Source organism: Xiphophorus couchianus, chromosome 5 (genome assembly GCF_001444195.1).
Source record: "Xiphophorus couchianus chromosome 5, X_couchianus-1.0, whole genome shotgun sequence".
NCBI lineage: Eukaryota > Metazoa > Chordata > Actinopteri > Cyprinodontiformes > Poeciliidae > Xiphophorus > Xiphophorus couchianus.
In genome coordinates this window covers 11,607,651-11,751,829 of record NC_040232.1, presented here as the reverse complement: position 1 = coordinate 11,751,829, position 144,179 = coordinate 11,607,651, and the positions used below count along the sequence as shown (strand labels likewise).

Genomic DNA, 144,179 nt, shown 5'->3' with positions numbered 1-144,179 from the left:
ACAAAGGAAGCTGGGAGTTGGAGGTTCTCAAAAACTCTCATTTGTAGAGTTGCAGAATGTCAGTGGATTAGAGCTCTTTTACATAATGAACCCATGTTTTCCTCATTATCTGCAACAAGAGCCACTGTTTCAAAAGAACAGCAAAATCACGTTCATTATTAATAACACAGCCGCAAGAAGCCCCTCAGAAATAAACATGGTCACAGTTTTTTGTGGTGAGCTGTGTCCAAATGCAGTTTACTATTTAAGGCCATACAGTAAAAAGAAAAATCTATTTAGTTTGTCCCTTGCTAGAGTTTTGCTATGGAATAGTTTTAATCAATTCTATGTATAATTCATTGTCTTTCTATTCATTTTAGCTACTGTAAAACAAAACACACTGGTCTCATTCGACTTAAGTTCCAGTTCTACAGTACATTTTTCTGGCAGTCATAAATTAGATCTGTGTTCAGTAATTTCCTATTAGACCAAAGCAAAGAAGAATACTAGATTTCAGTTGCACATACCTGTCAGCAAACTGCCCTCCAGCTGCCTCTATCTGACAGAAACAAGCGCTTGAAACTCTTCGCTTGCTTCAGGTCATCAGCACAAATCGAATCTTTGTGCTCACAACTCTGTTCTCCGGCGCTTGTATTCCCTACCATTGTGTGTGTACCTTCTTTGCACCCCCTGCATGCACATCCACTGATACTCAGAAAAGAAAGGGAGTGTGTGTTCGCAGGAACACGTGCACTCAAGGCTTATGGGGATTTGAAAATGTAAAGTACTAATCCAATTAGTGCGTAACAATATCAGAGCGTGTAAGTAAATGAAACAATACGTTAGAGAGAAGTGAAGATTTCACATCTGGGAGGAAAAGAGGAGGTAGTTAGTGTTTTACTGGTGATCCTTAAAAAAAAAAAAATCTATGAGGTGAGCTATGACAACATCCACCCATCCATTTACTATGCCCGTCTGTCCATGCAGGGTCATGGGGGAGAATTCTATCTCCAGTGGTCATTGGGAAGGAGGTGGGATACACACATAAACTAGTGGGTTAAAGAAATCCGACTAGGTTGTTTACAATGTGCTGTATCCAGGCTTATTCATAGAAAGTTGAGTGGAAGGAAACAATGGGATAAGATAAGGTTCATCAACCCCAGGTATTGCCAAAGTAAGCACATCAACAGCTACTACTCACCAGTGAATCCTTCAAATGGGCTACAAATGTCACCTTCCTCCAGTGAAGCAGAGAAATAGAACTGGACGGTTGAAATAAAAACTTTAAATATTTAACTCTATGTCCAACAGATGTTTGAAATATATACGTTTCACTTTCTGAAGTGAGTGACACAAAATATTAAACTTTACAACATTGTATTTCTTTAGATGTACCCATATTTTACCCATGTTTTGTGATTGAATCATGACAAAATGGAGAACAAGTTGACAGAATTATTATTTATTATTATAAATTATTTTAGTAAATTTATTTAAATTCAACAGGGGAAAAACACAGTTTTAACTCCACATATGAATGTGCTCTGAAACGTTTTGATAGACCATCATCTCATGCTGTTGTTGATCAGCGCTCAGGCTGTTCTGGACAAAGCTCCTCACCCGGATCCATCACAACAGGCACAGGCAGCTGAAAACATTTCAGCTGAGCTCTGAACTCCTCCATCTCCCTCAGGTCCACCTCCCTCCTCCTGCTCAGCAGGTACAGATCTACAGAATACCTCTTATTGGACTTTACTACCCAGCGCATCACCAGACAGTCTGGACACGACGTATAGTGGAGACTTCCGTTGAGGTCGAAACGATTCCCCACATCGAAGGAGAAGGAGCTGCCGTCCACTGAGATGTTGTAGTGAAGGTGCTGGCATCGATCCCCGAAGCGGTTGATCTGGGTGTAGGAGACAGTGGAAGGGTCCCTGGAGTTGGAGAAGTACATGGTGATGCTGTCCCTTAATCTCAAGGCACCCATCGATAGTGAATGGTTGAGACTGCCAGCAACTAAAGCCCATCTGCCCTCTAAATGACGCGGAGCAAGAGACTCCAGAGGCTGGACCAACTTTTCACAGAGCAGAGGAGTTGAATGGCTCACAGAGACCAAGCACAAAATGGTGACGGCACACACAGCAAACATGTCAGATTCTTTTGTTTTTCAGCTCAGTGTTTTTTTTTCTTCTCTGTTTTTCATCAAAAGTGGAGAGCACTTAGAAAATCTGTGGTTTTATTCCTCAGCCTGCCTGAAAAAATCCATTGTTGCAACACAGGACCAGATCTTAAGCCCTTATCTGGAGTGGGAATTCTACCATTGTGAAATCAAAGTAAACTTGACAATTTATTGGTTTTAAATCATTCATTTAAATGTTTTCTGGTAAGTCATTTTCTTTCCTGGAATAAACCTACTTTACACAGGAATCTCCCAAACAACTTGCTACATACACCACTTTGGGCAAATAAATCAATCTACAATGTTTATTGAGTTTATCAAAGGGGGAAAAAAACAGCAATTTAATTTAATCTAGGAGTCAAACTGTTTGTATTCTTATGTAAATCTCTTGAAATAAATATTTTCTGAAACTTTAATAGTTGTAATGCTGAAATCATTACATATGTTTTATGTAGTATAACAAGTGAATACTAATCCAAGAGGATTCATTATAAATTAATGGCCTGTTAATTTATTAGAAAATTACCAGGCTACATAAAGAAGGATTCAAACAATGTGTAATTTTGGTCAGACCTAGGAATCTGCCTTATATGCTGCTTTAAAGAAACAATAAGCTGAATTATTTTCTCTTTAAAATGAAGTCTGCTGTTATAAAAAAAAAAGCCTATAACCTTTTATTTAAGTGCCACATCATTCAGCATATTCATTGCATTTGTTCCTCAGACTGAGGCTTTCAGGAAATGTGATGACTCCCTTGTTAAGACTGGTTACCTTCTTGAGATAAACTTAATTTTAAGTGCCTTATATTGAACTTTTGGGTGTTCAGGTTCCTTTCTAAAGGTCGCAGTGTAATTAGGAACCAAATTAATCTTGATTTGGTGATGAATGTGTTATATTTTTCTTTCTTTTCAACTTTTCAGAGAGTCTATCCATTGAATACATTTGTCTTTGTAGGGCTGTGTGGGGTCAGCAGTCACTGGGCTGCACTCTGGACAGGCCGCCAATCCATTATATGGCAACACAATCACATCCCTGGGTAACTGACTAACCTAGCAGCCATGTATGTAGACTGTAAGAGGAAACCAAAGTACCTGGAGAGAACCCATACATGTACAGAGAACATGCTCCATGCAGAAAGGCCCCAAGTTGGGATTCAAACCTGGGACTTTCTGTAACAGTGCCACCAGCTGTGTCATCTTGCTGGCTTCCTTTTAGAGAATCTTAAACACCTCCTTTGTGGATTTACGGAAGTATGTTTTCTCAAAACACACACACATCTATATATATATATATATATATATATATATATATATATATATTTATTTATTTTAAGATTAACAAATTCCTTAACAGGGAAATTAATTTGCATAAAATTCAGCAAATAGGTTGCTGTTTAGGAAAATGTTGGGAAATGTAAAAAATAAATAAAAAAAATAAGGGAAAATAACAGACTTCATGTGGTCCAGGACATAAACTGAAGAGGCAGAGACAATTTTGGAGAGACAAAAATTATACGAACCTTTAATAGATTAGTCAGACAATTTGAGTCAGAATTTGGTTGCGTTCTTGCTAAAGAATTGAAAATGTTGAACTTATTTCCTGCTGAGCAAAACTACAATGTAAAGATTTAGACATGAAGAAAATATTCTTTTCCCCATGTGACAGTCCAATAAAACTCACTCTAGACCAGGGGTGTCAAACTCCAGCCCTCGAGGGCCGGTGTCCTGCAACTTTTAGATGTGCCTCTGCTGCACCACATCTGAATAGAACAATTAGGTCATTAGCAAGGCTCTGGAGAACTGATCTACACAAGGAGGAGGTAATTAAGCCATTTCACTCCAATCTTTTGTACCTGTGGCACATCTAAAAATGGCAGGACACCGGCCCTTGGGGACTGGAGTTTGACATCTGTGCTCTAGACTGTCTCAAGCTCATCTTTTGTCTTCATTTTGTCATTTGTTCTTGACAAAGTTCCCGTGTGTGATCCAGCAGAGCAGGTGGAAGCTTTTTCAGACACTCTGCCTGAGCTTTGAACTCCTCCAGCTGCTCCGTGTTCACTTCCCTTCTCCTGCTGAACAGCCACAAGCACTCTGTTTTCTTTGACTTGTTGTCAAAGCGCATCACCAGGCAGTCTGGACAGGATGTATAAATAAAAGTCACAGTGAGGTTCAGCTGATCCCCTGCATTAAAGCAGAGGGTGCTTCCTTCCACAGTGACGCTGTAGGTGCGAGACTTGCATAGGTGCGATGCTTGCATTGTTTATCCAAATGATTTCTCTTTGAATATGGCATATTGAAGGTTGTTCTAATGTTAAAGAAGTTAATGCCGAACTGAGGTTTAAACGACTTGATATGTGCTGAATTATTAAAAGTGCCTTCAAGCCAAAGCCCATTTGCCCGGCAGGTGAGAAGGGTCCAACTGATCCAAAGGTTCTGTGCAGGCTGCTTCACAGACAGCAAACAGAGCAGAGCGATAGACAGCACAACAAACATGTCTGTAAAGTTCAAACTCACCAGAAACAGGACTTGTTTGAAATGTGGAAACACTGGACTTCTATGACATGATAAGTACAAACTGATGAGACCTTGGTATGCCCCATTATCCCACAATCTGTTCAAAAAGGAGAATGATCACTATAAACTGCTTTGATCTCAGCAATAAACTTTATGTTGGGGAAGAAGTCTAGAGAATGGCAAAAGTATTCAAAAGCCTTGACCTTTCACACATCTTGTCACATCAGAGCCAGAAACATCTGTGCATCTGATTGGCATTTGATGCAACACATCCAAACTTTGTGAAAGGGATTAAAAGATAAATAAATAAATAAAAACAATAAAAAAATCAGGCATCCATTCACGTTCTATTTTTGTGTGTAAAAGAATAAAAAGCATGTATAATTTTCCTTTTTTGCTACATTTGTTTTATTAATAAGAAACATCTAAAGTGTGAATGTGTTCATACTCAGGCTATGTACATGCGAGGCTGTGAGTTTTTCTCAGTACAGTCAAGGTAAGAAAATACCTAAATCCTCTGTTCTCTTAGCTTACTTGTTTATTTATAAATAGCAATACATTTAAAGTCCTGGTAGCTTTTTCATAAACTCTCAAAAACCTCCAAATTAATTTGATGGAATCTGTAGAGGGAGGTTGAGATAGATTAGTAGTTGTAGTAATGCTTGAGAAATTGCTAAATGTCATGTTTGAATTGTGCTTTTTGACCCACATGCAGAGAAGACACTGATTAATTTAAATTGGTATTTTAATGACTTATCACTGGTAATGAGTTTAAAGTGTTTGAGGTTGGAAGGTCTACTTACTGGTCCACTTCAAAATGTCAATACTACTTCTGCTAAATTATTATTTATATTTTAAATACCTGCCCAAAGATTCAAAAACATGAATGTTTTCATGTTTATGTATGTATCATTTTTATTTCCTTAACTATAGTCTCAATGTCATTAATAATTACATAAAGGTTTATTTGTTCAGAAGCCAACATGTCAGTGCTGCCAGACATCTAAGAACATTTTAAGAGCAATTTATCTGTAGCTTAATAAAATCTACAGTGTTTCGCCATCATATGCAGGGAAAAACTTAGAATAATAGCTCAAAAAAGGGAAAAGTAGAGATTGATGCAGTGAAGAAGTTTATTCATCAATATGCAATAACAGGTCCAGACTTATGAGTCTCTTCCAGAGATTTTGTTTTAAATTTCACCCTGACATGAACAACCATGATTAGCTGTGTTACTAAACAGTGAAAAGTCTTTACATTTTCACTAACACTACTATGAAAAACAACTGACGTTAATACTGGGCTCTAATGAGTCCAAGATTAATGGGGCATGTTAAAGGTGCAAAGTTCACACTTTTTTACAATGACATAGTTTTCATGTCAGGATGCTGCTCAGCTCAGATTTAAACACTGATTCATGAGATTTTATGTGATTATATGAACTGGGTTTTATTTCAGTTTTGTCAACAGCCGTCTCTGTGAAAGTTAGGATCCTAATACATGGGACTAGGGATGGAAATTAGCATTTTGCTAAATCCGGTATATTTACAACAATATTGTACGTTCATTAAAATGCCATTCAAATAAAATCAATTCAATTCAGCTCAACTTCAGACAATAAATAGTACATGAACTACTGAGTAATCCTTCAGGTCAACTGCTATTCAGGTATTCTCTTTATCAAATCATGAATCTTGATTATTAATAAGTTGGGCAGACTATATTTTTATTCAAATGTGTCATTGAAGACACTAAAGTAGTTAAAGTTGGATAATTTGAAGTTGTATTTAAGGCATGTTGCTTACAGATTGAAGATAGCAAATTTACTTTAAAGGGAACCAATCCAATCTTCTTGACCGTCAAAAAGGTTGATCCACTGGCACTGTCATTTACAAATTTTCCATAATTTTTTACACTATAAATGTTCAAAATACATTAGTTGGACTTAGCCTTTGCTAAGTGACAGTAGAAGCAGGGGTGTTTCAGGCATTTTGTCCCTCAGTTGCTGCTTTCAGTTGAAGCAGCTGGATTTCTGGATATCTGTTCTGGACAGAGCTCCTTGGTGGGATCCATCACATGATGTTCAGACATGCTGAGGCACTCTGCCTGGGCTTTGAACTCCTCCAGCTCCTTCGCGTCCACCTCCCTCCTTCTGCTGAACAGATACAGACGCAGTGGCTGGTCAGGGCTTTTGTCTAACCGCACCACTATACAGTCCTGACAGGAGCTTTGGATCAGAGTCATGCTGATGTTTAACTGAGGGTCGCTGAGGCCACTCTCGTCCAGGGTGACGTCCGTCTGCATGTACTGGCAGCTGTCACCGACGCTTGAGATGCGTGTGAAGGATATCTTCGTGCTGTCGGTGTAATTGGCAAAGACGCCGCTTCCGCTGTCTGAAAGCTTCATTTTTTCCAGGTATTTTGGAACAGCAGCGCTGACTGAAACTAAAGCCCATCTGCCCTCCACATCACGGAAACTCAGGCTTTCCACAGGTCGAAGCAAGTTCTCACAGGGGGCTGGAGCTGAGTGGCTCACAGACGCCCAGCAGAAGAGTACAAAGACACACAGAGCATACATTTCCTTGAATTATAGAATATACTCTCTGCTAGGCAAGTCGGTGTAGCGTCAAAGTGAGACTGAGATTGCTGAAGCAGCTAAGCTGGTTTTTATAGATGTTTCAGAGATCTTCTGTTTCACAACACTGGCAGATCTGAAGAGCAGAGTCCTCTTTCTGTCTATTTAATCTTTGATTGTGAAATACAGAATGCTCTGTGACTGTTGGACATGAATAACACGGTCTGCCTCTCCACTCCTGAGGGATAGCTGCTGATCCACTGCTGGATGCAAGGAAAAATCTAAGTCTGAGACAAACTCCAATCTTCTGACAATATAACCCCATATTCTCTCTGCTCTCTGTAATTTACACACACAGACAAAATGTATTAAAATATGACAATCGCTATGAAGCATTTATGTTTTCTGAAGAATACAACTAAAAATCAGTCATTTTACCCAATCGCACTTCTTTAGTATCCCACTCTTTGGCAACTTTCACATATACACAAGTTACTTCAACCTAGTAACTTCATCATGAGTTTGATAACTTAAGAGTTTTCTTAGTTTATTTTATCTTCAGTTTTTGTGTTACTTTGTATTTCCAAAGAATGTTTTTTTCTGGTTACCTTCGTGTTTGGTCATGCTCTGTTTAGTTGTTGTTTCATGAAACCCTCTGTTTACTTTGTGCTCTGTCATTTCCATCCCTTCTCACCTCTTCAGTGTATCGTTTCCCCACAGCTGTTCCACATTCAGTTAATTAGACCCACCTGTGCCTTGTCTTAGTGATCAACATTTCTCTAGTATGTTACTCTTTGTTTCATTTCTTGTGGGCTGCGTTAAAGTTCTGACTTTGCCACCGATTAGTTCAATCTAACTCTAATTATAGTGTTCTGTCAATAAGAGGTGCTTCTTGCATAAATATTTCCCTGGGCAAGCTCTCCTGAATTTCTTACTCACATATTTGTTTCCATAATATAAGTATTTACAAAAATGGCACCAGTTTGAGAAGGCATAATTTCCTCAAATTCCCTGGTTGATCATAGCTAAAGGTGGCAACATCCTCTCCAGCAAAGGGAAATATGTCACAGAATAATTTGCACGTCACCCAACCTGGGCACTGTGTGACTGTGTGATGGACAGCAAACACATCTTCTGGTGTCCCTATTTTCAGCAACAATCCAGGAACATTTTCTCAATACATGGATTAAAAAAACAACCACAAAAGCAATAGAAAACCTATTCAGGGCACAAATGACAACCAAATAAGTACTTTTGAGCTAGACCTTGTCCTCCCCATTTTAATGCCTCTAGGAGCTAACATCCATATTGGACAAACCAAAGTACACCACTTGGGGAAGATAATCTGACCACAATTGAGTTTTTCTTTTTTTGTTGTTGTGTTTTTCTTGAAGAAAACCTGAGTTTTGACCAGTTTCCAGCCATCTGAAGCAGCTGTTTCCAGGTTTTCCTTCTTGGCGTGATGTAGAAATAGAACTGTTTATTAAAATTCTTATTGTTTTCTGACCTAAACTTGAAGTTCTGTAAGTGCAAGACACATTTTGATATTACTGGAGCACTTTTGCTTCTAATCCACTTCTCTCATCAGGCACAGGATCACAACAGAGCTAATTTTGTGCATCATGTTTTGCTTTTAGGGAAATTTGTCTTTTAATAGGAGCAAAGTGGAGCAGTGAGTAAGTTATCTGTTCCCTGAGTACAAACTCGGGATTCACAGAAGTAGGGGATGTAAAAAATGTTTATTCAAAGTTAGATACACTGTATGTTAGATTAAAAAATGATAATACTGCCTCAGACTGGGATTGGACACTTATTTGTTTCATTTTACAGAGCTTCCAAATTTTATGGGATGTGAAGACAAAACAGTTTCTGCCAAATCTGAAAGAGATTGTGTGGATGGAAATGAGTGTTAATGGACTCGCAGATTAAAATATGAGTGAAAAAACATGTAGGATGAATGATTTATTTCCAAAGCACTTTTCACAGACAAAGCCCCAAAGTGTAATACAATATAAAAATAACAAATGTCATAAAGTTCACAGGACATTCAAATCACAAAACATAAAATTGGAAAACATGACAGATAATCCATCATAATTAAAGAGTGTATACCTAGAAATGCTCTGTCTTTCTCTGTTTAACAAACTCTGATACATCCACTATAATTGTACAATTATTTCTCAGATAATATTAATTCATAACTATACTATTGATTCTAGGAGGAAAGCAGCATCCTGTGATGGTTCACAGGACTGAAGAGTAGTGTGTTATTCAGTTACTTTACTGAATGAAATATCTCCAGTCACATAAAATTGTAGCAAAAGTAAAAATCAATATTGCATATTAATTTAGTCAAGTTCTTTCTGTGTACAGAGTTAGTAAAACCTAATGATATGTCATGTTTCTCTGGTCTTTGTTAGATTCTTTGCCATTGGTAACTCTTGGGCTTTAATAAAACTTACATCTGTCTGTACTCTAAATTCAGATGTTTTAATGTATTTCCCTTCACATCTCAACCAAACTCATAACACAACCCTGCCGTGTAAAATCAACCCAGGACTGGATCTGTCCCCTCGAGTGAGTCGATAAATTTTTAAAACATTGCAATGCCAAAATATTTTTATGATGCAATTGAGCTGTCCAAGACATGTGTGGAAAATGTCCCAAATGACAATTCAGACAGATGCCACCAAAGATCCTGCAGCAGGGTATTAATATAACAAAGCATGTTGCTTTCTTCTGAAATATTTAGAGATGAGGCATACTGATGGTTTGGGGCTCCAAGCCATTTGATCATATTCAGGATGATAAAGTTTTCTCTAGAGTTTGCTGCCCCACTATAAGCAATCTGACACAATTGGTGCTATTCTAATGAAATTAACCACTTATCATAATTATCGTAATTTTTTTCAATTAAAAATTTCAGTTTTTAACTAGTTTTTTTATTGATCTGAGGTAATATTATCTTAAATGTCGTGTCTTTATTAGCTGTTAGAAAATCATTATGATTAAGAGGAAAAAAATGTTAAGGGGCGTGCCGTGGTGACGTAGCGGTTAGCGCGACCCGTATTTGGAGGCCTTGAGTCCTCGATGTGGCCATCGCGGGTTCGACTCCCGGACCAGACAACATTTGCCGCATGTCTTCCCCCCTCTCCTTCCCCATTTCCTGTCAGCTTACTATCATATAAGGGACACTAGAGCCCACAAAAGACCCCCTGGAGGGGTAAAAAAAAAAGTTAAAACATTAGTGTTTAATGTGTTTCACTTGGTGATGGAGTTACTGGTAACCGACTTTTCATTAATATTCTAATTTATTGAATCAGTTGTATTTTTTATTCTAATCCTCAAATGTTCAAAAATATATGACAGGCTCAAATATATCCATAAAAGCCAACTAATATGATTAAATGTCCCAAAGCAAGTTACAGCTTACCCACGCACTTTTTGCTGCCAACAAAAGCTTCTGGCTTGACGCCAGCTGGATGTTTGACTGCTCCTTCTGGCAACAGAGATAGAGTTCATGTAGACTTATTGGTTTCATGGTATAGTCCCAGCTTTTAAGCATAGTTCACAACTTTTTAACAAAGTTGACATCAGGACCAATCCAAAAGCTTGATGTTTGCCAACTTTATCCATTCTAAAACCAGTGTTGATGTGCGTTTTGGATCATCGTACTGTTTGATACCCAACAGTGTCCAAGTTTCAGACATGTATGTATGTATCAACTTAAAAAACCAGTTAGTTCAACAACAACCCAGGAACCACCAAGTCTGAAATCTAGCAAAAAAAACCCACCGAACAGACATAAAAATTGGTTACGGACAGAAAAAAATCTGGTTGAGATTAAGATCGTTGAATAGTAGGTCCAAAGACGTGAACATAACCTTTTTAAAAAGTTCTCTGTACTGTGTTTAAAAGTCTGGTCTATAATTCTTTTAAAACCTGGGATCAAACACAATCAAAATTATGCCAGTAGCTGACTGATTGTTACCAAATCACTTCTTTGAGGTACAGATTGCAAATATGTTTTTTCCTATTTTGGCAGATGTTTGAGGAGTCCAGATTGTTCTTTTTAATTGAGTATCTAATATTATTCTTTTGCATTTGTACAGAATGTGCTGTTTCATAATAATGATGATAATCAAAAGAGAAGGTTCCATTACAAACAAGCTGTTTCTTGTATTTTTTTTATAAGAACTTTTATGAGAATCTACATTTACTTCAGTGACATTCTTTGCACAAAATAGAATCCCAGAAATAAAGGTGGGGAGTGAAAGAGCATCATGAGATACTCTTAGATCAGTAAAAGACAGTTACAAAGCAAATTCATAATCACTGATAAATACATTTTCGTCACTGAAAGTACTCTTAACTTGGAAGTTGTGAATCCATAAGTGAAACGGATACATTCATGGTAAAACTCTTTTACAGACTCTTTTAATGCCAACAACTTTGCAAACAGATGCTTACTACATAACAAAATGTTTTCAGCAATTAAAGATACATTATTCAATTACTTTTTGCTTCTGTTTTGTCCTCTTTTTGATTGGTGGTGTGCTGTTCTGGGCACAGCTCCTTGGTGGGGTCCATCACAACAGGCGGAGGTATGTTCAGACACTTCGCCTGAGCTCTGAACTCTTCAATCTCCATCTCCTCCAACTGTCTCCTCTTGCTGAACAGATAGAAATGTTGTCGCTTTCCTGACTCCACATCAAATTTCAGCAGGATGCAGTCGTGACAGGAAGTGTGGACAAAGGTTGTGGTGATATTGAGGTCATCCAGGGTGAAGCTGCTGCCCTCCAAGGTGACATTGTAGGACGCGTAGTAGCAGTTGCCATTTGAACGGCCGCTGCGTCTGAAGAAGATGCTGCTCTCATCGCTGTTGTTGGAAAACTCAGCAGTGGCGCTGTCTCTGCTTCTCAGTAGCTCCATGAAGGGCAGGTGGCTGATACTGCCAGCAACCATCGTCCTTCTGCCCTCTAAACCACGAAGGTGAGGCTGACCTAAAGGCTGGAGCAGATCTTCACAGGCCAGGGGAACAGAACAGCTCACAGATGCCAAACTGAGGAGAAGAACAGCGGCAGCTACTGCCAACATGACCGTGTTGGATAAATTCCTCATTTCCTAAAGGTTCAGTAACCATTTCTGACCATTGTGACCTTTTCGATTATATACCTCAGAAACTTGCTGTTTCACAATTCTAAAAATACCAGCAAACAGAAATGGTTTATCTGCTGTGCATTCTGTGATTATGAAATGATGGACTTTTAGCTACACAGTTAATTGTTTACACTGGAAATTTACTAGCTGCTTTTCCCCTCTGTGAGGAGAGGTCAGTGGGTGAGAGGTACGCCCCACACAGGTCAACAGTCAATCATGAAGCACCACAAAGACGCCACAGACAATCGTGAAAGCACATGTAGCTGACATAGCTGAAGACCACAGGTTTCACCTCCTGGCTAAATTTCTAAGTGTACTATCAGAGCCCAAAGTCAAAAAGTCAAGTTATTAAAATGTGAAACTGGAAATGTACTTTTGAAGAACAAATAGCTGAAATGGGTAAAGTGGTTTACAAACCAACACTTCACCAAATGGAGAAAATATTGGATTTAGGCCTGGGCTTTGATTGAGAAATTTTATCATTAATATACTTTGCTATAAATTACACCCTTGATGTTCTAGCTGTGTGCTTAATGTTGCAGTCCTGTTGGTGAGGCTCTGTCCCAGTATCAAGTCTACTGCGAAATTCTTCAGCATTGCCCTGTGTTTAGCTCCATCCTTCATTCCAGCTCTGATCAGTTTTCATGTTCAATAAAAGGGGAAGGGTGCAGAAATTGAGCCCATGGCATGATGCTACTTCCACCATGATTCAAAGTAATAATTTTTGGAAATATGTTCAGTATTAGTGTTTACTACTAATCGAATCTTGAATGTAAGGCCAGAAAGGTAGATTATTGTCACATCTGATCAGAAAACATGGCTTTTGATAAACTACTAAGAATAATTTTCATAATGGGCAGATCTGTATAGGGCACAGTAAATACTATTAGTTGTTCTATCAACAGATTAGTCTATTTGAGCTGTGGATTTCTGCAGCTCCTCCAGATTAACCATAAAATTATTGGCTATCTTTTGAGGTGGACTGCCAGGCAATTGATCAGACTTGATGTTTATAGGGGTTTCAGAGTACGGTGGATACCCACCTATTTGGTTCAGTATTTACAGATTCACCTATTCGCAGATTTTTCTGTGGAACATAACTCCAAATTATTCACAGAAAATGTGCTTACTCACAGATTTATATTTGTAGAGCATATCTAAAATATTCAAAAGAAAATGCAGTTTGGGAATCTGAAATTAATGCTACTTGGCACACGATTGGCTGGATCAGAGTCATTTGGGCTAGTGTTGGCAAAGCACGAGTCATTTCCCCCACTGCCGATTGATTATATGTATCTCAAAAGGAGAGATAAGAAAAACTGCAAGTGGTAACTTCTGTGGTGGTGCTGAGATGGTTTTCACTGTATGTATTAAGTCATAATATCTTGATAAATATATATGTTTGGTGTCTGAACTTTTAAAAATAGGAAGTTATAACTTTAGTGGGTGTCTCAAGTTTTTCAGCCACTCACGGGAGGATACAGTACAAATATCTGGCATCCACTTAAAAAAGGCAAACCACAAATGCACACCATGCTAGCAGCTTAGCTTTTTTATTTATTAGGGTTACCTAATAAATAACCTGTTACTATTTGTTTGTCCATCTCAAGATATTCTGATAAAACACATTACATTTTGTGGTTGTTTAAAATACTGAAAAGGTCAAAGGCTATGAATGGTTCTGTATGGGGTTGTATAATATCAACAAAGTATCATAGCTAAATTCCTACAGAGACGTTAAGTACTTGAGCTTTTTGTGCCATTGAAGTAGTTGAAATTCTATATACAGAAATTATTAATCTTTTTAAAACAAGTTCCAGTCAAATCCTTTACACACTGTTGAAGTTTAGTCTTGGTTGAGAATGACTAAGCCTCTTTAGTGAAGGTCAATTTATCCAAATACCGAGAGGGAGACAGAAAACCACTCATGTCTTTTATTGCTTTTGTCCCATTTATAAATGAACCAATGCCTCTCAGACTTTCATCATAAAAGTCAACATTTATTTAAAGTTCAACAACAGATGAAGGATCTGCATTACAATATTACACAAGTGTCGGGTTTTCAACTTTTACTTTCAAGGATTAAATCAGGAACAAGAAATCAAGTCTTTCTGTGTGTTTGTTACAGATTGTTTTGAGAGTTTCTTTAGTGTTTAATTTTTCTCCAATTCTGTTTTCTGGCATCATCATTTGTCTGGACACAGCTCCTTAGTGGGGTCCATCATAGCAGGTGGAGGCATATTCAGACACTCCACCTGAGCTTTGAACTCCTCCAGCTCCTCCTGCTCCAGCTGCCTCCTCCTGCTGAACAGGTAGAAGTGAACCCTCTTCCCCAACTCCGCATCCATGCGCATCAGCAGGCAGTCACGACAGGATGTGTGGATGTAAGAGGCGCTCAGGTTACTTTTGTCTGTCCCATCGAAGGTGAAGCTGCTGCCTTCCAGGGTGATGTTGATGGAGCTGTATGTGCAGTTGCCGTGCAACCGGATGCTGCGAGTGTAGGAGATGCTGGTGTCACTGGTGGTGCTGGCGAAGTTTATGGAGGCGCTGTCTCTCTGCTTAAAGCGCTCCAGAAACGGGGGGTGGCTCAGACTGCCCGCCACCAAAGCCCACTTCCCCTCCAGGCGGCGAGTGTCCAGTCGATCTAAGGGCCGCACCGACTCTTCACAGGTCAAAGGAGCTGAACGGCTCACGGGTAACAAACAAAGAAAAACGACGGCACACACAACAGGAATCATGATGTTCTGTCTATGCAGTCACTTACAGAGCCAATGAGGCAGACAGTGAAATCTGGCTGTTTTTATAGTTGTTCCAGAGATGTGTGATTTCACAATGCAGCCATTTTTCACCTGGGGAATTTTGTGATTATGAAATAACCTCTCAGTCTGTGAACTGTCTGTGACCGATTGCGATATTTGTGAACTTTCTCTCATCAATTGTAAAGGCACTGAATTCTTGCACACAGAACGAAGCTGTCTTAAAGTATTTGGGGATTAAATGCAAAAAAGTGAATAGATTAGTAGTGAGTTAACAGAATGAAAGGAGCAACAGCATGTTTTATGAGTTTAGATTAAAAACATTCTAATTTAAGTAGGCATGTTTTGTTAATAAAATTATTTGTGTCATTATCAGCATCATGATTCATAAAATTTTAATCAGTTTTCCCTGTTGATTTGGAAAATGTGATTTCTGTTACACTGACATGCCTGAAGTAGTGCTGTAGGAAATGATTTGAGATCAAGACTCAAGATTCAACAGTTCAACTCACATCTTTATATACACTCTTTACAGGCATGGATCTCATGTTGATTTTGTGCTATTTACCTATTTAAATAATTCAGTTCTCCACGGTGGAATGACTATATAACACAAACAACTGAGAGTTGATTGTGAATGTTCTCCAGTCCACACAGGATCGTGTCCTTGAGAGCATAGAGACCAAGCTAAGTGTTGGTAGGGGCTTGTGTGGTGTTGCTGTTTTCTGAGTGTACAGTCAGCTCCTTTGTTTTATCACTGTGTATAAGTAAGCTGTTCACCAGAAACAACATCATAAAGTACTTTATTTCCTTCCTACTTTTTCATTTTACAGTCTAAATCTGCCACCAGCAAACATTTCACAATACTGTTGAAGTTGTGAGTGGCTGTACACAGCTGGCGATTTAGTGAGTTCACAGAAGGAGGCTTAAAAGTCATTTATGTGGAGCTCCACTTTTCAGGATGATAACCCCAGATGTGTATTTTTATAATAATAATAATAATAATAATAATAATAATAAAAGACAGGTTGAGTAAATGCACAACATAATCGACCAAAATCTTTCTTGAATACGTTGTCTGTTTACCAGTTGTGTTTTGGACATTACAAAAACTGAAAATGTTTTTTTATGCACTTGTATATTTGGAAACAGATGTAAAAAAAGACATCAATAGGTAATGACTGACGGATTGTTTGCTCTGATGTTGGTGATGTTCTGTAGTCAAGGTTCGTCACTTTATCAAATAAACTTAAACAGACACGACAAGAACAGAGCTGGGTTGTTTGGGTTTGAACATTCTGGGTTTTTTCTGTTTGTTTGCGATGTTTAAACACTGATTATGAAACTTCCAGTTTGACAACAGATAAGAGACAACTCTTTTAGCAAACCTACAAAGATGTTAGTTTGATAAAAGGTAGGGATTGTGACAACATATATAATTACACAACAAATCTGATTTCAGTAAAAAGGAACCTGTTAATCAATGCAGATATGACACAGAAATGTTCTCATACTGCCGTCACGATAAAAGAAAGGGATACAATGTCCAATTTTTAAAAAAATCAATTGTATTCCGTTTCCTTGGTCCAAAATTTTGAAGGAGACAAATGTTTGAGCTGGACTTTGGGTAGTCCTTCTCTAAATGAGCTGCTTAGTCTTTAGGTTCAGGAAATGTCCAAGTTATATGTTATGATTTGATATGTTTATGACTTAGATGTGTGTCCCTGGTGATAGTCTAAGAGTTTACACTGGACAGGGAAGTCATAATTTGTGACCTTGGGAAACCATTTGAACTGTTGTCTCTAGGTAGAATTATACAATATACACTTTCAATGACTTTCCAAATGAAGAATTTGTGCACAAATTGTAGGTTTTCTCTTATCCAAGCAGGAATAAAATTCTATCTTTGGTCTTAGGAAATTGTACACAACTCTATGAATATTTGGGTAAATGTGGCTAGAAGTTGTACTTCTACCACACACTTTGAAGACTTGTGTCAGTTCTTGCCACAAATCAGAATTTACTCAATGGTCACTGAGCTGTAAGTGTACATAATTCAAATTAAGACTTCTGAGACACAAGGAAACACAAAATAGACTTTTGTTTTGTAGGTAGTTATGCACAACAAAGGCTAATAACATGGATGCGTCCTTTTGATCATTTTCTCACTGTGAGACCACCGTCAACCTTCTGTTTAATTACAAGAGGGAGTGTCTCTTTGTGCAACCACGCTTTGATATCTCCTCTGTTGTAGGTTGGGATGCAGGCATCTGTGCTCAGCAGGAGCCAGAAGAGAACGCATGACTTTCCCACAAGAAAGCCGATGTTGACCATGAGCTGGCAGAGAAACGAAACTACTCCGGCAGATTTCTCAAACGTTTCAGTACTTGCTTAAATGAAGAATATTTGAGACCAGCTGGGAGAAAAGTACAGCCTCTAATGAGATTCTCAATACTGCTTTTACAGGCCATCTTTTCTCTTTAGAAGAAAAATTGTGTTTTCAATTGTTTTTATTAATATATAAATCTAAAAAACATCCTCTAGCAATTATAGTTGCAGGCTTAATGGGGGTATATCTCCACCAGCTTTCCACATCTAGACTGAAAATTCTGTACATTCCAAAAAAAGCTGAAGCTGAACCCCAGGGCCAGGTGCACTGCGACCTCTTCGACCTTACAAGTCTGCCTTATATTTAGCTTCTTCCATCTTCTCATCAGTTTGGACCAGATTCCCCGTCAATGCTGAAGAATGCGGTTTTCTTTTTTCTAATGTTCTCTAATAAATAAATCTATACTGGGATTAAATTACACACAGATGGACTATTTTTTACTAATTAGCCTCACTTTAATGAAAGGGAAACCAAGTAAAGACACTTTTCAGTTTATTTGTAAAAACAAAAAATTACTCATGCAATTATTTCTCATTCTGCTTCACAGTTTTGCCTTACTTTGTTTTGGTTTATCATAGAAGATCCCAATAATTTATGGCTGAAATTTGTCACACAGCAAGAGTTCATCTGAAAATTATTCGACAAATTTTTACCAGGAGCTTAAATCCTGCGTAGACATCAAGACGTGACACAGAGTAGCACAAACGTTGGTTTAATCATGAACCCATCCAACAGTCACAGCAAAGCTCCAAAGATCCACAAGCAGTTTTGTTTACAGTATGTACACCAATTCACAGAAATACTATATTCACACTTTCAGGTATTCAAAAATAAATCTATTTCTTAAAATCGTCCAAGGTTCCTAAAATGCTAACTGGCGGCCCCAGTTTATAAATAAAATGAATACTGTATATGACACTATAACAATGTTCCAAATTAATAAAAAAAATTTACTTGGAATATTAGTGTTTCCCATAAAATGCCTAAATGGATAGAAGTGCTAGAAATCAAAGACAAAAACAAGTTTCACCAGATATGTTCAAATATTTATTACTGCAAATAGCATATTGTTTTTACTTTACTGCAACTAAGATGTGGAGGTGCTTGTAGTCTAACTAGTTTATGTCTAAAACAATGAAGGTTCTCTCAAACTCAACAAAGTCCTCCATGTTTTAGTTTTGTTTGTACAAAGAGAATTTAATAAGGTTGTTCCAGGTAATGAGCTAATGAGGCTAAAAATCTGTAATATCAAGCTGTTTCAACTTTGAGTAGTGGAGAAAGAAAATGCAGCAAAAATGGAATGGATGCATAAAACCAAGGTGACCGGAGGAACAATTACATGACAGAGCAGCACTGGCAGGTTTGTTGTTTGGGCGTCTCAGATTTCTCTCCCTGGCTAGATTTGCTTGGGCTCAGTGTCTCTGAATAGGGAAGGCTGTTTGGTCCTGCAAGTTCTACGTTCAGGTCTGGGGATGGGATTTTCTGCAGAAGGGCCTCCTGCTCTCCAGGCTCTGCCTCTGTGTTCTGGTTGTCCTGGGAATCAGTCAGAAGCACCTCCTGGAACTGGCCGAGATTACAGGCAGGTTCTTCCACTTTTACTGCTTCTTCTGCCACCTCGGGCACTGCTGGTGCTTCAGCTTTGGCCTCAGCCTCCATTTCTGAAATGAGAGCAGAGGGAGACGCTTCGGGATAGATGGGCACCAAAGAAACGGCACCAGAGTCCAGAGCTGTGGGTGGCTGTGGGCTGTCTGGTTCTTCCTGTTTTTCATCGCGGCCTTCAACTTCTGTCTCTTCATCTGGCCGGCTGCTTGGTTCTGTATTGCCTTTTATGTCTCCTCTGTCTTCAGGTGTTAATTGGTCTTTGACAGTGAGCTCAGCTGCTTCCCCATTCTCAGCCACTGGTGAAGTTTCTGGAGCTCCTCCTGTTTCTGGACCTCCTTCTGTTTCTGGACCTCCTCCTGTTTCTGGACCTCCTCCTGTTTCTGGACCTCCTCCTGTTTCTGGACCTCCTCCTGTTTCTGCTACTTGCTCCACAACCTCTACAATCTCCTGGGCTCCCTCTGGATTCTGCGTGGACTCCTGCTGGTCCTTCAGGGAAGAAAGGTCCCCAGAGACATCATCCCCTTCATCTGTGATGTACACACACTCTGCTCTCATCACCAGAGTCCCGTCTTCTTCTCCCTCCTCCTCATTCATGTCAGCATTTGGAACCTGACTGAGAGGAGTGGCAGTTGTGCTCATCTCTAACTCCAACTCAGCATTACTGGCATCCTTGGTGGTTCCGGCTGGTTCTATTGTGCTCGTCTCACTATGCCCTGAGACGGCATGAGAACTGATGTCTTCGCTGCTGCCCCCACCATTGGTCAAAATGACTGCGGTTTCACCCTGTGGTGTATTTTGGTTTACTTTGACTTCATCACCAGCTGGTTCTGAAAAACACAGAATAAATGTCAAAAAATACACAAATATATTAATTCATAAAAATGAAGTGAACTACCTATTAATATTTATCAACAAGCATGGCAATAACTAGAAAAACAGTTAAAAGTAAAAGAATTAAGTGACTTCTACGACTATGACAGTGGTTCCCAAAGTGTGGGGCGCACCCCCTAGGGGGGTGCAGTGCCATTACAGGGGAGGGGGGCAAGAAAAGTGGTATGGATGAATGAAAAAAATAAACAAAACAGTTACACAAAAGTGTTTCACTGTAAAGGTGGTTTGTAGTTTGTTTTGTTGCAACCTGAAGTGTGAAATAAACTACAGTGGAGTTTGAAAACAAAATATGTGTATAGGTTTAATGATGTGTGTGCCCAGTAGATTTTTTTTTTCTTTTTGGGGAGGGATTTTATTGTAGTACATAGGGAGGGGGGGATCTTTGGGAACCACTGGGGGGGAGGCAGAAGAAAATCTTTGGGAACCACTGGACTATGTTAACTGGAACACTGTTAGCGTTAGGTTATATATTACATATTTATTTATTTGTTTGCACAAGCATGTGTGGGCATAGGAGCAGGTATCTTGAAGTTATTTGGAGCTACAAGTATAAGGGGATTTCCATATAAAAAGTGGTCGGAAACCTTTGAAGTATTGTAATGTATAGTATGTCCTGAGTGAAAGTTGAGAGTTAGCAGTGTTGGACAGCTGAGTCATCAACTTTGAATGATTTTTACATAAAAAGACGCGCAGATTTTGTTTCAAGTTCTCTCCTGCTTCAGCAGCATCCTAACCGACACATCTTTGAAAATGCAAGATTTGCGCTTTAGTGCCCATTAAGGTGAATTCAAATTCATCACATTGTGTTACCGCTTTGTGAACTTTGGCTACAACATGCCTCTTCACCCTCTTTCTTTAGGATGCAAATGTCTTGAGATTAGTTGATGCAATGCATACTGACAGTTACATCTATAAGGGATTCCATGGTGTTACACAGTTTGGCATAAGATAGTGATCTGCTGTTGTTGTATCAACCTTCCAGACCTCTCAGGTCTTCCGGTTCTGGTCTGCTCTGCATCCCCAGAACCAAACGAGGAGAAGCAGCTTTCAGCATCTATGCACCACAAATTTGGAACAAACTTCCAGAAAATTGTAAAACAGCTGAAACACTGACTTCTTTTAAATCTCAACTAAAAACCCACCTGTTTAGAATTGTATTTGAAATGTAATCAATTACAAATTTATGGATGGAACTTGACTTAATGCTTTGTTTTGATTATTGATTCTATATTGCATTGTGTTTCTGTGTTTATAATGATGTAAAGCACTTTGAAATGTCTTGCTGCTGAAATGTGCTATACAAATAAAATTTGATTGATTGATTGATTGATGGAATAAAATTAACATAAAAAAATGAACAGAGAAAGGACGTATTTTCATCGGAGTGCCCCCTTGATGCTACCTGCTATGGCTACCTATTTGACTAAGCAGGAGCTGGCTGCTAATCTGCTAATCTCAAACATAACACAAATAAAAATTGATATTTCCAAACTACCAAATGCAGCAGACATTATTGAGTAAGTAATGTTTCTATCTGTTGATGAGAGTAGAGAGACTTGAAGGATACTCTAACCAAATATACATAAATTAATTATTCCCATTAAAAATAATGTTTCAGAAATATAAAAATGCATCTATCATTTTTATATTTCTAAAACATCTGTCATAGGAAACATTTCAGATTTTGAGATGTCTTAATCTTATTTACTTAATAGTACAGGTGTAATTCAAGACACTTTAAAATTTATGTTAATGGAATTATTGACATCCTTAATTTCATTTTTTGCTATGAATGTTATTTTGACTGCCAGGACAGATATTGATATTGAAAACTAGAGTTTGAAATAGTTGCATTTTTTTCATATGACGTTAAAATGGTTGCTAAGATCTGCCGAAGTGTAAAACCACAGCAAAAGAAAAATAATCAGCTTTACACTTCCATAAAGGCCAGCTAGTTAGACTCACTACTTGTGACTGAAGTTGAACTTAATCATGGCTTGCTCGGTGTGCAAAGACTATACCATAATAATATAATATACAACACGTGAGCTAAGCTTCATAATGGATCAGATCAGAGGATTCCTGGTTGAAATAAAGAAACTTGTCAAAGCCAAACAACATAAATCGATGTAGAGAGACATTCTTTCTACTCACTGTATCTTAATGCTGTAGAATCTCCATTCTCTGAAAAATTGTAGATGTTTTCTGAGGGCAAAACAAATAGTGATCAACGGGTTATTTAATAATTGCAACTGTGGATCTTTTGATGGCCTAATATTAAGGGTATTACAAGAAGGTGACCAAATCCTGACTAAACTAAGCCATGTTATTTGTTTAAATAGCATCCACTTTGATTTTATTTCTTGTAAATTGAAAACTGAAAATGAGCAAGCAATAGAAGCACAGCTGCTGTGGTGAGTGACAGTAAAGTGCACTTAGTAAAAGTTCAGATGGATTGGACAGATGAACATGCAAGCATTAAAAACAGGTGTCCAGATGGATGACGGCTATGCTTTGCTTTCCACCGTTACATAAATACTTGATGTAGGAGCTTGTCTGATTATACAAAGATATCAAGCTTGGTATTACATAGCAATGAATCTTAAAGTATCATTTTTTCTGATATAAAAAAAATCCACTGAAATTCACTTTTCAAAATACACACTGCTATGAAACAAATGTAGGGCAGCTTACATGTTTCTTCTGCTTTTTCTAATTGTCACACTTCAATAATTTAGAAGATAACGAACCTCTGTCTTACAAAGATGGCCTGGGCAAATGCAACAAAGCTGTCTTCAAATTATGTTTTCATTTTGTCAGAAAGAGATGGGAAAGAGGTGCTATGTGGGGCATAAAAACATTTTTGTGATCTCCAAAACCCTTGAGAAGACATTCTGTGGACTGACGAGACCTTGGTGGAGTTTTTTGGGGGGTATGTATAACATTAAATCTGGTGGAAAACTAGCACAGCATGTCAGAAAAACATGGTGGTGGTGTCATGATGGTCTGAGGATGCTTTATTTTTAACAAAATTGATGGAACCGTAACTTGTGACATTTACAAACGAATAGCCCGCAGGACAGAGATCCAAAGCGCACCAGCAAGGCTGAATTTAATCAATTATGCAAAGAAGAGTGGTTCAAAGTTTCTCCACAGTGACGTAAAAGAATCATTGTCAGGTATCGCTGCATGGTAGCTGTTGCTTCAAAGGGTGACCTTTGTTCCCTTCTTACTTGTTGTTTGTTCAGATAATAACAGGAAGGATTCTTTACACTTCCAAATATGCCAGCATGTAATGGATGTAATGGATTTGTGGCTCATCTCTGACCTAAAACTGAATCAACACTGGAAGCAGGAGGTTGCTGCTTCAGCGTTTTCAGATCTGACAGATACTTTACATGCTCCAGCACAATATTGTAAGAAATAAATGTTTTTTTTGTGCTGCTGGAAATAATTCTTCCATACGTCACAGTAGCAAAGTACAATTTGTCCTCCTGCATTTTAATTTTCCATATAAGGTAGACATGAGTGTTTAACCATTTGGCTCTGAATTGAATGCATACTTTTTATGACACTGTAAATCTGATTCAGTTTTATGTTCATCTCATTCCACTTACCTGCTTTAGTTTCTGCCTCTTTTAATGCCTCCTGTGAGGAAGAGGGAGATGCAGAGAACTTAAATTAGAATTGCCTGAAAAGGTGAATCTGTCATGTCTCATCAGAAACAGCCTTAAAAAAAGAAATATATTGTTATAACATATTTTTTTTGGTGGCATTCCGAATCTGTGTCTGACACCTTAAACAGCTAAAACTATGGTGATGGTTTCATTTTGAATCCCTGGCATTTGAAACAAGCTGAAATTTCTGCCTCGTCACAAGAGGGAGCGACTGAGCAGGAAAGGCTTGGTGTAGAACTGTGCAAAGCTTTAATTACGAAAAAGATATATTTAAGTTTGCTTTTTCTTGGGCCCCCTTTAACAGAAATGTGACACCTTTTACTGCACCTTGTAAGATTGGATTTAAAACAACAAAAATACATTAACCTTATGCAACAGATGCACTCTGTATTTGTGAAGTTATCCAAAACTTCCCCCAAAGCAAATAATTAAACTTACTTGCTTATTAAAAGAATTATGTAACAATGTCACTTCCATCTTACCTTGATGAAAATTAATAATATGCATTTGTATATTCAAAAATTTTATTTAAAAAAAATGCAACTAGATCTAACTGTTGATCTAATGAAAAGAAATTGAGTCATACAGTAGATCCAGAGACGCTGCAGAACGCACCGGACAACTCAATTGCTTTTTTTTTTTAATTAGCAACAGATGTGCTAATAAAATACATAACTGGTGGAAAAACAATTATTTAAGAGTGGATCAAACTCTGTATTTTTTATGTTAAAGTGCTGCTCACTTTCATAAAGTTCCTGCTTCTCAACAGGAGGTGCTACATCAAAGCTACACTGAGCAAGCAAATGCATTATGCATGGCAGAGAGCCACAGAGAGGCGATGTGGGAAATTTCCTGCCTAATAGAAGGTGATGTAACAAACATGTTCAACATATTCCAGCCCCTCTTTTGTGTGCACAATGCAAGGGTATGTGCACTCCCACAAGAGATTTGCTCACCATTTTGTGATCTTTCTGTGCAGTCACCTGCTGATCCTCCGACTGCAACCTGAGACGGACACACAAGTGTGTAAGTACGCACATGGACGAAAGAGGCGATGCATTCAAACTCTGTGTAGCTTCACAGAGCAGTAGAAATTGTACTATGGTGAAAGATAATTCAATTCAGTACAAAAACACTTTACTGATCCCAAAGGGAAATTAGAGGAGGAAAAACGGTTCAACTGTGGCATTTGTCAGTTTTTAAACTAATATTGATGTCGTGCGTTTACAGTGTGTGTAAAATGTTCTACTGAAAAGAGGATCTTTTTTGAAAAAATGTACTTCAGGTCTTGAAGACTGTAAATATAACATGATGACAAAAAAAGTAAAAATACCAACCATAGATTTTGTGGCTGAGCTCTAATGACCAGTTTCATAAAGCTCAGACCTGCAGGTATCAGTTTTAGCTGACTCCTACTTCTCTTTAGGAGCTTTAAACTCCAAATTGCTTTCTTCAATGACTAAACAAAATGTTTCCACCAAAATAACACTTTTGTTTTTCAAAAACAAAAGTGCCATTTACTTGTTATTATAACTCTGCTAACAATTTTCTTTGATTCTTAAGAAATTATTAAAAAATACATATTTTTTGAGTTTCTAATCGCGCCATTCCAGTAATTTTTTTAATTTCTTGATATATCTATAGAAAAAAAAAATCTGTCGATAAAAATGAGAACATAATGTGCCAAAGTTAAAATCTCACGAAAGCAAACAGAATGTAAAAGGTTGCACCCATGAATTTAAATTATCTGCTATGTACTAGCTGTACACTTACAAAAAAAACAAAACAAATTATGTTGCCAGCCTTTCTGCCCATTTTAAAAATTCCAGTCTTTCTCTTTCTCTGACTGGTATCCACATACACACAAAACATACCTGTCAGCATGCTTTTCCATATCCTGCTCCTGTGTTCCCCACAGAGAGGAAAAGGTGTTCTGGGTGTTTGGTGACAAGGGAGACAAAGGATTTCCTTCCATCAGCCACTGATCTCTTAAAGACTTCCTCTGGAATATAAATAAGAGGGTGAGGGGGAAAAAAAGATGAGTGTTAATCAAGTTTTGCCTGTTCTGAAGGGCTGTGCAGAGCAGCTCTGTGTGATTCTGAAGACAGCTACAACATTAGTCTGACCCAGAAGAACGTTCCACTGTTATAGAAAACATCTTGCCCTGTTCCAGCACCAATGAAATCCACATTGATGATCCCACATTATGAAGAGACTCCTTTTGGCCCACGCGAGTCAGTAAATAAGCACCTTTCAGGATCCCTATTGCCATGGAGTGGGATTTAAGACATCCTCATACACCTGCTTCAACAAACCCAGTCATCTGGACAAAGTGCACTGCGAGGATATGTTTTTTTTATTATTATTATTTCTCCAGTGCATTTAACATAATTCAGCTTGATTTCCCTTGTTAGACACAATACGACACAGGTGGGAGCCTCAACAATCACCTGGATCAATGACTTCCTGACAAACAGACCATAGTCTGTGAGACTGAAATGTTGTGTTTCTAACCAGGTGGTCAACATCACATGAGCGCCACAAAGTTGTGTCCTGTCATCTGCAGAACTACTCAGAGGAGCAGCGGAGCAAGAGGGGAGCAGACTGTGCTTTGGGTGTTTGGAGGAGTGCAATCTCCTCTTCCTCATCTGTTGGGGTGATAGCATCAGAGCTAGTTGCTTAAAAAGGTAAACAAATTGACAAAGAGGGCTAGTTTGTTCAGTGGACTGCTTTTAAATCTCCAGAGATGATGAGATTTCTTCGGAAAACAAAGAACATCATCAACAATCCTCTTCATGACTTTAGAGGACTCTTTGCTGTAATACTGACCACCACAAGAGGTTGTTCTTCATGCCCAGCCGACCACCATCTACAACTCTTCTTGAAAAAACTTAACTATGGCTTGCAGCATTTATTTATAATCATTTTTTTTAACTGAACCGAAAACACCTCAAATATTTTCCACTTCTCCGAGGTCTCGCAAAAATGTTAGCTGCAGCGTTAGCATCTTTGTTATGTATGATATGTAACAAAAATGCTACATATCTTTGGTACGTACAAAGATATGTGACAAATATCTTTTACATATTTTAGATCTTAAAATAGTACAAGGATGTTACAAATAAAAATGCTGGTTGGTTAGCTGTTATTTACACGATCTTAATATATTTTAAACACCACATTAAGTTAATAGAAAACAAACTAGGCTACCAAGATTTCATTAAGATTATTGAATTGGCATCAACTGGCAGTTAGCTACCTAACTGTCATAACTTAGCCTTCAGGAAAATATAAAACAAACACACATTTAAAAACAGTAAATTCATAAAAAAGACATGACAAATAGTGTACCTTCAGCTAATATACCAGTCAAGGTAATTGTTGTCCTGTTATTCACCCACTTTTTCCTCATTCACAAACAAGTTAGCCACTTGCAACTGTCTGTTATGGTCCTGTTATTATCTGGTTGCTACGGGAAACAGAATGTTCAAATGAAAATAACTGCCTGTCACCGTATCCAAGCAACAGTGAAAATACCTTGTTTGTTAATCTTTGGACTTTTATTTTGAGACACTGCATAATTTAATTCAAATTTAATTAAAAAGTAATTTATTAATTCCAAAGGGAAATTAAATGTTGCTGTAACTCATATTATCCAAGGTTCTTTAAAACCCCTCAACTGTCATGAGGACAGAGGCGTCCCCATGGACTTACTGACTTGCATGTAACTGTTTTTGGGGTGACAGTTGAAAGAGTTGAGTAGCTGTATGCTAATATGGGTGGGAACAATCTTCTGAAGCAGTCTGTATTACAGCGGAGCCTCTGACTGAAGATACTCTGTTGTAAAGCAGTCTCATGAAGCAGATGCTCATGGTTGTCTGTAACTTTGCTAATTTTATTAAGAATTCTTCATTGCACCATCATCTCCAGTGGTTCTATGATAGTCTCTAAACGGAACATGAGGTTATTTTTATTCCTCACCTATCTCCGCTTCTGTTTCACCATGATTGAAATAGTGTTTGACCTAATTCTGTTTCTTCTGAAATCTACAATCACATCCTTTGTTTCGTTCTCATGTGAACATCATACGATATGATGATTGTTTCCACACCATGCCACAAAGCGCTCCACCACATTTCTGCTGTACTCAGCTTCTTGTCCATCTCTGATGCACCCAACATAAAATTAAAATAAAATCATAAACTCAGCAGAACCATATCTACTGAGGTTAGATAATGAATAGGAAGTCAAATGAACATGTCAACCAGCTTATTTCTTATATTTAGCCAGTTAGGCTATTGATTGCTGCATGGCACAACTTAAATATGGTCTTTACTTGCCATCATACAATTCAAACTACTTTTTACTTAGATTATGCTGAATTACATAAGAATCTCTGCCAGCTTTGCACTACATGATAGTAAACATGTTTCCTTTCTGCTTTGTAGAATAGCTCAGTCAGTCAGATTGGAGAGTATGTTGTGAGAAAAATGTTTTACGTTTTTGCCCTGGCTTCTCAATTGGATTTATGTCTTTACTTTGACTAAGCCACTCCAATTATGGATAATCCTAGCCTACTCTAGACCATTCCATTGTACCTCTCTGCAGCTCCTCCAGAACTGCTTCTCCGATTCAGAATCTCCTTGCCAGGCCTGCCATTTCAAGTCAACATATGGCTTGAGGGGTTTGCAATTGTGTCATACTATTTCCATTTTTAAATAATAGACTGACTTTCATGAGATGCTTAAACCCTTTATCTGGTGTTCCCATGGACCCATTGACTAGCATGTAGGTGTTTTGATGGTGACAGCTAAGATTGTTCATAACCCAACCCTACTTTAATGATCTCCACAATCTGTATGTTGTGTCCTCACAATATTGTTTGGCCACTAATTATTATCTAACAATCATGTGAGGCCTTCACAGAACAGATGGACTCATGCAGAGGATACTTTTCACACAGGCACAACATTAACTTATGTGGCTCCTCAAAGCAGTTAATTGCATTGGGTTTTATTTAGGCAAATTAGAGTAGTAATTAATGCTAAGTGCACTAAACATATAGAAGATATTTTTTTAAAGAAATAAGAAGAATGTATTATTTTCCCTTCATTTCATAGTTATGCACTACTTATGGTTAGTCTGTCACATAAAATACCAATAAAATATATTCAAGCATTTTAGTTGAAAACCCATTTTAATTAGAAGGTGTGTCCAAACTTTTGGTCTGTACTGTATATATATATATATATATATATATATATATATATATACAGTACAGACCAGACCAAAAGTTTGGACACACCTTCTAATTAAAATGGGTTTTCTTTATTTTCATGCCTATTTAAAAGGCAAGAAATCCCACTTATTAACCTGACAGGGCACACCTATGAAGTGAAAACCATTTCAGGTGACTACCTCTTGAAGCTCATCAAGAAAATGCAGAGTGTGTGCAAAGCAGTAATCACAGCAAAAGGTTGCTACTTTGAAGAAACTACAATATAAGGGGTATTTTCAGTTGTCTTACACTTTTTTGTTTAGTGCATATTTCCACATGTGTTATTCATAGTTTTGATGCCTTCAGTGTGAATCTACAATGTCAATAGTCATGAAAATAAAGGAAACTCATTGAATTAAAAGGTGTGTCCAAACTTTTGGTCTGTACTGTATATATATATATATATACATAAAAGGTTTAGGTTTACATAACCTAAACCTTTTATGTACGATTTCCATCCACCAGAAAGGCCCAGATTTCCAACCTTTGGTAACCGTTAACCTGTAGCTACCTACTTACAGTAACTGAAGGCGGCACAATACCACCTCTGTCTCCTTGTGAAGAGCAGAACAAGTCTGGCTCTGTTCCTTTTCCCTGTACAGGGCGCTGCCTTCTCTACAGTTTCCTGCAGGCAAGGAGCTGCATGCAAGTTGATGCTTTCACGTATCGCTTATTTATATTTGCACTGAGGTCAGCTTCACTGCCAAAGCAAATGGATTCACTAAAGGCTGCGATGATAACACCTCCCGTAAAAGTGCACATATCTGGATTGCAATTCAATGTCAATATTTAAAATCTGTAGCAATTATTATTTTTTTATAAAAAATTGCTTTCCACTGTTGAAGCACGGTGCACAAACTCCCAGTTAGACTGCAGGGTCGACGCTTTCCTACATGTTTCATACACATACCTTCATGGACCACGAAAAAAATTTGTCCTTCTACTGGACAAACTTTGCACCATTTGAGGAATGTGCCTAAGGGCGGCAAAAGACCGTGGAGTAGGAAGTGGAAACGACAGTTTGGAAATTATGTGAAAACAATGGAGCAGCGCTGTGACTTGCAGAGTGTGTGTAAACAGTCACATAAAAATGATTTTGGCAAAGGAAGGGGCTGCCTCTAGGATTCCAGGGAACAGGCAGAAGCAGGAAACGTGACAGGATATACTTACAGGTCATCTATGCGAGTGTGTGGAGAGAATGTGTGAAGAAAGTTGACATACAAACAAGCTGGAGTAAATATACAGATGATGTTTGCTGAGTGAAATGAAGGCAGGATGTAAATGGGTGTGTGTGTGTGTGTCAGACCTTGAGCTGTTGTTGTCTAAGCCTCTCATCCTCCTTTTCTCTTCTGACTTTGTCCTGCTCTTCCTGTAGCCGGCGCTTCTCCTGGATAAGAACAAGAGACACGTCAGAGAAAGAGACTAAAGGGTTTAGTCTGCACACAGCACAGGAAGAGTCAGAATCACAATGCTTTAATTGTTATTGTACTGAAGCACAACAAAATCCATTTCATTTCAGAAGTATTATCACGTAAATGCGATAGGGACCAATCTCTGAACAAATAACAATTCATCATAAACACAGTTAATCTAAAATAAAACATAAACTGAACCAAAATAATTAATTAAAATGCATTACTAGAGAAGACTCAAAGTGTTTATTTTGGTCTGTTGCACCTAGAATCGAAACAAATTTTGGTTGGGCTTTAATTTTAATTTAAACACATTCTCTATTTTGATGTTGCACAATATTTTAAACATTGAAGCGAGGAGCATATGAAAAAAAGAGAAGCTTTTCCAGTGTATTTGTGTTTGGCACACCTTTGCAGATGGACAGTAATCTTTTCATCAGAGGGGGACAAAAAGAAATGTTCCAGCTCCTTTCAAGCAGGCTGGCTTCTGCTGCTCTGCAGCGTTTGTAAGAGCCAGCTGGAGATGGAGGTCTGGGCTTTCACCACACCACTCAAACACATGAATAGAGCTGTTCCAATAGCAGCCTGTTGCTGTGGACTCAAAATGTGTTTTCGTTTGTTTGTCTTTTACTGTTTTTCCCCATTTTCCATCAAGCTGTTTTTCTATCATTTTAAAATGTTTGTCTAATGACTTTAATGCTTTGCTGCATTAGACATTTTTGTTGGCATTTCCTGTGCATTTCCAATGATAAGTCACCATGCCAATGGGAAACATTTATATAATCTGCAATAGCAATCAATCAATCAATCAATCAATCAATCAATCAAATTTATTTGTATAGCACATTTCATCAACAAGGCATTTCAAAGTGCTGTACATCATAAAAACACAAAAAGGAAAAACATCAGTAATTAAAGATGTTTCAAAGCTCAGGTACTCAATGAGCTGAAGAGGAGATATGAAGATAACATGTAGGTTATTTAAAAAAGAAAATAAGACAAAGAAAAAAAGGCACTATGAGTGCATTAGAGAGAGATTGTGAAAAAAATAAATATTGCAACTTTCATAATTTTCATAGAGCAACCAACTTTCTTATCACTAGCTTTTTAAAAAAATCACTTACACTGTCTACCCTTCAACCCAAAGCGATACTTAAACTGTGATTTTTTTTTTTTTTAAAGGACTATATTATTATACTCATCACTGCCTTTATCTTGTGCTTCTTGCCATTACTCTGACTTGCTTTAAGTATTTAGACTTCATTTTGAATTTTATGCATTTAATTTGATACTTTGATTATATTCTTCAATTTCTTTAACAATTTGCATAACCACATTTATTTGCCATCCGCTGACTGTTTCAGTACATTAGGCACAAACTCGCTCACCACATTCATATTCGGTGAAATATTATAAAGAGAGCTGCTTAATCTCTTTATGCTGTGTGTTTTTATGTGTGCGTACTCACAGCAATGGCCTCCAGTCGCTGTTTGTATTTCTCGGCCTCATCCATCCTGGCACCTGTCAGACACCAGGACACGATCAAAGTTTAGAGCTCTGTGGTTAACAAACACACAAACACTCAACTGGATCCATTTACTCTACAAGTTTTTATCACGGTAGGGGGTTTGGAAAGAGTCACCCCCTTCTCCCCCCCCCCTCTGTACTTTCAAAAAAAAATAAACAACAAAAATCCATGGGATTCATCTGAAATCCAACAGAAGCATGCTTCTGTTGGTGTGTCAATTTTCCCAGCTTTTGTGCTGTAATTTTTTTTTGTTTTCCTCTTTGTAAGTGTAAATGTTGGCTGTCATCTGAAGAGAAGAATCAAAGAGCATTTCTGCACAAGTCCCCAAACTCCCGCAGTCTTGTTCCTGCAACATCAGAGACTGAGTAGGCAAGCTGATGAGTGGGAGCAAGATCAGAGGCAGAGGCTCAGGTTCAGCCTTCACAGTTGGCAAAGTGTGTAATTTGGCAAGCATAAGGCAACATGCGCCCTTAACTACAGAGCTCCTCTGACCCACAGTCCCAAATAAAAGCTACAAGAACGTCCCCCTTCCGATCCATAGTTAATCTTCAAGTTTTGTCGTGACATGTTCTGTTTGAGAAAAGGAGCAGAGGAAGTATTAGGTTTTCCCTGCAGCTAACACTAAATTGGAAAATATTTGAGTTCTGCAAAACCCAAAGGTATAAGAGAGCTTAAAGAAGAATAAAACATAGCAACCAGCTCCTCAACACTCTATCATTCTTGTGCTCTCACCAACTACAAGAACAAAAAAAACCAAACAAAAAAAAAAACAGCTCAGATCTCTGGTTTTATCAATTGAACGGACAAAAGAAAAAATCTTACAAAAGCCAGAAATGTACATTTATTGACAATGATTTTACCCAAACAGTTGTTTTTCAGACCCAAATCTTTTGAAAACCTTTTTCAGGGTTTGATAATTATACAACCTGGATTTTACAAACAAAAGTAGATGTAAAAAAAAAAAAAGTGGTATTGTGAATTCTTGCCAGATGCACTGCACTCAAACATCTATTCATCCCACTGTTATTTTAATTTTCAGTACAGACCAGGTCAGAGCCTTTCCAACCGCTTAATATTAACTTGCTTTGTCTCATCCGAAATTAGTTGTGACAAGTCCTTGGGGTCGTGGTCCTCTCAATTTCAACCATCTGTCAATAAGAAACAGCTGAGACACGGCCAAAGCTCAAACCTGCCATTAACTGGAAACTGCTGGATCATCAATATCACTTTCTACTCCTTCATGCTTGACTGAAAGTTGCAGGAAATAAAGTTTTAATCACTGTGCCAACTATCAATGTTAATGGCAACATAATGCTCTGGGGTTGTTTTGTTGCCATGGATAATAGCGTTTTGTATGTGAGGAGAACCTTTTGTTTGCTGAAGTTGAGCCAGATGAAGTAAAAAGCTTTGCCACTTGAGGAGTTCTGGGTAGGACGTATTTACAAAAAAAAAAAGTTCATCTTCACCTTAAATGTGAAATGTATATTTTTGTAAACTCTCTTTACTGTTGATGATTATTTCAATAACCAATTAATCACAATTAATTATTTCAGTCCAAGTTGACTATCTTAAAAAGTCAATAATTCCATTCAAGAGGAGGGAATCACATATTCAGCTAGGATGCTAGAGCCTTGATGATGGTCACAAAAAGTGTTTGGTAAAGTTGTAACATTTACCCAAATATTATTGGTATGTATGGAAATATCTGAGCTATGGGTTACAGACAATTCATAAAGTTGTGCAAATAGTTCTTGATTTAAAAAAAAGATTGCTTTACAGAGTGTTCTCTGTCATCATTCCACTCTGAAAAAAAGAGCAATTCAAATAAACCATTGACAGCCCCAAAATATATAATTCATGGCCATGATGAGTGTACGCAAATTTCTGGTTGCAACTGTAGATCTTCTAGTTATATATATATATATATATATATATATATATAACATGTGCTGTGTGTGCTGATGCTTTGCTGCACACACCCAAGGAGCTCACACACTCTACAAATGAGGTCTCTCCTTTCTTTCCAGAGGGGAGCTCTGCACAGCACAGGCTATTGTTGCTCCCTCAGAATGGAAGATCTTCCAGGGCCTTAGAGGATGTTAGTTATCATAGATAGAAACCTCATCTTCTTGATGCCAGAGGGATTCCTCCTGGCACCCTCCAGGTGTAAGCGGGTGGGTGGATGGGGGTGAGGGTGGGAGGATTACAAAGAGGTCCCTCATAAACGCTGGCAAACACATCGGTGTGCTCGAAGAGAGACAGGAATAAAAGAAAAAGAGAGAGAGGTAACGGTGGAAAAAAAATCTAACCTGCTTTTCATCATGCAACTCTAAAAAAAGATGCACACAGACAATTCAGAAACATTCCATCGATGCAGAGCAACAGAAGTAGAAAAAGACAAAATTTTTCCATGGAAGGCTTTTGAATGACTGAAGGTGCAGTGACAGCTTACAGTATAAGCCTCCGTAGGGAGTGGAGGCTTGTATCTCATCAGGACTTGAGGAGAACGCCTAGAATAGCAGTCTGAGATAAACAAGCAAACACAAACCGAGGCTTTGATGAGGAGGTATTGAGCAGCTCCCTGAAGACACGCACTGACTTCAATAATTAAGCAAGATACAGGAGCACAGAGATGGGAGGGCTGACAAAGTCAAAAAGTTAGGAGATGGTAAGAAGATGGAAGGAAAGAAAAAGACAGGAAGGAAATGAGGCGACACGAGGTGTAGCACCTGGTTAGCTGGTTTGGGCTTCGGCTCTGTTAACGTCAGCATGTAGGGAATGAGCTGTGACAGGAAGGTAAATGTAAACATGAAAGAAGGCATCAGGAGGTTTCGGAAGATTCTGAGCACTGTGAACCAGAGTGGTTCACAACACTCTCTCTACGTCAAATCTTTAATGACTGAAATAATGCTCTTTCATCAGATGCATGCATACTAGTCTGCCTATAACACAGATGTAGGTTATGAATTCAAATCATGCTAATGGACATTGCGTCTTCTAGAGCATCTTGTCCCCCAAAACAAAATCTGCTATGAAAACAGCAGCCCGACACAGCATAACCCCTCCACCCATCACACAACAAAAAACAGCAAACAGCAGCAATTTAAAATAATAATAAAAAAGAAAACAAGTTATATCTGCTTTTTACACAGACGTGCCATATTTGCTGCATAATCAAGCTGCAGTCAATGTATAATTTAACTTGTTAGAGTGTCAGGAACCTTTTCCCTGAACCAGGGTAGTTCAGAGCTATGATTTATCCTCTCTCACCCCAACCCAAAGATTATGTTTCAGTAACAATTCTTAAACATAGTTGGTATCATTTATTAAAGATCAGTACATTTTACACTTTTCTTATAAGAAATCTTAATGCCATTTCACAGAGTAAAAATAACCCTGATAATCCTCCTCTTCATCTCACTTTTACTACAAATGCAAGTGAATGTAGAAGTCTGCATCTTTGATCATTTAATATTTGCCACAGTTATGCAGAGATCGGGATCTTGTTTATCCAAGTTATAGGCTGAAGCTGTTAAAGTTTCGTTGCTTATAGTTTTATTATAGAAAACCCATGTTTTTTATTTTAGAGAAGGAGCCTTTTATTTTCCATTTCTCTTTTATACACTTGGCAGCAGTGTGGAGAAGAGAGCCAGACAACCCTCTCAGCGGCAGCAGATGTAATTTACATATCACAAACACTACGCAGCAGGGAAAAACGCACAACAAACAGCCCAGGGGACGTTAAGAGTTCAGGGTAGGTAAGTTCCAGGGGATAAAGGTTCAGGGTAACTTAATGGTGACGTGCCTGATGAGAAACTGATGAGTCAAATCAGGAAAACTGGAATCCAGAAGGTGGAATAGAAGATGTGAATAGAAGCAGAACAATACACTTACATGTTGTATAATATCTACAGTGTTTAATGGGCAGTGCTCACATTTTGAGAACAGTCAGAAGTTGTTTTTTCATTTGAATTCTTTGATCTGACCATGGATCTTCACACCTTAACTGTGAATGTTCACACGACTCCCACAATCATCACGAAGAATTAAGAAGGAAGAGCAGTTTACAAATTTGGTGTGGGACTGAACCTGCACCTCTGTTCAGTCAGATTAAATCAAGCGTATCTCAAAGAAATAATGATTCCAGACTCAGAATACAGAACACTATGGTAATATTTTTTTAAAAATATATTAAACTTACTCTTCATGACAAAGTCGTCAGAGAAAACCACGAAAAGAAACAGAGATTAGTAGCAAAAACCCAGCAAGGATGATTCTCCTATAGAACCTCATAAAAAAGAAGCTCAAATTATTTACATCAGACAAAGCTTAGCTTTTAAAATGTATCCACTCACAGGATGATGGGCTACATCGCTAAGCAGTCCCCTGGTGCTTGTTCATGCAATGAACTGAGGTAAAACCACCAGAAATTAGGCAGTCTGCAGATGTATCTCTATACGTAACCAACGTGTTACAGATTTGTGTCATTTATGAGCTTTTGAAATGCATGAGAGCAGATTAGTGAAGTAGGAGGACACAGCCTTCCATTCCCTACAGAGATCACAAATGTGAGTCCAAGCAGTCATCACCTGGAAAAACACCATGAAGCTTAAAATGTCTTAAATTAAGACAGCAGTGAGCTGTTGGCTGTTTTCTTTGTAAAATGAGATATACAGTACATAAGGAAGCAAATTACCATTGTCTGTATTGATCTAAAAAGTTTCATGATGTGGGGACCACAGCTGACAGCAATTACAAAAGCTAAGCTGTTAAAAGCCTCTTGGTGTGCCAGAAAAAATGTCCCAACAATCCAATGTCTGTTTTTACGTGCTATATAAATACATTTACGTTGACATTTTAGTAAGACCTGATTCTTGTCAGCTTTTTCACAAATATGCATTTCTTTCCATAGAATTTTGTCATTTTGTCAAGTTGAGAAACAATGTCGTTCTCTGTTTGTCGATTACAATTTTCAGGAGTTTTTGCTGGATCACAGCACAGATGGATAGTTTAATGTCCAAGATCACATCATTTACATTGGTATTCCTGCAGACCGATGTCATGATGTCACAATTGATTCATTTATGTTTGGTTGTTTATCAAGAAATTGATTATTTCCCCCAGCCAGAACCTCAACTGGTTCCCTCACAACTTTCTCAGTTGTGGCTGAGAAAGAACTAAAATATCAGGCCCATATCCAGAGCTGGCATTAAGCAGGATCACTAGTTAACTACAGATTGGCAGAAAACCCACATACAAAGGAAAGAAACTTAGCTCAGGTTTGACCAGGTTAATCATTTTAGCTTTTGAGCTAGTGCTAATTAAATGCAGTTGAGGTTCCTTAAATGCAGAAGCTGAACTGACGATTATACAAATTGCATTGCACTTAAAAGGTATTCATAGCACCTTTTTCAATTTGTTAGTTTTATTTCAAAATAGATTAACTTCTACCTCGGCATTTAATACTCCAGAATGACAACACGTGATTTCTTACATTTGCGCAAATACCTTTAGAAGACCAGAAAAAAAAATCACATGTATGCAGCCTTTCCTCATTATTTTATTGATGCACCTTTGGCAGCAATTACACTATCAAATCTTCTTGAGCGTGATGCCACAAGCTTGGCACACCTGTCTTTGGGCATTTCCATCCATTCTCAATCTCCAATGAAGCTGAATCAAATCAGTGGTTCCACTATCAGGCCTCTGTGGAGCTGAATGACATGCTGATGAGAGAATTCAAGCATTTGATTCAGGTGCGTTGCTGAAGGGCTGCATCTAAAAGTTGCAGGATAGGAGTCTCACTACAAGCTAATGCATTTTGATGATTTAATCAGCTAGATGTGACCTTGCATTTGACCAGCTTGATTCTGTTTAGGACTATAGAAAAGAGGCACTTTTGAAACAAAGTTTTTACTGGGATACTTAAAAAGAAAATGGACATAAAATCTTAACCAAAAGGCAGTTGCTTTAAAATGATATTTTAATTTATTCAAATATATTGCATTATAAAGCAGTCGTTAATGCAGACAGACTTAAATCTTGTCCCCATAGAAGTCCAGCTGCCTCTCAAGTCTCTGCAAACTTTTCAGCAGACCTTCTTCCCACCCAATTGCAAAAGAATGTGGTGTATATTTGCCAAGCAATGGATGTGTGCATGTTTATATAACAATGTATATTTGCTTTGCGAGGTGTTAGGAGAGCTGCACACAAAGCACGAGTTTAGTGACATCAGCTCTGTGGAAACAGATGGCAGAGCAGAAGGGGGTCTGGAATGCAAACTATAAGAATCGGCAAGTATTAACAGCTCACATTTTGTGACACCGAGGAAGTACATGATCAGATCAATGATCGAGAAAGGAAAGATTAGTGTGTTCCAGTTTCAACAGTTGAAGCCAAAGGTTTGCATACACCAAAGAGACATTTTCTTTTTGCTAAATGCCACAGCAATGAGAGAGAGAGATTTATTTATTAAAGTCTTCAAAATCAAAGTTTAGAGACAGTTCTACAGTATTTGGTAGGATTGTTTTTGGACTGTATGACTTCGGTTACATGTTTTGGGTTTCCTTCCGCAAGCTTCTCACAATAGTTTGCTGGAGTTCTGGCCGGATCGTCCTGACAGAACCAGTACAACTCAATAAGACTTGTAGGCCACTTCGCTTGTAAATGCTTTTTCAAATGTGGCTACAAATTCTCTACAAAGTGAGATCAGGTCTATACGATGGCCACACCAAAACAATCCTGTTCTTGTTTGTAAACCACGTTATAACCAGTTTGGCTGTATGCTTAGTGTCACTACTGGTTGATGTCTTTAAATGTTTCAAAATTTCCACATAATGTTCTTTGCTCATGATGACATGGATTTTATGATGTCTATCATTTCTTCCTACAGAAAAACAGCCCCACAACATGATACTGTCACTCATATGCATCACAGTTAGGATGTTACAAGCATATCCGCTTTTCTCCAAATGTAACAATGGTTATTATGGCCAAAAAATTCCACTTTAGCTTTATCAGATTACAAGACACATCTTCAAAAATGAAGATCTTTCTTCCTGTGTGCACTGGTAAACTGCAATATGGCTTTTTCTAGGTTTCGTTTGGTGTAATGACTTCCATACATTTCAAGGTGAATGTTAATTTGAACGTTTCGAACCAAAACACGTTCAACTCTGGGACTAACCTGTTTCCTTCTTGAGACACATGATGGTTAGATATTCCCATAATGTCGTCATAATTATACTTCTTTATAATTAGTAGAACAGATTAATGTGGAACCATAAAGCATCTTGAAATTGTTCCCAAGGATGAACCAGACTTACTCTTCTTGTTTGACCCATTGTGTCAAACAAGAAAGCAGGTGTGGCATTATAATACATCCACAGGTGTGCCTCCAATGTTAACTTGTAAGAGATTTCCACTGCCATGACATCGTCATCTGGTCTTTCATTCATTGTTTAAAAAGACAGCAATCATTCTGTATTTATCATTGTGATTTTCAAGAAATCAATAAATGTCTGAAATATTATTTTTCTTATTATTGACATTTAGCAAATAGAAATAATTTTTGTAATTTTAACTAAATAAAAAAAGAAATGTTTGGTCTGATTTAACTTCAGACAATGCAAAAAAAATGTTAGTTTTTTTATTCAGTGCATGCAAACTTCTGGTTCCAACTGCATAACACAAGGTAACACATTTTGTCATCTAAACAAGATGAGCGGTGACTTTTTAAATCACAGTCGACAAGCAAAGGGAAGGTCTTAATTACTTTTGGGAAGTGAAAATTGCACAAAGTCTGACACCAGACAAAATTGGTTTTCCCAACAGAAAAGTTGGTTTTGAAATGGATAAAAATGGCCAACATCAGGGAAAACCAAACAATTTACCACGAAACCAATCAATTTAAAAGAGCTCTGCTATGTCTGACAAGAAGCTTGATAAAATAGTAGTTTGCGAATGGACACAAAAAGAGGAGTGTGGTTTCTCTGCAACTTGCTTAGTGACATTTAGTGACCAAAAATGATCAAGGTGTATGTATATGTTTGGCATTATATACATGACTTTAAACTTGTGTGGATGGCACAAAATCCACACGAAATTTAAACATGTGCATCCGATTGTTAAAATTCACTGAAGTTTAATCATCATTCCACCCTGGAACATGTGTCCATAAACATATCATTGCAAGCCCCAAATTAATATGAGATACTTGTTCATGATGAGTGCTTACTTATAAACTTTTGACTGTATCTGTATGCATTTAAATGTTGAGTATCTGCACACAGAAGGCAAAGAAAACTCTAAAAAAGAAAATAAAAAAGAAGCTCCACACACAAAACAAATAAATGGTTCGGAATATAGTAGAGATGGTGTGGGGGCAAAGAGCGTCATTAAAAGGCCACAGTGTGACTTTCCCTATTGTACGATAATTATGCTGCTGCCTGCCCTGCTTCACAGAAAGCTGAGGTTTCTGCAGTGTTTTTCTGAGGCGTTGCTGAATGGAGGTGGGAGATCACTGTAAAAGCAAAAACTGTGCAGGAGGTAAAAACCAGCATGGCTTAGAGAACCAAAATTCCTTTTCTGAATTAGAATATTTACGATTTTGTTTTTAAAAAAGTCTTATTACACAGCATACAGTGAATATTGCAGGGGTTATTAAGTACTTATAAACTTGGGATAACAGAAGACTTAAAAACAAAGCCTGTCCTATTTCGAGTGAAGACAAAAATTCAACCCGAGTTGTTTCGAATTTCCTGCGAAACAGACAGAAACCAGGCCAAGGCCATTGAAAATTGAAAATATCCTCCTACCCGTGTGTTTAGGAACAGGAAAAGCACAAACAATGTCGACCAGACGATTAGAGATGGAACATGCGGTCGCACGATCCCTGAACCTGAGCATCCTCTGCTGTCATCGCCCGCCATCGCTCAGGAAAAGCCCGACTCAAACAGGCAGCAAGCCGTAAAGCAAATTCTTAGATAGAACTTCAATTGCAGGCGGGAGAAATGAAAGAGGCAATCACTCTGTAGCTTGAGAGATGGACGGAGTGGATTGTTGTAAAAGTGCTTTTTCATCAGTTATTGATTTTTAGTTGCTTTACAGACTCTGCAGCAGGAATCACATTATTAGAGATGGATATCCTGCGTATTGAGATAGAAATAAATCTCTCACACAGTGGAAGGCTGTGTGTCTGCGTGTACCGTACATGTGTGGGTGGTATGGGTGGAATTTGTGGAGCCTGGATGGCACTGCTGAAACAGCACAAGGTTCTTCTGATTGACAGTTCAGGTCAGCGGAACGAAAACACTACATTCCAGCTCTGTGCGCGTCTGTCTGCAACGTTCTGGACAGCTATATGTCACAGCTAATGGACAAGGGCATTTTGGAGCATGCAAGGTCTAACTGCTGTCTGACATCTACACCTCTTGAATCTGTTCACATTTTGGCCCCTTACATCCATAAACACGGTGCATTATTGTCAAGTGGGAGAAAAGTGACTGATGGTTTGCTTTTTTTTATTCCAAATACACAAAAATGTGAAAAGTCTGCATTATATTTATGTTCAGCCCCTCTGAGTCAATACTTTTAACACTTTTGTGATGCTACAGTACGTGCATGTCTCTCTTCGCACTGAATTATTATTTTTTTGTCTACTGATCTTTGCAAAATAGCTGAAGCTAAGGCTGGGTTGGATGAAGACCATCTGGAAACAGCTATGTTTTCTAGTTTTATCAAATATTCCCATTTTGATTTCATGACTGGGCCATTCTAAAACAAAAGTATGCTTTGATCTGAACCTCTGATGGCTGCAGTTACAGCCATACCAGTGTAGTAAAGTTACACCAAAAACTACAATACAGAATTATACATCAGACTATGTCTTATGTCTAAAGAAAACAAGACATAAGTGTAATTTACAGAGTAACATAATTTGTTTTGGTTTAGATTTCATTTATTTACACAGTCACATAAGGCTGCACTCTAAAAAAAGTGTGCACTATTTAGTTAACCTTGTTATGTGTGTCTGACTTGATTTAATCTTTTTGTTTTCCGAGTTACCTTTGGCTGGTGCACTAAGGTGTAAAAAAGGAGCTGATTAGGAGATTGTGGGGAGGGGATTTGCTCATGTTAGTTTCAGATAGGTGTTTGTGCATTTTGTGGGCTGATGAGCTTTAATTTACGTTTCCCTTCTGTCTCATTTTAGAAGGTCGGTTTGATTGACTTAGTGTTGTTTTGTTTTTGTCCGTACTTTGAGTAGAGCTCTGCTACTTATTTTATGGGCCTATTATCTTGTTCCATTTTGTATAGTTTACCCAAGTGTGTTTATTTGCTGGACAATTGATTTTCTCCTAATCAACCATCCAGCAACCCCGTCTCTGTAGGAGAAAATAATCCCCACAGTATGATGCTGTCACCACAAAGTGGAGATACTTTCCTCAGGGTGATGGGCAGTGTTTTCAACCCCCCCCCCACACACAGAGTGTTTCCTCTTGCAAACACATGCAATCTGGGTCTCATCTGACCGCAGCACCTTCCCCTCAGTGCAGGAAACTGCCAACACAAGTCTTATGGCTTTCAATCAGCAATAACTTTCTTCTATTCACTCTTCAATAAAGGCCAAATTTGTGAGGTGCGTTGTTGATAGTTGCCTGGCAACAGATTGTCACAGCCAGGCTGTGAGAATCCCCCAGAATTACAACGACCCTCATGGCTGCTTTCCTGATTAATCCTCTCCTTGCCCAACCTGTTAGTCCAGGTGAACGGACATATCTTGGTCGGTTTGCAGTTGTGCCAAACTCCTCTTCATTTGCTCAGTGTAATGCTTAAGTACAAATTTCATACAACTTAATCATTTTAGCTTCTTCACAAATTTCTGACCTATCTGCTGTTTTCTTTCGTTCACTAATGGTCTCTAACAAACATCTGAGATCTGCATTGAAAAGACGCATTTATACTGACATTAAATTCTGTACAAACTGACTCCAATTACCTATTAAGTGACTTCTGAAGACCTTTATATTCACCAGACTTCATTTGGAGGAACCATAGTAAAGAGGGAAAATGATGTATGATTTACCTTGCATTTCACAACTCTGCATTGCTCTATTACAAAAAGCCCAATAAAACACAGACGTTTGTTGCTGTAGCGTGACGAAATGTGAAAAGGCTATGAGTGCCAGCGAGGTCCACATAATGTGTACATCTCTGAACACACAAGAAGTAAATCTGCCTGTCACATAAATACCTGTGGGTTAACTTTTGAGATACATACAGTAAGCCTGCTCAAATGATCACCAGGGAGAATGTAAGCTTCAGAGCTTCAAAGGAATGACTGCAAGGGAAAAATCAAACGAAATCTTCTAACAGGTCCCAGTGTTCAGTGGTTAGGAAGTTTAATGCACTGACAATCTGACTAAACAGTGTTGAGAGAAGAGACGGTGATAAAAAAGCAAAAAATAGCCCTCAAAGAAGCAAACTCCCTTTGCAATTATAAGAGAGATTGAGGGGGATCAACGGTGAACCATCAGGCTTCACACATACACACTGACTGACACACACCGACATACAAAAGAACACACACACATAAGACTAGTGTGTGTGCAGTACAGAGTCTCTGTTGAGCAGGAGGTGGATAGATCTTAGCCTTTGCCTGCTGCTGCCCACTGCAGAAACAATTGTACACAAAACAGACACCCACCGCTCTCCGTCTAAACTCTGCTGTGGCTGCTCAGGAATGCAATGCAACAGATGTTTCCAAGTTTCACTGCTAAATCGGAAATGATTTCCTTCGGTCTCCCTCATACTTTTGCTCAGATTAATGCAGTCAGAACAGAGAGAAGAAAAATCATATTTAGTTGCATGCGTTTCATTTGCAAACAATCAGTTTGGTAAATGAACTCAGAAACTGCACAAATAAGCTGTGGCTACGCCAAGCATGTGACAATTGACATTGGTGTTAACTGAAAACCAAACCTGTGACATGTAATCCTAGAAAATAGAGGCTAGCAGACCCACATCTAATTGTTGCAACTTCTCCCATCAAAGTCAGTGTATGTAGTGAATAAAACTTCCAGTGCTGTGTCAGCACAATGTCTTACTCTTGAATCGTTAAGCAGTATAATTCCAAGAGTCAATTTTCAAACTAAAGCAACTGATTATAAGAGTCTTGTCTTTAAACTATTTCCCTTCCTTCCTCTTAAATCTGAATGAGTTCTCTGAAATGGCATTGTTTGGGCTTTTTAAAGAACTCAAGAAAACTAACAGTACTTTCTTCTGAACCCCTAAGGATAAAACTACTATTTACCATGATAAAAATGTCTCACAGTTGAAATGAAATCATCATTAAAACTTATTCTAGTACAGCCTGCAAACAAAAGACAATAATAATACATCTAAATGTACACAATGCAAAAAAGAAAGATTTTTTTCAAATTTTTTATTATGCATTCTGTGAAAACATTCTGAAGTTTATCAAAATCTGTGGAATAATTGCAAATTAGATCAGAAGTTTGAGATTGTGGTCAACATCGTCCAAATGTTGGTCCAGCAATCCATTTCTTAAACAAACTAGGGGATTTAAATAATAATTCATGCAAACTAAAGATATTTAATATTTGGTAAATTGGTTCAAGCTTCTTCCTGTATTCTCACCACTTTAGACATGGTTACCAGACATTTTTATTCTAAATTAAACTAGAAACACAAGCAACATCTCTAATAACTCCTATTTAGCAAGCCTCGCGACAAGGTCAAACAAGTTTGTTTACTTCTTATGCCTCCTGCCAAACATACAGATGGCTGAAGTAAATCTAATTAGCGACAATGGATACACAAAAGCTCTTTGAGTGGCACAGTTTTTGGTGAGGTTTTCTGATAAATAAACTAAGCCAAAATCACCATCTACCAGCTGCATCTGCACATTTGAAAGAACAGATCTGGAAGGGTGTAGGATCTTGAAAATTCTGACCAAAGCAACAAATATAAATGATCCACTCATTCCATCAACAAAAAGGGCTATAGCAATTAGCAGAATTATCCAGAAAAATAAGTCTAAAATATTATACTTTTTTTCTTCCTGGGAAAGCTAAAGATAAACAACATGAGCCCCTATTCTGAAGGGGAGTTCACATCGATTCCACCAAAAACCAGAGCATGCGGCAAAGCATAGCTCCCTGAAACTGCAAACTTTCCAGTTTTGCTCTATTTTCAGATGCACTGTCACTGAAGAAACTACCCTTAACTGGGCAGAGATCAGGTTCATCTTGGTGCGCTTCAGTGGAACTCATCCAATCTGTTTTAATGGCAAAAACTGATAAGGATCAAGCAATGTACCACAGCACTCATATCCAGCCACTCACACAGATCTGCCATCACTTCAACCCACAAAACCAAATTACCCTTTAATAAGTCAACTATTACAACTCTGAGAGAACCTCATTAGTCGGCTCATAACATGTCAACTTCCACCTTGTAACCACCTTAATAATAAACAATATTTTCTGTTTGTTTTCTTTGTTTTGTATTTGTTCACAAACGTAATGTACCACACATGTATCTTCCACTCTGATATATATATATATACATACATATATATCAGAGTGGAAGATACATGTGTACATAAACAGAGGCAAAGCTTGTAAGCATCACAATACTGTCCCAACTTAGAAAATTTGCAGTGGCAGTGTCTTGTGAAGTGTTTCGGTCCAGATGGAATGGTGCACTTTTTAAAACGGATGCCATCATGAGGAAAGAACTTAACGTGAAAATAATGACACAACGTTTCAGTATATTAGTCATGAAAAATGACCTTCATAAGATTTCCATCACACAGTCCTGATCTCAGTCCAGTAGAACATTTGTTGGCAGAGCTGAAAATGTGTGTGTGAGCAAGACTGCCAACAAACCTGCCTAAGTTACAGCAGTTTTGTTGGGACAAATGGACCAAAACTCCAGAAACCTGTTGTAGGAAGTTTGTGACAAGACACTCACCCAAGTTTTTCATTTTAGAAGGCAATTGTACCAAATACAATGTAAACATCTGAACTCAAAGAGAAAAAGACTCTAAAAATCTCTCTCTTCGTCTTCTGACTTAAACCACTTAGAAATAGTTTGGGTAAATGAGAGAAAATATCATGGTTTAGGTCATCCGGTGTATCTAAATATTTGGTTTTAACTGGATAATAAATCTTAAATGGCTTAAACTGAGGTTTATAAAAACATATAATTTAGTCTTAAACAATACACAAGCTGAGAGAGAACTCTCCATTGCCCCTAATTAAAAAAAATTAGTCAGTTTGGGCTGAATTTCAGTTCAGTGCAAAACCATTTGTTCTCGACTCCTCTGAGTGATGACCTTGTTCAGAGCAGGAGACAGTGGTTTATCAACTGCCCCCTTCCCCGCCTCCCTTTGCAGCAAGACAGTTAATCAGTGTTCCTTTATTATTTTGGGACACACAAACTCTGTCTCTCAACAGCTTTATCTTAGAAACCCTGTGCAAAGGCAGCTGAGGGACATATTAGAATACAGGGTAAGAGGGAAAGCAGCATTTTAACCTTGATGTGGAGTGCACTGTGTTTAACTCTGCATATGGGTGATTACTGAAGGTAAAGTTTCCTTCAGACACCAACACAACATTAGTGAACTATATTAATTAAAGCTCTTTATCCTGAACATCACACAAAGTAGTGTGCAGATGGAAATGTACTTTTGGGATTTCTCAGTCTTTTAAAAAGCTTAATCTGACTCAGCTCTAAGAAGAGCCTAACAACAGAAGGATGAATCCCACACACACACAAGAAGGAGAAATGGAAAATCCTGCAGGCAACCAGAAAGGTTCAAATGTGCAACAGAACAAAAAGTTGAAGAAGTGATGAGAATAGGGGGAAATCAGGTTGCGAGGCACCTGTTCTGACAAGTCCTAACAAGCAACTGAGGCTGTGAATTCTCAAATATGTTCTTCATCAGGTTCCCACTGACATATTGTGCTGTGCCTGTTTCCAGCCTGTCAGTATCTTAAGTGTAGTCTTACTCAAGACTTGGGGCTTTTTCCAGAGCCAGAGTACAATAGCTGTGCTACACTGATGATTAAGCATAGACTGTTCATAATTATAAAGTTAAATCAAAGTTTTAGGCATTTTTAGCAACGACAACAAGAAAGTCTACCAAGAAGTGGAAAAGTACTGGGTGCACAGGGATAGTTCCCAATACCAAGGCTCTTTAGTTATTGGTAACCTATGGTTCTTCTAATGAAGTGCCAAAGAAAGTGACTTCCTACACTTTGACCTCTTACAGGAGAGACAAACTCCAGTTTTTGGAAATGTCTCTAGAATTGATTAACACAATTCCATAGAAACTAAAGCAGTGCTACCCATTACTATTCTTAAGGCAATGCTGTTTTGAAGCAATAGTTGACAGGCTGTGAGTGTCATGTGTGTTAAGCAACTGTTGACAACCCCAATTTGACTACTTACCCAGCTAATATTATCTTGTTATACTCCCAATGAAACAAAGTCTTGGACAGTGAGTAGGCAGAGATTAAGTTTGAAAGACACACCAACTTCCTACAACAAATATCAGTATCTAAAAACCATTCAGCACGACTGTTCCTTCTACAAAACTTTGTTCAGCCATGATAAGGGGCTGGTAGAAGTAGCAATCACTGTCTCATTGTTCTCCATCTTTCTCTCTCTGAACTCAGCTCTAATGATAAGGGCATTAACAGACAACATGTTGTCTGATATTTCTGTTGGACTTCTCTGACTTGATTCTAATGAAGCAACAAGTTGTGCAATTTGTCATATTGTATAAAGCAGCATAACAGTAGTTACTATCTTAACTAACATTACACCCTGAAAATCCTATCTATGGCAGTTCATTCCTGCTGTTATGCAACATCTGAATAAATTCACATTTGTGAATTTATGCAATTCACAAATCATGAAAACACCATGTAAAATTCACAGTGAAGCTGGTGCAGTTGCAGCAGCATAAATAAGGTTTGTCTTGACTGCTTTGGCTTTTTGAGAAAAGAAAAAGTCTCTCAACTGTGAGTTTTGAGCAACTTTAGAATCTTTCGTGGCAAATCTGCAGAGTATCTGTCCATTTTTATCCAGAGACAGATGGCTGCAATTTATCTGTTCAAGCTTTGCTGTGGTTTAATCGCTCACCAAGCAATTTTACAAAGACCAAACTACAGGAATTAGAAGCATGTTTTGACAGGTGGTAGTCCTAAAGAGAAACAGAATAACATTAGGCAAACGCGCTGAAATGAAAACTATCTTGTTTGGTGGGAATACTAATGCAGATTTGCTTCAGGCTCTATTTATTCACAACCTAAGCATAGAAGAGAAATGAAGCATTACCTAAACTGGAGTGAACACAGCCTGCTCAAACTCATCTATGATTTAAGGTTTTTAAAATTTTATGAGGATGTTTTTACTTCTGTACTTTAAAGGAAAATCTATATGGCACATTTTGGCTTGCTCCAGTCCTTTGTCTCTGTGTGCAGGATTAATGTGTCTGTGTTTGCATTTCAAACAGGTTTGGAAAGGAATGCACGACCGGTGTAATCCAGCCTCAGTTCATTTTTGCCTATTGTCAAAGAGTCAAAAGACTGTGAGGCTGCTGTGCCTCAGATCTCTGGCCACAACGACACACATTTTTCCAGATAATCTGAAGGTTGAATCTAATCTGATTCATTAGGACGAAACAAAACAACATTACAGAAACAACATTCAGCACTGATTTCATATAATGCCACTTAAGCGCCAATTCCCTGTATTAAAAAAAATTCAAAGTAAAATTACTAGTCGAGTAACCAGCTCTCAAATTGATTCACCTAATTTCATAAGTAAAACAAACAAATTTCATTGTAACTATTGAATTTGAAGTTCAATAGCTTAAAGTACACTTTGGCCTCTCTTACAAGACAAGAAAGACAACTGCAAGTCATTAAAGACTCTTAGGCTGTTGATGTGATGGGATAAAAGAAATAAGGTGAGGAATTGATGCTACTTGGTGGCAGATGCATCTTGATGTTGGTACCAACAGATATAGGCTGGAAAATCTAAATCTTTTAAACATAATCTAACTTAGTGTTTCTGGCACAGCCCAAAAATAGCTGTCCTCTGGTGAAAAACAACTTCTCTATGTTCAGTATTAGTTCACCATTTCTCATGGCACAAGTTGTCATCAACATCGAAATGTTTCTATTCTAAGCTAAAGTTTACATCATAAAGCTTTAACCAGTTGGTGTCAACATGTGAAAGTGCCCGGAGAAGTAATTCTAAGCTGTTATTATGAGTCCCAGATTCCCAGAGAGGTTATATAAAGCCTCTTACCTGTAATAAAAACATGTCATATTTCTATGAGATTGTTGGAAAAGTAAGTAAATCATCAGCATGGTAAAAGCTTGCAAGCTAGATTGACTGTTTCAGTCTGGGTCATAAGTTAATATTTTTGGATCAGGTGAGTCTACTTGGATAATTTTCAAACAACTATGACTAGGCCTGTCGCGATAAACAATAAATCAATTAATCGCACGATAAATTAAAACTATCAACCTCATTTTAATTATCGACTTTATCATTTCTTCCGGCCTTTTTCTCTTTCTGTTGATGACACTGAATGAAAAAAGGCTCAACTCCGGTGCTCTCCGCTGACCTCTCCCTTCCTCAGTTCCTTAGTGTAATGCCCAGCGCACACTGCACGGTCTTAGAGTTGTCGGCCGATTGTCGGCCCATTTTCAAAACCTGACAGACCACACATAAGCCGACAGAAATCCTAGGTATAACGGTTCGATCGGGTTCGGTCCTGCCGTGTGGTGTCCAACAATGGGCACAAAATAATGGCTACAAGTCCAGTGAACTAATTTTAAAACCAGGCATTAATCAATGCTTTACTACAATCTACCTGCAACGCATGTGGTATCAATTTCGCTCCAACTCCTCCCCTTGTCATTTCTATATTCTTTGCACAAAATGTTTAATAAACATTAATGTTGTTTCCACATATCATCTCCAATGTCCGCTGGACTTCGGGTCACTTCAGATTCTAGATCCTTAATAACCACCATCAGAGTTATATAGCTGCTGAGATCAGCTAAAACAGATGGTGCGAATACCTGCTAGGATTCACAACTCTAAGGAAGCGTTTGCTTTATCCACAAACTCAAGGTGAGATCATATATTGTGGAATAGGTAAGGGGACTTTAAAGAAGCTCTCTCAACAAATACAAAACTAACAATTTAAGCTTGACAGCTTATAACAGACTTTTTTATTTTTGAAGAAAAGAAGTAGTTCTTGAGTTGGCCTGGTGTTGTGCCAGAATCGACTAATAAAGACTTATCTTCTATAGAAAAGCATCACATTTTGGACTGCAGGTGCCTTCTGAATTTTATCTTTAATGTTTAAATGGACAAAATGATTTGCGATGTGAATAACACCCAGCACTGATAGAGCTAGACTTACAGAGCTCTAGCAAAGCAGGGAGAATGACTCATTTGTTTAACTGTATGGCCAGGTAGAACAATGTCTGACAGCGGCAAGAGAAATGAAATCAAATGAATTCCACCTCCTCTGATGTAAAATGTCCATATTGCACATGGAAAACACATTTCTAGCAGTTTGCAGAACAGAAGCTCAGCCACCAAAGAAGCTGACTCATTTCAGCGTGGGACTTAGATCTTCCTTTGGCACTCTGCACAATTCAGCAGCAGGTGAGTTTCCTCTAAATTAGTTGTAAACTGGCAAAGATATAAAGACATGATTTACCACATAATTGACTACATAAACCATATCACAGATTAGTTCCGGCTTTGGAAAGATGTGCAACAGTAGATAGCTTCCTGGCACCACTTAGTGCTTACTATGTATTAGTTTCTTTCATCACCAGGACACCAACCCTGCCAAAAAATATATTAAATCCTGCATTAACTGGCATTTTGCTGTCTTTCAGTTAATTCATAGCATAAAATGAAGAAATTAAATTTTTAAAAAAACATCCTGAACTTGGTCAGCTAATAATAAAATGTTGACTGAAGAGAGAGGTAGATCTTAATTGGTGGTTGCTAAAGCGATAATCAGTCCTGCCTGGCAGTAATCTCTTCCTTTCTCACTTAACTCGCGATTACATTTAATATGAAAGCAGCATATCATTTACCATTTTGGATTCTGACAGATTTACATTATTTTTATTGTTAACTGAAAGCATTTGTGTTCGATGCCAACCAGAAAATTAATGTAATGGCCTTTCTGAACAGCCTATAAAATTTATAAGATGTGCAGTTAAGCCAAAAATAATTTCATTATTCTCATTAGACGAATTTTGAATGGAAAAGACACATCCATTTTCCAAAAGATAAAAAGATGATGTACAAAGGGTATCATTATGGGGCAAAAGAAAATATTTTTATTTACATTTGTGATGCATTTTTCAAATTTTTTTATACCCTTGTCTTTGTAGGGGTCTCCAAGATCTGCTGTGCTGGTGGTTCATAATCCAACACAGCTGAATCAAATGACTGAATTACCTCTTCAGGATGCCATCAAGTTTGGCAAATACCTGCATGTCAGTGTATAACATCTTGTATTGTTTAATAATACTTGCTACTGTGACTTCTCCAACTTAAAGGTATTCATATGTGGTCTTGTAGCTGAGTTGTGAACCGCCACAATGCACAGCCGCAGGTCCTAGATGAGCGCTTTCCCTTAGCCATGACGTGTCACAAACCAGCTGCAGAGAATTGCTGCTTTTATCCTGCTGTGTTGATGAAAACATCTGTTCTCAAGTAAGTGTAATTAGGATGCTCTACAACAGTATGGCGTGCTATGGGAGGGTGTACAGCCTTGGATTTTCCCCACATACTCTCACAATTTCTAATGGATGTCAAGAATTTCAGACATGCTCTATCATATAAAGTGTAATCAAAGACACATAGATTTTTTTTTTTTTGCCAAAGTCTATGGCACATTGTAGCATTTTGATAAACATTTATATACACAAGTCAGAAGAAACATCTTCATCAAGTTAAAATATTGCTTTAAAGGTACACCTGCCTTGTGGATGAACAATTATTGGGCTGAACTAGAAAAAATGGTGAACACATAATTGCTAAGAGTCCAAATAGGAGCAGTATTGATCTACTAGTTTACTAGTTCTCTAGATCAAACCTGTCCACATGACAGTCCTGTAGCAGTTGACAACAGGAGTTTTTCGATAAAAATTCTAAGCATTTTGAACAAATGTTTGACCAGATTAGAAGTCCTCAAATCAAGGTAACACCAGAGTTTTGCCTCAATTCCTTCTTCAACAATATTCCAGTGTGAAATTTTCTTTGCAATATGTAGGTTCTATAAAGTAGAAGTTTACTTTGTTATTGTTGACAAACTTTGTCAACAATAACAACCAGAAAACTGAAGATTCAGAACAAAACATCCACATAAGACCCACTATTTCCCAGCAGAACTAGTGAAAGCCCAGCAGCTCATCCCTTTCCACAGTACATCTGGGTCACATGACTTCTCTTTAAAAGTCTTTTGGACCATCCTACATCATAACATTTAAGTAAACAACAACAAAACATTTATTTGACCTGCTATAGTAATTTAGTTGTTTGCTCTACTCTGACAAGCAATGAATCTTTGTTTGCTACTTCATTTGCCAAGTCACATTGGCCAACACAAATTTTGTCAATAATTATCAGGTTTTCTATCATTGATTACCATTTAAGTCCAGCTGTGGAAATACAAGCAATGAGCAATATAATTTTTGCAACATCTTGCAACTCTATTGAACGCTGTAAAATTCCTCCACCCCTTAAAACAGAAATAAACAGCAAGAGTAAAATGAAAGAGAATTGCACTATGGTTCATATTTCAGTGATGAGGCATGGCGGGTATCTCAGACATGTTTGGACAGCTAAGATGACATCATGCAGAAACATGCAAGTCAGGTGAGCTCTGTGGGAAGCAATTTAGTCTATATTAGCACAGCAGACACAGGTTTAAGAGTGACACCTATACTTTTAAACTGTATGAGTGGGTGTATCCAACATTTTAACAACAGGTTTTAGTTTCTCTTTCATCATAGTGAAAATTTATAGTCTGGAAAAATGCTTATGATCCTGACAGTCACTAACTTTGGGCAAACTCCTACAACAACAATAAAAATGTAAAAAGTAAAAATGTTGCTATTCAAAATCTTTCTTCAAAAACACATGCAATTAAAATGATTTTAAAACAGAACCAATAGCAATTTATTGAAGTTCAGCTCATATCGGTAGCTTCTCCCGTTTGCTTTAACAAAAACGCATGCACAAAATGAAGGAGTATTGACTGAAATCTTTCAATCAAAACTCACTTCGTAGACCTTCCTAATAAAGTACATGGATATAAACTTGTTTTGATTTACTTGCCCAGCTCCACATCTAGTCTGCTTTGTCTTAAAAATGTCATGGGACTGTGCCTCCTATGCTTGTTTTCTTGCTTCTTTTTAATGTGCAGAAAATTTAATTAAAGTCCAATTAACAAAGTATGTACTGTTTTATGTATGACCTCTCTGTTTTTGTTCCATTATTCTATATATACTCTGTCACCTGAGGCCAAATTTCTGCTTGCCCGTAACAGTAACCCTGAAGGGAAGTTTGTTTGTGTCCTGTGCAAATTAAGACAAAGAACAGCATTTATATGAAAAGAAGAGACTCTTAACCCCCAAAAAACAAACAAAACTCCTCCTGACCATTTTCATAGTTTAAAACAAGCTAGTCACCACACATAAGTTTGCTTCAGCTTGGAACCACAGTGCAGAGGGACATCTATAAATGTAACACGTCTTATGGTGAAACTGTACATGATTGAGACATATGCCGGAGGTGATGGGACAGTAAGGAATTTCCCTCTTGCTTAAAATTCGGCCTTGATCATGTTGGCCAGCAAAGAGGTGGAGGATTTAATTCATTCACTACCAGCCACCCTTTTGTCACCTCTCCTTTATCTCTCAGTTTTTTTAATCTATGTGAGCCTTGTCAGACTCTCATTCTCCTCCTGTTCTTTTCATTGCCATTTGAAAAGATAAGACACTTGCTGATTGGTGGTGCTGACAACCACAGTTTCATCTTGCCTTTTTATCTGCCTTTAATAACTATCCCACCCAGTACACTCCCCACTGTGCCCTTTTTGTGCATTAGAGGAGATTTTCCAGAGACAGATCAAAAGCTAAACTTTACAACTGATGGCCTCATTGATTGGTTAAATGGTCAATATTTTAAACAACAATGGCAGACATCTTGAGGGTTATGCAGTGTTTGATTTGTGCTCAGATTAAAATTTCCAATTTATAAAAAACGTGTCAGGATTGAAAATCTGAGGTTAACCACTAACCACAAGATCAAAGATCAATATGACTTACTCATAAATAAAAAATATTCATAGTTGAAGTTATAAACCGTTAGGATCTGAATTCTGTGTCAGATTTCTAATATCTAGGAGCAGAGGATACCATACCATGTTAGTGAGAGAAGGTTCAATCGGGCTTTACTACTGTTTTAAAAACAAAAATACTACAAATTTGATATTTAAGTAGTCTTTTCATCTTGCATTGAAAGAATTGGTTAACAAAGCTATTAAACATGTTCCATGACTCCATGACAGACAGAGCTGGAAACTCAGAAGAATAAAACTGAGTCTTTGCTACAAAAAAATATTCAACCTTCCTGTTATGGTTGACCATCTTTTTCTCTTGCAGTCTGAATGAATGACTAGCATGACTCGATATGCAAGTGTATACAGTTGCCTTTTAAGTAACTTCTTACATATCTCTGCTTCTTCCAATTTAATTTTAAACATCTGATACTGAAGGTATGCATTCTTTAGTCTTTTTCACTCACTAACAGCGTTCACACTGAGGAGTGTTCATTACCTCTGCCTCTTAACATTCAGATATGAGGGGAATTTCCTGATCGTGAAAAGAATATCATCCCGTGGTCAAGCTAAAAATCAGCAGATTCCTGTCACCAGTGTATTAATCAATGCAACTCTAAGCAGAGTAACCAAATCTCACTGGCTTTCTGACTTTCAACTGGAACTAGATTAAGTCTGGTGTGACGTCATTTTGTGATGGGAGTTCCAGGCTAAACAGAAGACCCTATTAAAATGATGTTAAGTGTCTTGTGAAAACATAATGAACAGGAAGGTAAGACAAAAGGGTGAAAAGATTTCTTTTGAACATGCTATAGAGAAGTGCTGACCAGTACCACCAGCCTGCTTTGGTCCTTTGACATTTCTTTGCATTCTTTCACCAGATCCTTAACGAGAATTTTTTTTTTCTTTGAAACTGGATAAGTGCACTTGTAAACAAACCTTCAAGAGACTAACTACCATCTGAGAGCCAAATTAGGCCGGGAGGTGAGTAATACCTCCTGGATGGGCCTTTAAGTACCTCAGTTCTTCAGTTTGACAGAAAGAGAAGCCACCTCAGCAGCCCCTACTGGTATCTCTTGCTTGTGAAGATCAGTATGCACAGCTGCATGCTAAGCAGCTCTGGCTGTATAAAGTCAAACAGATCTGGTGCGGCTGTCTAAAAGTAAGGAGGCAGCTTTGTATTTCACAGAATTTTGTTGAGTCAGAATGAGGAGGGGGGAAAAAGCTGTAAGGTTATACTGACTGGCCTTATTTGACATCTTAATTTGAATGGAATGGGTTCGTTTTGGGGGGTGTTGCAAGATGCAGTTGCAACTATGGCTCTTCAGCCAATAACAACAGAGCAAATATGTCAAATTATTGCTTAATAGAATCTAAACTCCATGCAGATTTTGACTTGATGACAGAAAACTGATTTCAACCAGAATCCTTAGAGACAGGTATATATTGTGGTAAGTAATCGTAAACATAAAGTAAATATGTCATCTAGCAGAACTGCTGTTAAAGCCTTCTAATTGTTAGTCTAGTTGCTGTACGAAACTAACAATTGATACAGTTTGCCAACTACTGAACAAAGTGCCAACGTGGTCAGTTTTTCCTTAATTCCTTTTTATAAAGGTAATTGACAAGTTTATGATAACATCTTGGTCCTAAAAAATGAGATTTCACACACATCCGTCTCTGATAACATCACATAAGGCATAAATCATCTGCTCAGTAATAAAAGCAATATTTTTTTTTTACTTTTCAATTTCACATTACTCTTGAGTACTTACAAATCCCACAAGTACAGAGGTATAGCACAAAATTTTATGTGAGGGAAATAAGCACGAAAACAAATCCGACTGAAAAATCTAAGCAGGAACATACACAGAAAACAATCAATGTCACTTTCATTATTCACAGCATTTATGATCATGGGTAACACTTTCTCAAATACAAGGATGAACTCATTCATCTCAATCACTTCATAATGCGTCATAATCTATCCAAAGTTGCATGCCCTCCATACAGTTTACTAATGCCAGCTGAACTGCTCGCACCTCTTGTGATGTCATGAACCCAAATGCACACGCAGCAGAATTTGCTGTTCTTAACCCATTTTAAAACTTTGTGCAGGCTAATGTTAAATCCTACAATCGATATCCATACTTCACGACCCACATGTTGATGTTTTCTTGACGGGGTACTTTTACTTTTAATAATGACAAAAAAAAAATACAATAGTGAATGGTATCTTTAATTGAGGTCAGACAAGTCAACAGCGGCTGGGGCGGTCTAGACCTGGCTCGGCTCACTTCCACCGTCTGGCCCACACTCAAAAGGTGTCAGTCGAGCACGTACGCCGAACTTACTAAGACAAATTCATGCAAAAATGTTTCCAAAGCCGAGCCAAAGTGCACTCACCTGTTTAAGCTTTGCGTCTTGGAAAAAATACACCAAGTTTAAAAATAATAATTAAAAAAACGCCAATCGTTAAAAAGTAAAGGGGGTAATTATCTTGCTTCCAGGACTCTTCCCTTCGTGGCTCCAAAAGGAAGAGCAACAACACGAGTCAAAACACCTGAGAAGGCTCCACTTTCTTCGCTCCGCTGCGCAGCCACACGTTCGTCACATTGAAAACAGCGGGACGAGGCGACGTCAGAATTCAAACTTTCTTTAAAGTCCTCTGAAGTTAGCCTAAGGCGGGGAGCCACAGCCTGAGTGGAAAAGGTAATAATGTCCTCGGTCTTGCAGCGTCTTTATAGTCCGTGTGTGAGGAGGAAAGAGGTCGGTGTGAGCCGCGCGGTTACCTGACTCCTCTCATTACGGCGAGGCCAGCCCTCCTCACCCGGCAGCCTCATGTTTCCTGTTATTTTCCCTCTGAATTACAGCGGAGTAGACAGGCTCACCCCGACTGGGCTTCCCTCTAGGAACAGGTTGAGATGCTTTTTTACATAGCAGTTTAAATTAACATAATATTTACACTAACCTGCATCTCTCACTTGGTGTAAAAACAATTTAGTTTATTATTACATTAGCGCAGTAAGACCGTAACAATTATGACCCTAAGTTCTTAGAAGTACTAAATTTATATTTAAAGGTAAACCTTGCATCTTCACATTTTTAGTTGGAGCTAAAATAAGCAGATTGAAGCGGACACAGAAAAACTGGTGCACATTGTCATATTCAGAATGTCACAATATTTTAAGGGTGTCTTAATGACATCCTTAAAATAATCACTGGTCTGTGTAAAACGTCAGTAAGGCAGCTGAAAATGCAGCACATCCAAAATGCTGCTGCAAGAATCCTGGCTAACACTGGCACAAATGAATATCACCACTTTATAAATCATTGGTCAAACACTGATTAAGGCCCAAAGAAGATTTCTTACCTAGGACCTAACTCAGTGTTTCCATGACCAAAACTAAACAAGCCGAGGTAAGTTTCTATAGTCTCTTCAGCTTTAGAGCACACTTCATGAAAACCAGAGATGGTGCAGAAACTGTTGGCTTCTTTAAATCAGGACTAAAAATAGTTTTCCACTAAAGCTTTTAATAGTAGAAAAGCTCAAACTCCATCAACCACTGATGGAGTTTGAGATTGAAAATTACTTCAGGCTTTTTAACCAGTCTCTTAAATCTACATTTTAACTTTTGTTTCTTTTATGCAGTTATTTAGGTGTTTGACATATTTAGATCTCTTAAACACTTAAAAGGGTTTTCTCTCTGCTTTGATGTTTTGTAAAGCACTTGCCTTATGAATATAGCTACACAAATAAACATTATAAAAAAGGGGAATTTTTTTTTTACGACATACAATACAATGACTAACACTTTGAACATAAATTTTAAAATTATGCCACAATTTCAGAGTTGTCGACAGATTCTCCCTCTCGAGTTGTTGATCTGCAGAGTTACCAATGCTATCTTGGCTGCTTCTGTGATTAATGCTCTGCTTGCTCTGTCTGTCACTTTAGGTGAACTCATTTTACTAATTAGCTGACTTCTGTCCCCTAATTGTTGCAGGATTTTGTCTGTTACGTTAAGTCCCAATAAAATGCAATAAAGTTTGTGAGTACAGCAAGAGATAAAGATAAAGGGTTATGAACATTTTGCAATGCATAGTAAGTTTATCTTCCAGTTCTTTCACTTGGATTGAATAATAGCGGCACTGAAAACAGTGGAATAACTGCCAGGGACAGTAAAGTGAAAGAGCGTGCAGTAGTATGATGATTAGCTGCCGGTCTGTAATAAAATTTTACGAGTACTTTAGATTGTTGTTATGATGATGTGTGCCATCAATGCAGTGCATGTTTTGCTTATTATTTTATAGGACGAGATTAAGCAATACACTTTGAATAAACCTCCAAGGAAACACTTCCGTACAAGTGACTTTTTATGACTGCATGAAGCAATGCATCTGTTTAATATCCTTAGTTAGAAAACTCTTAAACTCGTGATTGTATGGGAAATTTTGCAGCATGTCAAAAATGAATTTTATTTATTCATTTTTCATTTTGGCTGCAGGCAGAAAGACAGAGATTCAGTAAAAGAAGTTAACAGCTTTGTCTGGACCTCTGCTCCAATTTTGCTTTGTTGGCGGTAATTCAGAGTGCGAAACCTTCTGCCAGAGATGTGCTCTTACGCCTGGAAATGCAAGACGGGGAGTGTGATGGTACGTCAGTTGATAAAGACCAAGAGTCAAGTCGGGTCATGATGGAACAGGTTTGTTGTGGAAAAGCTGCCGCTCTCAGTGTGCTGTTTTCTTTACAGCGCAGTGAGAATAGCAGTTTACTGATGACTGTTATTCTGCTGATAAATACTATGTGTCTGAACAAGCACCATGCAGGTTAAAAGAAAAGCAAAAGCAGCAAAATTTCCCTTCACATTGACTCATAGTTGGAGAAGAAAGGCTGACATACACCTACTCACACATTGTTTTGCTAACTGAGAGCCATTTTAGGTACAGCCCTTAAATTCTCTGGAGATAGTTCAGAGGTGATTGCAGATATTTCACCTCTATTGGCTAGAGACATATATATGTTTATATTTTATAAAAAGCTGTAGAAAAAGTTAGAACACAGATTTTTTCAGATTTCTATTTGATAAAAATATATTTGTTTGACACATCAGAACATGTGGAAAAATTCTAGGAAAGTCTTGTCATGTTCAATACCTTGCAAAAATATCTATTTCCCTTAACTTGTGAAGGTCATTGGTTTATACTGGATTTTGCTTAGAGGTAACATCTTTTAGATTTATTTGCAAGAAATGTACTTTTCTTAACATGAATGTAAAAACCCACAGTAACTTGTATGAATTCAGGTTCCAGGCTCTTCAGTTCCCTCTCATATACAGGCAAAGTTTCTTCATCCCAAACGGTTTATTTTAAGTTAATTGAAGCCTTTTCAAAACACCTACATATAATCTTCACATCCTCAGGTAATTACAGCCTATGTTTAAGATGGACTGCAATGTTTACTCAGACTGGTTGCAAAAGGATAATTTTTTCTTTTGATTTAGGTTATTTATTGTTAAACCGGCTGTTAAGAAAATTTTTACTTTTTGTCGCATTACACCTAGGGCGACCATTAAGAGATTAGTAGGCTCTTCCTTTTGTCCATGAATCATAGGATGATGGGGGAAACTATGTGCCATGTCTCAATTTTAAAAAAAGAAAGAAAAAAAAAACTGGGTCAATCTATTTTAATATATCTTTTACTACAGCTTACTCATATTTCTTTTATATTACACTTGAGCCTCGTTTTGAGCTCATTTTGTCACCACGAACAGCTTTTTTTGTTTTAATTTGGCCAAATGTAGAGTATGAACCCTTAAAATACCAAAGAAAAAAGTTCTTTAGAGATGCTCAGTATTTAAGGCACATGAAACACAGCTCAGCTGACCTGCGCTGTGTCTACTTCTATAATCCCATTTAGCTGAAAATCTGATTAATTCTTTATGTCTGAAAGTCCCAAGCTTGGCAATTTGAAGCTAAAATGTCCTTGGCTGTGATCCACAGCGATAGTATCTGAAATGAGCACATCCAAAGACTCGGCCTACTTCTGATTCCCCAAGACAAGGGAGAGTCTTTACATGAGCAGCCAGCCGGTGGGAGTACATAGGCACATATCTCACTGTATTATCCTTACAACATGGAAATAATCCCTGTGTGTGTGTGTGTTGTGTTTACAAGGGGAGGCATTTGGAAGTATACCAACCTTTCCTTTACAATGCGGTCTATGGGCTTTTGTACAGGAGTATTCATGTGTACAAGTACCAGCACCTTCTGAACACTGCTCTTTGTCTGCAGAGGTATGCACATGCAGCGTGCCGTTAAGAGTCCCGTTTGTGTTCATGTGAATGCAGCACACACAGGAGGAGAGACTGGCTGGAGTGGATTCAAGGGGCTTTTATTTAGAGACAATGCTATTTTGACATCACTGTTTCTTAACAGTGATAGGTTTAATGTTATATCGTGCTGTAAAAAAGTTTCTGCCCCCATGCCGATATTTTTAACTTTTTTCCGTCAAATGTTTCAGGACAAAATACAAATCTAATCTGACAAAGATAAGCTGAGTAAATTCAAAATGCAGATTTTAAATGTTTTAGTCATACATTGATTAGTTGGGGAGAGGAGTCATGTGTTAAAACATAATTGTTTTGACAAGTACTCATTGCATCATCTGGGGATAAAAAAAATAATTGCCCAGACAGTAATTATCCAATAGGGTAGTACTTATTTGCTTAGGGCCACTTTCTTTTTTTTTTGGCCAGGCAATGTGTACTGAACAACGATGTGATTTGGACAATATTCTCTGTCGATAGCTTTGATGTTAAAAATGTAATACTCAGCAAAACTGAATGTGATTATTATACTGTCAGATCCTTTGTTCAGTTTTTTTTAAATTATGTGTTTTTTTGTGATTTGGGCTAACAAGAAAGCATCAAGTTATTGCTATTGGCAAAAGGAGGAAATGTAGATGAAAAGTATAAAGGCCATTAAAAAATGTGCATATGTAGAAGAAAAAAAACAAAAAATACACCTGAAACCTTTTGTTTTATGACCCAAAATGAAATGTGGCATTTTTGCATTAATTTAAGACAATCTGTGACATACCCAACTCCAACACACATTGAGAAATAAAACATTTTTTTGTTCAGCACTGGCTCTTGATGTAGATCACAACAAGCAGAACTGCTACCATAGATGGGGCCAACAGAATTACAGCTGTGTCGAATACATTCCCAGGAGAGCACAGGTGTATTCCATATGTGGAAGTTTGTGAATCCAAACCCCCTGCTGCATTAGACTTGTCAGTATTTGAAGTTTGCTTATGTGCACAGAGCCTCTCTATTATTTTGTCCTTAACTCTTTTGTCCAGAACTCTTTTCTTCTTATTTCTTTTAACAAATTCTTTGAACAATCATTCGTGGAACCATCATACTTTGCCTTATAAGTAGTAAGACCAGAAATACATATTCAAAGCTATTTGTTGCTCATTCTTTACTCATACAAGGGGGAGAAAAGCTGCATACCTGCAGAGCTTGAGTTAAAGCAATGGTCTTAATAAAGTAAATGGGATAGACAGATATTAATGAAGCTAATTAACACCATGCAGTCATTTCTATGAGCTTGCAGCAACTGGGTGATGTTTTCACATTTGTGGAAAGTTGTTCGTGTCATTTGTTAAGGACTGATTAGTAGACATTACTTATTATGTCTTCTTCTTCTCCTTCCACTTCAAATAGCAGTGAAAGAGGATAATTAGCTGAAGTTTTATTTTGACCGAGTTCTCTGTGTGTGTGTGTGTGTGCGGGGGTGTGCATGTGTGAGCGTTTCTCACCCAGGCTTCTGAACTCAGTGATTTGCCTGCAACGCCACTTATCACCAGCGCTTGTCTCATCTGCATTGTCTGTGTGCTTTTAAATGTGTGGGTGTTTCTACATACACACGTTCCCCCATTTGATATTGCTGTTCTTGATGCAGCAGGTTTCCATGGGAACTATGACATCAGTGACACCACGTGATTTTATCCATAATGCCTGGGTGGGAGAGAAAAGCCACTTTGCCATGAGTGGTCCACGGTCCCTCTCCAGCTGTGAGTGATTTGTTTGAGTGGAGAAGAAGGGTGGGCGGCTGGTTCCTTACATTGTAGGAAACTGATGGGTTTTGAAATTTTGTTTTATCAAGAACAATACCAGACACGGTCCCATTTCTGAGCTTTTATCTCTCTCAACGGCGTCGTCTGATAATAAGTTTCAAAGAGACTGAACTGTCATAAATGTTGGGGAGGTAACGTTGACTTTCCAAGAGTGACAAATATTGACACAATGTAGTGCACAGTTGTGAAATGGAAGGAAAATAATTTATGGTTTGTAATATTTATTCCATAATAAAAATAGAACAAATGTTACATAGCTGCAAGCCTTTTTGGGTCTCTACTAGCTTTACACATCTTGATTTTAACATTTTTGCTCATTGTAAAATAAACCACACTTAATCAGTTAGTCAGGATTAAGATCCTCTGGGAACATCAGTTTTCAGTCTTGTCACAAATTCTCAATTGAATTTAGGTCTGGACTTTGACTGGGCCATTGTAATGCATGAATGTGGTTTGAGCTACATGTCATGTCATTGTAGCCGTTGCTGTGTTTTGACGTTTCTGTCCTGCTGGAAGGTGATCCTCTAGTCTCAAGTCCTTTGCAGTTTTCCTTCCAGGATTACTGAATTTAACTCCGTTTGTCTTTCAAGTTTGATAAGCTTCCCTACACCAAATGAAAAAAAAAAAAAAAAAAAACATTTGTAAAGTGTGACGCTGCCACCCCCTTACTTTACCACTTTACTATAGGCATGGTAAATAGGGTAACAGTTTTAGTGTCACACATACACACACACAGACTGCAGTGTTTTGCATGCATACGTAAGATATGTCTGTTCTAGTCTCATCTTAGTAGAGCACCCTTCCATAGCATGTTTGCTGTTTCCTACACATCCTGTGGCTTTATTTTTAATTTTTACATTGACTTTCTTCTTGTCTTTCTTCCCAGCATGGAAGAAAGACAAGACAAAGAAACTGTCCACAGGTTTTCCCAGGTGAGCCTTGGATCTATCTTTTGACTGATTCTTTACAATCTTTTTGATTAATGCTCCCCCTGCTTGGTCTGTCTTTCTAGAATCTAGATGGACGGATATGTCTTTGTAAGTTTACAGATATGCCACAATCTTACGCTTTTGAAAGATTAATTACTGCTCTCTGAAATATTCAACATTGTTTTTTAATCTAAGTCTCATCTTAAATTGTTGATTTTATTCAATGATAGGTTATACAAGGGGATCCCACCCTTTTCAGATTTGTATTTGAAAAAATTCCACTGTTGGTCTGTTATATACACTGCCGGTAATATACATTGAAGTTTTTGAAAAAAGTTGCAAAATTTTAAGGGTTATGAAAACCTATGCAGAGCCACTATGTCAAAGTGGAATTCCCTTTTTTTTTCTGTAAACAGGGTTGAAGTCCAAAGTGAATTTAGCCTTTGCCTCAGTGCCTTCAGTGGATGTCCCAGTCTCTTGCAGTGCACTGTGCATGCATGTTTAAACATTTACTAAAAGACTCACCCTCACAGAAACATGCATTTCTCATGAAAACTCTGACTGCTTTCAGTTTGCCACTGATTTATGTGTAATTTATTTAATGCAACCCAAAATCATTAAGTAATGCACATACCTGCATGTGGAATAAAACAACAACCTCTAAATCCTCCTTGTGAGCTTGCGACCAGAAGGCCTGTGACCTACATATGGACATGAGTGGGTTGCATCCCACTTTTCTGCTTGACAATGCATCGTTAACCCACTTCGGGCTGTTCAGAACTGAGGTCCCAGATCACCTGAGCTCACTCTGTATAAGGCAAGGTGCTCAAAAAAGCCATAGAAGGACACAACACTGACTACCATTGGGTAATTCAGCTGCATTTCTCTTCTGGTTCTCCAGCTATAATCACACACATGCACCCCCCCCCCCCCCCCCCCAACACACACACACCAGTACTTTTACGCTCAGAGTGTGTGATGTCTCCCTTTTTTTCAAAGTGGTTTGCAAGGGTACTAAAGTGCATGATGTCTACCATTTTAGCCACACTGTTGCTTCTACCTCTGACTACCACACACACGATCATTTTTGCTCCCATCTCTCTCTCTTTCTTAAATTCCCTCTTCCACTGTTTTTTTCCCTTCGCTCTTTCTTTCCCACACGCAGATGCAGATGCTCTCACACACACCTTATCCTCCTCTCCCCGTATCCACCGGCAACTGCACCGAGCAGGCTCCCTCACTGAGCCCGTGGATCTCGTCACTTGACTAATTAGCCTGGAAGTGCTGTTAAAGATCATCATATTTAGCTTGCCGACCCAGCAGCAGAGTGCAGACAGATATAGACCAGTCTGGCTGCAGGCTGAGTGCCTGGCAGTGGGCAGGCTCTCTATCTCTCTCTATTCACACTTGGTGCCGAAAGGCTTATAAGTGGCGGAGCAGCGGAAGTGAGGGGCGGCAATGCTTTGAAAGAGACGAAAAGAGGAGAAAGAGAGAGATCGGAGCTGAGACCACAACCAGACCACACGATGCGACTTCGCTGCAGAAGCAAATCCCCTTAGACTTCTAGAGGCAGCGGCCACTGTTCAGCAGCACTGCTTCCAACACACAGAGACAGAAGGTGAGACTTTTTCAAACCACTTGCTAACCCTGGTTTGTTTGGAAAGCTGCGTGTGTGCATGTGTTTGAGTGAGCAGAAGAGAAAGGTAAAGAGAGGAGTGGAAGACGTCCTCCTACAGATGGAATTCCTGCTGTGCCGCTCCTGAGGTTCAACAATGTGGGTCACAGGGATGCTCAGCTGCACACACACACACTCACATACTCTAAAAAAGTACCAACGGTGTGCCTGCTTGCTCTACTAATACCCAAATCGGCATGCAATGAGTCCTGGAATAATAGTCACTTTTTGAGTGTAAGAAGTAGGAGAAAACCTTAGCGTGAGCATAAATGTGTGCGTGATGGTGAATCGGTGAGTGTTTGCCAGTGAGATTTTTTGCCTTTTGTTGTCGTGGTACCAGTAAAGGGCTTAAAGATGCACATAATAGTGAACAGCATGGAGAATCAGTCATGCCAGCCTTTTGCCTTATTGCTTCTCAGCTTTGGAAAAGCAGTACATAAAAGATCTTCCCAAACACAGTATATACAGCGCGCTGCCTGTATGAGCGTGTGTATGTATAGATACAAGTCTTTTATCTTCTGACATAAATATTACAATTTGCTCTCTGTGGATTGTGGAGCTTTGAATCCTGTTTCTCTTTGAAAACGGTTCATGCTTTACAACAAGAGTTTATATTTTAACCTACGTAATGTATATGTAGTGATGCTGCTGCAATGTTTACTGAATATTTTTTGGGTTTGAGCATTTTTAATAGTACAGAAGCACTAATCAGAGTGTTGTGAATGATTTCTGAACCCCAGTTTTCTTTCTTCTTTTTTTTTTTAAATAACAATTTTAGCCTTTCTGGGGACTACAGCTAAGTACATTGAAAGTATTTTGTTCTATTAGAAGTTTTATGGTATTAGAAGTTTATGCTTTGCCTTAAATTAAAACCTAAATGATTACAGAATTAACATTTTCAGCTGTTTTTACCATTTTTCATTAATGACTAGAACAGTTATGCGGACATGAAACAGAGATTTCTGTGTGTATTTTCTACAGAAGGCAAAGGCATTCCATGAAGCTGTAAAATGTCCAAATCCAGTCTGTTCCTTAACAATCACATCAATGCCTTGTTGCACATTTCAACAACAAGGCAGTTCAAAATGCTTTACACCATAAAGCATTTGCAAACAACTACAAATAAACATTACATTTGATCAAATACCATCATCAAAATCATGAAGCAGTACATATTAAATATACTGATCAATATCCAAGATTTTATGACTCATAGTCAACTCTAAAAGGATGGGTTGTTAGCCTTGATTTAAAGGAACTCAGTGTTTCAGCTGTTTTGCAGTTTTCTGGAAGTTTGTTCCAGATTAGTAGAGCACAACAACTGAATGCTGCATCTCCATGTTTGGTTCTGGTTTTGGGAATGACGAATGGATTTGAATCAGAAGACGTGACTGGAAGCTTGATACAACAGCAGATCTTTAATATATTTTGCTGCTAAGCCATCGAGTGATTTATAAAATAACAAAATGTATTTGAAAGTCTGCTCTCTGAGCTACAGGGAGCCATTGCAAGGCCCAGGACATTAGAACTGGGATGAAGTGCTCTATTTCCTGGTTTCAGATGCTAAGGGCTTCAAACAATGAAGCCACACATTTGCTGTACAATGCTCAGCCTTCCTGTTATCTGTTGAAGTTGGCTTTTGGTTGGCTGGCCATTTTCCAGTTTAACAAAACATCCCTAATTTGGGTACTACTGGACATCCTTTGGAAGGTGACTCAATTTGGTACCTGCTACAAAATGACAAAATGGTGAAGGGGTGAAATGACCATTACACATCCAAGTCTCATTCACACTGAACTAAAAAAAAAAGAATCATTTTCATTTTAAAAAGCTTCTCATATTTTCTGTTCTTTGAGTTATATACCCTAACAGTTTCCAGAACTAAGAGTTCTAGCATTTAGGTAGTCCTGATGTTTTCCTCATCGGGAAAATATCAGGTTTTAATGTTTCTTCACCCTGTTGGCCATTCCTGCCATCGGCTGATTTCTCTCTGCCTCTCTACTTCAACTACATCTAAGAGATAATGTAACACTATTTCTCAGAGGCATGTTTGACTGTCTGCATTCCAAGCTTTGTTAACCCCAAATTACCAAGAAGACTTATTGTATTAAAAGATACTTGAAGTACTAACAGATTTATTGACTTATTCATGTTATTAGTCCCAAATTTGTTAATATTTCAAGTTTAGGGACTGTTCAGATCTATATATGTATACATAGATAGTGCTGAGCTTACAAGATCAATGTGATATATTTTTCAGTATAAAGTATAAATTAGTAATCTTTGAATCTCATGTTAGTAAAAAAAAAACCTGTTGAATTAAAAAGAAAGCCTCAATTTTTTTGATGGATTAAATGGCTTCAGATGTGAGGAGATCTTTGTGAAATGTTTTTTTTTTTTTTTCAGTCTGTTGCATTTTTAATTCTTGCTTTATTAATGCACAGATTATACATTTTATTAATATTTGATCATGTTTTACTGATTTGTGGGCATTTACATTTATTATCATTTTCATAATGAAGTCTCAGGGCCTGTTTGGACAGGACTGAAGGACTCGGCTTTTATCTATTATTCTTCATTACTCATTCAGGGCCAAAATACAAGCATGGATGCCGTCCAACCTTGTGAAGTGGAGCACTCTCCACTTCTGCTGTAACAACCGCTGATTGAGGAAAGGGCTGACGAGGCGCTATAAAGTTGGGGAGATAATTGTTGCCAAGGAGATGAGGGAATAAGCGTGATATCTGCAGTGAAAAACCAGCTGGTCCTAAAATGAATAAGTTATATACAGAGGTTTGGTGTTTTTTTTCTCTTTATGAGCAATAACAGGCAGATTAGAAAGTTCCTAACTCCTAACAAAATGTTTTTGCTGCTTTAATCAAAGACGTATGATCTGAATGCCTTTTGAGATTTTCTGCATATAACGAGGCTGACATTATTTAGCGCAAGTGCGATCATTTGCATGCCAGAAACCCCAAAGCTTCTCATGAGCTCTTACTCTAACTCTCTGCTCCTTCTCCTTTTTTCTTTTTCTCTTTGTGATCTGAGGCTTTATTCTTTTCTTTCTACCTGTTATCCAACTATCACAATTATTTCCCATTGCTGAATTTGCTTGCTTTTTATCTCACCATCCACACTTCTGTCTCCAAACATCTGCATCATGACTTTGTCTCTTTCTCTTTCTGTCAGGCTTTTGTTTTTGATCATCACTCCTCTGTTTCCACTTTAGATCTCCTCCTATCAGCCTCATTTCCTCCTCCTCCATTCTCCCATTGCCTCCCTGTTCGGTTTGTGTCTGTATACCTGAGTGTGTTTTTTTTGTTGTTTTTTTTTTTTTATGTATCATGCAGGATGTACCACTGTGTGCGTTTTTGTACATCTGCAAATGTGTGTGTAGCAAAAAGCGTAGGTGTGCGTTTGCATAAAAAAAAAAAGTTTTTTCCATACCTTTTACTCATGGTGGGTAGAGAAAGGATTCCCCATTTATACTCTAAAAGGATTTTATGCAGAAATGCGGGACACAAAGGCTATCGGAAATCTAGACTTATGAGTGCATGGTTTGTACATTATTCAAATTGTCCTCAATATGCTAGTTAGATACATCCTGCTTCTTTTGTTCACTGTAAAGGGTTGATCCTCTGTAACTGTTGCCATTTCTGTAAATCCTCAGAAAGGCAACCTTTATCTGGTAAACTACGATTACACGTAGTTTATTTTATCTGTTTAATTATCACAGGATTTTACGAATGTTTCAATTATTTAAAGCAGAAAGAAAATCAGACCATCACAAGAATACTACAGTCTGAATCTCACACTTCGAAGTTAAAGATATGGTTTTTGATGAAATAAGCAGACACTTGAGAAAAGGCAAAACTGGCATGAGGGATGGAGTATTTCACTAAAGTTTCATATGTTAGCACAATATATGATAGTGATCATTATTTTTCTTCATATCATGCATGATCGATACACAAAAGAACTGAGGTAGAATATTAAAATAAAGAAAATGCAGACATTTAAAATAAAGTATACAAAAATAATTAAGAAAATAGACAGAAAAACATATACGATTAGATATAAATTGCAGTTATTTCCAGTAAGCTGTAAAAGGCATCAAAATGTTTAAGGCTTCACCAATAGGAATATATTCACTGTAAGGAGAAATATGATGGCTCAAATTAGGCTAAATCTAAAGTAATAATTTGCATGTACTTTTTCAGAGCATTTGGTTTATGTCTTAGCATCATGTTTAACATTCCTAACTGTGTAACAAAATTTTGTTGACATTATTTTGTTTATAACACTCTGGTAATAAATGAAGGTTTTTGTTTCTAGTGGTGGCTGGTTCATATGTTGAGGTGACAATTTTCATCACTTCTTTATAAAGAGCAATAGATTGATATCCAATGAAAATGAAGTGAAATGCTAGAAGTAGTGAGGCATTGTCAGCAACCCAGTTTCCGCATCCTCTGCCTCATCCTAAGCTTTTGTGACACCTGTGGGTCAGTACAGCAGAGGAAGTGATCCCAGGCTGATGTGAAGACAACACAGATTAAGGAGCCAAGCAAATTGCCCAAAGCAAAAAATCACCTGCCCTTTTACTTTTGAACCTGTCTCAATCTTTAGGAGAATAAATAGCTCTGTTAAGCCGGAGAAAAACAAGAGGAATGTGACTCTGAGTCAATGTATTCATAAATTCATCCATCTATTGTCAAAAATGGTTTTGTAGAGATATCACTTACCAGAAGAAAACACATTCCTTTTTACCAGTGACAATATGCAACTGATACTAGGGGAACCCAAGACTTTTCCATGCCAGTGAGGTATTACTGCAGACAAGGTCCCAATCTACCCATCTGCTCCATCCTGCCGTCACTCATGAAAAAGATACTTGAAACGTCTGCATTTAAGGGAAAGATTGAACCTGAACCTAAAGGGAGCGATCCACCTTTTCTGACTGAGAACCATGGCTTCGGTTTTAACTATACTTTTATTGCATGGCTATGCATTATATTTTTATTTTACACAAAGATGAATACATGTGATAAACAAAAGCGTTACATTGAACTTTATCTCCTACAGATGATTGACAGTCAGCGACCATCGCAGAGGAGGCCCATGATGAACCTTACCGCAGACAGAGGCCAGTTGAAAACCAGCACCTACATCGTGCCCTGTTTCCTCTTCGTGGAGGTGAGCTTGAAATAATATTCCCCACAGTGATCTGGTTCGACAGACAGAACATCCCTTTGGGTTGTGGCAGAGAATCAAGTTAAAACTGCCAGGTACTTTGGTAGTTCTGAAAACATCCAGGAAGATTAAATGCCATAAAGAACACTAATGAGCATAAAAAAGAACATTTTCCATCCTGTGAATGTTCTCTGCTTGTATCTCTATCTCTCAGCCTTTGATGCTTTTCTCATGGCAGATTAGCATGAATGACTGTCAGCTGCAGAAATCAGATGGCAGGCTCTGTTTTCAGTTCACTGACTCCAAAAAAGAGTGATTGATTTGGATGAATTAACACAAATGGGTAATTATCCTCAGCCCATGAATCACTTAGTGATAACGTTTAAAAGGATGGTGAAGGGATCTATCGTGGAAGTCCTCTCCAAAGCTTTCTTCGCTCATCATTTCCTGCTCCTCTCCCTCTCTCTCTCCCTCATACGGCTCTTCATTTCTCTGTGTAATCCCTTAATGACCTGGCGCAGCCCTTGTGGCCTTTGCTAATATTTCCAAATTTATTGCCCTAATTAAGAAGGGAAACCCAATTTGGCCATCCCATGCTGCAAGTTGTGTGAACCACAGCAATGATAGTAGGTTGCGTTGACATAGCTTTTTGCTGTTGTTGTTTAAGGTCTACAGAAGACAATGCAATTACAATGCTGCAGAAAGTTTAATGAGCTTTCAAATGTGCAGAGCTAATGTTATCATCTCCCTATTGTGCTTTTCAACTCTTGTCACGTTACAAACTCAAACTTTATTGAATTTTATTGGGATATTTTTGTGGAAGAGCAACACAAAATAGAGCATATCTGGACTATATTTAGGAAATAAAGCTCTTCATGGGTGTGTATCTTTTGGCTTTGCACTTCTAAAAACTGAATTTTCTTGCCCATTCATCTTTGTAAAACAGGTCAAACTCAGTTTGTGTGGAATTTTTTCAAGTTTTTCCACAGATTCTCAATTGCATTTTGATGTCTAGACTTTACACTCTATTTCATTTTACTATTTGCATGGGTATGCTTTGATCTGAACTGCTCCATTGTAGCTATGTATGTTCAGGGTTGTCCTGCTGAAAAGTGAACCTTCGCCTTTCTGCTTCTAACTGTTTTTTGTTCTTTATGTAGCTCCATCCATTTTCCTTTTAACTCTAACCAGTTTAACTTTCCCTGCCAAACAAAAGCTTCCCCACTACATGATGCTGCTACCGCCATGTCTCACATTGAGATTGGTGTGTTTAGGGTGATGTGCAGAGATTTCTTCGACACAGTTGCATGCAGGCCAAAAACATTTTGGTTGTTTTATGACTGATAATTTTCTTCAATTATGGCTTTCTTCTTGCTGTTTTTTCATAATAATCAGATTTATGGATTATGACAGTCAGATTTTCCCACTTGAGCAGTAGATCTCTGCAGCTCCTCCAGAGTTACTATGGGCCTCTTGGCTACTTCTGCCAAGAGGCCCAATCTGCATGTTGGTGACCAGAGATATGTTGATAGGTTTGCAGTTATGCCATATTCTCTGTATTTTCAGGTGGTGGATTGAACAGTACAATGTGAGATACTCAAATCTTGGGATGTTGATTTTCAACTTAACTCTTACAACTTTACCACAGCTTTATCATTGGGCTGTGACTTGCACCTTAGTCCTTCACAGATATTATGTGGCTTCTGAAGGTTGTTAGCTGCACTGGATTTTATTTTGGGTTGTTAGAGTAAATGTGACCAAGGCTTACACTGTCTATTTATTTTCCATGGAAATAATTTTTAACAAACATTATGTGTAGTTTCACTTACATTGATTAATTATGCACTACTTAGGTGGTCTATCACGTAAAATCTCCAGAAAATAAATCAAAGTTTGTGGCCGCACAAGGGAAGTATGAATATTTTCTTAAAGTGCTATAATTGTGAAATGCTTGGACTTTCATACTGAAGATAAAAAAAAAAATCCTGCAGGCTAGGAAAAGAAAAAGATTGGTTGAGAAAACTTTTGAGATAAAAGCCCAAACTTCTGATGTTTTTGAAAATCTTGTCTCATTTCACGTTTGATCTTTTTTTGTAACTGAGTTCAGCTGCAGCGACAACCTCCTCTTTAAAAAGATCTTTAGAAGAACTTATTTCGACCCTGTTGTTTTTTTTTTGTCTGTTGGAGCTCACTCGTAACATCCTCTTGAGGTCCTACGATTGCTTTTCAACAGTTCAGACAAACCACTACTGTTACACTCTTCCAACATAAAGCCATTCGGCGCAGCGTTTCGGGGGGGGAGTTTTTATTGCACAAATTTACAATTACTCATAGCTTTGCATATATTTACCCCTCCCCTCCTACAGTATTCTCTTTGATGCTCTCCGGAGCCGTTCACAGGCGGTCTCCTCATGCAAGTTCTTGGCATCACTTTTCTTTAACATTCATTCACTTGAGTAATTACATCATTTGTACCAGATCGCTCCATTTTATCCCCCTTTTACATAAAATCTCATCACTTCCTCCACCCACTCAAGCCCGTCTTCCATCATAACCTCTCCCTGCTCCTCAGTGCTTCTGTCCAGCTTCATCTTTTCTCTTGAGTCTCCTTTCTCCTTTTTTTCAGATGTTTCTTTTAGCTCTGTCTTCATATTTGTGTCTCATTAATGTAGATTTTGTTCTCAGAGGACCCCGTTTGTGTGCTCACCTCACGCCACAAACTGGAGATAAAAATTCAAACCCAGGATGGAATTTTCTTCCTATTTTCTCTTCCTATTTTCTCATCCTTGTTGGAGGCTTCTGCCTCTGTTTGCGTTAGCTCAGATGCAGCCAGAGGTGAATCTGGCTTGACTTTAATCACTTCGTATGAACTAGACTGAAATCGCACGCATTGTGGTGGTTTAGTAAAGGGTATTTTTAAAATTCAATTTTAAAAATGAATTTAAAATTGAATTAAATTCATCTTCATCTGTTTTCTTACAGAAGCCGCCTGCTGTTGCATAGCTCCCCCCGGAGGGCACTCTGTCCTTTGTTGCTACATTAGCATCTCATTATCTGCTTCTTTTCTATTCAAATGCCCTGTGTGATTCCTGCTCCTCTCTTGCCATCTTGATGATGATTCCTTTTCTCGTTCCGTCTTTATCAATGCAATCTGGTTCTCTGCTGCTCACACTGTATCGCTCACCCTTATCTTTGTATCTGCTTGATGATAATTTTCCTGTCCCTCAGTCTGTCCTGAAGACATTTCATCATTCCTGTTATCTGAGCTCTTGTCTGCAGTATCTGACTCTGATCAGCTCTGTTTCATGTCTTTATCTTCTGTCCCTGAGTGAACGCATTATTTTTCTGAAGAAAAATTTCATTATTTCTCATTTAGAAGTGTGCGCCTTTTGTTTAACATATAGAACAACAGTAAAAAGAAAACAATATGGAAAGATGATAAATCCTCATCTCACCTCCTCTCTTGATGTGGCCTTATAACGGCACCCTTTCCGACGTTCCTTTTTAGAGAGTCATTTTGATACGACGGCCTCTGTTCTGCCCCCACTGTGTTTCCAAGTAACAGTTGTGCAGATAGATAAACTCTCAGACGATTGTCAGGCGTATGTCCCTTTAATTGACGTTGCTTTCAATTGCCAAAAGAGTGAAACTACAAATAAAGATGAAAAACATGAATTAGAATACCACAGTAGTCAAATCATACAAATAGTAAGGGCACAAATGCTTAATACTGTGTAAATAACATGTCACAATCAGCCTTACAAACATCATCCTTTTACAAAATAAATGCCCACAAATATAGCTCAATGTTGTCTCAGATGTAATAAAATAACACAAAATACTCACAAGCAGTGCTTTCTCTAAACAACAAACAGGATGAAGAATGATTAAATGAAGACTGATAAACTGCCTCTGTCAGCCATTATACATGTGATTCTGAACTGATTCTACTGTTCAATAACAAACTTAACATGAAAACACCACCACCTGCTGGCTGGGAAGAATTACTGCCAGCACACTCCCCGCCTGACATCATAAGATGTCACCTTATGTTTAACTAGTGTCCTCGCTACAGGTGTTCTTCAGAAGGAGAACAACTCCAGTAACTGGCCTCAAGAAGGTCTTACATGTACCTCCAGAACTGATTTTTATTTCAACCTTCCTAACATTTCCATCTTGGCTAGGGAAGGTATTAACCACAATGCCCATGGGCCACTGGGTCCTCTTGGCTTGACAGTCCTTTAAAAGCACAAGATCTCCAACTTGAAAATTAGGCTTCTCTGATTGCCACTTTTGTCGCGGTTGCAAAGTAGGCAAGTATTGACTCCTCCAACGATGCCAAAAAACATTCGAGAGATGTTGCACCTGCCTCCACTGACGTCTGTAAAGGCCTTCACTCTCAAAGTCTCCAGGAGGTATAGAGGAATCCCCAGTCTTTTGGGTTAGGAGGGTAGCAGGTGTGAGAATAAAGGGACAATCAGGATCAGAAGAGACTGGAGTTAAAGGTCGAGAGTTCACAATGGCAGTTACCTCAGCTAGAAAGGTAACTAGCACTTCGTGGGTGAGATGCTGAGTTGGAGTACTTGACAACATGGAATCTAGTATGCGCTTTGTGATGCCGATCATGCGCTCCCAACTTCCTCCCATGTGTGAGGCATGAGGTGGATTAAAAATCCATGTACACTCATTTTCATTTAAGAAATTCTGAATTTCTCGATTGTTGCAGTGTGTTGGAGTTATGCCAAGGTCCTTGCATGCTCCTAGGAAGTTAGTTCCACAGTCGGATCTCAATTGCTTCACCGGTCCACGAATGGAAACGAATCTTCGAAAGGCATTGATGAAGCTTGATGACTCCATAGATTCCATCACCTCGACATGAATGGCCCTAGTACTCAAACAACTGAAGATAACAGCCCAGCGTTTACTGTTTGCATGGCCTCCCCGTGTCCGCCGAGAAGTTACAATCCAGGGTCCAAAGACATCGACTCCGACATAAGTGAATGGAGGAGCAACTGTGGTACGATCCATTGGCAGGTCTGCCATCTTTTGTTCTTCCGTATTCCGCCTCAATTTACGGCAGATTACACAGTGGTATATAACCGAGCTGATGCATCGTTTTACACCAATGATCCAAAGGCCAGCTGACCTCACAGCACCTTCTGTAAATAGACGTCCTTGATGCTGTACACGCTGATGATAGTGACGTACCAGAAGGGTCGTCAGATGATGATGACTAGGAATAATATATGGGTTTGCTTCATCGCTTTGGAGATTGGCTTGTGCAAGACGACCTCCTACTCTGAGACAACCTGAGTCATCAATGTAGGGTGACAGTTTCCTGAGATAACTATGTTTAGAGATCTCCTTCTGATCTCTAATACATGCAAATAATTCAGGGTAGCTCTTGCGTTGAAGGCTGCTCAAAATGACACGCTTTGCCGTTAGAAAATCATCTGGGCTCAGATCCTTGCACATATGCCAACCTTGACATTTGCTCGTTTGATTCTCCTTCTTGTACAGTCTGACTATGTGAACCAGTCTAGCGATGGCCCTCAACAGTGACTTCCATGATGAAAATGACTCGAAATGACTTGGGTCTACGAAAGAGTCTGTTAGTACTGTTAGACAACAGGTCACTGTAGGACGAATCTCTGGGTCGGATTCATGGTCAACTAGGTTGAATGAGGTTTCAGTTTGTTCAGTGTGCCTGTTTAGCCTCAATAGGAAATCTGGTCCTGTGAGCCACTTGCTGTTCTCCAAGGCTTGAGCTGGGATGGATCTTGAAGCTATATCAGCTGGATTCAACTCTGTAGGAATGTAGTTCCATTGGTCTGGATTAGATGACTTCCTTATTCTTTGCACCCGGTTACAGACGTAAACATAGAATCTCCTGGACTCATTCTGAATGTAGCCGAGAACTACCTTGTTGTCGGTAAAGAACTTTGTTGAGTGGAAGGGAACATCAATCTCCTCAGATATCATATCAGCAATCTCAACGGCAAGGACAGCAGCACAAAGTTCTAGCCTCGGGATGGTAACTTCTTTTTGTGGAGCAAGTTTTGCTTTTCCAAACATAAAACCAAGTTCGCTTTTGCCTTCCGCATCTGAAATCTTGACATAAGCTACGGCAGCAATTGCCTTAGTAGAGGCATCACAGAACATGCACAATTCTCTGTTTGTTGCATTATGAAATGAAAGGGAGGTGTATTGTCTAGGGATCCTCACTTGTTCAAGATGTTTTAGAGAGTTCCTCCATGCACTCCATTCCTCTAGTTTCCTCTCTGGAAGTGGGTCATCCCAGTTGATGGTTTCAGTTGAAAGCTCTCTTAGAAGGGCTCTACCTTGAATACTCACTGGGGCTGCGAATCCAAGCGGATCGTACAAACTGTTTACAGTTGACAGCACTCCTCTACGTGTATAAGGTTTCTCTTCATTTGAGACTTGAAAGGTAAACTCGTCTGTGTTGATGTCCCAACTTATTCCAAGGCTGCTTTGCATTGGTGGAGGGTCTGTTCCAAGGTTGAGGTCTTTAAGGTCCTTTGCCAGGTCCTCCTTGGGAAATGCTTTCATCACGTCAATATCATTAGATGCAATCTTGTGCAACTTTAAATTGGATGTAGCCAAAGTTTGTTGAGCATTTTTGACAACGGAGATCGCCTCATCACTCGATGAAAAGGAGGCAAGGCCATCATCAACGTAGAAGTGACGTTCTACAAGATGTCTTGTTGTGTTGTCTTGTTTCTCCTGGTCTTCTGATGCACGACGAAGCCCATAGGTTGCAACTGCAGGCAACAGACTGTTGCCAAAAACGTGAACGGTCATGCGATACTCCACAATTGGTTGTTCCATGTCATTGTTTTCATGCCAAAGAAATCGTAAGAAGTTCCGATGGTCCTCTCTGACGACAAAGCAATGGAACATCTGCTTAATATCAGCAGCCACTGCTACTCGTTCTTCTCTGAGACGCATTAGAACACCTAAGAGACTGTTGTTAAGATTAGGGCCTGTAAGAAGAACGTCGTTGAGTGACAATCCATCATGACGTGCACTGGAGTCAAACACAATCCGAATTTGGTCTAACTTGCGAGGGTGATAAACTCCAAAGAAAGGGAGATACCAGCACTCCTCCTGTTCTTTGAGAGTGGGTGCCAATTCTGCATGGCCGTTATCGAGTATAGTTTGCATAAATTGTAGGAAGTGTTCTTTCATTTTAGGACGTTTATTCAGAATATGGTGAACAGAAGTAAGGCGCTGTGTAGTCTGCTGCCTATTGTTGGGAAGGCACGGCCTAGGGGAACGAAAGGGTAGTGGAGCGACCCAACTATTTGAACTATCTTGAAAGACTGCCTTGTTCATTATCTGGAGAAAAGCTCTTTCTTCTTGTGAGAAGCCAGGTTTCTCATCTGAGCTTGTTTGTTGAAAGATTGTTTCTCCTATGTCTGTGATGTCGGACCATTTTGTCTTTGTAGATGTGCAGAAACTGACCTTTTGAGGAACTGGGGAATCAAAGCCTTCTGCCACCTGAATAGCATTCATACACGGTAGAAAATGACTGGGCCGACCATTATCCAGAAAATTGGTTTTGAAGACATTAGCATAGTCAGGTTTGTGTGCCCCGCCGAGGCAAACATCTCCAACTATGACCCATCCAAGAGCTAGCTTCTGAGCGAATGGGGCATTTAGAGGTCCATTACGTTGGTCAATAACCTTATGTGCTTGGACAACATCTCTCCCTATGAGAAGCGAGATGCTAGCGTCTGGATCCAGCTTGGGGATTTCTGCAGCTATGTCCTGTAGGTGGGAATGGTGTTGAGCAGCTTCAGGCGTTGGAATTTCATTCCGATTGTCTGGAAACATATCACACTCGATAAGCGTCTCTAGCAACAGATGTGACTGGCAATCCACTGATTCCACAATGAAGTTGTGAGCTCTTCTCCCCATTACTTCTTCAGTTCCTGCACAAGTCTTTAGCATGTAAGGATAAGATTTCCTTGTAATACTGAAGGCATCAAAGACTGAAGATCTAGCAAGGGACCTGTTACTTTGGTCATCTAAGATTGCATATGTTTTCAGCTTCTTCTCAGGAGACCCCTTTGGATAGATGAACACGGGACAGATTTTGGCACAAGAATGACTTTCAATTTCACTTCCACACACTTGTGTACAGGTAGAGATAGCAGTAGGTGATGGTTGATCTTGCTCCCCGCCGTGAACGTCCACTGGCTGCCTTACAGCTAGTTGTGGTTTTGTTGCCCAAACTGCTGGACCAGGATGAAGGGCTGAAACATGACTGTTGATGCCACATTCTGCACAGCTTATCTCTGTACTACAATTCTTAGCCTGGTGATTGGTAGAGGCGCAACATCTGAAGCATATTGAGTTCTTTTTAAGGTAGATCTTTCGTTCCTCAAAGGGCATTTCTCTGAATGCTCTACATCTTTTCAGTGCATGGGGTTTTCTGTGGATGGGACATTCTTTATCTACATCCACAATCTTTGTCTCAGCCATAGGTTTTAGTTGAGAGTTTACAACTTCTGTCCGACTTACTGAGATAGGTTCTTTCCTGCTGTGTCTTTCCTGATATTTAAACATCTTGAGAGGTGCTGGTGGTTGCTGGACTGAATGTCTAAAACTGGGATCATTGCGCATTTTTGCTTCACTGGCAACAAAGTTGGCAAATACAGAAAATGGTGGAAATGACACAGAATGTTTTTCTTTGTATTTAGTCCCATGGTTCATCCACTTTTCTTGTACTCCAAAAGGTAATTTATCGACTACAGGGTGGATTCCCCTTGCTGTGTCGAGGTAGAGTAGACCTGGTATGTAACCTTCACTCTTTGCTGAGTCGATCTCCAGTAGAAGGTCTGCAAGTTCTCTCAGGAGATGTGGATCTTTGTTTGAGATCTTAGGGAACTGTAGCATCCGATCTAACAGTGCCCTTTCTAGGGCTTCAGGAGAGCCATAACATTCTTGTAGTCTGTCCCAAACTTTAAGCAACCCTTGTTCAGGATTATTGACATGCACTGCTCTTAGACGCTCTGCGTACTTCACAGACTCTGGGCCAAGCCATTTGATTAATAAGTCTAGTTCTTCACTGGCAAACAAATGTAAGTTACGGATTGCATTCTCGAAAGAGGATTTCCAAGACCAGTAGTCTCCTGGTTTGTCACTAAACTTCCTTAGTCCTCCAGTGAGTAGCTCACTTCTAGGCAGGAACCTCGTTAATTCAGACATGTTAACTTGGTCCTTTGATTGGACATCACGTTTGAAGCTTGGTGATGTTTTAAGTACAGGATTACTCTGGGATAGTTGAGGAACAGCTTCATGATTGATTGACATGTTTGATGGAAGAACATAGTCTTTCAGAGTGTCTATGGAATGGTCAGGTTCTTGTTTGGGTTGACAAAATGTCATGGCTGCAGGTAGTTCATTGTACTCTAGAATATCGAATGGAGTCACACTACCTTTTAAGACAAGTTGTTCTTTCACATAATTGCCAGTGCGTTCTAAAGAATCATCATTTTGCTGCTCTGGTCGAGACATATGTTCTTCTTCATTAGCAGCTGCCTCATAAACGTTTGCCTCAGCATGAGCTGCCTCTGCATCACACTGGTGTTGAAGAGCCAGTAATGTGGCTTCCAGTTCTGCTTTCTTAACTTTCATTGCGATTTCCTTTTTAGCAAATTCTGCTCTAGTGCGAGCTGCTTCAGCTTTCGCCCTTGCATTTACAGCAGCCATGCTTGCAGACGACTTACTTGAACTTGACAGGTGTGTCTTGCTGGAGCGAGATGACGGAGCCTTTCCAGCTTCTTGAGACATCTTTAGTTTATATAGTAGATCTTCGATGTAAACATTCACTGCTTGTTGTGTAGATCTGTGCTTTTTCACTGTTCTGCCCCCACTGTGTTTCCAAGTAACAGTTGTGCAGATAGATAAACTCTCAGACGATTGTCAGGCGTATGTCCCTTTAATTGACGTTGCTTTCAATTGCCAAAAGAGTGAAACTACAAATAAAGATGAAAAACATGAATTAGAATACCACAGTAGTCAAATCATACAAATAGTAAGGGCACAAATGCTTAATACTGTGTAAATAACATGTCACAATCAGCCTTACAAACATCATCCTTTTACAAAATAAATGCCCACAAATATAGCTCAATGTTGTCTCAGATGTAATAAAATAACACAAAATACTCACAAGCAGTGCTTTCTCTAAACAACAAACAGGATGAAGAATGATTAAATGAAGACTGATAAACTGCCTCTGTCAGCCATTATACATGTGATTCTGAACTGATTCTACTGTTCAATAACAAACTTAACATGAAAACACCACCACCTGCTGGCTGGGAAGAATTACTGCCAGCACAGCCTCGTGGGAGGACTTTTGCTCAGAACTTGATGTCATCAGGGTCAGATGGACTGACTGTGAAAATCTGTTCTAAAGCTGACTCATAAATACCCTGAAAAAGTATTCAGACCCTGGGAGTTTTTTCATATGTTGTCACACTACAACAACAAAACCTCAGCATATTTTACCTTTACTTCATATCATACAATAAATCATGGAAAAAGGAAAAAAACAAAATTTTTTCATGTTTTTTCAAAATAAAAATCTAGAGCATATGAATCAGTAATATTTTAGGTTGTTAACCTGTTGGAAAGTGAAGCTCTGCCTAAGCCTCAAGTCTATACAGATGCATTCTACACCTTTTTAAAACATTTTCATGTGTAAAAAATTTAGACAGAAGTTTAGCATTTCTTTCCATTTCACAATTACCAGCTACTTTGTGTTGGTTCATCTCATGAAGTCCTACGTTTGTGTTTTTAATGTGAAAACAGTCAACAGGTATGGGTATTTTTGCAAGAGAGTTTAAAGACAAATATGATGTAAGGGGAGAGGTTTTCACTCTGCCGTTTAGACTCAACATTTCCAGGGAGGCATCTGCTGTTTCAGTTGTAAGATATCGTATTAATCGCTCATTGATTGCATCATATCCCCCCGGATCACAGCATGCAGGCTTCCCAGCTTCACTCCTGCCTGAACTGCTGGCTCAGACAAGTCGACTTTCCTCCCTGTCAATCCTTCCTCATGCCTCATTGGCTGCTTCCTCCCATGGCTTTGTGAGTTCTGTAAAATAAACAGACGGCTGAGCATCAGACCAAATCATATTTCAGCTTTACAGCCTATGCTGTCTCTGTTAATTCTCAGCACATCTGTTATCCCTCATCTCTTTTATAGTCAATTATAACCTCTCTCTTCTTTGTAATTTTACAATTTTAAGCACACATTTGATTTTCTACTTTTTTCATGCACAACAAATTTGCGTATTATCTGCACATTAGTTCTAAAAGAGAAACACATTCTTTGAATTTTCACCACATTTATTGCGTTTTGCATTATCCCATTCTTAATGATTCACTATATTATATTTAGTATTTATTTATGTTTTGGTGAGATAGATGATAGCGCACAACAATGAGCCCAATGCGTTCATATACAGGGATGGATTTGATCCTTCAAGTATTACACTTTGTCTCCAACCATCTTACCATCAAATCTGACCAGCCTCCGAGTCACTTCTAAAAAAAAAAAAAGCATCACCACAGCAAATATCTCAAGAGATGTCTTGAAGTGGATTCAAAGATCAGGACTTCAGCCTCAGCAATATGAGAGTTACTGTGATATGTTGTGGTGAAGAAGGAGCTGAGCCAAAGGACAAAGCGTTTGATTCTCTCATCCATTCATATTCCGTCCCTCAGCTATGATCAAGAGTAAATTTTGGCAGCAAAAAGAAAGTCCCACATCCAATCTGTTTAGGAGTTTTTCTGGGCTCAGGAAAGCAGAACGTGCAGGAGGGTTTGTGGTAACTTTTAGGTCATAGTTCCCTGATAAACACGAAACCAAGGGTGATAAATCATTCCTCCACTCCCCTTTTGGCATTCACATCTCTCATATTAATCTGGAGTATAACTAGACTTTGTGGTTTCAGAAGATGTTGCACCATCACATCATATTTCTGTGCCTTTCATTTCTTCTCCATCTGGCTGTGATCCTCATACAGGATGTCCAGATACATTAAGTGCTTCAAAACAAAGTTATTCTGTTGCAACCTCAAAATATATATCTGCTGAGGATAGTGAGGCTGTTTGGCATGAAGACCAGCATCCTCACCAACTTCTACAGGTGTAGCATAGAGAGCGTGCTGGAAAGCTGAATGACAGAGCGGTGTGGGAAAAGCTCCTTGCACAGCTGGAAAAGGGAAGCAGGAGGCACATTGCAGTCTGTCTTCCATCCAGGACATTTACTGCAGCCAGTGTCTGTGAAAGGCACACAGCGTCATTTAGGACCACAGTCATCCAGCACACAGACTTCTATTGCCATCTGGCAGACAGTATAAGAGTCTGACTGCTAGCACCAAAGGACTAAACGACAGCTTTTACCACCACACTGTCAGGCACATAAGTCAAAATAAACTGTGCTAGAGCATTGCATTGTTCCTCATGTCACACAAAAATTCATACATTTTGCCCTGTAAATGTTTATATGTTTATTTTTGACATATATATGGATGTGTATGGATTTTTTGTTATTAAGCATCTACATTGTGATGGTTACCATCTGTAGCATATAAGATAGATGACACTGTTTTGTGTTGGCGTGTCCGTGTGTGTGGTGAATTGATTGGTTCTTCTTGTCGGCAGCATTTCCTCGCATGGTTGTCTGTCTGTTCAACTACATATGACAAATTGTAGTAATATCTTATGATATATTACAACAATATATTTATTAGTACCTCAATCAGATTTTGTGGATCAGCATATTTCTCATATTAGCTGGACAGTGAAGGATCTTCTTCTGTCTCAGCTTTGTTTGCTCCAGCAGGCTGTGTGTTATATCTCTGTGTCACTCTTTCAATCCTGGCAGGACAGTTTGCAGAGCTTACAAGTTTGTTTCTACCTATAACTATGGATCTGAGACCTAATATTGGTAGGTCAACTTCAACCTTGTTGGATGGATGGTAGTTTTGATGTAAGAATTGCTTTCATTACTCCACAGTTGCCAACAATAAAGTGGGCTTTTGCTCCATTTATCTATATTCCCATCTTGGTTCAACATCTCCTCAGTACATCTATTACCTTTAGGTGATTTATTTGTTGTCTGTTTGTTGTCTGCCATCAGAGATGTTCAAATCCGTTCTTTGACACAAACAACGGATTTGAACCACGTTGTTTGTGCCAAATCAGCAAAACTTAGAACATCTTGAAAATGTAAGTAATTTTCAAATGACCTGTAAATGACCCGGTAGGTCATTTGAAAATGCACCTTCATATTTACATGTTTCTCTTAAACCTTGCTGTGATCAATTTGTGCACTATCAAAAGCTACCAACTGCACACAGGGAAGGTGACAAATCTTGACAGGACAGTAATACAGCTGTTCAGGATCATCCTAAATATAGTTATTACACTAATTTCTCAGTGTAATAACTATCCTCATTTTCTTAACTAGAATTTCTTGCATTGATTATTTTTAAATACCTCTTCCTCTTCAGCACCCATACCGTCACAAAGAACCTTCACCGGTTCATTCTTACATTATTTCCTACTTTCAGCTCGTTACCGCTCAGACTCCATGAATAACACCTGCCCGTTTCTCTGCCGCACTGGGATTTCTCAATGCTCTGGGGACACTTGTTAGTCGGGCTGCTTCCAACCTGTTATCTTGTTTAAAAAAGAGAGACATAGGCATGAGAAACCCATATATATCACAATATTCTACAATCTCCTTTTATGCGCAGGCATTAAAAGAACTTGCCTACGTCTGAGGTGTAGTTGAAGTCAAATGATCTCTGCTGAAATAAAAAGATATGATCGTCTCTGCAGCGAGTCTGTAAAATAAAATTGACTTGATGGTATGTAATCATCCCTCAGTGTTGCTTCTTTCTAAGATTCATGCTAATACAAGATTCAGAACTACACATTGAATCTTTCTGCTGCCTGTGCTGCTTGTTACTCAGAATATTGTGAAATTACTAATGGAAAAAGATTATATATCTGCTGCTGAAAGGTTTTCTATAATAAACTAAAATCCTTTAGAAATGTGTGGTGTATCAGGTAATTGTTTTTTCCTACATGAAATGGTTCAAAACCCTGATCCCTGTTTTGAAGGTGCTGATTTTCCACGTAAAGTGTTCTATAAAACACCAGCATACCCAGCATGATAGGAAACAGCATTACAGCAGCTTAACATAAATAGCTTTTCAATGCTAAAACAATAAAGGCCAGTGGAAAAAAAGAAGTCAGAATGCTGTTTCACTTTTATGTTGCGGTTCTTAGGAGAAATCTGTATCCCGAGATTAAAGCTTTACCAAAAAGAAAGATTGGACATTTGCCACAGAATTCAAATGGGTGTATTTCTAATGGAGAATAAACTCTTTTGATACAAAAAAAATGAGTGAATGAATTAAGGTGGTAAAGCAGATTCAGTAAACAGGGAGAAGAAGCTGGCAGAGACATGAAGGAGGAAGAGAGTTTGCGTTAGTGCCCATAAGATGGGTGACTCCTTTGCTCATCCCCATTGCCATCGTCCCCTGCATTGCTTTGCTTTGTATATTGCTTTTCTCACCCTCTTTCTGTCTCTCATGTGTCCTTATTTGCTCCTCTGGAGCCACTCTTGTTGTTTTTTCTGCACCCTCTGATTTATTTCCCAGTGGCACACTCAGCTTTGCTCTGCTGCTTATTGTGATCAGTTAATGTCTCTTTAACAGTTTCACCCATCTTTTATCTTCCTCCAGTTCCCCTTTATTGCCTCCCAGTGATATATTTTCGACCCTACCTCTCCCTTTAGTTCACTTCTTTCAGTCTCATCTGCTTTTCTTTCTCGACTTGTTTGAATGCAATCCACTGCCACTAGGGGGCAGTAAAGCCTATGTATTGTAATCACCAGTGTTGATTTGATGAAGCTCAGTTTGTGTGTTGCCCTTGTTTGTCTCAGCAGTCTCATGTGGCTTCTTCTATTGAATATGGGGCAAATGTAATGACTTTGGTGCTCAGCATTAGGCAGCTTTTCACTCCCATATGACAGCATGCAATTTAAAAAAAAAGAAAAAACAGCCATCACTGTCTAAGCCTGTTTCCTAAAAAATGTAGAATTAAGACCATGGCTGCTGTCAAATACTCACATGCTCTGTTCACACCAGCTAGTAATTATGTGTGCTCATCTGGGAACCAGATTTGAAAACCAGGCGGAGAGGTGCCGCCTCATCTCAGGCTAATTTTGGGAAGATTTTTGTGACAAAGACAACAGAGGAAGTAACAATAAAAACTTGCAAAACCAGCCTGACACTGGAAATAACAGTAAATGCCAGCTTTTGGAAAGATTTGAGAAGATATTTAAACTTGCATTAAATTTTAGATTCATTGTTATTGATCCCTGCAAAGCCAGTCCCAGTAATTAATATGTAAAGATCATCTTAATGTTTATTTGGTCAGTAGCTATAAAAAGTTGAATCCATGTTCATGTTTTAAACATTAGATTCACATACCATTTTATTTTAATTAAATAAAGACACCGGTTTTGTTAGCAGGAAAACAGAGCGGCTCGAGTCTGGTTCATCCTGACATTCGTAGTGCACCAGCGGGGTGCTGTCAACTCAACACCAGCCATTGTCCACAAATTTCTCACCCTCCTTAACCATGTTTGACTTTATCAGTTGACTTCTCTGCCATCTGGCTGCTCTCCACAGTCCAATGGTGGACATGCACCGTTTACTGCGTGTGCAAACTCAGTTTGGCCCCAGGAGACATTAGTGATGCCCCATCTATTTTCGCCTTGCTTTTTCCCTACCTAAAATGCTCTATTATTGTCACATTTTATTTTCTGCGTCTTCAGTCCAAGGGCTTTCTGGGCATTTTCTTCACTTTCTGTGACATGATTTCTTCCTTTTGCTGGTTTTCAACTTCAGAGGTATTAGCTTCAAGCTTTTATTAGGCTGCCTGATTAGCTGAAATTGAATACTTTTTATTGATCTTTCCCATTCTATATACTTATAGAATCTGTGCTGACTGTATAATACAACCTTAAATTTAATTTAATCCATTTTCAACCAAACACCCAAGAATATCAAGTAGGGAGAAGATAAAATGAAATTTGTGCAACAGCTGAGCTGCAACATTTATGATTATCTGCATGTTCTTCAAAGCTTACATTGCTGGAAGGATTTGGGAAATTTGAAAGTCAAGTTTAACATAATTCTGCAAAGAAGAGAATTGACTCGGCCCCTGATCTGTTATTTCATTACACATTTACAACAATCACAGGCATTTATTTATTTCCCCAAACAGTTCAGCAGAATTTATTAAACTGGTAATTACCAAATCACAGGATAATAAATCCAATCAAGCAGCATGAGGCATGTGTAAATGTCTGCCAGAGTTAATTAATATGTGTATAAACTGCTGGTAGGAGAAGAAATCAAAATGGCAGCCTTTATTAAATGTAGTTTGAGTTCTTGTGAGAACAATATGGCAGACTTAGTTTATAGTTAAAATGGTGCCTGTCATTTCAAATTGGCGATGGTTAGAAAAGAGAGGTAAACCCGGACATGTATTGGTGTGTTTGGCTTCATTCTATGGTGAATGTTTTGAGTATAAAACATGTCCTTTTAAATGAAAACTTTTAGAACGTGGACAAAGTGAAAACGACAGATAAGATCCTCACATCAGGAAGTCTGATTAAGACAATAAAAAGAACGTTGGCATTGCTAAACACTTATTTGCTGGTCTGGCTATGTGGCCACCTGGACAAATACAGGATTTGAAATAAATCAGATTAATTATCTGCTGTCATTTCACAACATTTTAATTAGTTGTTAGGTTTTAGTCTCTGACCAAAGTGGTGCTTTCGTCAGACCCAAAAACTTAGCAAGCAACTCGGTCCCTTTTAGAAAACCAACGTCGACTATAGTTGGAGTTTTTGTCATACTGACAAGACGTTTAGTTGGAAATTCAAAGAAGCACTCGCAAACAAAGAACAAACACATAATGGCGTTGATCCTCTTACCTTCTGTCTGCCGAAGGCCTCCATTTATGCAAATTAATATTCCAAGGAGACTGTAGCGTCGCCTTGATGCTAATTAAAGACCATCAACTTGAAGTTGCTTTGACCTTCAGGAGTATTTAGTAAAACTTTCAGTGTCTGCAGAGAGGGCTGCACATAAAAGCTCAAAGGACATTCAAGTAAACACCATATTTAATAAGGAAGCATTGAAATATTTGTGCTAAATAGTGAGTTCTTAAGGCTAACAATAACATGGTCATTATAATCAAAAGGTTGTTCTGATTTTATTTCTGTTATTCATACCACATTTGTGACGCAAAGATAAGTCAGTGTTACAGAACTCTACATTCAAATGGGATTCTAGTGTTATTTTAAAACGAAGTCAATATTATGTCAGAATTGGCATTTTAAACTGTCTTCAGTGTCTTTATATAAGTGATTAGCACAATTGAAGCACCTAGCATTACTAAGAATATCAATGAATATGTCCATTCAACGTCGTCTTATATGATCCTTTTGTTAGTTGTGAGACTTTTAAAAGGTTACTAATATTCCCTTTTCCAGAATGTGAAAAGGATAAAGCAGAGCAGCTATAGTGCGTCCTGTGATATGCTCAGCTTCCACTTCAGCTGTTTAGAGCCTTACTAAACAGCCGTCATATCCGTAGAAAATCCAGTTTTCTAGGAGCTCTCAGACCTTTTGTGCTTCCTCTAACTCCATTTATAAACACCTCACTGATAGTAAAAATAGGTAATTTTGAGTTTTCTTCCTCTCAACACCTTCCACGCTGAGATATGTTTTTGCATTAAAAGGCAACACTCCAGTCTGTCTGTCTGTATGTCTGTCTGTCTCCAGTCATGCGCTGTGCTGCACATTCAGCTGATTGAGACATTTTAATACTGACATATGGCAAAACTTTATATAAAAATGTAAAACATAAATCTCTCAGGAGCGTTTCAGCAGTTGCCTTCAAATATTTAACTTCAATGGGTGTTTGTAGATGTTCTATCTTTCTCGTCCTCCCACCTCTCCTCACTTCCCTCCCTCAAGCCTTCTGTAGCCTGGGCAGAACAGAGGACCGGATGATGGAAAGAAACATTCACCATAGCTCGCCTGTGCCTGAGTTCCTCATGAGACATGGGAATGCACCCACATACCAACAGATATCCTCAAATTCAGTGCACATGGAAACACGCCCACACAATCAAATGCAAAACCACAAACAAAGCTCTATGAGATTAAAGAAAAAGGAGAGAAACAAAGCAATTTTGCTGCATGGAGGGTTGTGTCTGGCTATGCTGTGCTTGGAGCATGAAGCTAACTGGTACTGTGGACCCCAGGTAAAAGATAACTTGAATCCCAATTAGATGCATTTGTCAGATCGTTGTTTTAGTTTACAGTTCATTTGGTGTCACTCTCTAAATTTCAGCATCTTTAAAGAAAGCACACAGATTAGAGGTGAGACTGAGGTCATCTTATCCTTCCTTAACAAAGACAGTTAAAACAAAACATGCTCCACATCACAGCTACTTGAACCCTCTGAGTAGCCCTGAAGAGCAGCGCTGGCACTAGTTTCTGGACAGACATAGAGAGAGCAACATGAATGCTTGAAGGGCCCCTTGATTGAGTTTGGAGACATGATGAATCCATGAAGGACAGTCATTTTCTGATTCATTTTTGGTTGTGTCCACTTGGAGATGAGTTTAGGAAAAGCTAAAATTTTAGTTCAAAATTTACATAATTTCCATATTGTGAATTATATCTGAGTGATTTTTCTCCAACAGTTTACTTTGAAGATAATGAAGGCTGATTGCAGTCGCATTCCATAGACTGCATGCTGCTACATCAATGCAGTATTTCAAATATTGAGGACTCTAGCTGAAAACAGGAAAATTGTGTGCTTTCCTGTTTAATATGAGGAGGACACATGGAAAAAAAAAAGTTTCTGAAATAGAAAACATTTTAGATTCCGGAGCGAGCAGAGGATTTTTTCAGAATGATGACTGTTCCATCGGTGCTACTGCATGAATCTGGACTGTATGTGTGATTAAAATTAAATCCCAAAACAGATATAAAGAAATATCAGTGTTCAGTGATGTCGCGTACATAAAACATGCATTACTATTATGTCGACTTTGTCCTCCACCATGCCAAAATGTAAGAGGGCATTTAAGTGGTAAACCATTAAAGCCATATCAGTGCAGGTGTTCTCCATGCAGAGGTTAAAAGAGGGGAGGGCGGCAGTGTCTGAATGTGTGGAACTATTGAAGAGGAGACGGTTGAATCTGGGATCGGCTGGAGGAGCTCTGCTGAACACGTCCAAGATAGTGTGTGGCATTCATTTGTCCTGTCCAGTTCTGCTCTATATTGTGCTGGACAGTTAGGTTTAATTTGAGGCTCTGTGACGTTACAAACTAATGTAGGTCTGAGAACTGCCAGATCAACTTCTGACTCGGCAGTCTGACTGTCAAAATATTTATGTTTGAGCAGCAAGATATTAAAATAAGAAATTGACATCCATGTCTCAAATTCTGTGGCGTATGGCTTATAAATTACAATTGTTTTCAGCCACCAGATATATAAACACTTGCCTATTTGTGCCTCAGGCTTCACAGCTTGCACATGATTTCATGAATCATATGTGAAACTTGTTTTCTGATCACTACTGCACCCAGATCTAAGTCAGGTTTTGATAAATAAAACCTATTGTGTATTTGCCAATTCCTAGAAGAAGCCAAATTTGATTTTCTTTCTCTTTAACTTCTTTTACAACTACATAGTTCTAGATCTGTTTACATTATTCATGGCGGTATCTTTGTTTTATCCTAACTCTCAGATCCAGAGATACAGTATTTACTCGGTCACAGCAGAGATTATCCTATCTTTTCAATTAGAAAGTACTCTTTACAGTTTTTAGTATTAGGTTTTTACATGTCATGTTTTTATGACCGCAGTACATACATGTCTGCTCTTTTGGAGAAGGAATGGCTATGAACAGCCATCAAACAGCTGAAACAGCAAAGAGTTGTGTCCCTGCAGCTTTAATCCAGCTCAGTCTGCCCTCAGAAGCCCCCTCACGCTTTTCTCCCGACAAATTTGTCCTTCAAATACACAGCAAGCTCATCCCGTAAATATCCAGGCTGCAAATGGAAGTCAAACTGATCAACAGCTGGCTTTGCTGTGCTTGTTTTCTTAATATATTATGGTTTTAGGTTATTGTCAGGATTTTGCACAAACCACAGATCTTCAGTCATAGAATGAGAGAGGCTTGGATTCTGATTGTATGTTCTTTTTTAAACAGTAGCATGAGTATGCTGTTTAATTAGTACCAGTGTATCTGTCTCATCTGTGCTGAAATGCATGCATGCATTTTTTTTTTTTTTGTGGTTTCTATATTTACCATTCCTCTTCCTCTCTCATTTCACCCATGCACTCTGTTATGAATTGCTAATGAATGATTGTGATTGAATTTTTAGCAGTTATGGAGGTCATGTTGCGTGTGTTTTTCATGCAGCTGAAATATTAGAAATGTCAGAAGAGCCATAAATTAAGTTATGCAGAGATCCATAGTACATGCATATGTTGTTCTACTTGTGTTATTCCCTCTGTTCATTGCCCCTCTTTTCTGACGCTCACCCATCTGTTTGTCCCCCTCATCCTTTTCTCATTCCCTTTTCTTGCTTCTGCATGAAGCTTTATTTCCTCTTTTCCCAAGCGAGCTCAGTTTGTTTCTCTCCCCTCCTACTCTGAACACTGACACTGCTGAAGGGATCTCTCACTCTCCCACTCTGCTTTCTTTTCTCCTCTCCTGCTTCCTCCTTATCCATCTTCCTCCGTCTCTATCTACTTCCCTCCCTCTCAACCTCTTTCCTCACTCTCTCTCTCCTCGCACAAATGGCTTACTTTACACATTAAGGAAGCATCCGTCATTTTGCTCTGTGAAGGAAAAAATATTTCTACTTTTCTTTCTCTTTTTTTCTGGCTGCCCTCTCTTTTCCCCAATCTTGACGCTGCTACCAATATGTTTTATTTCCAGCTGGTGATCATGGCAGGGACCGTTCTGTTGGCGTATTACTTTGAGTACACGGACACGTTCCCCGTGCACATCCAGGGCTTCTTCTGTTTCGACAAAGCCTACTCAAAGCCATACCCAGGACCAGAGGACTACAGCAAGGCGCCGCCGGTCCTGGTCTACTCCCTCGTCACCGCCATCCCCACTGTGACGGTGAGTTGGTCAGCAACTTATTTAAGGAAAGAAAAAAAGAAAGGCAACAGTTTCTCCAAAAGCGCTCATTTTTCACCTTCACGAAATTTTCACGTCTAATGCAAACAGATGAAATGATTACCTGCTTCAGTACAATTAGTCAAAAACAGGTTTCTGCTTATCTGCACGTGGTGAAAAGAGTGTCGGGTGTGTGTGTGTGTGTGTGTGTGTGTAGGTGTGCGTCCTCGTGGTGCTCAAAGCTGTTTGTGGCAATGTGTTCTCTGGCATAACCATGGCAACGGGTACTATATTTGTCCTCCGTAGAGCAACCAGAGACAGCTACATTGTGCATAGACTCTGTTCCTGTTTCAAATAGTGTCCTAAAGGAACCGAACAAATCATTAGTTTTAAAGGATTTCTGTGTTTGTTCACAAAATGGTCACTTGCACTATTTTGCAAGAGAGCATGTGTGATAAATGCACAGGAAGTGTGTTTAATAATTAAACACTGATGCAGAATTTTAAAAAGTAGGTCATGGTGAACGTTTCATTCATTTGATTATACCTGATTTAATGCTCCTTTTTTACCATCACTAAGCATTTACAAGTTAGGGTAATTGGTGTTTCAAGCTAATAAGTGAAATTTCATCACTTTCTCTCTTCTAAAAGGAAATAATAAGCAGTGAAATATAGCTCTGCATTACGTTCAGAGCGCTGCCTACATGAGTTAATCTGACCTCCAGGCCTCAGCTGTCTAGATGTCAGACCTTTAGGTGGCATCAGGACATGTCTGTCACTGAGCCTCACAATAAAGCAAATAATCTAAGGTATATTTGCTTTTCAACAATTTTATAAACATAATAAATTAAGCACAAGGGGATTAGCAATAAATAAATAAATAAAGTTACAATACAGAATTTTGTAAAAATTAAAAGTTTTCTAGTGAAAATAAAATCTTTGCATTGTAAACATCTAGGGCAGTGACATCACAGAGGGGTCATAAGGACTCATGGTGGGTCATGAGAGTATATAAGGCTATTGATTGACTTTAGTAGACAATATGTCTGAAGTGGATTTCAAACTGTTCATCCTGTCTGACAGTTTGTTTCCTGAGGATTATAAAATATGGCCTTTGACCGTGTAAAGGGTCCAAACTCTTATGAGTCAGACTATGACTCTGTCGATCCACAAGCTATGATAGATGCTAAGTCTGAAGCAAACATTGACAAGGATGCTCCTAATATTTAGAGCTTAAACTATATAAATCTATGTATTCATCCATCCATCAATTCATCCATCCATCTTTTCCTTGCATGGTCACAGGGAGGGCTAGTGTCTATCTCCCGCCGTCGCCCAATGACTGTGGGAGATATGTTGCTTTATCGCAAAGCAACATAAAGATAGGCTATTTAGAGAAACTAGTCAACCTGAGAGTCATGTTTTTGGACTGTGGGAGGAAGCTGGAGTAGAAGAGAACCCACGCATGCACAGGGAGAACATGCGAACTCCATGCAGAAAAACCCCAGGCTGGGATTTACTTATTTTACTGCTGCAACTTTTTCTGAGCTCTCTGCTCTTCCCTCCAGTTTTAGCTCAAATCATAGCTGTGAAGCAGCTGCAGTCATGATGGGGTTAACTAGTTGGACTGGACCCGCCTTAAGTCTACCTGCTTGGTAATCAGTCATTGTAGTGTTGGTGGATGATGCACTGGGTTTGCAATTCCCTCTCAGATAAATAGTTGGTACCTGGTCATTTCCATCCTCCCATATACATTTCATGAGTCTCTTACACCCAATGCAGATGAAAAGGAGATACATGTTAAGAACATGTGTCAACAAAAACACTTTGACCTGATTTGTCTTGCTTACCAATGCTCTAGAACCTAATGCCTTGTACGCTGTCTCTGAGGGACGTAGAAGGGATGCAAAACTTGGTTTGCTGCAAAAGTTAATGTTAACTAGTCAAATAATGATTTACAAAGAAACAGCAAAACACATACATAAAAGCTGGTTTAATTTAGTCATTTGCCAATAAAGCAAATTCTGTCCATTAAGTTAAATCTACACATAAGTGACATGCACAAACATTGCATGACTCCACTCCAGGTCATTTGCTCCTGCGGCTGTTCCAAAGTGATGCAAAGGGTTTATTGATCATGCCAAGAGTCAGTTTCACTGTCAAGGGTGGTGGATTGCTCAACTGAATAGCATAATGAGAGAAGGACAACCTCCAGAGTGTTCAACTTCACTTCAAATCAACAGCTTTAGTTGAATCTTAGACTTGACTGGATGTTCCAACAGAACACCCAATCCAAAATCTCTTGGATGAAGCAGGCTAATGTTAAATGTCTGTAAAGATCTGACCTCAACTGTTTTGAAAATGCATGGACTATATCTACAAACCTGGCTCCATTTTAAACTCAAAATTGTACATCCAGTTATTGTTTTTAAAATATACCCTGTCCTTGATTAGTGGATGTAAACTGACAGGGAGTTTAGATGATATATTTCACAATTCAAACTATGTGAGGTGTGTATAAAACTGTACGGTTCTATAGTACAGGGTCATGTTTGAAACCAAGTGAATTAGTATAAGAGTAAGGTTTCCAGGAGTCATGCTTCCCTTGAATTTATTTCATGTAATTAAGTGTTGTGGTAGTCTCTCATAAAAAAAGTTAGTTTTATTTTAAAAGTAACCCATTAAATAATGAAACACAGGAGTCGTATACAAATATAGAAAGCTTCAGGACCCGATTTCACATACAGCTGGGAAGGCCTGGTTTATGATATGACCTAATTAGAAATCATTAAATAGCTCACATCTGTGACTTTGCCCTTGTTATCATAAGTTACAGCCTCACAGCTTATCATCTCTATAACTGATGAATAAACAGTGTCACACTGGTCAAAGTTTGTAAAAGTTGGGAAGAGACATTTGATATTTGTTAAGAGACGAGCTAATAAAACAGGCATACAGAAAACCATTTGTAAAATATTTGCACATTCAGAAGTTTAGAAGAGTTTATTCGGTGAGTAAATTAAATTAATTTACACCAGGCTATGGTCAGTTACCAATATGTCATCCTACCAAGGTTTTAAAAGGTTACCAAGAGCGCACTAAAACTTAGCAACAGGATGTGCTAACGATACCGAAGTGTGCCAAGCTTTATGCAGTTCATACTAGAGCAGGGCCTCCTCTTTTTCTTCAACTAGCCAAAGGAAAAGTACCACATTCTTTCCTTACCAACACAAAAGAAAAATGTGGCTGTTTGTAAATGTTCCTGGTTGTAAAAACACAGCCAGTCATGGTGTGGGAATTTAAGTTCCACCCATCACTGTTTTGAAGATAATGTTGTTTTAAAACTTCTGTTTGCAAGATCTTTGCAACATATCTGTAAAGCTGACTGCAGACTAGCTACCATGATTGATAACCTAGTGATTTAACTGCTGTTATCTAATATCAGCTTGTTATCCTCCCAGTGCGCCAAAAGGTATTTTTATATGTGCAATAAACATATTTTCTTGAAAATTACAAATTTATAGTGTTTATTCAATTTGTTTTCTTAAGTTTTAGTATCTAATTGATAATAATAATAAACAAATGTTATGGAAATTTTTTAACACTAAATGTTGGTATGTTATAACACTTGTTTTTTTGGTTCAAATAAAAATACATTAAATTATACATTAAACTTTTAAGGGGAACTTACAGTGATACCCTGAAACCATGGTAATTTTACACAAGGCTGTTGTGCAGTAGGAACCTCATTCCTAATTTGTTCTTTCATAAAGCGTCAAGCACTCATCACGTTTTGATGTGTAATAATCAATATTTTAAAAAATTGGTTAAATGTTCATGTTTGAAATGAAAGTTTAATTTTATGGCATCTTTAAGTAAAATATTTCCCCATATTAGCGTCTAGGGCTGTAGTGTCATTGAAAATGTTGTCATTTTTTCCCCTTTCCATCGTCTACCACTCTCCTTGAGTCATTCTCATCTTGGTGACTATGATCAATATCAAGTTTTAAAATAAAAGAGTGACACCCACACTTGTAAAAAAAACCCCCAGCAATTTAAGACATGACACCTGAAGTACTGAAGCCTGATAAATATTGGATTGAAGTCATTTATGATTCCAATATTGTGATATGTTAGACTGCGAAGCTCCATCACTATCTTATTCTTTCTGATTCCTTGCCTTGTCTTATTCTAATCCTGGATCCTGTTGTCTGCCAGGGACATGTACTGATGTTAAATAATTGAGTTTGATTCCTGTTAAGTGAAACTATAAGCCAGAACTCAAACTTGAAATTCTGTCACTTTTGTGTCAGAGCAGAATTAGATCAGACTTAATCCAATTAAGTGTGCATCTGTTCACCTTGAGTTAAATGTGTAATTAGGTAAAAAGAAAAAAAAGTGGCTACAGGCACATAAGGGGAAGCTTTTAATCCGATGGAGTCAGAGATGTAAGTGATATCAGTGTGCTTTTTAAAACAAAGCAGAAAAACAACTCAGAAGGTTAATACTTTAACATGTTGTTTTGCCAGACTTGCTGAAAACAGTTTTTCCTATCTGTTATGGGGTTTTGGTGGAAAATATAGATGGAATCTAGTTAGTATAATACAGAAAGTTATACATGACACACTTCCTTAATTATCTTTCTTGATAACTGCTGTCTTCCCTAAGACTTAAATGGGCAGACAGAACATCGACAGCAGAGGCAATATACATGAAAGATGAATAGTGCAGAGAAGATTGACAGCAACTGCTTTTATGTTGCGTTCAGTTAGTACTCACAAGTTGAATTTTGACAGCTACCAGTCGGAAACGCATCAAAAAAGTTTCCTGAAACTTAAATTCTGATTTGTAGTTTGGAAATCTCCAGGCAGATCCACAATCAGAATCTGGTATGAATGCAGCAGGTAAAAACTTACTTAAATCTAATTTGTTTTACCTTTGTTTATTCAGCACTTGATGTTTTATGATGCTTTATGAATGAAGTAGGGTTGGTTTGGTTCCCTCTGATCCAGTGCACACATGGTGCAGTTGCCTGTGCATTGTTTTTGTGATTTTACACATAAAATGGGGCAAAAATACATAACTACCCAAAATGTTGAGTCATTTAATCTTGAAAAAGAACTGAATTCAGTTAACATTTACAGCAGGAACTTTCTTGTTCATTCATCACATTTTGTCTGAAACAAAGGTTAAAATACATATGTAGGTCATGATGTAATTCACAAGTTAGCATAATGATTATATCATCTTCTAGAAATTGTAACCTGCTTTACATCTGAAAGTCCTGATGCTATTTTATCTGATTGGAAGTTTGATTCCTAAGAGAATGTATTGCAGCACAAACAGGAACAAAACTTTACAAATCTGACCTGTTAGTTATTGACCACATTTAGACTGATGAGCGCTGCTCTGTAAGATGTGTCTGCAGCGAGTGGTGAGACAGAAAATAAATGCTTTCCTTTCATGGGGGTTTCCTTGGCTAGTAATGAAGGAAAAACTGAAGCTCTTTTATTGCTGCCACTCTGGCACCTCTGGGTCATGTCACTTACTGAGGAACATTTCTTAGCAAAAAGGATTATTCAACAGGAACCCCGGAGTTTGTCAAAGAAAAACCTGCCGGTTGGGTACAGAGTCACTCGCCATGGTAACTTACCATGGTTACCAAGACAACTGACTCAGATTTTAAGTTGGGTCTCTGAAAAGGGAGAACCTGGGATTTCTCCTCAGCAAACGGAACATTTTATAAAGCCGCTTTCCTTCATGCAGATTTAATCTTGATTCAGGTTTAGAGGTTTCAAGAATTGCTATCATTGTGTTCATTCCCATTAATAAAATATTTATTACACTTTTATTTCTGCATCTTATGCCTTTGGCATAAACTGCAATTTATAAACTCTCTTAAAGAGATTTAAAACCACTATGTTTATGCCATGAGCTGAACGGGAGAAACACTTTTATTTTCCTACAATTATTCTGACTTTACTGAACCTTCCTTGCTCTCTGAATAGCACACCTCTTGGTGCGCATGCATGTGTGAATTATTATCCGAGTGCTAGATAGTGGGGAACAGAGAGGCTGAGTGGAACAGATGCACTCATGTGGCACTTGGCGAAAATGCCGTAGGTTTCAGTGTATCAGTGAAGGTAACCATGTGGGTGGATGATGCCGCACATTCTCTCCTTCTCCGCTGCAGAAAACCGTTGCTGTGTGCACAGATGAGAGCTGGAATGTGAGCATCACAGCTCCAATATAAACAAGTCAAAGAACCTGCAGGCAATCCGTATCTCTCTCTGCAACAAAATCGTTTTCTCGTGCAGGCGAACGCGCGGCATCCAGCCTGCAGCCCGTAGCACAGTCTGCGAACAATGCATGCATCCAGATGCATTGAAGGTGACATTTCTGTTCTCGCTCCAATTATCGTCCTCCGGGCTGGCTGAAAGCACAGCCCTGCTTTGAACTGTTTACTGATTATTTGCTTGCGTCTATTTGAGAGCATGTATTTTGCAAAGCTGACCTTCCGCTGATTGCACGCCCTGACCCACCTGTCAGGTGGCACAGTTTAGCCGCAGCCAATCAGAGGATCAAATGGTAATTGCAGGCTTTAGATGCGTGTGGCATAGTGTGAGCCTTAACCGCTCATGGAGACTCCCACTGAGCCAAACAAACATACACACTTGTAAATACAAGCAAGATGAAGGCAGAAAATGGGTTAAAGCTTTCAATGTTGTTTTCTTTTTAATGTGGGTCAGAAATAAAATGCTAAATATTGCCCTTGAGATCTTGTTTCTTGTGCTGTTGAATATAAGCTCTGATACAGAGGGAGAGGTACAGCGAGGGTGCTTTTTGAAATGGGACAAAGAATATGTTTAAATTTGCTGTAAACATAACATAGAGATAAAGAAAAAGAGCAAGAAGCCATAAACAAGATGTGGAAAAAAAAAAGAAAACAAACCCCAGAAGAAGAGAAGCCAAAGGATTTGGAACTGAAAAACTAGGAAATGAAATGTGCCTGACGTCTTCGAGAGGATGCTCACTTCTCCAAGTTTGTTTGCCGTTATCTGGTAAACGCTGGAACGAACCCTCATGCATAATGCATCTCCATGTGACAGAAAGATGGGGATTGAGCAAAATCACGAAGGAGAGGCCACATTATCCAGGCAGCCTGAGTTTATCAATAGAGAACCAGCTGCACAAAAGACTTCATTGTACTGTTGTCATTTCTTCAAGAGATGGGAAGAAATGAACAGGAAGAGTCAGGAGTTGAAGAAAAGTATGAGCTAAAATTAGAAATGAACTGATCAGAAATTTGTTGACAATTTTGCTTGATGATTTTGTAAAGCTCTTAGCTGCTGGTACCATTTTTAATATGCAAAATAATTTTTATGCTCTCTATCTCATCTTCAACGTAACCTGTTAAAAATAAAATGTTTATTGTAAAAAAAAAAAAAAAACTAAAGAAAAACATTTTTTAGACAAAACCCTTTTTAGAAATAAATCCTAATTGAAAATATGCCGCCAAATCTTCTTTACTCATTTATAAGGCACATTAAGGCAAATAAAATACAGAAAGTGTATGATATGACAAAACATTATTTTTCTCCTACTAGATCAACCATCCAAGATATTTGCCAAAAAGCTATGATTTACAGTGATGAACTACTTCATTCTAACTATACACTAACTTTTTATTTGTTGTGATTGATCATTATTATCTGTATTATTAACAGAGTGAAGTTACACAGAAGAAAAGATCAGTCATTGAAACATCTCTAAACCTAGCCAGAAATTTCAAAATAAAACCAAGGTAATTAAGGTGATAACATCTTATGTATGTTATAGTCAGTGGATCATGTCACACTAAATCTTACACAATGCGTAGTTGGTATTAGCATGTAGTGAAGTGGAAAGGCTCCAAAATGATTTTTGAGTGTAGCAACTAACTGTATACTTAGCTACCTTTATGTGGTAACAATCATATCGGTAATACATCCATCCCTCAGACTTCTTTAACAAACTGTAACCCTTTCAAAAACCTTTCTTGCAAGAAGATGAAGGATTATTAAGGTGATTAGAAACAAGAGAATCAAAATGAATTAAACCTGTTGCTGGACTCTATTAGGAACAGCTTCTCGACTCTGTTCAGTCCTTTCTTGTCTCCCTCGTGCTTTCTCTACAATATCTTTCTGTTTATTGATGCAGAGAAATATGAATCAGCGATTTCTTGATGCAGGTCTCACAGTAATCAGACATAGATGTGACCTGAGACTTCACTTTTGTATTTTTCTGGGGTTTTTTCAGCTTCTCTTCTCAGATCACCTGCCTCCGTCCCACCCAATAAATAGGGATGTATCTGATTGTTTAACAAAACAATCTTAATACATCTATGTTCACAAATGCTTTAGGATGCCTGACCTCTTTTCACAGTTCTTATACCTTTTCATTCAGTTTCTGTTGTTGTTTCCTTTCACATTGCAGGAGCTGTTTTCTTTAGCGGTCCTTATTTGTAAAAGTTTATTTTATTTTTTTTTTTTTTACACCCACTTCATTTGCTTTAGCACAATAGGAACCCATGACTACCAGTGGGAATTAAATTATCCCAGTTTTAAGGAAATGTTCAAATAAAACATAAGACAGAAAAGTAAATAAGCTTTTCGGCTTGGAAGAAATACAAAATGACTTTTAAATTGTGCAGGCAAAAAAACACAACTGAAGCAGAATTACAAATAAAACAACATCACAGTAATGAGCGTGGATTGCAGCACAAGAGCAATTAATGGTGGAATTTATTGAAGTCAACCCTGTGGCAAGGGGCAATTTGTGAGTGTGACCATTATTATTGTCCGTCCCTTTAAAGTAGGGCTTCAAAGAGGAGCTGCTGCACTGAAATGTTTCTTTAGACATTCAGACTTTTTTGTTTTCATATCTATTGATCATTTTTAATCCTTAGGTAAAGTGGTTCCACACGATCACCTGCTTTTATCTGGACTCAAACAGATTGTAAACAGCACTGTGAGCCTGTGCTGTGTTCAAAGGTTGTTTATGTGCCTAAACGAAGAACGTGTATGGTGTAATACATGTTGTTTTTCGTATTTTATTTATGTCTTTTGTTCACGTGATTAAAAAAAGTATCCTAAATTTACAGACTGGGCAAAAGTAACTGATATGTTACTTTTGCCCAGTTTTCTATTCATACTTGCGTGGGTTTTCACAAGATGCTTCTTCCCACGTTTAAAAAAAAAAAAACCATGCATGTTAATTGGTCATACTAAATTTACCTTGTGAAGGTGTGCATTCATGCATACTTGATTTATTATGCGTTTGTTTCATGATGAACTAGCACTCTGTCTACCATACAATCCTCCCCTCAATAGCTGACAGATGCAAATGAGTTCAGCAACCCTCGACTCTCAACAAAGCAAAGCATGCTTGGAAAGTTAATATGTGACCTAATCAGCAGGTCAGTGCATTTATGTTTTAAAAAGAGCACTCTTTCTTGAGACGCGGTCTGGTGTTTACTACAGGTTTTACTCTCCTATTTATTTCACAAATCCCTCAGAAATAAATATCTTGAAGTTAGTAACAGACAAGTTAGTAGCATTTCTCTGCACATACACAATTTGCCTCCATTTAATGTAATCAGTATGCATGGCTTTATGGGAAATATTCTAAATGTAAATTTGTAGCATTCATTTCAGTTGAAACTTTTACCATCTGCATATAAATAGAAGAAACAGGAAATAAAACAGTTCCTTTTTACTCTGACAGTATGCCTCAAAGTTTATAAGGCTTATTTAAAAGAAGCATCTCAAATATTTGTACAGTCTAATGTATTTTTTAACATTCGCTGAAGTGTTAGAATGAATCACTAAAGGGATGAATCATTCCACCATTATTCAGTCTCTAGTCCTGCATGAAAAACATTTCTAATACTTACTGATTTCTAGAAATATCAACAGAGAAGAATCCCCTGATGGTTAATCTACCAAGACCGAGAGTTTTCTGTGAGGAAATGTTTTTATTTTCTCTCCTTCACTTTTTGTGACTGCTGAGTTATTTTAATTGTGAAGCGAGAGCCATCACTCCTATCTGTTTGCAGTGGTAATTATAAGGCATGTATAGATTTATGGATATAAAGGTGCAGTTTTTGTCTGAAATCTAGAGGCATTGGCTTTTAGAAGTTGCTTAAATCTAATCTGTTCATCTGAAAGGTAAAAGTAAATTTTTTGTATGAAAACCTGAAAACATTTTTCTTCTGCACTTATTTTATCCCAGTAATAATGCCATAACTAGTTACAATCCTGACCAATGTGCAGTTTTATGCTGACTCTTCTGATTTGCCCCTAATTCTTTTGTCTATACTTTTTGGATTATTGGCTATACTATCACGTTAGCAATGAGGCTAGTTTTTGCTTGCTGTGAATGCTAAGTTACATTTTGTTCCCCATTCATGAGCATTTATGAAAACTCAGGTTGAAAAGGTTAACTTATCTTTTTCTGTTCTTAATAAAGAAAATAAATTCTGCAGACTGCTAAATGAACACAAGGCTTATCTGGAGATGTGTTGAAAGGCAGTTAGTCTCATTGCAGTGGACCTACAACACAAGATCTTATTGTTCAAGAGACTAAAAGCAGACAATGCGTCATTCCCTTGTGTTATTATAATTTGCATAGTATCTGATTTAATTGGATTAAGCTGCAGTTCCATTTAACAAATTTTTTTGGGGGGCGGGTTGTGTCTTTTTATGATCTATTATATTTTTTGAGCTGTACTGCAGTTTTGGTCAGCTGTTTTTAAATTTACTTCATAATAAGCTTGATTTGACTTTACTGTAGTCTCCTGTTGAACTCGAGCACTGATTTGAGGAGTGAAGCAAATTTGATCAAGTTTCTGTTTTTTGCTCTTTAATGTTCCGTGAGCCACAAAAACAGCAAGCCTTCATCTGCTGCTATTTGCCTTGTGAATGAGACACTGAGAGGGAGCTGACAGCAGGCAGAAAGGACGGGTGAAAATTAAAGCTAATACCACCTGTTAGTGGATCAGGGCCAGAGTCTTTGTCAAAGGTTATTGCAGTGGGCAGTAATGACCTCCTTATAGTTTCCAGCACAGAGCTGATCCAACAGATGGCTGGAAAGACAATTGCACTCTGCACTGCTGTATGCAGAGCCATCTGAGGGTTTCTGCAGATGATAGGACTCCATGTTGTTACTGGAAGTGTGAGGCGTTCAGGGTTAGAGCACAGGCCCATGTGACTCTCACATCCTGCTGACCACCTGCTCAGACATTTAGTCATTCAGCTGCTGGACAAGCTACATTCTTTCTGTCATCGACAGTTGTGGAGGCATCCTTGAAGTGTAGTTTTTACTGAAAAAGTAAACAAAATACAAGTTATACTGTATCAGATTGAACCCTAACTTGTAATTTTAATAGGTAGAAAAGAATAATAAAACATCTGATGTAAGTAATAATACCACTTCAAGTTTTTCACATTTTATCTTGTTTAAACTGTAGACTACAATTGAGATTTTATTTACTGTGACAGTCAAGTGCACAGTAAATACAAAACCAAATATCTTGTGCCACTGAGATTCAAAAATAGAGAGTGAATTGAACAACCGGACTCATACTGGACCGTCCTCAAAGTTACTATCAAATCATAGAGAGCAAGACGGAAGCAACTAAGAGGATCATGGGAAATGTTTCCAGGGAAGAATCTGTTAACCAGACAACTGGAAGTTGTGCCCTCTGAATCCAGTCTTTATGGAAGAGTGGCAAGAAAGAAAGACATTGTTGAATAAAAGCTTTAATGTTATGTGTAACATTTGCTATAATATATGAAATATGCACAGCAAACATTTTTGAGCATGTTCTCTGGTTGAAGGAGGCCTAAATTAAGCTTTATGAGCCTTCATGCAGGGCAGTAGGGAGATGGATGCAGTGAACCCCGATATACTCAAATAAAAGGGTTGAATAAAACATTATAACCGAGTACAAATTGAAAGATATCTTCTTTGAAACAATACAAGTGAGTAAAGACACACTGATAATCATCTGATTAAAAAGTTTGATGAACTGAACAAGTAGAAATCAAAGTTAACAACACAGAAGGCTTTACAAATGAAAGCAACTTGTCAACGGTCTTTGCACAAAATAAATAATTATTCTTTTATTGAGCCCAGAGGCTTAGTTAAGTTGTGAATAAAGTCACTTGTAGGATCGCAATCTCCCTTTATTAAACGTCTGGAATAATATGGAAATGTCAGCTCTGACGGGAGCCAGTAACACCATTTCCCTCTCAGTCATAAACACTTCAGGATGTGGAAATAGGTTTTTCTCTCTTGGAGTCTCAGTACATGTACAGACTTGTGATTTTTTTGTCTGCTCAATTATGGTTGGCTGTAGGTGAGCTAAGCTAGAACAAGGTTCCAGTGTCCCGAATCGGCTCTCATCATGCTCCCTGACAGCACAATTGTTATGGTAATCTTAACAAATTATGTTGTTCAGAAAATCCAGGCTTTCCCTGTTCTCATTTGCTGCCTTTCTTTGCTCTAAATTTACCCTCTTTTGTTAGTGTAATCAGAGTTGTCATCTTTGACAGGAAGCACAAAAGATATTTCACACAGAAAAACCGCTGCTCACAAAAGTGCAATCACAAGTCGTAGTTCACGTATGCGTCTTCTTTTTATGACATTTGAAAATGATTGCAATTATTCGGTTTATCTGATCAAAGCTGGTGGCAAAGAGCACAAAAACAAACGCAACCACAAGCTCTTTCACATGCACATGTTAAAATATACCCTATTGCAAATGAGCCAAAAGTTTGCATTTAGTTAAACCTCACAATAATCCTTCATGAATAATGGAGACAGACATAAAGAACTTAGCAAAGAATAAGAAAAGACGTCACTCTGAAACTCCTCTGTCGCTTTGCAAACAATGGATGGATTGTGAGGGCATCAGAAGTCTTTGTTATTATCTTTTGAGGAAGAACCCAAAAAAGATTTTGGTGCTGATGCAAGCCCAATTGGATGTAAAACTTTGCTTAACAGCTCAGCATGTTACATTTAGCTTGCATAAATGTCCCTCACTTGTCTGACTCAGAGTTTTAAAAAAGAGCAGCAAAAAATGCCCCAAAATGCTTCGGATTTGGTTTTTCTAGGAGTTGTTGCATAGTGTTCTCCCTACGAGGAACTTTTGCACATATTTACTATCATTTTGTGTGCAAGTTGGATCATTTTTACTTTACACTATTTCTTTTTCTATTTGTTTATTTGTTTTTTATGTCATGTTAAAAACAACCAGGTTTTTTTTTTTTTTGACTTACTAGTCTTGGGTCAAGTATGAACCAAGCCAATCCTGGATACTGCAGAGAGTGAGGAGCTGTCGGTGTCTGTACCTGAATTACTACTGGAAAAGAACATCGACTTGCAGCAACATTTTACTACGTGGTAAATATCAACCTTTGTGATATAAGATTTAAGTTTGTGAAAACCACACCTTTCAGATTTTGCTATAGACCAAAATAAAACAAATACAATTGTGAAGTGAAAGGAAAAAAGATGCATAGATGTCTTTTTTTTTTTTTCACAAATCAAAATCTGGAAAATTTGATGTTCAAGCCAATGCTTTGAACAAGCCACACTGCTACAGGTCTTTTGCAGTATATCGTTAACAACTTTTCACATCTTGAAACAAAACATTAAAATTCTTGACTGGTGGACTTTGACTGGGCCATTTGAACACATTGATCATAATTTCAGGAAAACATAATCCTAGGAAAACATAAGATTGTAATTACATTGTTGAATAACTATAAAGATTAATTAAAGTTTTCTTCCTTTTGTTTCTTCACAATGACTTCATCACTGTCCCTGAATGTTATAATCTTAATCAGAAAGATATTGTTCAATTCAGCATACATGACAGTAAAAACTTTGCAAGAGGTCAAATGTATTATTGATTTATCGAGTTTTAATGCAAGGGCTTACCAAGTAGTGCAACAAAGTAATGTTGTGGTAATGATTGTGGTCCAGCATACTGTGCAGTTGTATATTTCAGGACTGGTAGAAGGTGAACCTTTACACCAGACTGAAGCATTTTGCAGTTTCTAACAGATTTTTTTTATTTGGTTTAAGTTTAAATGGTACGAGCACTTTTACAAGGTTGCGAACATGATCAGATTTTCTTTTTTACTTTGTTTATCTGGTTCTGTGTTTGTTCAAATCAATGACTATTTGAAAGTCAGAGACGGGGAGAGCAGCAGACAGACGAGAATTCAGCAATAGTAATGCTTATGAGATGGAGCATTGGAAAGAGGGGCAGGGATAATAAGAGATAATCTCAGCTTTACCCCGTAGCTGCCAATCAGACGGCATGGAGGAATTAAAGATGAAGACAGAAGGGCACAGAGCCCCATGTTGCTACGCCGGTCCAGCGATCTGTTCCCATCCTGATAGCCTGTAAGACGCGTTCTAACCCATAGATGAGAACCCTAATCCGGCTGTAGTCCTGGTGCATTGTGCAAGATTAGCTGGAAGGTCTCCTCCCACACCGATCAAGGATACCTTCCTTTGTACTAATGAGGAAAGGAACTTGACTTATATGGAGAAACATCGGATACAGGGCAGAGGACAGATAACGCACAAATGGGACAAAGAAAGGGAGAGGCTGAAGCACAGAGAGGAAACGACAAATAAAACCGGAAGAGATTGGGGTCATACTTCACACCGCAGAGAAAACATTTCTGAGTGTAACAGGATTTCAACTGTGTGAAGAGACGGTGGATAGAACCACAGAGGCAAGTGAGGACACTTTGTATTTGTATAAAAAGTGAAAAACAGATGAAAAATAGGAAATGCTTTTGGTAGCCCAGTTTCTCCTCCACAAAGATCAGGGAAAACTGCCCTACCAAGCTCTGAATAAAGGTGAAACAGAGAGGAGGAGATGGATGGAGAGAGTGGGTGATGCTGAAGGAGCTACATTGTCATGGTTACCATCAGTAGCATATGAGATGTGTGTGTGTATGTGTATGGCCTTGTCTTTTTTACATTGAAAGGACTATTTTCCAACAAATAGCATGTTGTCCTTATGGGACCCAAAGTCGGGTCCCATAGGAAGAGCTGCTGTTTCTGGGTTAGGGGTCAGTTTTTGGATTGAGGTGAGTTTTTTTAGGTTAGGTTTAGGGATCAGTGGAAAGGTCAGGGTTAGGTTATAGAAATTAACAAAAAATGTATGAAAGTCGACGCAAAGGTCTACTGAAGACAAAAAATGTATACTATGGCTGTGTGTGTGCGGTAAAAGTTGAGCACTGGGCCTCCAATATCAACATGTGCCATGTGATTTGTGCAGAGGCTTCGTATATATTCAGTATAATCCTCTGTAATCTTCTGTTTCTCTCCAGTTATTATTCATGATGCGTATCAATCCTGACGTCATTATCAGTGAGTGGATTATTGAAACACATTGCATCAAAATAATTGAATATTGTAGAAATAGCTCCAGCAAACGTCTCCAACATCTGCAGCAATAAAAACTGCAGCTACACTCGCGTTTATTTTCTCACTCCCACATAGGCTTCCATGTTTTATCCCTCTTTTTTTATGTTCTGACGTCAAATCCGCTTTTAATGCTACATCACTTGATAATGATTGCTGGAATTACTCAAAGTGCCCGCTGTGTGTACGGTATGTTATGCTCTTCTAAGACACAGTGGGAGATCTCTGTGTTCCTTTCACTGTCTGTTTCTCACTTTATACACCTTTGCATGCTTGGAGATTTGTCACTTGTACAAAGTAATTCTTCACTGAACATCCAGAATACAGGTGTTAAAAATCAATGCCTCTAGAGCAGGGGTGCCCAAAGTCGGTCGTCAAGGGCTGGCATCCTGCATGTTTTAGTTCTCTCGCTGGTTTAACGCACCTGGATCAAGTGATGGCTCGTTAGAAGGCCTAAGTAGAACATTGACATACTGAAAAGGTTGTTGGTGCCACCAAGGAGAGAACTAAAACATGCAGGATGCTGTCCCTTGAGGACCGACTTTGGGCACCCCTGCTCTAGAGGTAATTATCACTTACTTGTGGACTTCTCTATTCTCTCGCCAGACTTTTTTTTTGGGGGGGGGGGGAGTATCTAACTTAGTTTGATGAGTTCCCATTTTATTCTTTTCGTTTGAGTTTGTTCTTCAGCTTTGTAAGCAGAAAATATCCGCAGTGTCTCCTCTCTGAAAGGCAGAGGCACATGCGAGATTGAACTGCCATCCTGTCACAAAAGTAGAAAATAAAAGGGAGCCAATTAGAACAATTGCACCTCTGGTGCTACCTGTTTCCCTGAATGTCCTCTCAGCTTATTTATATATATATATATATATACTTGTCAGACTTTAGACGTTGCATTTAAAATGGCTCCAGAGCTGCTCCCATTCTCTGCTGTGAAGACACACACACACACCCCTACCCAATCTGGGAAGGCTTGTAAAATCAGAAATTATATTCAAGTATTTTTCAGGTGTTGATGAGTATAGAAAAAGAAATTATTTCCACTTCACAGTGTAAACATGACAACCAATTTTCTGAGAGATCAAAACATTGATATTTTGTGCCTGTGACCAGGACAATCCTCAGAGCTTTTTCCACTGAATCTGTGTTTTCCAAGCAAGAGAGTGAACAAAACAGCTGAGAACTGATAAAGCCTAAATGGGTCACCTTTTAAGTTATGCCAAGAAATCTGTTTAAATTCTGACACTTTGCATAAACTTGATTTGAGTCTTTGAAATATGTTTAATTTTGACTTTACTAGACTGAAAAAATGTCTAAAAAGATTTGTTAGAGATTTTTTGGTATTATCATTTTATTCTTACTCTAGTTCACCTTAAGTCTATAGATCTTAGTGATTTTCTGTTTAAAGTGATTTTCTGTTTAAAGTGATTTTCTGTTTAAAGTGTTCTCTTCTTTAAATGACCTGGAGGTCACTACTGTCTGTTCAACTTTACGAGAAATAGATAACACTGAGTTTCTCAGACTTTAAACCCTTTTGCAAGAACACCTCCTAATTTAATCAGTCGTATATTGTTTTCTTGACAGTATTGACCGAGATTTGAACCGGGCTCAGACCTTTGATCAGATATCACATCTGGACCTGGGTTGTTAGATGTTTGGGTTAGAAGCTTTACGACCTCTGTTGTTTTTCCTGACTGCCCCCTTGCCTGTCCTTCTTTGACAATAAAAACAGGAGTTTTTGTGAGAACAGGGCAGAACGCTCTGTAGAACTGATCGGAGGAGAGGTTTTGATAGAGCGTTCTCCTTTTGCAAAAGCTCTACATAAAATTCATATACGTTGTCTGTGGTTCTTTCTTTTATTTAGGTTCGAAAGGAAAATACCTATCATTATTGCTACGGAAGAGTTTGTGAAAGTAAAAATGTGTCTTTTCAAATCCTTAGCCCTTGGATTTCGAGATTGCATTTCACCATTAAATGACCTTTATTTTACTTTCAACCTGGGTCATCCGCGTTTTCCTCACCACCTCTACAACCGCACTTCATGACAGATTGATTCCAAAGGGAAATTAAATGCTGACATAACTCAAACCATCCAAGTATTTTTGCATCATTTTAGAGCACAGACTCGACTGGTATAAAAGTCCACTGGTTGGTTCAGCCCCTGTTTGCTACTGCATAAAAGACTAATGTATTAAGAGTTTCATTATCTATTATCACCTTTACTGTTACTATAGACACTGCTCATGTTTCAGCTGGTTACTATGCAATCACTAGACAAATGTCTCTTAATCCTGGTCCTTGTGTGTGATAGAAGGGAAACACCTAAAACATGCAGGACAGTGATCCCTTAGGGCCAGGGCTGAGAAACACTGCACTAGACATGAATAAACTGATGAACACAGTTCTGTCAGTTCTCCTACACTTCACCTCTCTCTGTCTTTGACTTCTTTATAAGACATTGGATCCAAGAAACTGTACCCTTATAGAGCTGTTTGAAAATAGATGCATGAAAATTGACAACATGTCAGAGACTGGGATGGTTGGAGTTTACAGTCTCAAAGCCTGGCTAGCATAAAATTAACAGAAACATTGACACTTGGGTACTAACAGTTACCTAGAAATGTTAGAATACAGGTGAACTATTCTGTCAGAAAACGTTGTGAGCCCTTATAAACAAGCAAAAACAAAATCAGTTAGGTTTGGTCTCTTTATGTACTTTGCTAGCCACATTTTGTATTTGAATGTTTTCCGCACCTGTGTTTTGCACTCATGCTGGTTTTGCATCCTGTTGCCCTGCAGAGAGTACTCTTCAGAAGCATTGTTCCAGCCTTATTTTTTTCTTACAAAACAGAGACTTGGAAAACATCCGCTAGTTGCTCATAACTGAAGTTCCTTTGGTTTGCTCAGCTTTGACAAAATGCTGAAACCAATTTAGAAAGTACACCATTAGGCTTAGACAACTTAATGATGTTGTGATAGATTTTTTTCCTTTCTAATGCTCAAGTCTGTTACTGTGTTATTTTATGATTCTAAAAACTACAAATAAGTCCAAATAATAAAAAGGAGACTGCTTCCTTTCCTGCACAACAAAGCTTTGCAGCAGCCTTTGTGCACATCTGACAGTTTTCAGCTAACCTATAGAAAGTTCTTCCTTCTTTTGTTGTATTTTTTACAAGAGCTCATGATCTTGTATGTGTGTGTAGTACCAGAAAAATGTTTGTCATCTTCTAAAAGATGAGGGGGTATTTGGAGTTACCCACATATCTCATTGAGACCTCATTTCTCCTACTCCTAAAAAGTGAATAGAAATTATCATTAGTTAATGCATACTTTCATGTAATTTGTGAAATTAAATGATTTTCTGTTTATTTTACAATAACATGCAAACAGTGCAAACATACTGTATATACTGATAGACATTAGGAGGCTATTAGTTTCTTGTTTTCATTAGTGTCACAGATGCCTTCCAGGCTCTCATCAACCATTCAGCTTGTTTAAATGAAACAAACAGTTGTTCAGTATCACTGAATTCACCACACTGAACATCACGCAGCAAAAGCAAAGGTGAGAGCTGCCTGAGGACCTCAGAAAACTGTTTATGCATACTCCTGTTTAAGGTCAAATACAGGAAACCATCTCCAATCACCTTCACATTCCTGTTACCACAACTGCTATTGTTACTAAACAGTAAAAGTTCATGGAACTGGAGCCCCGGTTGATCAGTTCAGAAAGTGTGGTCTGAAAAATGCAAAAGAAAGCCATAAGAAATCCAACCTAATTTTGATTGCTGCAAACGTTGCTGCCTCTTAATATTACATTATATAACTATTATCATATTTTAGTCTAAGACATTGTCATGTGTTTGTTTACATAAAATATTCAGCAGAATTAACTATCAAAAGATAAGGTGGTTTATCTCTGATCTGTTTATCTCATGATCTCTGAGAAATGACATGCATACATGTTCACAGTTTACTGCAAGATTAACAGAGCAGCTGAAATTAGTAACACCTTCTTAGCTTAGTTTCTTTCCAAAGTTTATGAAGAAAAGAACTGCATTTTGCTGCAGTTGGTAGCCTTGTTCCTGAATTCAAATCCCAGCCTGTGTCTTTCTAAATGGAGTTTGAAAACTCTCCCTGTTCGTGTGTAGGTTCTCTCCGGGTACTCCGGCTTCCTCCCACTGTCCACAGACATGACTTTTAAGTTAAATGGCTGCATGGTGTTAGAAAACTGTGTGGCTGCAATATTATTGGTGACTACAACAACAGTGATATCAGTTGTGATAAATGCAAAAGTTTAGTGTTTTGGGAGGTTTTATCTGTGTCAGGTGTGAGACTCCATTCAACAGGCTGAATCCTACATTGGCATACAAAGTGTGTGGTATGAGCTCATAAGACTTGGAATATATTAGCCGTGCAATAACACAGTCCTGTGTGATGTTAACTTTATACACTCTGACAATGCAATGATATTTTGCAGCCGCAGTATGGAGTCATTTTCCTTATATACAGACAGTAATAACACTGTGAAGTAGCTTGGAAGAGAATATATGATCCAGCTGTTTTATCTCTGGCAACCACAAGTTCAGCCAAAGCGCCTGCAGCATAATACCACACCACTTCCAGCTTCAAGGATAAGGATTTGAGGCTGACTCACCCCCCCTGAGCAAATCTTCTTGTAGAAACAAATAAGTCAAATGTGGGAGAGAATAAAATTAAAGCGTTGTCATAACACTGGCTGCTTCCACCTTATCATACATGAACTTTTCTGCTTAGGTGATGGAGTTTTGCTCTTCCTAAGTATCAGTGTGTGTCTATGCTGTCTTGTGATGGACTGGCGACCTGTCCAGGTCCCCCCTGACCAGGTCCTGCCAACTCAGCCTGATTTTGAGGATTGATAGAAAGATGGAGAAACATTAACTTGAGATCTCTAGAATATTACTGGATGGTTTAGAGCCACAATACATTTTTTCAAATCACAAAACTCACAAAAATTTCCATGTGTACAATGTTGTGCGAAAAATATTAATCTAAAAGTCCTGCTAACTATCCAAAATACATCTTGAGCTGAGGGAGGAACACTTCTGCACCAAAATGATAGAAAAATAGTTGGACGCCAAAATGATTTTAAGTTTCTTCCACCGTCAGCAGTTCAGCCTCAGACATCTGGTATTGGTCTGTCCTTGTGAGTGGTGCACTAAGCTGGTCCAGGTTAAAGCAACATAGCAAGTGTCCACAAGGTTCCAAAGTTAATGCCATGTTTTAATTCGCATATTGACGTACTGGCGCTGCAAACCGAAGGACTCCACTGTAATTTAATTTGTTTCTGGTAAAGATTTTGAGGCTTGCTAATACATAGAAAGTCCAGAAGTGTTGGCTTTCTGTACATTCAATGGCACATAAGGAAAACATTTTAAATATGTTATATTTTGTTCTTCCTGTACATAAAATATCGAATGCAACAACTTCAAATAGAAGGAACTGTTCATTGTTGGACAAATGCAATAATCCTGGACTGACAGATTACTTTGATTTTAAGTAAGGTGAGCGATTTTTAATTTATTGTAATTAACAGCAAAATACAATAACCAACACTTCTGAGGTATGGGAAAATATTTAAATTTGGAGTTAAGCGGAAATAAAGATAAAAGGCTCGATATAGCTGCTCTGCAGTGGCTCTGTGATCTATCAGTGCCCTACAAAGCTGAAAATCTGAGACAGAGCGGCCTCCTCATTTATATGAACCCCTGGCGAGAATGTGTAGAAAGTCTTAAAATAACATTATTTCCAGTGCAGTTGCATGATGTCATTCTGTAAAACCATTATATTAAAAAGAAAGCTTTTTTAAATTTTTATCAGAAGTACGTTTATTTCCCGTGTTAATGAGATCATGCATGGTGTGATAAAGGAATTGTATTATAATTAATATTAATAATGATACAACACCGATAGCATTCAGATTCTGTCAAGTAAAAAATGTGCAAATTCAACAGGTCCTGGTAATGTTTTTTTTAAGTTTTTGAAATAATGAGGGACCTTGGATAAAAACGTGAATTGTGGCAGAAAACAAAACAATAAGTAATCGGGCCCTTCAGCAAAATATTCAAAATTGTGATTACGTAAAGTTGATATACGTAATCAACCTTCCCTTACAGCCATCTTAGTCAAAAGACGTAAACCCTAAAGGACATTTATGTGGAGAGCTGAAGAGCAGAAGAGAAGATGAAAGATTGAACCTTGCAAAGAAAAATTGTCTAAGATTTATTAAGATAAGATCATTTATGAGTCTCCCATAGGAGAAATTTGGCTTGGAAGCAGGGACAAGACTGCAGTACAGCAATAAGAACAATACAACAATAGACAATGGCCATAAATACATTAAAGCAAAAATACATAAAAACCCAAATGTTGGGTCGGCAGTACATCCCTATAATCATTTCATTTCCATCTCATTAAATCTTGTAAAATGTTAAAAGAGAGGACTGTTGTGGTGTTCTTGTTCTTTCTGATAGAAACAATTTTAATGTTCCAACCACAGTAACGCTTTCCAGGTTGCAAAGAAATTATAATGCAGCATTTTCAGGGAAAATGTTGAACTCTTGTGGGACAAGAATCACATTCAGACACACCAAAGTACTGTAAACATCATTAATTTCTCTAACATGCATAATTATCACCTTACAGTGCTTCTTGTACCTTTGGGGTAACCTTTTACATACTGAAGACACCATAACTAACGCTACACATACCGGATAAGCATCAATGTACCTTCCACTGGTGGCTTTTAGTTCATAACATCAGGGCCAACGTAGCGTTCATCTGTCACACTGAGGGCAAGGAGCCTCGGTACATTAGCATCATCCCACGCTCCTCGCTCAGAGCCATCTATATTGCATGAAGCATGTAACCTACATCCATCCACGCCTCTGTCAGCAGACGTCCCCTGACGAGACAAAATCCATAAGCAGACCGTAATGGTGTTCGCGAATGTGTGGCTTGGTGTTTAGTCAGTTTATTCCCCTGTCAGAAGAAATCAAGGTCCTGCTGATTTAGCTTGAAACATTTCATGCTGCTTTTCAAACGGTTGCCAAACGCTAGGGGCGGATATTTAAATGGGTGCTCCAAATGCGTTCAGGCTCTATTAGTAAAATTGTGACTATGTGGGTGAGCTAAAACATTAAACACTTGGGATATTTTATCTGAATTATATAAGCAATGCTTCGTGTCAGTGGACACTGTTATTTTTCAATGCTATACAATAAAGAGAATCCATTGTTTAATGGAGCATCATAAAATTGTGCATTAAAAGTGAAATAAATAACAGGTCTCCCACTGATTCCAGCAAACTGAAGGTGTTGATGTTGTTCATTTACAAAGGAGCAGAAAAGTGGCCACATTGTGGGGGGAAATTTTTTATCACAGCACATCTGAGGGAGAAAAACTCATGAATAATTTTGCTGCGCACCATATTTAACAGGCAGAATATTCATAGACGCTGATCAGCCCTCAACCATGCTGTTTTAGCTTCTTCTTGCTAAAAATGTTTGACTCCGCTTTGTTTGTTGTGTCCCAGATTCTGATCGGGGAAGTGACGAGCTTCTTTGTGAAGACGGAGGGATCTCAGGAGAAGACCATAGTGACCGCTGACTGCTGTTATTTCAACCCTCTCCTCCGAAGGATCGTACGCTTTCTAGGTCAGTCTCAGTCCCTCTGCTTATGCATTGCCTTCAATGTGTTTTATTGGAATTTTCTGTGATAGACCAACCCAGATTTGTGACAAAATGTGTAGTAGTATAACAATAATACATACAGTTAAGCCCCTAATTATCTGTTTCCTCAGTAGATTTAGCTTTAAGTCTTTTAAGTCTTTTAATTTTGACTGAACGTAATAACATGTTGACGTGGTCCAGCAGAATTCCAGATGTAAATTTTACATCATAGAAGATAAAGCAAAAAGATGATCAGCAAATATTAGGAGGGTTTGATGTCAATACAGTTTTTACTAATCACTAGTCAATATTATTTAAATAAATATTTTGAAAACCATCCATTGTTTTCATTCATCTTTGTAATTATGCACTACTTTGAATATGCTTTGAATGAATATTTTTGTGTCACATTGTATGTAGCACAAAGCAGAAATCTTTTTTTTTTTTTACTCTCCAACGGCTTGTTTCTGATCCTTAGTCCTGCCACTTATCCTCTTATCTTTACTCATTTCCTCTCTTGTTTTCCCAGGTGTCTACTCCTTTGGTCTCTTTGCCACCACCATCTTTGCCAATGCTGGTCAGGTGGTGACAGGAAACCAGACGCCTCACTTCCTGTCCGCCTGCAGACCAAACTACACAGCTCTAGGCTGCCAGTCTCCTCTGCAGTACATCACAGAGAACCGAGCCTGCACAGGAAACCCTTTCCTGGTGGTGTCCGCTCGCAAATCCTTCCCGTCCAAAGATGCAGCGCTCAGCTTTTATTCAGCCATCTACACAGTGGTAGGAAATCAAATGTCAGGGAATTATTGAGGGAGGACTCATAGGCTGGATCAATTTTGAAAATAAAGAATCTTACTTGAATGCAACACCACAAAGAGGTTTCTTTTTTAAAATTATTCAACCTTTACTGTTGAGCAAGTTCATTCTTAACAAGAACTTGTTTTAGATTCAGCTCACAGTTTAAAGCTGAATTTATTCATGTTCACAGTTTACCACCTACAAGGACTGAATTCACACTCCAAACATTAACTAGTTCTTGTTCAATCTAAATATTTCATATGATGTAAAGTTTGAAGGAACATGTAGGTAATGAGATAATCTGCCGATTTATGTGGTTGAAGCTTCAATTTCATTGCTCTGCTCTCCTCTGTTGTGCTTCCATACACACCCTGAGACTCCCTGACTACAGGGAGTAGAATCCACACAATAACAATCAAATAAAATCTGCAAAATCTGTAGGCTTTTACAATTAGCACATACAATTACAGTTTATTCTGTGAAGCTCCTCTGGGGAGTTTTCCCATTTGAAAGGATTTGGATTTTATATCGAGACTTTGGCTAGGCCATTCCAAAACATACTATGCCTTTTATTTTTATATGTAAGACTTGTAAGTTTAGAAGCTTTTTCTACAGTGGCCCTGAGGTGCAAACCACTTCAGCAAATTGAAAGCATAATTACAAATTACAAAAGCACTACAACATTAACGAAGCACAATTACAAATTATTCTTTGTAATTGTAATTCAAACCTTTGTAGCAGTTGTGGCAAGAGGCTTTGGATCACCGAGAACATTCATGCTTTTAAAAAACACGTTAAAGCCAGAATAACCTCCGGTTCAAAAGTAAAAATGAGAATACGATCCAATCAGCGATTTCTTAGGTCTCCCACTGGGACATACCGCTTCTGTTTTGTTAATGTTGTAGTGCTTTTGTAATTTGTAATTGTGCTTTCAATTTGCTGAAGTGGTTAGCACCTCAGGGCCACTGTATTTTCCCTTAAGAAATGAAGTTATCATTTGCCATGAACGATTTGTTAGTTGATCTCAGATATTAAAATGGGATAAAAAAAGAAGGAAGAAACAAAAGCAAACTGAAGGAGGCAAATGCTTTTCTCAGCACTTTAGCTAAACTTTCCCCCCAATAGTGTGCTTTGAATCTTTTGTTTACGCCTAAATAAAGAGCTCCTCAATGACAGCAGGGAGTGATGTGCTCAGCTTAGGTTTATAATGTAGAAAAATACAATCAGTCATTGTAAAGTTCTCCAAAAAGTTAGTTTGCCTTTCGGTAAGTTGCAGCTGTATCACAGATGGTGATTTCTGAGTGGTAGTTTAGATGTGACTGTTAGACGGTTGTTTGTCTGTAAAGTAAATACAGACAAAATGACTAAAAGTAAACAAAAAAATAATTTAGTTAATAAATTCATTTTAGAAAACAATTTATTAAAATATTTTTATTGTACTGCATATATTACATGTTAAAGTTCTGAATGGTCCTATTGAATATAGAAAGATTTCCATCAAAGTTCTGCATGCATTGTGTCATCCTTGGCAGTTACAGGATGCTCTTCATTTTCCTGGGTAGTTTTACACATTTCCATGAGAATCCTTAGACATATTTTCTTGCCAGTGGGTTTTCAGTTTGCTTTCAGAGGCTGCCAACAGCCCCATAATTACAGAGCTGCACCTCAGCCTCCTCAAAGTCTTCCAATCAGAAGAGCTCCGGCTTTTAGGAATACGATCCTTGTAGACACACCATCTGAAAAAGCTGGCATAAAATGACAGATTAGCAAACATAAAAAGGAGTTAATAAATAGAGGATCAGGAAAACCTTTTCTTTGCGAGTGTGAGTAATGCAGAGCTTCTCAAGTAAAGTCCCAGGTTAAGTTGGTTTTAAGTCTTATTATGCATATTTTTTTCTGTTATCATGTTGAATTTAATTCTGCCGAGGAAGAATACCAGAAAACACTGTTTTTGTCCTGATATATTTTAACTTAATGTATTTTTGAACTTAATGTATTTTTGAAGACATTAAGTTTATCATCTGTTAGGTAAGCATTAGTATAATTTACTGAGTACACAGACTAAAAGGCTCAGTAATGATAATCTGTTCTTCCTATAAACAATAAAAGATATGTACTGTATATCCTTCGCATGTGGCCAATCAACGATACTTTATAAATTCTAAATGCTCAGACATTAGCAATAACTGATTACCGAAAATACTAAAGAACATCTCAGTAATGTTGTTTGTAACAATTTTTATAAATTTCCTGAAATTTTTACATTTGATTGAATATTAAAGGCGCAGTCCAACAAAAGGAAACTCTAATCCAGACCCATCATGTGGATTGAAACAGGCAGAGTTGATCAATTTTTAGGGTAGTATAAATAAAACCTCTGCTGTACAACTACTATGTCATTTATTATTTAACTGAAAATAAGTGTGTGAGAGCCCAGGTCTATGCCTTGCTGTTCCCATAAAATTTTACAATGTCAGTAACAGCTAGTTGCACTCCCTGACCTCATCAGCTAGTCTGAATACCTCTATAAAAGCAGCGATTATTACAACTGGCTGATTTAAGACTTGAAGCAGTGTGTACAACAGAACGGCAAGAAGTAAAAATGTCAGTAATTTTGGATAAATTTGCGCATGTTAAAGTGTTATTCCACCTTAACATGTCCTGGCCTTTTTCTTAAGGGAGCTCTACCATTCCCATGGCATGTTCTGGGCTTAATGCAGGTTTTTCAATAGGTATACATTTTTCAGTGTCTTCCTTCATGAGAACCAGATCTGTTTTTAAAAAAAGTCATCCAAAACTTCTGCCCCAGATGCTCAGGTTTTATTTCCCTTTGAGTTTAATAAAGAACTGGATTAAATCAAATACAGTGTATATGTATTATCATTAGTCATTCTAGCCTTATCTTAATGTAACAAACCGAACAGAGCTCATCAACAAAGATGAATCAAAAAACTAGTGGGAGTATGCAAAATGCTGCTCAGCAAATTATTATTGAGGAGGGCAGAGATATTTTAGAGCCTTTTTAAATAAGATGTAAATTATAAAACATGTCTTTTCTGCTTTTACATTGTTTTGTTATCTTTTGAGAGAAGCTTGTCTTACTTCCTCTTTAGCAGACTGAAAATGATTTTCTATCGGTTTGTGTGGAACCACTCAGCGGCTGCAAAATGACTGTAGATTGCGTCCTCTTGTGGCCTGATCAAGATGTGCATCCTGCCGAGTCAGTAAGACTGCGGCATCGTCTGCATCGTCTCAGCCAGATGACTCAAGCACCTACATCTAAATATCAAAATGTGTATTTTTTGTTTGTTTTGTTTTTTTCTATTTTTACATATTCTTGTGACTGTGTTTGTTATACAGATGTATGTGACGTTGATGTTTCGGACCAAAGGAACCCGTCTGATGAAGCCCACCCTGTGCCTGGTGCTGCTGTCTCTGGCGGTGCTGGTCGGCGTGGTGAGAGTGACAGAGCACAGGAACCACTGGAACGACGTCCTGGCTGGTTTTGTCACAGGAGGCGCCATCGCTGCATTCCTGGTGAGGGGGAGCAAAAAGAGAGATGGTGCAAAGAAATGTGTAACATTTCTCCTTAAATTTGATAAGCAATTCAGCTAACCTGTGGATCTGGTCTTTAATACCTTCAAAAATATTAAGTTCTTACTTCAAATGTTGTTGAGGAATTTTGACAGATCTCTTAGGATCCCGCAACAGCTTTTCAATTAGGTTCAGGTCTGGATTTGACTAAGCCATTGTAACACCATCCCTTCTTTATCAGCCATTCTGTTGTATATTTCTTGATTGAGCCTACATCTAGCTATCAAACACAGACAGATTGCTTCACTATGTCAGTGTCGGAAAGAATAGATTCTTAAAGAGACAGAAGCAAATTTCAAGGTATCAAATTGCAAAGTCAAATTTCTTAGAAGTGATGTTTGATATATACAGCATTTTTAAATCAACAGAAAGTTACTCTTGTTAGTTGATTTTGCTTTTAAATTACACTATGCGCATGGAAAATACATAATATTGCCCCTTTAATTTTTCACACGCTAACCGAGGTTTGTGAAGGTTATAATGGAGATGGCCAGATTCTGCCATCTCCATTATAGATTCTGCAGTGCATTGTACAGTCTGAACACCAGAGTTGAACAATTCCTGAAGAGATTAACAACTGTCTTATATTTTTTTCATTTAGGAAAAATCCTACCCACTGTAGAATGATGCAAATGAATGGTCCAAAATGGTAAACTACTGTTGCAGTATATGATCAGTCATTGAAGTGCTTCATTAGCAGAAGCTAGCTTCTACTGTTCCTGCTAAATCCTTTGGAAGCAACAAATCGTACCTGTTTTTGTTCCAAATAGCATCTAAAATAAAGTTAATGTGGAATCAGGGTGTTAAAAATAAACTTTATTATTATTATTATTATTATTATTATTATTATTATTATTATCACTGGATAATATTCTGGTGCACTTCATATGCGCTACATATGAAGTGCACCAGTGGTAAGTGTTACACTGGTGCAACACTTACCACCAGTGTTGCACCATACTGTCACCACATGGACAATTTAGTAGACATGTTTTTGTCATTGCAGATTTAATTAACACCATTAAGCATAAATATATCCACCTGTTGAATGGTTTTCTCCCATTTCAAGTGTCTCTACTTTAATGCAGGCGTAACTGAAACTCTACAGTTTGTATAGAGCAACTTGTTGCTGATTGACCCTTTGTTTCTTGGTAAAAAAAACAACAAAACAAAACAAAACATGACTTTACATAAAGGGTTTGAGGAATCTAATAATCTTGTGTAAACAAAAAGTATGCTGCACACCAGTTTCAGTCATTTATGTGGCTTAATTTGCGCCTCATATGTAAACATTGTTTGTCCAAACTTCTATTTCAGTCTGGAATAAGAATTTAAAATATAGGAATAATCAACAGATTTAAGGTGTTGATTATTAGAAACCAATTAGATTTTTGTAATCAGTTTCTAATCAGCTGATATTTATCCTGCCAGTTTTAATTTTTCATTCAAATTTCTCTTTAAGAACTATAAAATAGGATTTTTTCTTGCATTTTTTCCATGAACTGTCATGAATTATTTATATTAGTAGCAGAGGCAACATTAATTTGTGTTTGAAAGAGAGCAAGCATACAAAACAGGGTGTTACTGATATTTTAAAATAAGAAAAACAAATGATTATAGAGTGTAGGATCTTATGGGATTAATGCAGTTAGTGGAGGTGGCATTACTGAAATGGCAGTCTTTGTCTGATTTCCCTAGAGAATGTAGATCCTTATCCTAACTCAGGGATTTCTTGAAGGCTGTTGACCTTTAAAAATCCAGCATGTTTTGTGACAGCCAGAGGTTGAAAGCTTACACGGATAAAACAGAACAACTTTTCTGTAATGCATGCATCCTTCCTTCTCTGCTTCTCTATCACAACCAAAAGACATGGACTAACATGTTACTGAGAATACAGTTTCCTTTGGAATAGCTTCTTTCACCTTTTGTGTTTCTTCAGATTTCAGTCTTAAACATTTCATATTGAAAAAGCATAGATATGGTGCATTAAAGATTTTTCAGTGGTAGTCAAATTCAGTTAAAGTGAAAATTGTCCAATTCCAGTGGATATCCTTGTGCATCTTAGTTTCTTCCCTTGCAACTTGAAAGTATTTATTTGCCTCTATATGGTTTTACCAAATAAAGTTAAAGTTTGATTCAATAACATTTTTAATTGATTTTTATGGTGTCAGGGAGTGTTGACATCTGAGATCAATTTTTTTTTGACCGATACAGACTTCCTGTTTTGCTTTGATAAGTGACCCACCAATTGTGACTCTAAAAAACTTAAGACACATAGTAGTTTTTAATCCAACAGAAAATTACAATATTAAGCTTTGAAAGATGTGTAACTTTCCTGTATTTAATAATTTACTTTTAAAAAAAGTATATGATGCTGGTTGATACATTAATAATTTTGCTAATTTTCAAGTTCTCGGTTATTGATCTGTGGATCTCTGTTTAACATGTTTCAGAACAGAGGTAGTGTGAAGTTGTTCTGATTGATCCCAGAAGAAAGGAGAGATGGGGACATACTTGGAGCTAAACTTTGTCCATTATAAAAAGCAGTTGTTGAAAAAGAGAGAATACTCATTCTTTCTACTCATTTCTTGTCTGCTCTACATCAGGTGTCCTGCGTGATCAACAATTTCAAACCAACCAAGCTAGCAGTACCAACTCCGCCTCCCCCTCCACAGCGCCCTGAAGCCCCCATCAGTCTGCCTCTGATCAGCCTGCCCCGTGTGGAGAGTCCACTCGAAAAGTTAAGTGGCTTCCAGGTAAGGGATGAGGTGTATTAAGAGTATTCAACCAGAATGACTTGAATTCTTGGTTGCCTCTTTGAATCTGATTCCTGAATGGTTTGGAATATTTTAGCCTCATGTTGACACTATAAATTCCCAAATTTAAAAAAGTTTTCCTAATTGGTTTTTATCTGTCTCCTTCTTAGGCTCCGGGGCTACCATATTCTGAGATCACATGACCATCAGCCAACCCTGCCCCCCGCCCCGCCCGATGTGCTCCTCCCCTCAAGACGTTGCCTCACCAGCTCAGTCTAGACCTGCCCCGTGAAATCCCCCCGCCCTGCCCCGCCCACCCTGAAGGACGAAAACCTCTGAGGCGAGTCAAATCCACGCAGGTGTGAGGCTTCACTAATCACAGAGGACAAAGCCTGGAGCCAACCGGGAAGCAAAGACCTGTCGTCTCCTTTCCCTGTGATGCTCTGTTTTGTCCTTCAAGATGGCCGCCCTTTTCTTTTGGGTGTAAAAGATCCATGAAAAGACTCTTTAAGGCCAGAGCTGTTAAAGCAATACTGTGTCCTTGCGGTTTTCCACAAAGATTCAACGGTGACTCTAAAGACTGTTGGCTGGTGATGACTTGATATTTCCAATCAAATAAAAAAAAAAAACTCAGCTGAGCTGAGGGTCACAAGTGGATTTTCCTCAAGATCATTTTGTTATACTCAGGACAATTAGGGGAAACAGCTGAAAGAAGACCTTTATGTAATAATGCTGGTACTGTTGAGTGATATGGTACAGATTTTTGGTTCTGTGCACAAGAAGAGATGTTGTCGTTGAGGGAAGCGCTTTTGTAAATTATAGCACAGATGAACCAGTTTAAAACTCAGTAAACAATGTTGTAATTTTCAGTTTTGATTTTAATTGTGCAATGTGATAGAAGAGCGGTTTATACACACTAGGGCTTTGCTTTTGATACCAGTTTTTCTTTTGTTTATTCACTCCTGAATCGGATTGTCATCAACTTTTCAATACTATAACATTAATGTTACAGTGTGTTTCAGATGTCTGTTAGTTTGATGTCCATGCTGTGCAAAATCTCCATGTGGCATTTTTATTGTTCACTAGAAGTAAAAAGCATTACTTTTTTAGTACTTCCCATAATCTATTAACCAAATTTATGTCTCATATTTTCTCTATTAATGCAAATCTAAATAGATGGCAACATGGTACTTCTTACATCTAAAGTCAGTTAAATTTTACAAAAACATCAAACTGGATTTTAAAGAAGAAAGCTGGCTGCTGTTTGAATTAGGCATGGAGCAGCATAATATTTTCACATTATGATGACCCTGAGTAAAAGCCCCACGGTTTCACAGTATCAAGGTATTTAAATGAGTTTAAGAAACGTGCAATATGATCTAATTGCTTCTATTTAAACCATAGGGTTTCTGCAGGGTTTTTAAGATGTAAATTTAACCTTTTTTTTTTTTAATTCACTGACTTGAAATTAATATGGTATGGTATTAACAAAGACCATAAATTTTACCATTTGTACTGTCAGTACGTACTTGGGGTTTTGGTTACATGAAACAATAAAAACATGATGCAAAATTTAAAATACAAAATAAATAGAAAAAAACAGAAGTTATTAAAGCCTGTCAGGACAATAATGACTTACTGACTTACACCTTCAAGGATCTTAATTAATTAGCTACAACAACATTTAATTTCCTTTTGGGATTAATAAAGTATTTTTTAATTTGAAGGAAAGAAATCTGGTAATTAAGTCTACATCAAGATTTTTCACTTGAAGCCTCACATTCCATTATTTACATCTCAAATTTCTACATTTGTTTCTTCATTGCTTCATCTATGAAATGTTTTTGTTTGTTTTACTAATATATTGGCAGCATTGATTCATTCTGTCTGAATTTAGCAAAATGGAGGACAGCCAACAGCTCTGTAGGAATGAATTATCACCAAACTCTCAAACTAAATCAAATTTTGCTCTCTCTACATTTTAATTTGCTTAGGCAACTACAATTAAATAGTCATTTCCCACTAAGGACAAATAGTCCTATCCACTTCCAGCCCCTCTTTCATGAATAGGTGTTTGCTTAACAAGGTTTGGCTTAAAAATAGTTTTTGATCGTTGGCGAAAGCCTGCCAGCTACCGTTGACAAAAAGCTTTCTGTATACTGAGTAAGAAGGAGTAAGAAAGTGACAACGTGTAGTAACATACAGTATATGCCAAAGTAAAACAAGAACAAAAAAACCCTCAAACTTAAATTATTTTTTACTTGCATTGTAAGGTGAGCAGAATTCTTCTAATTATGTGAAAAGCAAATTATGTTTGTTTTATTTTGATACAGGTGCTAAATAAAGAGTAGGTTTTTTAGTTGAATAAAACACATAGAGTAGATACAAATGTAGCTATTTGATATCTAAATGAGAAAAATTAAGCTCAACTGGATATAACTCTAATCACTAGATGGCAGATGTGTCAGAGTAGAAGTAGTAGAAAAAGAAACAAAACAGCAAAGCTTTTTTTGAAGAAATACAGTGTGAAGAAATCAGCAGTTTTCCCACTAAGGACAATTTGTCTCTTATCCGGGAACAATGACGACTCAAACACTGTATTGATATTCTGGCAAGACTCCTTAGCTGTCCGTATTTCATTCTACCGAAAATATTTCCAGCTAAATTTCTCTTCTATTCCTTGGAGAGTGAATACATTTGTAGCCTTTTTTTTTACCAGCAGCAGCATGTTGTTAGGGGCAGTGCATCACTTCTGTGCCTCAGAATAATAAATCTCCAGTCACTCAAGCACTTTATTTGGCATCTCATTTAAAAAATCTTTCAAGCCATGAAAATGCCATGACAGAAACTTTTGACAATTTGAAAAATTTTTTGAAATCCTTGCAATACCTTGATACCTGTGAGCAGCCCATGCCTAATTTGACTGAATCTATCTGGTCCAGTCATTCAAAGGCTTCTCTTCAACATGTTTTCCACACACTGACTGAGTTTATTGGCGGCATTGAGACCTCTGCCTTTGGTAGAGTATTGTACAGTGCTTAGGTTTCTTCAAACATATATGATGTTATCATCCAGTTTTGTATGGTTTTGATAATGTGAAGCTACCTGAAATGTTCTTGCGGCATGGTGGACGGCTGTAAAGCAGGAATGTAGCTCAGTGAAGAAGAGTTTAAAATCAAGCCAGCCTGCAGTCGATGTGTATGGCTCACAGCTGGCTCAGTTCTGCTCAGTTTAAAAGAAAACTGCAGGTTCTTAAAGTAAGAAGAAAGTGTGTTATATACAAGACGTCCTAATGTGTTTCTTATGTGTGTGTGTGCGTTTGCTGTGTGTGTGTTTGGACTTATTTAGATCTGTGTGTGCGTGGGTGTGTCTGTGTGTGTGCGTATTTATAATGAGCACATTGTAAGGCAGCACAACTGTTAATTTGGCAGCCTGTTTTTCTTAAGTTATACTGTCAAAAGTAGCTGCTATAATTACACACTCACATTCGTTTGTAACTGCAGGCCTCCGAAGGACCCCTGCCAAGGCGTCCTAACAATGCCGGTTAAAGCAGAAGGTGCTCATTATAGCTTTGAGATTACCTACAGTATTGTAAGTTTGTTTTTATTTTCTTCTTTTTTTAAGAAAAAAAAAAAATACTACACCCCCTCTGGCGAGATAACGTTATTTTCATGTTAAAGTCTCTGTTTTGTATTTATTTACCAAAATAAACTGCAATTACCACTTAGTGAAGTACGATTCTTTTATACAGACGCAGATTTGACTTTTTACTAGGTTTTTTTACTAGGTAAGAGCCTTAAACATTAAATGTAAATTCACAGTGCCTTGCAAGAGTATTTGCATTCTCTGACATTAAACCCACAATCTTAGCTGCCTTCTATTGCGATTTTATGTGGTAAACCAACCCAAAGTGATATGCAATTGTGAATTCAAAGACAAATTATGTATGGTTTTAACTTTTTTACAAATAAAAATCTGAAAAGTGCAACATCCATTTGCATATGCCCCTGCAGAGTCAATACTTTGTAGAACCACATTATTCTTTGTGTAGAGCTGCAAGTCATTTAGGGATATCTCTGCTATAGGCAGTCATCTACAGTGTCATCAATAAGCTTTTTTTTTTTTGCTCACCATATTTTTTCTGGATATTGGATTGAACTGTTATTTTTTAGATGTTCAAAGCATGATATGTTTTAAAATCTAACTCTGTTTTGAACTTCTCAGCAACAGGCTATTGTGTTCCTCAGTCTTCTCTTCACAATGCTGCTTGTTCACACAGTAAACCTTTATTTAACATGACATAAAATCACAAACAGATGGACTCGGTTGATGAAGGCAGTTGATTGCATCAGAGTTCAGGGGACTGAACACAAATGGACACCATACTTTTCAGATTTACTTGTAAAGCTATTTTGATAAATTTTCCTAATGTACATTTCATAATTATGCACTACTTGTTGCTAGTCTAAAATCCTACTAAAAGCTCTGGTTGTAATGTATTAAAATGTGTTATGAATACTTTTGCACGGCACTGTAAATGCATTTCTATTATTTATACAGCTGTTGCTGTTATAGATCACTGACCCTTTACAGACTCCTAGCCTGTATGTATTGGTTTTTCTGTTTTTACACTACTGCTGATGAAAACATCGAGGTTATTGTTGCTTTCATTGCCTGGCCCAAGGAGAATATGTAAACTAGAGAAGTGAGAGATCAAACCACGGCGCTTCCATTTGGCAGAGAAAATACTCCTCATCTTGTGCCACAGCCACTCAAATCCCCATTTCCATGTGACATCAACAATAAGTCTGTGTTATTTAGGAGTCTCAGTAAGAACTAAAGTGGATTTTTTTTTTATTGTTGTTGTTTCATTGCATGTCACATAAAAATGTTGATGCCCTAATTCCACACAGTTTAGCATAAACACCACAATAAATATAATCTTTCATTTGACTTCTTACTATTCCTCAGGATTGTGCTCACAAAGAATGTCCCACAGGACATTAGTCTTTCAACATCAGTCAAAAAAGGGAAATTAGATTGCAATCCCTTTCTACGTCTCTAAACAAATACAATTTCACGCTTTTCTTGCCTCTGATTGTCTGAGCTTTGATTCAGGCTGCTGTAAAAGAAAGATTTTCTCTCTCGTTACTGTGATCTTGAACAAATGTTTCCTTACTTCATGTTCTGAAAATTACACATACAGGTAGGCAGCTTGCAGAAATGATGGAATATGAATACAGTTCAAGTCAGAAGTTTACATACAGTCGTTATTGGCATGACGGTCAGATTGTTTAAGGATTTATTTAAACTGTTCTTATCCCAGTGTAGATAACGAACAACTTGGATGATTTTGTGGCTTTTCCCTAATCCAAACATTATTAAATATACACCTACAAGCTCCAATGTATACACACACCTCAACTAAGTGCCATTATTAATTATCATTTGAACGTAAATGTGCACACAATGATGGACACATTTTACATTCTCCATCCATCCATCCATCCATCTTCTTCCGCTTATCCGAGGTCGGGTCGCGGGGGTAGCAGCTTCAGAAGGGAGGCCCAGACTTCCCTCTCCCCGGCCACTTCTTCCAGCTCTTCCGGGGGGCTCTTCCATTTTACATTCTGACAAAAAAAAATCTGCCCCTGAGATTGTCAAAATATATTATGTGTGATAGATCAAATATAATCAAATAGATTTACATTGAAAAGTTATTTCTTTGATTGTAAGAACAAATATGTTTTCAGAATCCTTTCATTCCTTAGAAGTGTGCAATTTTGGTTACATGACAAAGAGAATTTACCCCTCAGACATAAAGATTTTTTAAAGATTTAAAAGACTATTTCATTGAATCAGATTGAATATTAATACATTAATATAAATAACTACCTTATGAATTGGCATAGTTAATAATACAACTTGGGTGAGGCCTTTCATTCCAATTCCATTTTTTTTCATTGTTGGTTTTCTGCCACAGATCTCTCTTCTTAAATGCTCAATATTATTAAGGTCAGACCTTTATATTCTAATCACATTAAAACTGAAAATGTGTTCCTAAAAACTTCACTAAAATGCCTGCTCATAAATATCATAACGGTTGCAGTAGGCCACCATGAGCACAGGGTGGTGCTGTTTAACTGTGCCTAATAATAAGGCTTTCAGAAAAAAAAAAAATCACTAGGTTGAAAGCTTCTGGTAGTAAACAACAAATTAGGACGCTAAAATGCGAAGAATCCAAAATCTGTATATCTTTTCTCACTGAAGCCTCTGATGGACCATAACAGACATTAGTCATCAATCTAATGAAGCAATTTAATGGCAGACAGAAAATTTCTCTCTTTGTCAGTCTGTCTCACAACTGCCCCGATCTTGTCCCGCCTCCTCTTTGTGTTCCTCTGAATTTGTGGTTGTCAGTCTTGTTAACAACAAGACGTATGTACACACACACACACAAACACACACACACGCTCAGACAGAACTCTCTGGACTCTCGACAACATTATCTTTTCCGGAAATTGCTTCTCAAGCACAGCCAGAGCCCCATTAGAAAAGAAGAGCTCTATGCTGTAACCTTTTTAAAAAGCCATTAGTGATGCACCTGCCTCTCTCTGTCTCTTCGTTCCTGTTTGTGTGTCCTATTTGTCTCTCTTGTTAACACTGACACACACACACACACACACGCAAATACACCCATGCACACACATTTTTTTATATCCTGATTGCCAGCATCCTCATTCCCAATCCTATAAACTAACTGCTGAGCCTAATAAACACATTTCCACTCCAATTAGAGTATAAATCTTTCACATCTTTGGGTTCCACCTCAGAGTGCAAACCACTCAATTTAATTATTTGCGTGTGTTATTCTAATGCCTCGTAATTTTTAGGTCCCCTGTTTGGGACATAAATAATTCTCCGTCTCTAAGGTTAAATAAACAAAATAATTCATAATTTGTCAAGTCACTACAGTCAACAGGCAGCGTTTCATCCTTAATGAAGAAGGCATTTAGTATATATTTAATTGATGTAATAACATTTAATATCAAGTGTCAAACTGTTAAAGGCATATTGTTTCAAGGAAACAATGAAGGGTGCTCTTTCATTTACCAAGAGAAGGATCTGAAAGGTTGTTTCTTTTTTTTAAGTGAGGTTCTGTGAAGTAATAGTCAGTAATTGTTTTGCTGTAGACAGATGTCATATAATTTGTGGAACACTCAGACGGAAATCTTTATTTAGGCTGATTTTAATAATTCAAACTGAAAATGACACCTATAGATTTGTATCTTAATGAATTAGAATATTATTGAAAAGTTAATTTACTTTAATAACACAATTCACTAAGTGTAACGCGTTTTAGATGTGTCTCTGTTCCAACACAGCTGATTCAAATAGTCCCATTAACTCCTTCTTCAAGTTCTGCAGAGGCCTGTAGTTTTTATTCAGGTGTGTTGAACCAGGGAAGGAGCTAAGCCCCACAGGCCTGAAACCGACTTTGAACACCCCTGCATTATAGATTATTTACACCCAGACTGATTTTTTAAAAGCCTTTATTGCTGTTAAATATGATGTTTTTACACTTGCAGATTAGAACATTGCATCAAACCAAAATGAATTAGTAATACAGAACTGAGGACTTATTGAGGCCTTAAAGTACTAAGTATTAAACATAAAGGCTATCTTCTAATCTGACAAGAGTCGTATTTTTTTATGGTTTTTTAAATTTACTGTAATGTATTTGTACAGGACGAGATATTAAAGGTTTACACTTTAACCAATATTAAGTTTGTTGCCATTATCTCAATCGAACTTTGTTCATGACACTGCCCTACAGTTTTGTTGGATTAGGTCACTCACTGCCTGTGCAACACATTCTCACTCCCAACTCGTCATATATTGACGAGTTGGGACGATTTCTGACCATGCGTCACCTCTTGACGTGAAGGGTACCCCCTTTGCGTCAATATGTGACGACTTGGGCAGGGTCCTTCAGCGTCACATGTTGACGATTTGGGTAGGTCACATGTTTTACGTGGATTATTGAAGCGAAGGGTTCTCGCAACCGCTGCCGACACTTCAAAACCCAACGATTTGGTTAGGTTTAGGGCAAAAATTACGGTAAGGCATAGGGTAAAACACCTCGCATCACATATTGACGCAAAAGGGGTACCCTGCGCGTCAATATGTGACGAGGATGGCCCGTCCCATGCGTCAATATATGACGAGTTGGGAGTGAGAATGGGTTGGCCTGTGACTCATCAGTCTGCTTAGATTGGTGTAAACTTTTGAATTTGTGTGTCAGGTTGTAGTTTGTGCCACCACATCACAGTGGTACGGTTCTGTACTTTACCGGGTCCTGTAGTTTTTATCTTGAAAGACTGGCTGGTGGCAGTGGTGGTTCTGGAATGAATTTACCAGTGGAAAGGTTTTTTCATGGGGGCACACAGATTTAGAAGATGTAAAATGTGATTCTGAGTCTTAAATTCATTTGTAATGAACTGACCCCTGTAGAACGGGTCCAGATCTGTTCTACAGGGGCACTGACCCCTGTTGGCCCCTCTTTACAACCGCCCCTGGCTGGCAGGACTCGTGACTCCGGCTGATACAGCTTACAGTTTTCACCTGTGTAAGCTCCTGTGGAATCACTGATGTACTTTGGCTGAGAAAGCAGTAACTATCTCAGCGGCAGTTCTTTGTGAACATGTAAATGATTAACATCCTCTCAGTGCTATTTGTAGCACTAAAAGCATTTATTTGTAAAATGCTTTGTAGAGCATTTTACAAATATGAAAATGCTTTAGTTAAAATTTGTTCAAATGGCAAAAACTGGCTCAGCCCAGGTGTGAAGTGCTTTTAGCGTCCTCCCCACTCTGAGGATTTCCCTGCCATTTGCCGTCTGTCTTCTCCAAATACTAACAGTAACTTCACAGAACCTCAATGCAAAAAAACTGAACCATGACCAAGGTATTTCCACTGGTGAAATTTGCATTTGGACGCTGTTAATCAAATATTACTCATACCTGCTTATGTAAAACTTGTAACTGGTATGGAGGGTTCTCATTCTAACAGAACAACCACACTAAACAACAGAGCTAAAATGGAAACGTTTAGCTTAAAGTATTTTCACATACACAAGCAGCCCAGTCAAACTCATGACCTTAATCTATTTAAGAATCTGTGTTTCAGAGACTGAAAAATGTTTGTCTTGATTTTATGTGATGGAAGTTGAGCTATAGCACAACAAAAGCAGCACAAATCAATTTAGGCTGCCACAAAAACCTACCTCTGGATTTTTTGTTTTGTTTTGTTGCTAAAACATCTCAGAAGCTAAATCTTGCTAAGATGTTTTGTGCACTGAATTGCCTGAAGTATTGGGTTACTGGCCTTTTGTTGGCAGATATGTAAATGCATTTATATGAAATTGTTTCACCCTGTATGACTTCCCACAAGGTTAAAGGTTGAGTTTTTAGATAATTCTTCCAGAGGTGTTTCTGTGAGACCAGCATTGATGACGGTAGAGAAGGCCTGTTTTACATATTTATTTTTTTGTTGCACTAATTCATCCTGAAACTGTTCTACCGGCTTGAGGTCAAGACTCTGTGCAGACCATATAAAACTCGCTTGTCTGTGTTTCTACTGACCCTTTTTTGTGGACACGAGCAAAGCCATGTTAAAACAGCAAGGGACCATTCTCAAACTGGGTGTGAAGCAGTCCTAAATGTCTTGGTACACTGAAGCAGTGAGAGCTCATCTCCTGAAAACAACCCCACACCATAATCCAGTCTGCACCACACATTACACTTGACAAAATGCAGTCAGGTAAGTGCCGTTCTCATGGCAACTGCCAAACCCAGACTCATCCATTGAATTGCCAGACAGAAAGGCGTGATTTGTCATTCCAGAGAACACATCTCCACTGACTCCACTGGCAGCTACACAACTACGATCAAAGCTTTGTGTTGCACTTGGTGATGTAAGACTTGGATGTACCTGCTCATCCATGGAAACAATTCACTGAATCTCTATATGCACTGTGTATAAGCAAGTCTGAAGGTCACACTGCATGAACTATTGACACTGCAGAAAGTTGGTGACCTCAGCGCACTATGCTCCTGAGCAGCCACTGACCCCACTCTGTGCTTTTAAGTGTCCTACCACTATGTGCCTTGGTTGCTTTCATTCCCAATCTTTTCCCCTTTGTTATGCCACTGACAGCTGACTGTGGACTATTTAATAGTTAGCAGATTTCTAAGCAGCTTCTGAGAGCAATCTATGCTTTCAGTGTTTGTAAACACAGTCTGCAGGTTTTATGCACCTATGGGATTGGAAGAGGCTGTAACACCTGAGATCAATGACTCAAAGAGCTGAGCAAACATTTTTGATAAAAAAAGAAACTGTGTGCATCAGTTGGAATGAGAATAGGCTTCTCTATCCATCCATCCATTCATTATACCAACTTACCCTTGCAGGGTTATTGGGAGGCTGTAACCTATCTCCAGCAGTCACTGGGCGAGAGGCAGGATTCACCGTGGACAAGTCACCAGTTCATCGCAGGGCAACACAGGACAAGCAATCTTGCACGCATACACTCACACCTATGGACAATTTATAGACAGCACTTAACTTAACCAATGTGTTTTTAACTCTCTGCATTTGAGCAGAGCATGCTCAAATACAGAGCATACAACATGTACGCTCCATGCAGGGAGACCCCAGGTCAGGATTTGGACCCTGGACCTTCTTGCAGCAAAGCAACTGTGCCAGCATGCAACACCCGAGAATAGGCTTGTCTTCCTGCAATACATGTCTGTGTGCGTGTGTGGGCGTGGGGGGGTGTTTGTGTGTGAGACCCACGCCTGATATTTCCAGTGATGAGTTGGACTTTACTCCCTGACTCGGTGTCTGTCTGTTTGACGTAATTCATCTGACCCCTGCGCCACACTGTCTGATGCAAAAAGAAAGGAAGAAAGAAAGAACAAAAGGAAAGAAAGAGAGAAAAAAGGAAAGAAAGAAAGAAGAAAAAAGACAGAAAGAAGGGTAGATGGAAAAAGAGAAAAATAAAAATAAAGAAAGAGACAAAAAGAGGAAGAGGAAAACAAAGAAAAAGAAAGTGAGAGAAAGAAAAAGCTCAAATGAAAGCTGAAGAGAGAGTGGTTTATCGCATCCCAAAACAAAGCAGAGGCAGCTGGGTAATAAAAATGTACTGTCTGTCATAGTAAATTACTAATAGTGGTTTTTGCCTTTCTGCAGTCTCCTGATTATGCTCAGTGGTCTGCCTCCGACAATTATGAAGCCATTAACACTGTGTGTATGTGTGCGGGGGCGTGTATGTGTGTGTGACACAGTCAGAGAAAGCAAAAGACAGCAAGAGAATCTATGGTTGCTGATTTGAGGAAATGTTGTAATTTATTTTATGGCCCCACAGCTCCTGGGCTTGCGTTAGCGCTGCAGGCTCTAAAACATCAAGCCTACATGTTTGCTCCCCGTCTGCTCGTCTGTAGCTGCAAAGGAGACGATTTTCTCTGCATGCACAAAGCTAGTTTGACTCCTTTTGTGGGTTTTTGTCCAGCTTTCAGAACTCAAACACAAACAGGTTTTCAGGGTTCACTCCATTCCAGTCCACCGAATGAAGGGAGAAATATAAAAGGCGTCAAGCCACTAGTCCTATGCGGCATGTCTGCTAAGGACGACCATCAATCGAATGCACAGGCCCCATTAGATGTAGGAGCAGGAGGAGGAACACACATGTACACGCCCACCACACACAGAGACATATATACCTCAGGGAATTTAGCTGAGCAGGAAACATCCTTAAAGACATGGTCATTACGATTTCAGCACCATGTGTGTTAACATGCCATTACCACACAGAATGACTAAACCTTTTCTAACATAAATCTATATACAGAAACCTGAGTGAAAGAAAAATCCTTATATACAGTATATTATCTAAAATTTAAAAAAAAAGAAAAACATCACACCTACTGTATACTGCATCACTCAGGGTGCGATGACAGTTTTACCGTAGATCACAGGGTAGACATTTTTATATGATCCTATGTGGGGGTCTAGGTCACTAGCTGCCTAAGCTTCTTGAATGTCTTTCAATATTATCTTTAAAATTTGGCTGCATTTTTATTCACTTCATCTCCAGTACAACACAGTGACAGCATACTGTGAAATATTGGCTTAGAAAGAAGTGTCAGGTGCCAAAAACTACAGCAAATGGACATTTTCATAAAGAGATAGATCCAGTTTTTGTATCTTTTTAAAGTATGTTTTCTTAAAGGTTTATAAGCAGTCAGTCCACCTGCTCTCGAAGTCCACTAATGGAGATTAGTTGAGGCTAACATGTAGCCCGAAAGAGACCAAGATCAAATAAATCTATTCTTATAAACCTAGCAGTATTATATGCTGATTCTGTTATAAACATCAAAGTCATGTTTGAATTTAGTTCATATTCACACAAATGCTGATTATTCATATAAAAAAATTAAGATAACCCATCGGCGATAAGCATTCTGAAAACATCTACTGAAAATGAGACACCTAAAGCTTTTCCAGCCAGAGCATCAAAATAAAACGCCAATATTAAAGTGTTCACTTAAACTTCAATAATATTTTGCTTACACCACTGTAGTTTTTACATCAGACAGTTGGTCAGAGCCAAAAATCACGTTCCATTCTCAGCACATTTCACACAGGACAATGCAAACATCATGATAGATTGACGATTCATTAAATACCTTTTGCATAAACTGCTACAAAGTTGTTGAGACTGGATTTTTTTATAGACAGTGGAAGTCTGCTACTGCATGGCAAGAGTTCAGTCGTTATCTTTAAACTGAGGAAACTCAAATATTGGGAATGTTGCCAAAATGTTAGCTGTTCACCTGTGTTGTCTTTCATGGATTGATTAGACATAACCAAAGATGATAGAAGGATATTTCTTTTTGCCATCTATATAATCCAGTTTTCACGCTTGTCTTTGGTGGTCTTGATGCAAAACTAGCGTTGCAAATTTAACAGATGTGTTCATTTTAGTTATTTCAGGAAGAAAAATAAAGATTCTGATAATATCGAGGATTTTATGCTAAGTGTGTATCACCCAGTTCAGAGTTCAGACAGAGTTTTTAGATTTTGAATTAGAGGATCAAATGCAATTCAGATGTCTGAAAACAAAAACCAGAATGTACATCAAAACTTTTGAATTAGTGCAGAATATAAATTTATAATCAGATGCAAACTTATGTGTTACTTATGTTCTTTTAGGACTATGCACACTTTCCATAACACATAGAGACCCAGCATTTACACACAATGGATACTTGTTCAGTGCAAACCTGACAGATAATTTTTGTTTTATTGTTTTGTTTTGTTCTAGGTGCTCAAGCTGTACTCTGATTCAGTAGTTATATGCCTCTGCCATAAAGGCATATAATCTAAATTTTAAAAAATATATAACATCATCCCTTGAGCTTCAAAGTCTTTTATGTACGCATAATTCACACTCATAAGAACTCGCCAATATCTGAAGTCTACACTGTAAAACTTGCTGGCTTTTATGTTTTATTACAATGTGTGGTTTATACTTCTGTACCATAAGCTAGAGAGTTTAAGCCCAGCAATGCGTAAAAAATTGTGATGTAGGTTGTTGAGTTACAGAAGACATAAGAAGACTTTATCATTCTTCAGAAACCGCCATTTTCAATTAAACTGCAACCTGATGAGGCCTCACTGAACCATTCCAGAAGATCATAATAGATTATAAGATGGTAAGATGTTGCTGTTTAAAAATGTTGATGCCACTGAGAACAAGTTTGTTCACTAAATGTAACATTTGCCTTTGAGCTGCTAAATTGTAAATTCAAACTAGTGCAGCTATATTAAACCTTCACATCCTGACTCCAATAATAGATTATAAAGTCACTATGGACAGATGATATTCCAAACATTTTTACTGAGTATGAATTTCCATCCATCCATTTTCTATACCCAGCAACAGAGACACACAATACACACAAACACAGACACCTAACAGCACTTTGGAGAGTCATGTTTTTGGATTGTGTGTGGAAAGAATGCTATTTACACAAGGTATGTCTGGATAGCTCTTACTTTTTGGTTGGGTTTATGTTAAAATGATTTGATAATCTGAAATGCTTCAGTGTGACAAAAAGCAAACAAATTGGTAATGGTGCAAACACTTTTTCACAGCTCTGCATCCTTAACTTATTGTGATTTATTTAATTGCTTAATAATTTAAAGCTCTGTCAACTGTGACTAATGCAGCATAGGTTATAATGTAGGGTTGTAAAATAAATCCTTAGCTATTTGTGTGGAGAAAAAAAAAGACATTCATTTTCTGAAATGCACTCCAGTTGGGAAAAAAGGACAATGTTCTGTTGCTCGCCCTCTCTCTGTGTGGGGTGTGTGTGTGGTCAGTGAGACAAATTAATCACCCATCCGCAGAGGTGCATTCATTGTATTAACCCTGAACTCTGTGTTAGCCTATACTCCATCATGACTTGGAAGTAGCCAAACCAGCTCTGGAGCTGCCGCCGCTGCGCTATAGGACCACGCTCTACTGGGATGGACCAGAGAGAGAGAGAGAGAGAGAATGAGAGTGTGATTAGAGGCGGGGGAGGAGAGAGGTGAGAGGTTGCAGATGAGTTGCATTGCAAAGGATGCTGCTGTTGCTACAGCACCTGCAGAGTCGTCATCGCTCCATTCATTCCTTCCATTCCGCGGGAAAAAAAAGGAAAAAAAAAAAAAAAAGGAGTGGTTATGTGATTCCCCCACAAGCGGGAGGAGACGCGCACGGTGGAGAAAGGAATAGCATGGATGGAGAGGATAGGGGGGGTGGAGGTGTGGTGGTGGGAGAAGGGGGTGGCGGGGGGGCGTTTCCCTGCACAGTATAGCCTATTCTCTGACTTCAGCGTGGAAACAGTGCGTGGCATTAAGAACGGCTTCTCCGTGGGAGCAGCGTAAACGTGGACCAAGCGGTAAGTGATGATTTTTTTTTTCCTTTCATAAAATCACATTTTGCCTCAGCTGATAGCGTGGATTCCAGCACTTTAGGATGTTGTAATCGTGGCCAAACAGCCTTTCTTTATAATCGTGGAAGTAAAGAAACTAGATTTTAAGATTCCGGATGAAACCGTTAATATCGCGCCACTGACGCCCTATCAGTGATCAGTGGGATGCTGGCACGCTTTATGGTTTGAAAACTAAACAGGTTGGTCCCAGCAGCATCCCCCCCAAAGTGCCCATCAAACGCCTTGAAGGGAGATACACCTGCTCCCAGCTCAGTGTTTCACCGCAGCGCGTCTTTTTCCTTTCGTAGCCTGCTGGATGGAAAGTATGTTGGTTTGAATCCCGTTCACACTCTCCTGCTGAAGGGTTAAGGATTCAGTCCACGCCTGCCACCATGGCATCTGAACTGGGATCTCCTTGTCAGTGGGAGCGGATGTATTTACAAACAAAGAAAGCTTGATAACCCACGCCTGTCACGTAGAAAACAGGTGCTGCTGGCTATGTGTGATTTTACAGTGTGTGGTTGTTTGGTTATCTGGGCCAGTAGGCCAACTTGGAGCCATCTGTACTGGCAGGGCCGGACTTTAACAAGGGCTCACTGGGGCAGAAGCCTGGTGGTGGCCTTTCATGGGGGGCCTCAAAATAGTTTGTTTTTTTTCAGTTTTTAAATAAATGTTTGCTTCACTTCATAGCCTATATCACTGTGATTTCCACGTCTAACTGCTATTAGAAGTACCAGTTAATAACAATGTATTACTTTCTCTACTATTACTCCATTGTGTTTGTTTGCAGAGTTAAGAAGCAATAGAAGCTGTATTGTTCTACGCGTGGCTTAATGTATTATAAGATGTGAGAATTACAAATAAACTGTTTGATTCTGCATCTTTCTCAGTGTTTAAATTGCACGGCAGCCATATTGGATAGAGAACACTTCTGAGTTTTTCATGTGAAATTCAAACATCTATTGTGTTTCAAACTGGAAAAATGAAAAATCAGACTTCTAAGGACAAAAAGAACAGATCAAAAAGCTGGATGTTATGTTATTATGTGTTTGGGCTCTAAGATCTGGTTTGTATTTGTGAATTGCCTTAAAACAGTTAGCACCAAAGCAACTTGCAAATTGGATTGATTTTCTGACATGCACCTAAAATCATCTTGGGTGTTGCTGTGAAATTTTGGGTTATCTTATTTTTTATACGAACGAAGACATATCTTGTTTCAAGCATGCTATTCTTAAAATTATGTTTTCAAAAAGGAAAACATACCATAAAACCTCTATTTTCATGTAGACAAGGCCTGTATACTTTGACATTAATTTGTCACTAGTTAATTATCCGTAGCAGTTTCAATGCAATTTGTGGCCATTAGGGGTTTAACAATACATCCAGGACATGAGATGAGATGTTATTCAATACCCTGCTCAAGAAAACAAGACAAGATGTGATTTCACCTAATTATTTTTTCACAAATAGGATAAAGGTTTCACAATTCATACAAGCTATGTAATAAAGGACTGTTATGAATGTTACGATGAGAATTTTACCAGTTTATATATTATGTAACTTATGCTTGTCTGATTTTAAGGTGGTGCTACTGACAGAAATGCATTGAAAATGCTCCTTAATGTCTGTTGTTAGAGAATAAAGGACTTGTTAATCTCAAACTATGCTTTAAAAAATCTCTTTCACATAGAAATAATCAGTGTTTTATTATTAAAATGAAATGTAAATTGCCCTTTTAATACCTGTTAGCTGAATACTGCAAGCTAACATTTGCTCCCTCGTGGCTAATGGTTAATGGTTGTATTTTGTCAGTGCTTACTGTCCTCGATATTATATTACACAAACAATCTTTAGCACTTTTGTAACCAAGTGTTGTCCAAAGACATACTTTTTAGATGCCTCTGTCAACAGTGCAAGGGAACAACTGAAGTACTGCATCCCTTTTCATATCAAAAAATGAGTCTCAGGCATAAATAAAACAGGGTGTTAAGCTTAAAGCACACACCTTCATTTCTGAGGATGATAATAAAATCTCATCTTTACTTTGCCAGGTGGAGGCAGATGTTATTTCTAACAGGAAGTTCCCTCCTTGAGACAGATTTTGATTTGTTCAAAAATATTGTAGGTTTTTAATATAGCAAGCTCTGGGTAAGGAATCAAAAGTGACGGTGTCCCAGGCGGAGTCCTTCTCCTAAATCTGGCCCTGTGCTTTAGGGTACTGTAGTCAGAAGTTTGGTAAATGTAGAGGGGATCTGCTAATTCTGGACTCCAGAATAAATTCATTAGAACAGCTACGAGTGGGTCATTTATTTATTTATTTTTTTATGTAGTGACTATTAGACTCAACAGCGTGGCAGAAATGACTGGAAGGATTTGCTGTTGCAGGCAAAAGCATAAACATGCTCATAACAGGGCCTTTAGTTCCAAACAATTAAGCAATAATGTGCAAGCAGCAGGCCCAGCATCCGCTCTGCTTCTGTTTCCATCACAAGCCCGTCTCGTCTTTCCATCACAAGCCCGTCTCGTCTTTGCCTCCAGGCTCAGTCACTTGTAATTCTGCGTCCTACTCCAAATACCAGGTACATAAAATGATTGATAAGTCTGTTTGCGTCAGACATAAATATGAAACACAGACCGATTTTCTTTCATTAGGCCCTCCAGCTGGAGCCAGTTCACTTTCAATCAAGTCAATTCAGGAAATGGATTTTCTTATAGATGCAAACCAGATGTCTTTCGGCATCAAATAAACTTCTTACCAGTCTATAAATATATTATTGGGGTGGGTGAGGAAGAAGGTAAAATCATAAATATGTGGGTACATGATCAGCTTGCATGAATGTGTCAGAACTGCTGCTCCAGGCACGCCCACATGAGTGTCATGTTATCATAGCTTAACCTCGATGTACCACACTGGAAAGTGTTTGCAGATCAGACCGAGACGTTCCCGGTGACACAGAGCAGAGACACGGCCGCTCCTGCGGGGTGAGCTGGGCAGCAGCGGGGTGTATTTTTACACCAGATCTGTGACACCTCCCTACATCTCTTCACAGCTCGTGGTGAGAACAGAAGACACGTCCACACGAGTTGCCATCACCGGCAGGCCGGACTTGGACAGTTGGGGCGGAGGAAGAGGCAAGAAAGAGGGAAGGGAGATGAGGAGAGGAAGACCAAGGGGGTTATAGGTAATGAGCGAGATGTTGAGGTCTTCTAAGTGACAGCAGGTTAAGGGTCTCAGAGGAATTTTGCAGGAGAGTCAGTCAGGTAGTTTGAAGGAGATGTGTTGCTCAAGTGCTGGATGTGTCTGGACAGATAAACAAGCAGCCGTCCAGACAATGAAAGAGCAAACACAGGGCAGGAGCGGGAAAGAGATGGCAGACGGATCAGCGTGATTAGAGGGGAAAGGTTAAGAGGAACAGTGAGAAGGAGTGGGGGAATAAAGGAGGAAGACTGTCATGCCCAGTTTGTAAACTGGGGCTGGAGTTTTCCAGGAGGAGCTGACTGTGGTGCTGATGCAAACTCCCCTCCTCTCTTTTTCCAATGCCTCTCCTCCTCCCATCTTTTCTCCTCCCCGGCTGACAGCTACTGTGTCTCTAATTGGCAAGTGTGGATTGGGAAGAGTCTGGCTTATTCTCCATGGGACGGAGTAAGGAAGGCAGAAGGATTGTGGATTTTTTTTCCTGGAAAGGAGTTGGAAGTTGGGAAAGAGGGAAGACAATAGGTGAGGAATGAACATCTGTTATGTACATCATCCGTTGTTGGTAATCGCTCCCTCCCCCTCACTGGAGAGTAGCAATTCCTGACACCTTGCACATAATTGGTGATCCTGTCCTCTCCCCGAGTGCTTGGCTAAACGGTGGCTTGATGTCAGGAAGAGCTGATGGCAGTGTGATCTCTTAATGTGTGTGGACATACATAAAGCATACAATCTAATTAGTACTCTAGCGGTGGGCTTAAGTTGTGAATGCTGCTGCTGCTGTGCATTGCCACTCAAGGCTAAATATCATCTCTTTTGTCTCCTTTATCACAGGTGCTGTCCTTAAAGATTCGCCTCTACGATGCAATCTGATTCAGGAGCTGAAAGGATAACAGAGAAGAGGGAAAAAAAAGGAGCTGAATGGAGTGAGAAAGGAGTGGAAGCGTGGGTGGAGGCGGGCATTTTGTGCTCCGGTCTCGACCACGGGTATTCTTGGGTTGATAATACAGATGTGGATGTTATTGCTTGAGAATACGCGTAGTCGAGGGGAAGCTTTATCATCAACACTGGATCTGATGTGGAGATCTGTTCTGTAGTGCTGCAGAGTCCAAACACATAAGGGAAGGAACAAATGGAAATGTTTGGGCAATCAGATTTTTGAATTACCTTACCTTGTAAGAGTACTCATAAACCTTAGGGTTTTCTGCATTTTGTCACATTGTAGCCACAAACTTCAATTAGGTTTATTGGGATTATTATTGGGATCTCTTATAAAATCCCAATAACTGTGTACTTTGTGCCCAATTATGCCCAAACTAGTGCACAATTGTGAAGTGAAGGGAAACATTTTATAAAAAACATTTTTAACATTTTTACAAATAAAAATCCAAGAAGTTGGCCAGGATTTTGCTCCGATACCCCTAAATAAACTTTGGTTCATTCATTCAAGATCAGAGAAGCAGAATCACTGTAACTCTGGAGGAGCAGCAGAGATTCACAGCCCAGTCAGGAAAATCTGTCGATGATGTGTCGATATGATTTGTTGGCCAGAAGAACCAGAACAAGTCCGGTTCGCCTCAAGCCATGTAGGGAACACAGCAGAAACGTGGTAGAAAGTGTTTTGTTTTGATCAGATGAGACTAAAACTTTCTGGCATGCAAGAAAAATCCCATGTGTAGCTGAAAGCTAGCACAGCACATCCTTCTGAGAAACACAAGCCAAAACTAGCCAAGAAGATACAACGAGCTTTGTGGCTGTAATGTGACAAAATGTGACAAAAAGTTAAACGGAAGTGATTACTTTTGCAAGGCAAAGTAAAAAGCAATTGAGGCTTGCCAGGAGTCTCAATTGAATTGAGCCACTAACAAGGTGTTATCAGCCGTGTCACTCTGTCCACCTGTGGAGCTGGTGTGTTCAGCAGCTCCTTCACAAGAAGCTTTGCACCATGCTGCTCGGCTAAAACCCAGGCAGTTCTGGGAGCTTATCTCAAAAGTCTTCACTACTGCACATTAAATCTTTTGATTATCTACTCTTGTCATTCATAAGCGATGTCATAGTCTCATCATTTCATGGCTGTCTTTTGTTGTTTTTATGTCTATATTCATTCCAAACAAGAAGTCCTTAAATTTCCAGATACGGTGCCTGAGAATTTTGCTCAGCAGCGAGCCCATCCACACTACCCCCTGCGCTCCGATTTTTTTCCATTCTCCAGCTTAAAAAAAAAAAGTGCTAGTTTGATGCCAGTAGCTGCAGCAACAGGAGACAGTAACACATGAGGACATGTAAAGCTTGCACCCGTGGCTGACATTTCAGCATTTTGACTCAGTTGACTGGCTGTCATGATGCAGAATCAGACTCACACTGACACAAACACAGGATCTACATGCCAGCAGGGAAACAGCGGGGTTTGATGGAGCTCATGACAACAGGCACATGGATAGATCCCGTCCATTTGAGCACACATGCGATGCTGCGTGAAGGTTCACTGGGTCCGTACGCCTGGAGGGGGGGGGTGAGGGATTGACTGCTTTTATGGGTAACTATTTTTGGTCACAGTGATGGATGTTTATGTCTTTTATTGATCAGGTCCAGGGTGTGGTTTTGAAGAATTCTTGGGACGTTTGGGCTTGCTGATTAATCAGGCGGCTGAGGTGGTGGAATAAAACATCCGGAATAACATTTTCGGAGCATTAGCATTATTGCTAAAGTATTATAAATTAGAAGATCAGCATCCGTTTGCAAATTCAGCAATTTGTTAGCATCAGCCTGAAGATAGATTACACTCCCATCAAATACACTTGCATGATTTTTTTTCCAATGTGTAAGCAAATCTGTGACAGTATGTAATCATAATTAACGCAAATTTCCCTCTGACGCTCCGTGAACTTGTTGATTAGGGGAAAGCGCTTTCCGTGGCTATGTGTGTGTTTATGCAAGCGCGTGTATGTTGCTTCCAAGCAACAAAATGACTATTGTGAGCACAGCTCCAGGTGCCTAGCAACCAAAATCGCTCTGTTTCCCTGGCAACAGTTGCCCCGGACTCGCTGTGTGGGTTGATTGGCAGCCTTGACAACAGGGAGACAGAGTGACACTTGACCTCGCGTGCTGAATGGGAGAGGCAAAAAGAAGGAGCGAGAGACGGAGGAGGAGGGAGGGGGAGGGAGCAGGAGAAGCTGAGTGATAATCATTCTCCATTGTAATCATCCTCCAGCATGTTTCATAAGGCGCTGTCAATACCTCTCCAGCTGGGGTCCATCATCGAACACAATGCATGCCGCAGAGCATGCATGCACGGACACACTCCTCCTGGGTGGAGAGCCCAGGCAAGCACTCAACATCTCATCTATTATCACTCAGGTCTGTCTGATGCACAACCCCACTACACTGCCTTCTTTCATTTCTGCTACGTTCTGCGCTCAGTGGGGATGAATGGGCTCCTGAAAACGTGCAACAGTCACAGATGCCTCAGGACAGTAGATTGGCATTCAAAGACCGCCTTTAGCGTATTGAAATGTAACATCAGCATGTGGTTGTTGGAAGATGTGTATTTCTATGTTTTCTATTCTAGATTGTGGAGCCAAAACAGCCTCCATTGTACAGATGTTGTTTTACTAAAAAAATATATATATGAAAAAATTTGTTTTTATGTCTGAAGTGCATGACAGATTTAAACTGAATGGTATTAACATGACCGAGTTCTGTCGTCTTTATCAAGGTACAGTTCTGGTCAGAAATTTACCCACAACCATCGTCTTCGCTGAATGTATTAAATTAGGATTTTTAATGACGCATTTGAATTGTTGCTTTTTTGGGTAGAATAATGAAACTAAGTCGGGTTTTAAAAAATTGGTGTACTGTTTGAATTTTAGGTAGACTTTCTGTAATCCATAAAGGTAAATAATTCTGCATACAGGCTTAAATATGTACAGTACATACATCTCCACAAACATTTTGGTAAATGTACTTAGTAAGTCACAGGGAGAGCAAAACATTTTTAAGCCATCAACAAG

The 144,179-nt window shown here is 38.4% G+C and overlaps 2 protein-coding genes and 3 long non-coding RNA genes across 11 annotated transcripts; 2 read left to right on the top strand and 3 right to left on the bottom strand.

The window, feature by feature from the left end:
- Positions 1-18,246: 18,246 nt before the first annotated feature.
- palm3 (paralemmin 3) lies at positions 18,247-57,214 on the bottom strand. Of its 4 annotated transcripts, XM_028018521.1 has the most exons (9): positions 56,768-57,214; positions 31,879-31,931; positions 30,305-30,385; positions 25,595-25,722; positions 24,677-24,725; positions 23,661-23,691; positions 22,198-22,248; positions 19,503-19,979; positions 18,247-19,466 (listed from the first exon to the last, which is right to left on the bottom strand). In XM_028018521.1, exons 2-9 carry the CDS (start codon positions 31,921-31,923, stop codon positions 18,886-18,888), a joined length of 1,443 nt encoding a protein of 480 aa, XP_027874322.1. In that variant the 5' UTR covers positions 31,924-31,931; positions 56,768-57,214; the 3' UTR covers positions 18,247-18,885. The 4 variants fall into 4 exon arrangements, with proteins under 4 accessions (XP_027874322.1, XP_027874321.1, XP_027874323.1 ...); XM_028018520.1 differs by having other exon boundaries at positions 18,247-19,979; positions 56,768-57,213; XM_028018522.1 differs by lacking the exon at positions 22,198-22,248 and having other exon boundaries at positions 18,247-19,979.
- Positions 57,215-63,391: 6,177 nt separating this feature from the next.
- Positions 63,392-126,888, top strand: plppr2b (phospholipid phosphatase related 2b). Of its 3 annotated transcripts, none has more exons than XM_028018889.1 (9): positions 63,392-63,439; positions 64,602-65,054; positions 70,194-70,304; positions 91,403-91,591; positions 114,652-114,772; positions 115,317-115,567; positions 118,946-119,122; positions 121,786-121,919; positions 122,106-126,888. In XM_028018889.1, the coding sequence occupies exons 3-9, from the start codon at positions 70,194-70,196 to the stop codon at positions 122,212-122,214; spliced, it is 1,092 nt and encodes a 363-aa protein (XP_027874690.1). In that variant the 5' UTR covers positions 63,392-63,439; positions 64,602-65,054; the 3' UTR covers positions 122,215-126,888. The 3 variants fall into 3 exon arrangements, with proteins under 3 accessions (XP_027874690.1, XP_027874691.1, XP_027874692.1); XM_028018890.1 differs by having other exon boundaries at positions 121,786-121,935; XM_028018891.1 differs by lacking the exons at positions 63,392-63,439; positions 64,602-65,054; positions 70,194-70,304 and having other exon boundaries at positions 91,166-91,591.
- LOC114145367 (uncharacterized) lies at positions 68,149-74,496 on the bottom strand. 2 transcript variants are annotated; one of them, XR_003595668.1, is made up of 3 exons: positions 74,148-74,496; positions 73,826-73,950; positions 68,149-68,160 (listed from the first exon to the last, which is right to left on the bottom strand). It is a non-coding gene; the product is annotated as an uncharacterized LOC114145367 (long non-coding RNA). The 2 variants fall into 2 exon arrangements; XR_003595669.1 differs by lacking the exon at positions 68,149-68,160 and adding an exon at positions 71,208-71,221 and having other exon boundaries at positions 73,829-73,950; positions 74,148-74,495.
- On the bottom strand, positions 80,253-80,666 carry LOC114145368 (uncharacterized). The gene is made up of 2 exons (XR_003595670.1): positions 80,503-80,666; positions 80,253-80,305 (listed from the first exon to the last, which is right to left on the bottom strand). It is a non-coding gene; the product is annotated as an uncharacterized LOC114145368 (long non-coding RNA).
- A 9,951-nt stretch (positions 126,889-136,839) lies between the features above and the next one.
- Positions 136,840-143,956, top strand: LOC114143938 (uncharacterized). The gene is made up of 3 exons (XR_003595358.1): positions 136,840-136,943; positions 140,027-140,158; positions 141,004-143,956. It is a non-coding gene; the product is annotated as an uncharacterized LOC114143938 (long non-coding RNA).
- Positions 143,957-144,179: the final 223 nt, after the last annotated feature.

Excerpts from the sequence above, each read along its gene's own strand:
- palm3 (XM_028018520.1), bottom strand. The coding sequence starts at position 31,923 with ATGGATGAGGCCGAGAAATACAAACAGCGACTGGAGGCCATTGCT. Across the intron at positions 30,386-31,878 it reads AGCGACTGGAGGCCATTGCT|GAGAAGCGCCGGCTACAGGA; the intron begins GTGAGTACGCAC and ends GTTCTTATCCAG. Across the intron at positions 23,692-24,676 it reads CACAGAAAGATCACAAAATG|GAGGCATTAAAAGAGGCAGA; the intron begins GTGAGCAAATCT and ends TCTTCCTCACAG.
- plppr2b (XM_028018889.1), top strand. The coding sequence starts at position 70,194 with ATGATTGACAGTCAGCGACCATCGCAGAGGAGGCCCATGATGAACCTT. Across the intron at positions 70,305-91,402 it reads CCTGTTTCCTCTTCGTGGAG|CTGGTGATCATGGCAGGGAC; the intron begins GTGAGCTTGAAA and ends TTTTATTTCCAG. Across the intron at positions 121,920-122,105 it reads GTGGAGAGTCCACTCGAAAA|GCTCCGGGGCTACCATATTC; the intron begins GTTAAGTGGCTT and ends TCTCCTTCTTAG.